Source organism: Macaca fascicularis, chromosome 2 (assembly GCF_037993035.2).
Source record: "Macaca fascicularis isolate 582-1 chromosome 2, T2T-MFA8v1.1".
In the NCBI taxonomy this organism is placed as follows: domain Eukaryota; kingdom Metazoa; phylum Chordata; class Mammalia; order Primates; family Cercopithecidae; genus Macaca; species Macaca fascicularis.
The window spans coordinates 16,238,949-16,377,812 of NC_088376.1; the positions used below are offsets into that span (position 1 = coordinate 16,238,949).

The following is a 138,864-nucleotide window of genomic DNA, read 5'->3' on the forward strand; positions in this document are numbered from 1 at the left end:
AGTGAGACTCTGTCTAAAAAAAAAAAAAAAAAAAAAAAAAAAAAGAAAAAGAAAATAAAAAGAGAGAGAGAGAGAGACGATTAGATATACAAATTTGGATTTAGCCAGAGTTATCCTGGGTAGGGAAGAGTCAGACAGACACACCCATAGGCACGCCCACATTCATATATAGCCCCGTGTCCAAAAAAGTGATGGCAAAACAGACACTGTGATGCTGTAGTGACCAAGGGATGAAAATTTCCCTAATCTCTTGATGTTTCTGCAAGTTGCATTTTTAAATTCCTGAAACATCTTTTTTTTATGTCTGATAATAAGTAGATGTTGTGACAGGTTTGAGTGGGGGCACATCTCACACATGAGCATGAAAACTCAATCATCACACTTATCAACCACAAAAGGATCTCCTCAAACATCTTTTTAGCAATGAATAAAGTTATGCTAGCTGCTATAACAAGTAACCCCTATGTCTCAGTGGCATAATACAATAATTTTTATACCTATCAATCACAGACCAATGTGATTGGGGGGGTACTTTCTCCACATTGTCTTGTAGAATCCTGGCTGAAAAGGGGCCCATCATCTTCAATGTATGGCTTCCAGAACATACTGGAAATTGATATCCAACCAGCACACACAGAAGAAATAACGAAGAATCAGACAGAACAGAACACCTGAAAGTGGCATTTTTGTCTCCCTATGTCATTGGCTACAACTCAATCATGTGGTGCCACCTAACTGCTGGGGAGGTTGGGAAATGTAATTTAACTGTGTATCTACAAAAAAAAAAAAAAAAAAAAAAATAATTTAGTGAACATATGGCATTGTTTCTGCCACAAACAGATATTTCTCCTTTAATATGTTGATTTCCTGCTCTTTATGGACCTTTACAGCAATTCTATGAGGCAGGCTGCACAGATGTTATTCCCACTTACCAATGAGAAAAATGAACTTCAAAGAGAAGTTAGCTGACTTGGCTAAACAACATGGATATTAAATGGTTAAGCAGGAGCTAGAACAAATCTTCCCACAGTACCATGCCTGCTGTCACCCATCCCTACCAAAGGTAACATCACTTGCTTCAGTAACTTGAATCAATCATAGCTTCAGTAAATTAGATTATCCATACAGATTCTTCATAAAGCGTATTTCCTCAAAAACATTCACCATCAACTTAGTTTATATGTAGTCATAAAAAGTTATAAAGACCACATGATTAAATTTTAATAGAGATACATTATGGAGAATAACATAAAATTGAATGCACATAATTAAATCAGGACAAATTTCAGCCTTTTCTTCAAAAATTGCCTCCCTTTTCTCTCTTCTGTAACTCCTATCAGATGCATGTTCAAGTCCTATTCTATCTTCCACTTACCTTTTAAATCCTCAAATATTTTCTTTGCTAATACTTTAATGTCCTCAGATCTCATTTCCAGTTTGCCAATTCCATCTGTAGCTCTGTCAAATCTAGTCTTTAATCTTTCCATCTGCCTATTTTTAAAATTCAAATGATTATATTCATTCCTAAATGTTTGAATAGGTTCTTTTTCAAATCTGCCTGGCTGGGATTCTTTTTTCCTCTCAAATAATTTATGTTTTAATCCTTCTTTTATGCCTTTATTTTAAAAAATATCTTTCAAAGCATCTGGCCAGGTTCATGCTTGTAGTCCCAGGACTTTGGGAGGCCAAGACGGGAGGATTGCTTGAGGCCAGGAGTTTGAGACCAGCCTGGGCAACATAGCAAGACCCTATCTTTACTTTAAAAAAAAAAAAAAGCTGGGTGTGGTACCATGCTCCTGGAGTCTTAGCTACTTGGGAGGCTGAGGCAGGAAGATTGCTTGGGCCCAGGAGTTGGAGGCTGCAGTGAGCTATGATCACACTACTGCAGTCCAGCCTGGGTGACATAGTAAGACCCCACCTCCATAAAGGATTTCAGATGATTTTTAAAAAGCATCTATGGTATTACTCAAATTATCTGAAATCCTAAGGTTCTTTGTTTTTAAAAATCTGTTGGTTTTCACTCATAATGAATTATTTTTCAATTATTTATCTTTTCAAGACAGTGTCTCACTCTGTCTCCCAGGCTGGAGTGCAGTGGCATGATCTCTGCTCACTGCATCCTCAACCTTCCTGGGCTCAGGTGATCCTCCCACCTCAGCCCCCTGAGTAGCTGAGACCACAGGCGTGTGCCCCCACAGCACTCCAGCCTGGGTGACACAGCAAGACTCTGTGGCAAACAAAACAAAACATTTTTCTCCCCATGGGGCCCAGCCTCCTTGTTTGTGTCTATACCTGGCTTTCCTTAGCTCATTTTTCCCCTGACAACATAGCCTTTGGTGGGCTCTGGTGTAGCATAAGCTTCACAACCCAATCCTTTCGACTCTGCCAATCGGTCCCCTATTTGTTTTAGGATTCTAGGAATTTCTCTTATATTTTTATGAGATCAGCACTGGATTTTCCCAGATTTTAAAGGTATATATGGAGTGGGGAGAAGGGGATTTCAAATTCACCAGAAGGTCTCCATCCTAAACTGCAATTATATAAAAATATCAGTAAACAATAAAAACAGATGCATTTAAGGCCTGGGATTAGAGATGAAGCCCTTCTGTTGAAAACTGTTTTTGATATTGGTAATGAAACACAGTTCAGGAAAAAAAGAAAGAGCTGACAAATAAAATGATTACCTAAATTGATAAAAAGAAAAACAGGATCCACAGCACAAGTTTAGGGGGTTAAATGTTTATTAAATCAAGCTTTTAAATTATATATCCACCTACAGTCTGTAAACAAATATAGTACACATGTATGTAAAAGGCTAGCAGATAAGAACCAGTGGAAAAGCTAAAGTTCCCTTTGCACACCGGCACCTCATCGCAACACCCCTCTTGGTGTGGATGCCATGGGGCCATGTTATAGTCAAAAGTTAAATGAAAAACCACAAGTTTAGTTTGACTCCATCTCCTAGGGTGGATTTCATTCGGATAGTTGTTCCACATTATAGGAGGGTGGATCCTAGCAAGGCAACAGTGTAGTTTTTACATTCACAGATTGGCTGAAGTTGTACAAATTGAGCTTCTAGTCTAGGTGTCTCCCTCCCTGTTACCACACTTTGTAAGAAATGTGAATTAAAATGAACAATGGACCACAGGTGGTTATAAAAATAGATAACTCGCAGAGTCATAAATATCTACAGTTAGTAGAGCAGAAACTTATAAAATTTACCTTTTTCCATAATGTGCAGAATATCCTAAGTATGTTCAAGAGACACAGTCAGCAGACTTCAGAGTGGTAATTACAAGGGCATTTGTAAAGAAATAACACTCGAGTACAAACCCAGAGTAAGAAGCTGAATGCAGGCGAAAATACGCAAAACACGCAAAGTCCCAACTCCTCACATCTCATTATGCTACTTACTAGACACCACAATTAGCCTACAGCCCTTTATGGATCTTTAAAAGTAACTTTTTGTTACCCATGTACATACTTTAACAGAGATTTTTCATGAGACAAGCAAAGTGGGTTAACGGTGGCGCCAAAACTGCTGAAAGCTGGAGTGTTTTGTGTGCTTTCGTATACGTCTGTGTATGGGGCTTTAAAACGCTCCAAAAATGTTTTGGATAGAGTCTTTAAAATTCCCATGAAAATCTATTTTATAGTCATTTCAAGGTATAGAAAAAAAGAAATCCTAAACTGGGGTTGAGGGACAGCCCCAAATCTCACAAAGCAACTGAAATTCCAGGAATATATAAATTACATTCATATGTTCCTTTAACACGTATCAAGTGCTATGTAAGGTAACTGCAATGCTATTCTGAAGCCAATCTCATTCAAAACAGTACAGTAAATCCCATCCTAATTCTACAGTTAAAGCACTTATTCCAGGTAATGTGCGTTGCAGCAAAGCTGACGTCTTGTACAACAGTGTCACCTTAAAGCTTCATCAAAGATTCACAGCAGGCCTAAACTGGAGAAGTTCAGAACCAACAATACCACAGGTAGTTATTCATCCTAATTTCTCACAGGGAGTGAAGGGTCTACTTGAGTTATCCTAAGATCACCTAAGCCTAAGAACAGTGTTCCCTGAAAACTCTGGCAAGTTTCCTCACCAAAATCTCTCTTCAGTGTAATGTGTTTGGGACTTGCTAGGCTAGAAAAATGGGTTCCACTGATGCATAAACATACATTCTATACCTTCAAGACGCGTACACATGTAGTGTTTCGCAAACTCACTCGACCTTTCCAGGGAACACCTGGAATAATCACTGGATCTTGGGACACTCATTTCCTAGGGAACACGATTAGAGGAATGCCACGTTAAAGCAGGTTTTCTAAAGTAGTGGTTCCAAAACTGTAGTGAGCATCAGAAGCACAGATGCCACACCCCTTCGGAGGTCCAGAGTGGGACCTGGGAACCTGCATTTCTGAGACCATCCCCTCCCCCCAAGTGAAGCTGATGCTGCTGCACTGAGGACCGCCCTTGGAGTGGCACCGTTGAGAGGATGGCCTGCACAGATCTCAGCGGCAGGAAGCCCTCCTACGGCCTCAGGAAAGGCTGCACTTGGCATTTGCCACAACCAATTAGTCGGCGGTCAAATCAGCCCAGTGACTTCTCAGAGGGTCATGCACCTTGGCGTTGCACTTGACTCCTGGCTCTGTCCCTGCTCACTAGGTGACCAGGAGGAGTGACTGCATCTAACAAGAGGAGGAACAGTAGCCCCCCACACCCCCCAGTGGATCTGTGATGCTTAAGAAAAATGTTTGCAAAAAATGCACTAACTAGCCAAAAGCATCATACAGGTGTCTGTTAATCAGAAGGATGTGCCAGCCACAGCAGGAAAATCCCAGGTGAGTTTTCTGTCTTCTGTTACTGCTGAGCCTTGATGAAGGCACATTCTGACAACTAATGAAGAGAAAAGAGGCTAAAAATGCAGACAACTGCAGTGAGGGGAAAATATGAGTGGATTATCTAATTAAAAATACCTGATTGTTCAAAAAACAAAGGTCAGCCCACAATCAAAATAGTTAATTATGCTGGCTTTAAGATAGTGTTTAAAAGTTAAATATGTTGATCTTTGAACACACTCACTCCTCCACTCTACCATGTTAATGCTGGTTAAAATTTAACATTAGAAGAATGAGAAAAAAAAAATCCTCCAATACGTATGAATTACACCTAAAAAATTTAGTTGAGATCGTGCCAATCTTATAAGCTACCATTGTGTGGAAATTTCATAAGCAACTTTGAAAAAAGACATTTAATTTTGGCTCATAGAAACATCCACAGAATGAGGAATAAACCACCATTCACACGTCTGCATGTGTGTTTAGTTACTACCCAGTACATCTTTGCCAATGAACTGCCTCTCACAATTCAAAAACGATCCTGTAAAAATCCATACATATCCATGATGAGATTACAGTCAAACAAACATCATGTTGCCAAGTCCTGGTTTCCACGTGAACCCAAAAGATTGATCAGAAAGGCAGAACTTCCCCCCACACGCTGCATGGTTCACTTTATGTATGCTCTGGATGGCTCTGAAGACAACACAACATCTCTTGAACCGGTCTGCTTTCGTAGCAGATCTGATACACAGCAGTAAACAATGGAAACCTAGTTGGGAAGAAATGTGAAAAGACAAGGTTAGGCCACTAGATTTACCTCAGAGAATAAGTTAGGTTTTCTGTCCTAACAGATTGCAGGTCAGTATGTGACTATGGAAAACACGGTAAGCACTTTCTACATTCCTTTATCATTTGTTCTGCAGACAGCCTCTGGAATGTGGCTGTCGGATCCTGGTGCGACCTAGACCATCCTCTGCCTAATTAAGCTTGGAGCACACTTTCCACAAACAAGTCACACGGTGATCCTACCAGGGCAAACTGTTGTCATTTACATGAAGAGTTGTGGCTCTGACTCTTGGTCAAATCTTGGATGAGTCTGTATTCTGTCATTATTTTAAAAGCTGTACAAATAAATTTTTAAATTGCTCTCCCTTCTCCAAAAAGAATCATCCCAAGATAACGATGAGGCAATCTACACATCACCACAAATAATGTAGGCTGGAACGTTCCCGCGAGAATCTGAGTGAGGACCTACGAGGAGCAAAGCACTCATCTTATGTCAGAAGCTTGATTTAGCTTACCTCTTCTTCCAAGATGTGAATACAGATATAAGTGAAAAGTCATTAAAGAAATAATTTCATCAGGCTTTGTTTCTTTTTTTTCTTTTTTTTTTTTTTTGTGTGTGACAAAGTCTCACTCTGTCACCCAGGCTGGAGTATAGTGGCGTGATCTTGTCTCACTGCAACCTCCACCTCCTGGGTTCAAGCGATTCTCCTGCCTCAGCCTCCTAAGAGTAGTTGGGATTACAGGTGTGTGTCACCATGCCTGGCTAATTTTTGTATTTTTTTAGTAGAGACGGGGTTTTACCATGTTTTTCAGGCTGGTCTCGAACTCCTGACCTCATGATCTACCCGCCTCGGCCTCCCAAAGTGCTGGGATTACAGGAGTGAGCCACCGCACCGGCCCAGGCTTTTAAATACACACACACATAGCTCAAAGTGAGCTTGGCAAAATCAATGGAGTCTTGAAAGGCAATCCTGAAAATTAGCTGGACAGAATCTTATAATGATAATTTAAGAACAAATAGTACTAATGATCACATGTCTTTATGAGAGTCTATCGTTGTAGGGCTGTTTTTTCATTGTAGTTTTTTTAACATATGGAACGTTTGTTATTTTTTTGGAGTCAGGTAGACCTAATCAAATCTGACTCTACAGCCTACTAACTCTCGGCAAGTTTCATAATCCTTCTAACCCTGTTTGCCCATCTGTAAAATGGGACTGGATACACAGCCTTGCTGCAAGTATTAAATCACTTATGTGTGAAGTGTACAGTACACAACTGGCAAATAGTGGGTGTGCAGTAACGACAGCTTATAATAGCAGCCACAAGATGGACAGTGTGTCCTGGACTGAGAAAGCTCCATGAGGACGGGGACCAAGTCTGTTTTTTTCACTACTGTATTCTCAGTGCCTGGCACCGTGCACGGCAAGGGGCAGGTGCTCAGTGAGAATTCGTCGAATAAATTCCTGTGGATGGGATTTAAAGCCTAGAAACTTCAGCCCCTTTCTTTGTCCTTCCATGCTATGTTTCCCTGTTCCTGAAACAAGAACAATGCATATGTCCCCAAAGCAGTGTGGTAGCAGACGACTGACCATCAAAGCCATTTCCAACCTGCTTTTCCCTTTCCCAAGGTTGGAAGAGACTACTCACCTTCCTAGCCTTTCACCTAGAATTAGCCAAGCGACACAGTCCTAGGCAGCAAGACATAATGTATCTGCTGAAGGTTTCTGGGGGAAGATTACTCTCCGCGAGAGGCACTAGAGGAAAAATCTATTACCCTAGACTACTCTTGTTCCCTTCCTGAGTGTAAAAGTGAATGTGATGTCTGGAGCTGCTGCAGCCATCTTGAGGTTCAAGGGAAAGCCAACGGGATCACTGAGATTCTAATCCAGAGCTAGAGCCACTGGGCCAACACTTTAGCAATGTTCATCTCCATATTCCCTGTTGTAACCGTGTGTTGCTCTTGCAGCTGGAAGCACTTCTAACTTTTAAAACTAGCATTTCCAAAGTGCATTCTGTGGATGGGATGTTAATGAGATATGAAGTGTGTGGAAGGGAAATTTCTACAGACAAGTAACTTGTTTAATCCTTAAAATCACCCCATGAGGTAGAAAATATTGTCCCCATTCTGTATATGCGTAAATTGAACCACAGTTTTGGACTCTGAAGCCAATGTGCAACCATTAGGCTACACTACCCATCTAGATATTATTTTCTATTATATAAAATGCTAAAAGGCCAATTAGATCAGTTTGGAAGACTCTCTAAATAAAGTTAGAGGTGAAAGGAAGAAAAAGACAACATTTCATTAAAAAAAATTGACAAACCAGAGGCCCGGGCGCGGTGGTTCATGCCTGTAATCCCAGCACTTTGGGAGGCCGAGGCAGGTGGATCACGAGGTCAAGAGATTGAGACCATCCTGGCTAACATGGTGAAACCCCGTCTCTAATAAAAATACAAAAAACTATCCAGGCGTGGTGGTGGGCACCTGTAGTCCCAGCTACTCAGGAGGCTGAGACAGGAGAATGGCATGAACCCAGGAGGCAGAGGTTGCAGTGAGCCAAGATCACACCACTGCACTCCAGCCTGGGCGACAGAGCAAGAATTTGTTTCAAAAAAAAAAAAAAAAATTGCCAAACCAGTCAGCTATCCCACTAATCAATACGGAGGGCTTAAGATGTTTCAGACTTCAGACTAAGTACAGGGATGTGCAGTATTATAAATAAAGCCAGGCCAGGTGTGGCAGCTCATGCCTGTAATCCCAGCACTCTGGGAGGCCAAGGTGGGCAGATCGCTTGAGGCCAGGAGACCAGCCTGGGCAACATGGTAAAAAAAACAGTCTCTACTAAAAATACAAAAATTAGCTGGGTGTGGGGGCACACACCTGTAATCCCAGCTACTGGGGAGGCTGAGGCAAGAGAATCACTTAAACACGGGAGGCGGAGATTGCAGTGCTGAGATTGCACCATTGCACTCCAGCCTGGGTGACAGAGTGAGACCCAGGAGCTTACCACATGCACCTCAGAGAACACGTTGTGTATGGGCTGAATTATGCCCTCCTCCCAATTCATGTGCTTCGGTCCTAACCCCTAGTACCTCAACATGTGACAGGGCCTGAGAAGGAGTCTGAGAAGGAGGCAAAGAAAAGTTCTATTCAAGCAAAGAAGGTACCACAGGGAGTAAGAGGATATACTGCAGGAAGTTACGTTGGTGCTAGATGGAGGGGGGCCACCTCTGCCTAAGGACCATGTGCTTCACTCCATAAGAGCAGGAGGCCTCTGAATGTGAATGCTCAAGCTAGCAGGGATCATGGCGATCATCTGATCTTCCATCTTAATTTTGTGGATAAGAACACTGAGGCACAGGACAGCTAAATACGTGACTTGCCCAAGGCCACATGGCTAATAAGCCACAGGGCAGCCTTGAATGTTACCCTCCTGCTATTTTTTCTATAGCAATGGAGAAGAGAAGGGAGGGGAGAAGGAAACAGAGGAAGACCGGAGAAGTGGTGGTCAGAATGAAAAAGAAAAAAGGAATCAAAGTAAGAGGTGGTGCAAAGGGAGAACAATAGGCCTCTGCCTTCAGGAGGCAGGTGGTACAAAGAACGGGGAGGAGTCCCAGGGGATTCTACACTCCAGCCCAGGAGAAGGGTGCTGCCACCTTCAATCCAGCAGCGATGTCATTAAGCACAGGTGCAGCCTGTTCAATTTCTAATCAGAAGAAATAAAATGGGACATGACCAAGGAGAGCTGCCTGCTCAGAGCAGAGATTTACCTGCTTGATTACACCTGCTTTGGAAACAGGCAGCTCCTGGCCCCAGAATCGCTGTTCTAGTCCATGTCCCCCTGGAGCTAACAGACTAGTGCCCAGCCAACCTGTCCATCCAGAGAATCCTCTCAAGGCAGCCCTTGCTAGCACACAGATGCCACTTGAAAATTCTGATTGGGAGAGTCTCACCAAACAGACAGGTTTTTTTTTTTTTTTTTTTTTTTGAGACTTAAAAAAATTTCTTGATAAATGCTCAGTGGTCATTCAAGTAGTCCAACCACACACAAACATATCACTGTCTGCTGCTAAGTAGGTAAGGAAAATCATGCGCGTCAGAGGCATTTGCCTTTTAGCCACAATTTAAAGGTAGCTCTCCTCCTTTGGCAGCCTGTTTGTGAACTTCCATCTCTGCGTGGCTGGTTTTAAAAGCCATTTCAGAAAAATAAAGTGCAAATTAAAGGGGAAAGACAAACGCTCCATCCACCCTCATTTTTAACTTTCAGTATGGAACTCCATGGCTGATTAATTTGCTGTGGGTAAAAGAAGGAAGGGTGCTGGGTGCAGGGGGAGGTGAAGATGCATGACTGGGACCAGCAGACACCTGAACTGATGGAACTAGGATGAAGAGCTGCAACCAGAGATGACAGCAACGCCATCCACGACCCTCCTCCCAGCTTGGAGAGAAGCTCATGCTCTGAATTAGCCACAATCAGCATGTCCATCCAGCTGCCCAGCTCCTTCCAGTCCTAAGCAACCAGACTTCCCTCCCCCAGAGGGTGTTTCGGGAGAGTTAAGGATACATACAATATGCTACATAAGCATTTATGTAGTGGTATAGTTGGCATCATGATTATGGTCCCCCACAATCATGCTCAGTAAATCGGCAAGAGAAAGTGCTGTGGAGCAGGTAGTGCTGGGGAGTGGCCTCGGAGAGGCTGAGAAGCTTTTGTGGTGCTACAGGGCTCACTCTCTCAATCAGGTGGCAAATAAACTGACTCCAGCCCACCTTTAACACACAACTGGCCTGGAAGGGCAATGGAGGATGGATGCACCCACCCATCTATCCATCCATTCACCCATCTCACCCATCCACTCACCCATCTACCCATGCACCCATCCATCATCCATCCCTCCATCCATCCATCTCATCCCATCCCACCTACCCATCATCCATCCATTCACCCATCCCACCCATCCACTCACCCATCTACCCACGCACCCATCCATCATCCATCCCTCCATCCATCCATCTCATCCCATCCCACCCACCCATCATCCATCCATTCACCCATCCCCCCCATCCACTCACCCATCTACCCCATGCACCCATCCATCATCCATCCCTCCATCCATCCATCTCATCCAATACCATCCCACCCATCATCCATCCATTCACCCATCCACTCACCCATCTACCCCATGCACCCATCCATCATCCATCCCTCCATCCATCCATCTCATCCCATCCCACCCACCATCCATCCAGTCACCCATCTACCCATGCACCCATCCGCTATCCATCCCTCCATCCATCCATCTCATCCCATCCCACCCACCCATCATCTATCCATTCACCCATCCCACCCATCCACTCACCCATCCACCCATGCACCCATCCATCATCCATCCCTCCATCCATCCATCTATCTCATCCAATACCATCCCACCCATCACCCATCCATTCACCTATCCCACCCATCCACTCACCCATCTACCTATGTACCCATCCATCATCCATCCCTCCATCCATCCATCTCATCCCATCCCACCCACCCATCATCCATCCATTCACCCATCCCACCCATCCACTCACCCATCTACCCATGCACCCATCCATCATCCATCCCTCCATCCATCCATCTCATCCCATCCCATCCCACCCATCTATTCATCCATTCACCCATCCATCATCCATCCATCCATCCATCCATCCATCCATCCATCCATCTCATCCCATTCCCTCCCACCCGCCCACCCACCCATCATCCATCCCTTCATCCCATCCCATTCCATCCCATCCCATCCCATCCTATGCCCCATCTACCCACCCGATAAAGAGACTAGAAGGCTGTGCACCAAACCTTAACAGAGCTCCCTTTTGATGGTATAATGTTGGGCTAACCTGTCCTTCCTTCTTTTCTGACTTGACATTTTAATAACCTGACCATACTTTTTTATAAAACAAAAAAGTAATCATTTTTACAAATTTTAAAACTTATAATATGTAGCTTTTACCAAACACCCTGCAAGACAAACTAGAATCTTAAACTTCATATTTTATAACGTGACTTATAGAATTGAGCTCCTTTCATTGATGTTGAGCCTGGTTTCATGTAAACACATGTTTTGGGGGTAGGTAGATGCTTCTCATCACTGATGTTTACGTCACAGAAAGGACTGAACTAATCCAGATAAGTTCTAAGGGCACTTGTCAAATAGTCTAGCTCATCTCCGTGGGGCTGGAAGTCCTGAGAAAAGGAACGATGGACATTTATCTGGTCTCATGGGCGACTGAGAGACTTACTTGTCCACTAGTCCCTTCTGTTTGAGGATGCGGTACACTTCAGCGGAAGTCTGAGGTCCTTGGAGCTTTTGCCCATTCAGCATCTCCTTCTCCAACTCTTCAATGGTCTTAAAAATAAAGGATTAAAAAAAAAAAAAAACTATGGTAAAGACTGAAGAATCATTTATTTGTTTAATTTTTAAGTTTTGTTTTGTTTTGTTTTGTAGAGATGGGGTCTTGCTATATTGTGCAGGCTGGCCTCAAACTTGTGGCCTAAAGCAATCCTCCCACCTTGGCCTCCCAGGGTGGTGGGATTATAGGCATGAGCCACCATGCCTGGCCTAGCATCATTTATTTCAAGAGCAGAGTGGAGAGAAGAGTTTCAATTCCCTGCTGGAGGCCAAGGAAGGATAAAGACACAAAGATAAAGAACAGAAGAGTCAAGTGACAAAGCAGCCAGGCAAAGAGAACAATCCCAGCAAACAGATGCTGGCATGAAATCTCCACTGGGCTGCAGCTCACCCCAAGCCAGGAGTCTCAAGTGAGGAAGGAGGGGGTGCGGGAGGCAGGTGAGGGGCTACCTTCCCAGTTCTGGCGAAGGCCTCGGCCACCCTGCGGTTCCGCCCTCCGTAGCAGGTGGTGATCAGGTCGGCCACCCCGCAGCTCTCTAGGAAGGTGGCTGTGGACACCTGGCCCTTGCAGAAGATCCTGGCAAAAGCAATCATTTCCATGAGTCCCAGGCGGATGACGGCAGCTTTGGTGTTGTCTCCACAGCGGAGGCCATCACAGAACCCAGCTCCCACAGCTACAATGTTCTGCAAAGGAGATGACAAAGCCCAGATGCCGTTACAGCACCCACTGTGGGTATGGATGCCAGAGGTGGTGGGGGATGCTGAGGCAGGGACAGACCAGATGGGATTGGCTCTCAGGGACACTGGCTCCATCCTCCTCAAAATGCTCAATGCCAGGTTCTGCTCTTGTACACCTGGGTGAAAGAGATGACGAAAGGAGACACAAGGCTTCCCTGTTCCCCTTCTAGGACAAAGAGCCCATATTTGGGGTCAGCAGGGGTCAGCAGTTGAAGAGCATTGGCCAGAAAATCAGAACGGCTGATAGTAGTCTTTGGTTAAATAATATTTGGATAAACTACTTTACTTTTTGTTTTGTTTTTAATGGAGTGCTTTATGCAACCACAACATTCATACAGAAAAGTACACAAATGCTAAGTGCACAGATTGAAGGATTTCCACAAACTGAACACGCCCCCATAGCCAGCACACTGATAACGGAAGCAAGCACAGCCGCCTCCACCAGCAAGGGTAACCATCCTCCTAACTTCTCCCAGCACAGCTGCGTTTTACCTGCCTTTCAACGTTCTGTGAACGCAGCCATACAATATGTAATCTTTTATGTGTAGCTTCTTTGTCTTAATTCAACATCGTGTTTGTGAGATTCATCCACATTTTTACGTAGAGCACATTTCTTTTAATTGCTGCATAGTACTCCATTTTGTGAATATGCTGCAATTTATTTAATTGTCTTCTGTCACCTGGCGCTGGGGTAGTTTCCAGTTTGGGGCCATGACAAATAGTGCTGCCATAAACACCCCGGCACATGCCCTCCAGTGACTACGTGCAGGCAATCCTGTTGGGTATGACCTAGGAGTTGAAACACTGGGTCATGAGGCCTGTATGTGTGCAGCTCAAATTCCAGCCTTTTGTTTCATTTAATAATCCCCAAATGAGTCTTTATGGATCACTCACTCTTTGCATGGCCTCTGCTAGACACGAGGCAAATGAGACACAGAGCCTGCCTTCTCAGAAGCTGATAATCTGGTACGGGGACTGGCAATCTAGGCCAACCGCCTGTTTTGTAAATAATGTTTTATGGGAACCCAGCCCTACCCATTCATTTACACATCATCTATGGTCCCAGATTTGAGCAGTTGCCACAGAGACCGTATGGCCCACAAAGCCTCTAACATCTGGCCCTGATGCAAAATGTTTCCCAACCCTGATCTTACAGGAAAAATAAAACGTGTACAGAAAGGCTCAGCAGAAAGTGATATTCCATAAAAGGTACTGAGAATCAAATTCCGTTTCGACAGGTATGCACTGAGCATGTACTGTGCGGGGAGCACCTCACTCAGCCCTGGAGGCACAGTGATTGCGGGGGCTTGGCGGGTGCCGGGGGAATGCAGGGGCTGAAGATGCCCCCAGGGGAGAGCTGCAAAGATCAGAGTTAGACTCAGAGCTTGTCCTCAAGGAGCTGACAATCTGACTGAGAAAAGAGACACAACAAAGCACATCAAAAGGCAGAGGGGAGAGAGTGTGCTGACAAGCGGTAGGAGCCACAAGTTTCCGTTCAAAGCAGGGAGGCCAAATGGAGGCGGTGACATCTGAGCTGGGCTTCAAATAAGAAGGAAAAGTCAGATCAGCACCTATGACAAGCAACACCTGCACAGCTGCACAGGTGGCAACTCAGTGGGAACTTCAGTTGAGCCCCTGGGTTCCTGGCCCCTTCCACTTTTCCAGCTTCTTCACCAAGAACACTCAGCACCAAAAAAAAAAAAAAAAAAAAAAAAATCCAACTATCTAACCACACTAGCAATTCCAGTAATACCTGGTGACTATACAGAGAGTCCTGGGAGATTTTAAAACATGAAGCTCGTTTGGGAAATGAGTTAAAATAAGTGTATTTTTAATAAAACCAAGTTTTATAGTGAAAGAATAACTTTTCTTAACACATCGGGCCTATAAAATGTGAGGGATGAGGTGAAAAAACAGAATGAGCTGGGGAATAAAAACATCTGCTCTAGTACACAGGCAGTTTTTGATAAAACACATCAAACATAGCAATGATGTGGCCGGGTCACCATGACAAACAGACTTGGTCATTTAGATACAGCTATTGCTCGCCAGGAGACCGAGGCACAAAGCTACTTCACATGACAAAAACATCCAATTGGGCCTCCTGAAGTTTCCGTCTACTCCCCACAGGCCCACAGAACAGACACCTCTCTTGCCCTCTCCCACGGGGTGACGTGGAATAAAGAGGGCAAGAGAATAAAGGACGGGGATAGGAAGGCCCCCCAGCGTCTTCTCTTCCTTAGCAATCATGTGAGAGCTTACTGGGGCTGCCGCTTATGCCTCTCACTGCAGTCAACACAGAAAGAAAAAAGTAGAAAAATTCTCGAAAAATGATGCAGGCAGAGCTGATGAGGAATTGGTCCTAGGAACTGACAGCCTGACCAAGTGCATATGGCTTCGCAAGGTACCAACGTGCCTGAACCTGCAAAAGCTTCTCAGCCTCTTCCTACCACACAGGCTATGCGAACTGTAGGTTTCATCGGTTCTCAGACAGCAATCATCTCAAACTTGCACGTGCAGGGACGATGGACGGGGGCAGTTCCCGGCTTACACACGCTCAGCAGCAGGCAGCATGAGGGAAGAGGCAAGGCAGAGGCTGTGTGAAAGGAGCCTGGAGAGACGCTGGGGGTCGGGTGGGATCCGGTTCTGCAGCTCCGCTTCTAGAAGGGGTGGGCTGCCGAGTCAGGATGGGACACCCAGACCTTTTAGCATGAGTAGTATGCAGAGGCTAAAGAGCAGGAACCATAAGAACACCTGGGGCTGGGCCCACCTAGGTCTGGACGCCCTTCCCAGCATAGCAGCCAGCTAAGGAGGCTACAAGGAGACAGAAGCGGTACACGGCACTGACATCCAGAGAGCCTCTACACGGTCACAGTGTGACCTAGGGCCAACCACTCCGCTTCTCAGGCCATCTTCACCGCAGATGTGACAATTCAGGGCTTGGACAAGATTTTTCAAGGCCCTTCTGGTACTGCCATTCTTTCAGGGAAGTTGGTGCAACTGTAGCCTGCACTGGGGCTGCAACCAGTACTGGGGCAACAGGTTGACACCTGGGGACGTGCAGGTGGGCTGACTGCCAAAGCCCAGAGGCCAGCCCTTGGGTGAGCTGGCCAAGTGGTTTTATTGAAGTTGCCATGCAATGTGGCGAGGCTTAGGCTGTTGGCCAACTCGTCAGATTCCTGAAATTGCTCTCTGATGCCCCCCGAACTGTGTCCCTGTGTCCCCGTCCATCACAACATGAACCATTCTGAAACTGTTATATGAAAAACCAACCCCAGGAAATGTCTGTGGGCTGAATGGGAGAGAACATGGACTTCTGTTCAACAAGTCAACAGAGGAGGGGAGGCACTGATTTATTATGTGCCTTCAGTGAGCCCAGGCTAGTTACACACTGCCTCATCATCATTCCCACAACTCTGAAGCATGCACCTACCCTCCTACTACTTCCCAACTGGTACACTGAGGCTCAGAGAGGTTTAGTGGCTTGCTAAGAACACCTCACTGGTAAGAGATGGAGTCTGGATGTGCTCCTGGTGCCTGGCTCTGCAGCCCGCTCTGTCCCCTGTGCCTTGCTGCTCCAGTGTGGGAAATCCGCCCTTCCTCCACCCTTGGTCAAAAGACCTGCCTGACCCTTTGCAATTTGGTGTCAAAGGAGAGTGCCTCCTGGCCTACACCAAGGCTTGGGAGGTAAAAAGGGTAGCTTAGGTTGGGCGTAATCCCAGCACTTTGGGAGGCTGGGGCAGGTGGATTGCTTGAGCTCAGGAGTTTGAGACCAGCCTGGGCAACATAGTGAAACCCTGTTTCTACCAAAAATACAAAAAGTTAGCCAGGTGTGGTGGCATGCACCTTTTGTCCCAGCTACCTGGGAGGCTGAGGTGGAAGGATCACTTGAGCCAGGGAGGCGGAGGTTGCAGTAAGCTGAGATCATGCCGCTGCACTCCAGCCTGGGTGACAGAGTGAGCCTGTCTCAAAAAAAAAAAGCTTAGGAGAAGAAAAGGTAATAAAAAACAGCAACAGCTAATCTTATTGAACTGTTCTAAGAGCTTCATATATTATGACCTCATTTAAACCTCACAACATTGTGACAGGGCAGGTCCTATTATCATGGTAACATGATAGGACACTGAGGCACACAGAGGAAGGAGCTTGCCGAGGAGATCACGCCACACTGTGCTGCTCTAGGACCAGGGAGTGAAAGGCACAGAGAGGCCACCGCACAGTCCAGATGAGAACTTTCTGACAGGAAGAGCTGACCCCACCCAACAGGAAAGATTTAGCAGGAGCTCTCTGCAACCGGAACCATCCAAGCAGGACTGTACGGACAGGCCCGGAGCTCCAAAGCAGTGCTTCCGTGTTGCTGTACTCAGAAAAGCCAGATGAGGGTGCCTGGGCGCTCCCTCACAGCTCCTCTGCAGCCCCTTCACTGCAGGGCATGGGAGTCTAGACCACCCCAAAGCTTCTACTAGAAGCTTTCACTAGGCATCTAACCTCCCCACCAGGGGAGATCAGGAGACCTAGTGCAGGGTAAATAAACGCCTCTCTTCTAAGAGGACCCTGGGCTGCAACCCAGTTTAGTCGCCTTATGACAGATCTTGAAATCCTCGTTCTCTCCCTCCACCACTTACCCCTGTCAAAAGAAAAATAAACATACTGAGCCAGTCAGAGCGTGTTGGAATAGCATCCGAGCAGATGTCCTCCGAGATCACTCAGATGTGAACGTTATCATTATCCACTGTGCATCTAAATCTGCTTTAAACTTTTTTTGGAGCTAAAAATACCATATTTTTCAGAAGACAGACGTGTGTAGCCCTTCCCCATCTCCTGGGTGATGGCAATACTCAGAGGCAGTCATCAACTCCCGAGTGCACTCCTTCCATTCTGAATAGGGGTGGGTCGGATGGGGCTCAATCCTCTCCCACTTCCGCCTTCCCATAAAAAGAATATACAACAGGAGAACCAGCCCATGCTACCTGCAGGTTACACAAACATTCTCACCACCCAGCAAGAACTGCCTCCCTGAAACCCAAGTCAGTACTCACTGTTTTCTCTCAGTCCAACAATCCACCTGACTCCTGAGGCTAGCTGCTAAGAGGAGACTGTCTGCAGGGTTTGGGATTACTAAAGGCAAGGTGCCACATGTTGCTTGCTGCTGGCCCCTGTCTAAGGCAGCCTGGCTGAGATGTCAAGGAAGGCTGAGGCAGGTCCACACCTGGCCCACCAAGCTGGTCATACCAATATGAAGCTGCCTTAGCTGGAGCAGCATTGTCCAACAGAAGTTTCTGCAATGATAGAAAATGTTTTATATTTGCTCTATTGAATACGGTAGCCATTAGCCACACGTGGCCACTGAGTCTTTAAAATGTAGCTACTGTGATGCCGAAATGGAATTTTTAGTTTTTAAGAATTTTAATTAACTTGAATGTAAATGTAAATAGTACATATGCTTAGTGGCTAGCATGTCGGACTATGCAGGCCTTGCTCTCACTCACATAAAGGTGCTCTTGGGTGAGCAGTGGCCCTGACTACAGATGAGACCCAAAGCTGGGCATCCTGGCATGGTTCATCACAGCCAAAGCCCTGGAGCAAACCTACATGCCCAGCAATGAGAACTGCAGAACAGCGCCATAAAAGAACACCACCAGCCGGTGCCATGGGCTGCTGCTTTATCCCCAATCTATTCTTTCCTTCCACAATAATAGTCTCTTATTTCAATGCAAGTGTATGGCTATCCAGAAAAAAGATCCCCAAAATGATTTTCCAGCCTCCCTTGTAGCTAGTTATGGTCACACTTAGTGTACCCACTGAGATGAAGCCAAGTGACAAGGTTGATTTTCCAGAACCTTCCTTGAAAGATAGCTGCCACGTGCCCTTTGCCCTTTCTTTTTTTTTTCTTTCTTCTTTTTTTAACCTTGCTGCCTGGAAGGCAGATGTGACGTTGATGCTCTGGTCACCTTCACAGACCAGAAAGACAAGGGCCACACCCTATGCTACCCTATGCCATTCAGTGTTTGTCCTCTCCAAAACCCATGTTGAAATTTGGTGGCCACTGTGGCAGTGTTGGGAGGTGGGGTCTAACAGGAAGTGTTTTGGTCATGCGTGTTCTGCCTTCATGAATGGACTGAGGCTTTTCCTTAGAAAAAAGACTCTGGGAGTGGCTCTCTGTTTGCCTCTTCCACTCCTCTGCTGCGTGAGGGTCAGCGCTCCTGCCCTCCAGAAGCATTCAAGGTGCCACGTGGAACAGACCGTGCCCTCATGAGACACCAGAACTGCTGGTGCCCAATACTGGATTTCCCAGCCTCCAGAACTGTTATGAGCCAACACGTTTCTGTTCATTATAAATCACCCAGTCTCAGGTGTTCTGTTATAGCAGCACAAAATGGGCTAAGGCACCCAAGTGAGCTGGAAGAAGTCTGGGTCCCTGCGAATTCTGTAGAATAGAATTGTCATATATACTCTGGATTGTACATGAGAAAGAAAGAAGCTTCTACCTTGTTCAGCGAGTACAGTTTGAGCATTCTAATCTGAAAACCCAAAATCCAAAATGCTCCAAAATCTGAAACTTCTGGAGCACCAACATGATGCCCAAAGGAAACAGTCATTGGAGCATTTTGGATTTCCAAATAGGGATGATGAACTGGTAAGTATAATGCAAATATTCCAAAATCGAAAAAATCCAAAATCCGAAACACCTCTGGTCACAAGTATTTTGGATAAGAGATGCTCAACCTGTATTATTTTTGGTCTCTGCTAATGAAACTTAATCCTGATAAAGAATCTATTAAAAATGATAGCCTTTTGGCCAGAATCACCATCTTCCAGTAATTTACCAAAATGAGGAATACAAAAGGGAAAGAGGAGAAGTACCTGATATATGCTCTCTAGGCCTTTTAGAAAACATGAAGTTGCTCTTTTGGCCACATATATGTGAATCTATCAGAAAGGTGATATTGGCAGGGCGTGGTGGCTCAGGTCTATAATCCTAGCACTTTGGGAGGCTAAGGCTGATGGATCGCTTGAGTCCAGGAGTTTGAAATCAGACTGGGCAACATGGTGAAACTCCGTCTCCACAAAAAATACAAAAATTAGCCGGGTATGGTGGTGAGCACCTACAGTCCCAGCTACTCAGGAGGCTGAGGCAGGAGGATCACTTGAGCCGAGGAGGCAGAGGTTGCAGTGAGCTGAGATTGCACCACTGCACTCCAGCCTGGGCAACAGATTGAGACCCTGTCTCAAAAAAAAAAAAAATAAATAAATACATAAGCTAAAAAAACTCGTTTTAAAAAGATGATATCGTAGACATCAAGGGTATGGGCACTGTTCAAAAAGGAATGTCCCACAAGTATTACCATGGCGAAACTGGAAGAGTCTACAATGTTCCCCGGCATGCTGCTGGCACTGTTGTAAACAAGTTAAGGGCAAGATTCTCGCCAAGAGAATTAAAGAGTGTATGGAGCATATTATGCTAAGAGCTGAGATAGTTTCCTGAAACACATGAAAGAAAATGATCAGAAAAAGAAGGAAGCCAAAGAGAAAGGTACCTGGATTAGACTGAAGTACCAGCCTGCTCCACCCAGGGAAGCACACTTTGTTGGAACCAATGGGAAGGAGCCTGAGCTGCTGGGACTGATTCCCTATGAATTCATGCATAATAGGTGTGAAAAATAGGCTGGGTGTGGTGGCTCACGCGTGCAACCCCAGCACTTTGGGAAGCTCAGGCGGGTGAAGCTGAGATCTGGCCACTGTACTCCAGCCTGGGTGACAGAGCGAGACTCCGTCTCAAAACAAAAACAAAAACAAAAACAAAAAACAAATAAACCTCCAATCAAAGAAGCCAGACACAAAAGAGGGCATACTGTACAGTTCCACTTATAAAAATCCTAGAAAATGCAAACGATGGCATATAAAAGCAGATTAGTTGGCGGCCCAACTGGAGGCTGGTGTGATGAGGAACCTCAAAGGGACACGTGGAGTTGTTTGGGGATAATGGAAACGTTGTGTACTTTGGTAGTGGTTTTCACGAGTGCATGCACACAACTCTCAAAACCCATGGTATTATAAACTTTAAATAGATGCAGCTTGATTCCATGAATTACACTTTTTTTGTTTTGGAGACAGAGTCTCACTGTCGCCCAGGCTGGGGTGCAGTGGTGCGGTCTTGGCTCACTGCAGCCTCTGCCTCCCAGATTCAAGCGATTCTCATGCCTCAGCCTCCTGAGTAGCTGGGATTACAGGCACGCACCACCACGCCCAGCTAATTTTTGTAATTTTTAGTAGAGATGGGGTTTCCCTCTATCGGCCAGGCTGGTCTAAGACTCCCATACTCAAGTGATCCATCTGCCTCGGCCTCCCAAAGTGCTGGGATTACAGGTATGAGCCACCATGCCTGGCCTAATTACATGAATTATACTTAAAGTTGATTTTTAAAAAGAATATATCCTTACTAAGAGATGAATGCAGCTAAGAGTTCGTGAAGGACATTCGGAAGGTAGTAAGAGGCACTGGTACAAAATGATTATGCATAATTCCTTTGAATTTTCTATTTTATCCTTGTAGAGAGCTGTTTTCATATTTTTCCTAGTAAGTCAAATGCTCCACATTTTTGAGTACAAAAAGATAATGTATATTTTGTAAATTGGCTAGTATGGAGAATATTAATAAAGACTGTATGTAAAAAAAGTGAAACACATCAATGGCTAGACGTAGTGGGTCACGCCTGTAATCCCAGCACTTTGGGAGGCCGAGGTGGGAAGACTGCTTGAGTCCACGAGTTCAAGACCAGTCTGAACAACACGGCGACACTCCATCTCTACAAAAAATAAACAAAATTAGTCGGGCATGGTGGCATGTGCCTATAGTCCCAGCTGCTCAGGAGGCAGAGGTGGGAGGATAGCTTGCGCTTGGGAGGTTGTGGTTGCAATGAGCCATGATTGTGCCACTGCACTCAGTCTGGGCAACAGAGCGAGACTCTGTCTTAAAAACAAACAAACAAAACACACACACACAATCAAACTACCTGAACAGTAAGATCTAGTTTTTGTTTTAAAAAGGAGCCATACACACATGTACACACTAAAAACATTGGAAGGGTATATACAACAAACATTAACTGAGGTTATTTCAGGATGTAGGATTGTCAGTGATTTGATTTTTACTTCGTTCTTTACACCTTTCTGTTGTGTGAAAACAAGGAATATGACGATGTTATAGTCGGGGGGAACATCCCATCACTGTTGTTTATGTAATGAAAGCAACATATGGCCATGTGTCCTTGCTCTGGCAGGCTCTGATGAGAGAGGGCTTCGTTTTATTCATGCTGCCTGGTTACTAACCAGAAAGGTCAAGTTGTACGTAGTAACCAAAGAAACCAGGCTAAGACTCTTAAAACCCGTGTTCATGCTCTGACTGTGCTGGTGTTTGCTACCCTAAAGTCATTCACTCTTTGGATCTCGATTTCCTTATCTGTACAAGACAATGATTGGATTTAATAATTGCTACAAGTGCTTGTTTCTCAGTTTTCAAAAATCTCAGCTCTGACGCAAACCCATAGGAATGATGGTAACCGATCTCGTTTTAAAAGATTAGGTGCGAAGTTGCAGGGAGGTTGGTTAAGGGCCTTCAACCCCCACCTCCCTGCATCCCCCATGAATCACTTTCCATCAAGGTAGCAGGCACATCCACTGACAGTCTTCCTGCCAGCAAAAATGAAAGCCATTCTGAGTTCAGACACAAGACCAGCATGGGTTCCCGTTAGCAGCAGCTTTTCCAAAGCCCTCACCTCAAGCTAGACTCTTTGTTCTGGGCAGGATTTCACAGCTTCTCCATGACCACTAAAAACATCCAGTCACTTAAAAACAACTTTGGAGCAGCTCAGGCCAGCACTGAGCAATTAGGCATTCATGATGCCCCCTGCTGTTGAGTGGTAATTAGTTTAATGAAGGACTATTAAAAACACATAAAAATCTCAACCAACAAAAATAAACAAAGCAGCCAAAGTCAGTGTCTCACATGTGTAACTGGGCCTGCATGTAATGTAATGCTAATGCAAAGAATGCCCCACACAGGCGTTCAGAAATATGCATGTGTGCTCCCTAGGAGCCCAAGCATTTAATTGGCTTCAATTTTTAAAAATGCTCATTGTATATCATGACCACACATATACACACAATGTTAATTCTAGAGAGTGATTTTAACTTCTGACTCAAAAAAAACGTATTCAATTTATGAGAAAGCATAGACAGGCATTCTTTCCACCTTTGCAACTTCCATCCAACACACACAGATGACTGGTGGATTGCCTAACCTCCTCCCTAGGTGCTCAAATTTCTGAAGGGTGGCTTTTTGCTGCAAAAGAGATGACTCAGAAGCGGCTCAAAAGGGGCATTCACATTGAGAACTTTTTATTTCCCCGTTCCCCCCACTCTTTTTTGTAGATGGTAGTGAAATGAAGGCAACTTGGATTGTGAGGGGGAAGGAGCAGGTAGCTGCTGCCGCACGGCTTCCTGCTGGCTGTTCCCCAAGTCCCGGCAGAGTGAGGGACAGTGCCTAAGGCTTTAAAAGCCAGCAGTCAACAAGTCAGGAACCCAGGTGTGGAGACCTCCCTTTTCCTCAAAAGAGGGGAAAAAAAGATAACATAAACTATATACTTACTATTTTTGTACTTTTCTGTATGAAGTACCTCTTAACATTTACATCAAAACAAACAAAAATACACCTCCAATCAAAGAAGTCAGACACAAAAGAGTGCATACTGTACAGCTCTCCACTTACAAAAATCCAGCAAGCCCCTGGCCAATGGAGGGCGCTTCTTTAATCACATCTTCTCCCTCTAGAGGGCAAAGACAAAACTATTCTTAGAAAAACCTCTACCAGCAGCAGATTATTTTTCCCCTTAACAAGAACAACCAGCCAAACTAGTAGAGTAGCATAATTCAGAGGGAACAAGATCCTTTTCCTGCTCAGGATGAAGTGTGGGAGAAAAATGTGAATGAATAGAATCGTTTGCTCCTGGGTGAAACCCTACCATCAAGGAACTCCCATACTTTCCAAATATCAATGCTGCCAACTTCCCAAAGACCAAAACATCACAGTCCCCCCATATTTACAAGTTAAAGCAAGCCACGAGTAAGAGAGGAACTGAACCACCCAGGAAAGGCTGCAGCAAAACAGGAAGTTATAAACAAGGCTCTCGATTCACTATTCTTCGCTGATGTGGGTGCACAGAACACAGAGCCCGTTCTTGAGGGTTAGACTCAATGATGCTAACATTTGCCTTGCTTGATGAACTCCTCCCCTGAGGCTGACTTTACCTTAAGCGCACCACAGAGTTCAACAGTGTCTGCATCATCAACCACGGTAATTCGAAAATTTGGAGTCTGTAGAAGTTCTTTGAAGAGAAGGCCGTTCTCCATTACTTTGCTGCCTGCCAAAAGGTTAGACAAAAAGGATATTAATAGTAGTCTCTAATCTTAATTTTCACACCTAATACCCTTTAAAATAACTTTCTACTTACTATAAAAGTAACATATGTTCATGATAGGATATTTAGAAAATACATAGGAGCAGATATAAAGTAAAAATATCCCGTTTCCAATAGAGGTGATCATTTACAATTTGACATACATTTTTAACTGACTGAATGTGAATCTAAAGCTTTTCTTGGCCAGACATGATGGCTCACACCTGTAATTCCAGCACTTTGGGAAGCTGAGGCAGGTGAATCACTTGAGGTCAGAAGTTTGAGACCAGCCTGGCTAACATGACGAAACCTTGTCTCTACTAAAAATACAAAAATTAGCTGGGCATGGTGGCGCATGCCTATAATCCCAGCTACTTGGGAGGCTGAGGCAGGAGAATCTCTTGGACCTGGAGGTGGAGGTTGCAGTGAACCAAGATCGCGCCACTGCATTCCAGCCTGGTTGACACAGTGAGACACTGTCTAAAAAAAAAAAAATTTTTCTCAAAATTGGGAACATAACATATACGTGATTTTATCATCTGCTTCCTCTGAATTTGAGAAGATGGAAATGCTGTCAGAGTACTTGTTTTTGCCACCACTATATTCCCCTCCTTTGGGACAGTGCCTGGGATGTGATGACGTTCACTAGTTTTCACATATTTATTATAGTTATATATATTTTTTTGTTTTGGAAACCTTTGATTAAAATATAAAAACAAACAAAAATAAAGTCTTACACACAAAGCCTGATGTGAAATCTGCTGTGGTTGGTGGGGTTCAGGGTGAGGTTAACCAAATGCACCCTACCCAGCTCTAAAGAGACTGAAAATCAGGATCATAAGGTTTACCAGCCAAGTCCTGGCTCCCAAATCAATGTCACCACACAGAGATGGCAGAAGGCACACTGAATACTACAGCACCTGGGCTCTGTCTGCCTCGAGGTGGGAGACCAGCTGTTCCCAAGCCTGTCTGCACAGAACAGTCATCTGGGGATCTTCACAAATACCGAAGCCCATGCCTCATCTCAGACCAGTTAAATTACAATCTCTGGAGTGGAGCGGGCATCAATCATTTTTGAAACTCCCCAGGTGATTCCAATGGGCAGACAAGTATGAAAACCTCTGATATAACCTCCTTCAGCTTCTGCTTCATCGGTAACAATACTACGGTACAGCTAAATGAGAATCACATGTGAAAACAGTCTTTCAGTGGTAAGAAGCACTCAGAGATCCCAAGTAATAATCACGGAGTTAGCTGACATTTGTATGCTTATTTTTTTATTTACTTATTTTTTTTGAGACGGAGTCTCCCTCTGTCACCCAGGCTGAAGTGCAGTGGCGCGATCTGGGCTCACCGCAACCTCCGCCTCCTGGGTTCAAGCGATTCTCCTGCCTCAGCCTCCTGAGTAGCTGCGATTACAGGCACCCACCACCACGCCCGGCTAATTTTTGTATTTTTAGTAGAGACGGGGTTTCACCATGTTGGCCAGGCTAGTCTTGAACTTCTGACCTCGTGATCCACCTGTCTCAGCCTCCCAAGGTGCTAGGATTACAGGCGTGAGCCGCCGCGCCTGGCCATGCATGCTTATTATTATGATTTTCTCCATGTACAGATAGGGAAACAGAGGCCCAGAGAGGTTTGCCAACTTGCCTGTGGTCAAACAGCTGGTAGAAGGAGAGCCCAAATTCTAACCCATATACTGCTCTGGCTGCCAGGGCCCATGCTCTGCGCCTCTATCCTATGCCACCTCTTGGGGATGGGAAGAGAGAGGTTAAAACAAGTAAAAATCAAACAAACATACATCAGAATTAGAGCTATACATTTCCAAAGCACAAAAAAGCATGATTGTCAGCCAGCGCGGTGGCTCACACCTGTAATCCCAGCACTTTGGGAGGCTGAGGTGGGCAGATCACAAGGTCAAGAGATTGAAGCCATCCTGGCTAACACAGTGAAACCCTGTCTCTACTAAAAATACAAAAAATTAGCTGGGCATGGTGGCGGGCACCTGTCATCCAAGCTACTTAGGAGGCTGAGGCAGGAGCATCGCTTGAACCCAGGAGGTGGAGGTTGCAGTGAGCTGAGATCGCGCCACTGCACTCCTGGGTGACAGAGCAAGACTCCGTCTCAAAAAAAAAAAAAAAAAAAAAAGCCAAAAAACCAGCAAGATTGTCAACAACAAAAATTACACCAAGAAGTGACACAATGTCAAAATAATCCAGGCCATCTGAGGGTTGAGAGAGGGTGGGGAGTGGATGAAAAGAGACTGGCTCAGTTAATCATTTCTAAAGATGGGTGATGGGCACGTGAGGTTCATGATACTGCTCTACTTTTGTTTTCTGAAAAGTTTCATAATAAAACACAATATCTACACCCAATACTCAGAAACACAGGCTACTCGGTAGCATTACTGTTCTTTCATTTAGCTGAGTTCCCCTTTTCCAAATGTTAGAACTATGTCAGTTTGTGCAAACTGTTCTCTTCCTTTTTAAACAGTCCACCAGGCTGTCTAGGTGACTCTGCAACACTCTTGCATCATCTGGGTTGGGTAAACCAGCCCCTGGCCCCTACATCATATTACAGCCTCACCATGTCCCTCCTCCCACTGCTCAGTGCCTCTAACATGAAGGATGCTCCTGAACATTGCAGACTGGCCCCTCCCTCAAGTCACTTTAATCCAGCAGTCTGCAGCTGGATGCTTGGGATGCTGGTGAACAAACAGGAATGGGCAGGGGAACGCACACTCTTGGCTTACCATAGATACAATGTAGGGTCTATGGGTTCCTCTGTGGCTGCAAATAACACACAGTGTCCATCCAAAAGGTGGGCTTGATTTACAGCAATCTCATATTTTCTCAAAGGTACCTTTTAAAATTTATTACCTTAAATCATGGATAAGAGGTACTAACTTTATTTATTTATGAGACAGAGTCTTGTTGTGTTGCCCAGGTTGCAGTGCGGTGGCACTATCTCGGCTTACTGCAACCTCCACCTCCCAGGCTCAAGCGATTCTCCCACCTCAGCCTCCTGAGTAGCTGGAACTACAGGCATGTGCCACCATGCTCGGCTAATTTTTGTATTTTCAGTAGAGATGGGGTTCGCCATGTTGGCCAGGCTGGTCTCGAACTCCTGACCTCAAGCAATCCACCTGCCTTGGTCTTCCCAAGTGCTGAGATTACAGGCACGAGCCACCACGCCTAGCCCACTAATTTTATTATTAATATAATACCAGTCATAAACCAGCGTGTTGGCTCACGCATGTAATCCCAGCACTTTGAGAGGCTGAGGCAGGTGGATTGCTTGAGGTCAGGATTTCAAGACCAGCCTGCTCAGCATGGCAAAATCCCATCTCTACAAAAAATCTCTACAAAATCCCATCTCTACAAAAATCCCATCTCTACACTGCACTCCAGCCTGGGCAACAGCGTGAGACTCTATCTCAAAAACAACAACAACAACAACAAACCCCAGTCATAAACAGTGACGTGGCAAGCAGGGACTCAGGGCACCTGTACGGAACAGATAATGCTGGACACCCATGTGGGAAGGCTGCCCAAAACTCGATGTAAACCAAAGACAGGAAAATCCCCTTTCTCTGTCACACCAAGTTTTAGAGGCAATTAACCTATTTAATAAAACTCCTTCAAAACCCTTATTTTAGTTCGTGATTCCATATGTGTTTGTGTGCTTAGAAGATCCATAAGGAGCTTATGTATTCTAGACATTTGGCACCATGCCTGATATATAAGAGGGTTTGAAAAATATTTGTGGAATGACTGGATAAAAAGTCTCCGAGTCTGTGGTATACCCCAAGAACGAAGGGAGACCTCACCACAAGAGGGCACTGTAGTTCACCATGACAGGATTTTGAAGACTTGAAGCTGCCCTATCTTTTCCCTCCACAGAAGACTCAAGGGGGCCACGATTCCTGAACCTACCATAATTTAAAATAGTCCCTATGCATCAACAAAGGATGCCTGGATAACCACACCGCAATGATCAAATACAGAAAATGTAATGTTTACATAATATTATTATCTAACATACAATCCACATTCAAATCTCACCAATCACCTCTGCATTGTCTTCCATAGCAACCCTCCCTGCCCAATCCAGGATCCCACACTGCACTTAGTGCTCATGTCTCCTTTTTTATTTTTAGAGAAAAGGTCTTGCTCTGTCACCCAGGTTGAAGCGCCGTGGTGCGATCACTGCTCACTGCAGCCTCCACCTCCCACGCTGAAGCAATCCTCTCACCTCAGCCTCTCGAGTAGCTGGGACTACAGGCATGCACCACCACCCCCAGCTAATTTTTGTATTTTTAGTAAAGATGAGGTTTCATTTGTCATGTTGGCTAGGCTGGTCTCAAACTCCTGACTTCAGGTGATCTGCCCGCCTCAGCCTCCCAAAGTGCTGGGATTACAGGTGTGTGTCACCATACCTGGCTAATTTTTATATTTTTTGTGGAGATGGGATCTCATTATGTTGCCCAGGTTGGTTTCAAACTCCAGGGCTCAAGTGATCATCCCACCTTGGCCTCCCAAAGTGCTAAGATAATAGGTGTGAGTCACCACGCCTGGCTTGGTAATATATCTTTAGTCCTCTTTAATCTGGGACACTCCTTTAGCCTTTCATTGTCTTTCATGACACTGACTTTTTTGAAGAGTCAAAGATGTCATAGGCCTGTTGTTTTGTAACATATTCCTTACTTTGGGCTTGTCTGATATTCTGATATTCTCATGATTAAATCCAGGTTACAGGCCGGGCACAGTGGCTTGCACCTGTAATCCTGGTACTTCAGCAGGCTGAGGCAGGAGGATCCCATGAGGCCAGGAATTCAAAATTAATTAATTCAGGTTATATAAAACACTTTTTAAAACACCACTTTCATATTCTATCTCACTTTCAATGTTTTACTTAAAATTTTTTTTTTTTTTTTAAAGAGATAGGGTCTTGCTGTCACCCAGGCTGGAGTGCAGTGGCGTGATCATAGCCATTGCAGTGACTACAGCCTTCCTCAAACTCCTAGCCTCAAGGTGATCCTCTCACGGCAGTCTCCTGAGTAGCTGGGACTATAGGTGTGTACTACCACACCAGGCTAATTAAAAAAAATTTTTTTTCCTTTTTTGGAAACTCCCAGCTACATTTCCCAGGCTGATTTCAAACTCTTGGCCTCACAAGATCCTCAGCTTTAGCCTTGCGAGTAGCTGGTATAACAGGCATGACCTACTCCACCCAGAAATGCTTTACTTAATTTAATTCAGGTCATCAGTGCCTACCACAGTCCACCCCGCAGACAAGGCATAGAAGCACCAGGTAAAGAAATGCCAGAGGGAAAGAAACGTAACTTGTGTGCTTTTATCTGTCTTTTCAAACTAAAGAAGCCTAATGCATCCAACTAGAAACTTTCCTACAACAAACAGGGCTAGAGTTACAGCCAGGATTGGATCAGGGACTGAGACTGGAGATTAAGATTTAGTCTTCCAGAATGAACTGGGAAAGGATTACTGGCAGATACAATTGAGTCGGAACGAACTAGTTAATAATCTTTTTGGGAAAATATAAGTAATTACATAACAATTTCATAGGCTACATTAAAACTGCAGATGAATAAAAGAATTAACTGTAAAAGAATAAGACCTATTCATTTATGTATGTACTAGGATACATATATAAACAAATTTTTTGCAGAAGAATATTTAGAAACTGCTAATAGTAAAAGCCATTAAAAAAGAATGAAATCAGCTGGATGCGGTGGCTCACACCTGTAATCCCAGCACTTTGGGAGGCCAATATGGTGAAACCCCGTCTTTACTAAAAATACAAAAATTAGCTTGGCGTGGTGGCACATGCCTGTAATTCCAGCTACTCGGGAGGCTGAGGCAGGAGAATCGCTTGAACCAGGGAGTTGGAGGTTGCAGTGAGTCAAGATCATAACACTGCACTCAAGCCTAGCGACAGGGTGAGACCCCATCTCAAAAAAAAAAAAAAAAAAAAATGAAATTATGTCCTTTGCAGCATGGATGCAGCTGGAAGCCATTATCCTAAGCGAGTTAACACAGGAACAGAAAACCAAATACTACATGTTCTCACTTATAAGTGAGAGCTAAACGCTGGGTACTCATGAACATAACGATGGCAATAACAGGTACTGGGGACTACTAGAGAGGAGAGAAAGGAGGGAAGGATTGAAAAACTACCTCTTGGGTACTATGCTCACTACCTGGGTGACAGGATTAGTCATCACCTAGACTTCAGCATCACGCAATACACCCATGTAACAAGCCTGCACGTGTATCCCCGGAATCTAAAATAAAAGTTGAAATTATAAAAAACAAAAAAGAAACTGCTAACAGTGATTCCCTCTGGGAAGAGGGAAATGGATGGGAAATTACAATCTTAGTTCTACGTTTCCACCTTCTCATGGTGCTTGAAATTTTTTTTAAACCTGTGTATCACTTTTGTAAATGACAACCTGGGCAGGTCGTATCACAGGCTATTCTTTTCTTCTTTATATTATTTGTGATACTTCTCCTCTCCAAAAAATACTGTTTTTCAAAAAACAGTTTTGTGTCCAAATATATGGAATTGTTGATGGAATGCTATGCAGTTATGAGGATGTACAGTATGTTAACAGACTGAAAGGTTTTTGTTACATATTCAGTGAATAAAGCAATTATTAAACAGTATATGATTTACTACAAACATAATAGTTTGTACAAATAGAGAAAAAGGATATATAACAAAACTATCAAAATTTTAAAATAGCTTTCTTTTGATTATCTCTATCTTTTTTTTTTTTTGAGATGGAGTCTTGCTCTGTCGCCCAGGCTGGAGTGCACTGGCCGGATCTCAGCTCACTGCAAGCTCCGCCTCCCGGGTTCACGCCATTCTCCTGCTTCAGCCTCCCGAGTAGCTGGGACTACAGGCGCCCGCCACCACGCCCAGCTAGTTTTTTGTATTTTTTTAGTAGAGACGGGGTTTCACCATGTTAGCCAGGATGGTCTCGATCTCTTGACCTCGTGATCCGCCTGTCTCGGCCTCCCAAAGTGCTGGGATTACAGGCTTGAGCCACCGCGCCCAGCCGATTATCTCTATCTTCCATAATAATCATGTAAAATACCTCCATAATTAAAAATAAAAATTAAGGTAGCAAATTCCAAAAAACCCTAAAAAGTCCTATGTATAGGCAGGTATAAGAATCTGGAGCTACATTTTCCTGCGCATTCATCTCACGCAAGCGAGCCTGACATCTCTCAGAGCTTCCTTTTACAAAGCTGCCAAGGAGAAATGATTCATATTGCTTGCAGGTTTGACAAGGGGGAAAGTAAGTTCTGCAGTGGTAGATAAACTTTTGCAAAGCATCTGAAAATACAATAATATTACTCTTCCAACAAAGCATCCTTTAATATGGTACATGGACACTTGAGAATGAATTGTCAAAGCCCCTTTTAAAAGAAATGAAAATTTTCATAACGTCAGTGTGAGAACAGTGTATCTACTCTATTATATGTAAGAGTAGAAAAGGCTTATTACTATTTCAGGAAACAGAAGACTCAAATTTGTTCCTGGCTTCTACAGTAGTGTGGAATCTTGGGGCAGGTAATTTATTCTCTGAGTCTTATTATTCACCTGAAAATGGGGGTCATTCAACCAATGTTTAGATCTCATTGGAATCAATGAGGATCCAGATACTAGCATCTGTAAGAAAAGAAAATTTGCGTTTCCAAGGCCAGGGGAGCCCTACCATGGATGTAGCCACCTGTTTCTTGGTACAAGCAACCTTGCACCTTTGTGTTTAACCTCAATAATTCACTATTGGATCACAGCAAGTCAGAATGGTCTTTTTGGCCGTATTCATTTATATTCATTCTGGAGGTTGTTGAAACACTTCAGTCCCACAAAATAGCCTCCTCACGTAAACCCCCGCCCCACTGAATGCCCACTTAGGAATGTTAAGAGGGACAGCGAAGAGTCTACTACAGAAAATATCAGAAATGGAATATGTACAAGTTGAAACATCAAATGTCCAGACTCCCGGGGCCCCTCCCAGGCAGTGCTTACCAATGGTGGTCTCACAGAACTTCTCTGCAGCCACCTCATTGGCAATGTTGGCTCCCATCAGCACACTGATGTCAATGCCCATCTTCTCGCGGATGATGTCAGAAATGAGTTTCAGCCCCTCGGGGCCCTCGTCTATGCCCTACAAGGATGCCAAGAAGTTAGGAGAAAACAAACCACCAAATCAAAGAGGCATGGGATAGCAGATGTCCCATGGCTACACAACTTGAAAAATGTCTCCTACTTACAAGAGTAAGCATCTATACTGCCTATGCACAGCTTAAAGAAGAACCAAATGAAGAAAATCAACATGTACTCATCACTCGTGTTAAGAAATAGAATGTGACTGTCACCACTGAAGTCCCCTGTGTGTCTCCTCTCAAGTTCATCCTCCTTCTACCCCTGCTCCCCAGTGTGAACCACCGTCCTGAATGCTGTATGCATCGCTCCCTTGCTTTCCTTGATTATTTTACCACATCGGATAGTCCCTAAACAATGTTATATGTCATTATCCCTGGTGTTTCAAGTCTATAAAGAGAATGGTGCCATTCACCTGTGCTGTCTTGAATTACAATATCGTTTTAGAGATTCACTCATGTGGTTGCATGAAACTTCTGGTTCGTTTCTGTTCACTTACTGCATAGTATTCCGAAATGAATAGTTCACATTTCATTTGTCTATTCTCTTGCTGATGACATTTGGGTTGCTCTGGTTTGCCTTCATGAACATTCATCTGTAAATGCTCTGGCACAGCCTCTCTCGGGAGTTCTTTTTTTTTTTTTTTTTTTTGAGACGGAGTCTCGGAGTCTCGCTCTGCCGCCCATGTTGGAGTGCAGTGGTGCGATCTTGGCTCACTGCAAGCTCTGCCTCCTGGGTTCACGCCATTCTCCTGCCTCAGCCTCCTGAGTAGCAGGGACTACAGGTGCCTGCCACCATACCTGGCTAATTTTTTGTATTTTAGTAGAGATGGGGTTTCACTGTGTTAGCCAGGATGGTCTCGATCTCCTGACCTCGTGATCCGCTCTTGGGAGTTCTCAATCTTTCCAACAACATGGGCCTTACCCCTGGTAGTCTGGTGAAGTTTATGGACTCATTCTCAGAATTTCACAGGCATAAAACCAAACACCTAAAATAACCCAGGAATCCAATTATGTTGAAATTTGTTTAAAAAACAAATTTACGATAAAGTAATATATGCACTGTTTTATTAATGCAATTAGAAAAAGATGTCACGGCAGGTCTAATAATTACCACAATTTCCAAGTAGTGACGAGTATAAACGATACCTTGAGATATCAGAAAAAGGTGTAAAGTGAAATGAAAGCCCTGTGACTCCTATTGACAAGGTCTCAGATCCTGCTAATACTACTGTTCCTGAAACGTTGGCTATGAGCTGCATTCACAAATGAAGAGAATGTTCATTTCACTTACAGGTTAAAATGAGTTAGAATGCAAGGATTTTTTTTTCCTCCACAATTAAGTGCATGAACTTCCCGCATTCACCCTGTGGACCTTCAGAGGTTGTTTGTGGAGTTCTGGTTAAAAACACACGCTTTAGGGTATATATCCAGGAATGGGCTCTAACGGTTATTAATCTCCCAGCTAATTCAAACTGCTGGTTGTTTCCAGATGGCAGGCTGAGCCCCCAGAGTGGACCGGCAGGGGCGGCACAGCTCCTCACATCACGGCCGCTGCTGGTCTGCTGCAACAGAAAGCAGCCCACTCTCAACCTGAGCTAAACTAGTCTTGTATGTTTTATGGCCTTTTGGGCATCTTTAAAAACACAAACGAAAAACTGCCACAACTTCCCCTTCAGCTCCACATCTCAAGCAGATGAGAGTGTGAGGAAATGAAATTTCCTGATGAGCAATGTCCAGCCCTGGGTGGCGTGCACTCGAGTTACCTTGATGAGGGTGATTCCCAGCGCTTTCTTGGGCACTCTCCCAGTGATCTCATCACAGATCCTGTGAATGAACTGGTGGGGGATGACAAACACCAGCAGGTCTGCGTCCTGCACAGCCTCACTGAGATTCGAGATGGCAACCTGCAACCAAAAGGCAGAGAAGACAGTTTCTCCTCCTATATCAAACTATGCCTGTCCACATGGTTTCCCTCACTGACCATTTATCAGATGCCTACTATGTGCAGAACACTGTACAGATAGACAAAGAAGGCAAATGTGTTTGGTTTGCCTTCCTTATTCCTTATGGGGGTCTGAAGCAGAGGGTTTGCCTCTGTCAGCAGCTGGGCAGGTGACTTATCCTCTCCACCCCTCAAATGCCTTATCTGCAAAAGGCACCACTAACAACACTATGTGGGTTGCTCTCTGTTGCTCTCCCACCTCACCAGACCTCCATCCATTTTCTGCTCTTCTCTGCCCCATTCTTTTCCCAGGAGGCTGCTTTCTCTCAACTGTTTCCCCAGGCTCCCTTGTTCTCTGGCTTCCAGTGGGCTTCAGCCAATGGGAGGCACTGTCAGGAGATCAAAGGCTGGGAGGAGAGACAGGTCTCCTCGGGCCACTTCTGCCCAGGCTCACAGTGCTTCTGGCTTGGCTTCATTCTACAGCTGCACCTGCTGCCAGGCAGCCCCTTTCTCAGGCCATGTCTCTAAGCCCTCTTCAGGCTGGTGACGTGTTCTTTCCCTGATCCTTTCAGGGGTGGTAATGGCTTCCTGCTGTTGCTAATCTCTGAGCACTTCACCAACCCCTGTTGATTCCCTCGACCCCATGGCCCCTCTGTAAATGATCCCACACTAAACTCTCCTTTGAGAGCACCGCTGTGAGGACTAACTGATACAGAAAAGTGCCTGAGACTTGATATACACTCAATACATGTCAGCTATTATGACGATTTCTTTCCTTAGGGGTGAAGATTAGTTTAACACGGCAGAAGTGAGGGCATGCAGTGCAGACTCCAGGGCACACGGTCTCTGGCAAAGGCTGCTTGCTGCGCTTAGTATCTGTTCTTCCTTATTCCTCAGCATTAGAACCCCTAGTTTCAAGCTGGGCTCCTGAATGCCGGCAAAGAAGGCTATGTTTCCCTGTGCTCCTTGCAGCTAGGTATACCACGTGACTGAGTTCTGATCAAGGGAGCATCAGTGGAAGTGCTGCCTGTGACTTCTAGAAAATGTTCTGGAAGGTCTTTCTCCTTCCTTTTGCCAGTGGGAATGTGAAGGCATGGCTGGAATTCAGACAGTCATCTTAGAGCAGAAGGAGGACAGCACATGCCGAGATGGCAGAACGGTGGAATCAAACGAGTCTCTGCCGCCATGATGCTGCACCAACCACAAACGTCTTTACATGAGAGAAAAATGCACAAGCATTTACCTTGCTTAGACCACTGTTATTTTAGGTTTTCTTTCATATGTATTTAAACCTAACTATAACTGACACAGTCCCCATTAAGCATTCCTGGTTCCCAAAATGAAAGGCCTTGGATGAAGATTCTTCTCTGAGGAAACCGTGTCTGTCACAGGAACATCATTCAGAATGGGCCAGCCTCTGAGGAAACCTAGTTTGGGGGTTGTGATGGAGACTGCCAACTCCCAGCCAAAATTCCTTCTCCCCTTTCTCTATAATCACAGACCTGTAAGCTGGTCGCTGGTCATCTAGCCAAGGACTGCGTTTCCCAGCAGTCCTTGCAGCTACACACGGCCATGGACCAAGTGCTCATTGTTGGATGTGAGAGGGAGAAGTGGGTTCCACTGACAGCCCAGAGCCCTCAAGACAGTGAGTTGCCTCCTCCACACTTTCTCTTCCCCCTTCCCATGAGCTGAAAACCTTGGTAACTTATCCTTGATCACAGTGACGGTTACAAGGCCTAGGAGATGGTACAGGAAAAAAAAAAAAAAAGGGACCAAGAATAATAGTGTAAAGCGAAGCACTAGAATATTTCCATGTGAGAGGAAGACAAGTCTCTTGTTCTTTGTCACATTATTATGTCTTTTGCAGTATCTTAGCCTATTACCTTGACTAATGCCTGTGCTAAGAGTTACTCCCTCACACAAAGGATTCCCCAAAGAAAATGTATCCTGAAGTTTCATTCCCTTATCCCTTCAGGAGGTGTGGAGGACTTCTATAATTTATTGCCTAGCCTCCATTTTCCTTCTTTCTAGCAGAAGTTTCCTTAAACTTCCTTTCCAAAGCTACCGCTTCCCATTTTAATCATGCCATTTGGGTGAAACTGGCCCCTACCCCATTCCAGGGGTGGTTCTTGTTCAAGCTAATGGGCACATTGAACAATCAGCGCTAACAAGAAACCAGCAGATGTCTTCTGGGAAACAGACGCTTGCTTGTTCTTCAGGAGTAGCCATGGGTCTTTCCTTGAACAGGGTGGGATGCTGCTGTGAAGTCTAGAACTACCGCATCCATGTTTACAAATGTGAGGGGAGAACCTACGCCACGGGGCTCCCATGTGGATGAAGCCAACTTTGTGGATGGCAAAGCAGAGGAACAGAGGGAAAAACAGGACCCTGTTAATATCATGTAAGCTGCTGGTTCAGGCTACACCTGAAGTCAACGCTACCTGGATCTTTAGTTATAAGAGCCCAAACATTTAGCTTTAAGTTGATTTGAATGACAACCTAGAGTCACTCCCCATACAGCAGATCAAACCCAAAGCTCAGTACTTCTCCCTCGTTAGTGGCAGACCCAAAGGCACAAAAGGCCTATTTGCCTATTTTCCTCTTTGGAAAGGCTTCTCCAGATTGGTAATCTAGGCTGGGTAGTCCACAAGTGGGGAAGATTTATTACAAAAAAATCCACCTGCTACATTATTCCTCTTACACCTGGAGACTCCACCCCCTCCAACAAAGCATTTTTTGATTCTATTCCATTAATCTCCCAATGCAGGCCAGGTGCCATGCCCATGCCTGTAATAATTCCAGCACTTTGGGAGGCAGAGGTGGGTGGATCGCTTGAGGTCAAGAGTTTGAGACCAGCTTGGCCAACATGGCGAAACCCCATCTCTACTAAAAATATAAATTAGCCAGGTGTGGTGGTGTACACCTGTAATCCCAGCTACTTAGGAGGCTGAGGCATAAGAATCACTTGAACCTGGGATGGGGAGGTTGCAGCGAGCTGAGATTGTGCCACTGCACTCCAGCCTGGGCGACAGAGCAAGACTCTGTCTCAAAAAAACAAAACAAAACAAAAAACAACCCTCTTGATGCCAACCCATAATTGGCCTGTGTGTCCTTGATTGGCAAAGCTCATCGTTTTGCTCTCATGTGTTTGCCTGTGTCCCACCCATCCTCCCATGGCCTTCACAAGAACTCCGATCGCCCCTTCCCCTTCATACTGGCCTTGCTCAGATGGACATTTATGTACCCTACTCCCTGGTTCATATGAAGCCTGGCCACCTGACATTTAATTAAAACCTATTCCTCTGGACCTACTGTTTCTCCTCTTCCCCATCCACCTCTAACACATACACTCTCCTCCCTTTCCCACTTTGGGGCATTTTCAACATGGTGAAGTGGAAAAAACACCAGAACCAAAGAGAAAAAATGTAGGTTTGAAGGTCTGGGTTGCACATCTGCAACTGACCAGTTGTGTGACCTCCGGCAAGCGACTCAGCTTCATCGACCTCAGTCACCCCATATGTAAAATGAAGATAAAAATTACCTTTCCGACCTGGCTACCTCACAGAGCACTTTCCAATTAAGTAATATGAGTGACAGTGTTTTGAAACTACAAAGACCTTAACAAATGAAAGCATATTCATCAGAAAAATCTACCTGTGTCCTGCAAATCTTTAACTTTTAAGGAATCGGCCTATTCCCATGTCTCTTGCTAAATACATCCCCATCCAGGCTCAGTGGCTCATGCCATAATCCCAACACTTTTGGGAGGCTGAGGCGGGAGGACTGCTTGAGCCCAGGAGCTCGAGACCAGCCTAAGCAACACAGTGCGACCTCGTCTTTACAAAAACAAAACAAAACAAACAAACAAAAACCAGGTGTGGTGGCGAGTGCCTATGGTCCCAGCTACTTGGGAAGCTGAGGTGGGAGGATCACTTGAGCCCAGGAGGTCGAGGCTGCAAAAAGTTGTGATTGCACCACTGTACTCCAGCCTCAGGGACAGAGTGAGGTCCTGTCACAAATAAACAAACAAACAAACAAACAAACCATTCTCAAGGAAGCTGCCAGCTGGTCAGGATTTCTTCTGTCTCTTACATTTCCTTCTTAATAAATCAAAGAGGAACCTGCAGGTGGTAGGGAACGTGATGGTCTTTAGGACAATGTGGTTGGGGCTTATTCTTCTTGGTGGAATACTGGGGGTTTAACTCACAGAAGCAACGTGCACAACGCGAGCTGTATTTTCATGGTGTGCATCGTCCATTCACAGAACATTATTCCTCTTACGCAGTATCAGAACAAGTTCTCATCAGCTAATGAGATCATGTGAATCTCATCTTTCAGAATAAAACCTTTTGTTAAGCGCCTACCCGATTTTCTGCTCTGAAAATAATCAGGAGCTGCTTTGGAAATGGTGACTGATTTTGTGAGCCTCCTGCCAAAAATCTTTCTGAGAGTGTCCGTCATTCCAGGTCCTGAAACATGCCAGGAAGCACAACTCAGAACACCAGGTCTTGCCTTTCAACGGCAAGTAGGACAAACAACCCAGAACGAAGGCTTCAGGGCTGGATTGCTTAATGCCCAGACTTTCAGGAGCCCAGTGCTCTTGCTTCAAGTTCATAAAAGCCTAACAATAAATAAAAATCATTGGAAACAAAGCTGGCGAAGTCTGTGTGGATAAGCCTGAAGGTTCTTTTGTACCTCCTGGATCCACCATCACTGTCCATGGTGTGTGTTCAATGAGCTTTTACCTGTTAGCAACATCTTATCTGCGGTCATCAGAGTGGGCGAGAAAAAGACCTCACTTCTATCATCACAGACTGACCTCCTCACCCTCCAAAGATGCTATTTTATGGTCTTTAAAAGCAATTAGGATTAAAACGCTTTCTCCATTCATTCATGACTATAAATAGGCTCACTGGATCAAGTGTGAAGAAAAAACATCTAAGTAGGAAAATAAGAACTGCTCCTCTCTGCACCAGAAATAATCACTATCGATATTTTGGTACATTCCTTCCAAGGCCGTTTTGAGCCTATGGAAAGATCTAAAATTGTATTTACAGAATTAAAGTAATACTCATATCTTTTAAATATAGTATTATAAGAATATTCCTGTCATTCAAATGCAGACTCTTCCCCCTAAAATCCATGAATCTTACCACAAACCTTTTTGTACCAACATCATAGTAAAGACAGATAAAACAATGATAAGCCAAATAAAAGATACCAAGGCTGCACTCATTTTTATCTAATCTCTTAGGGCCACCACAGTTATTTCTACCTCAAGTCTGTATGAATCTACATGCTGAAACAATTCTGGTTCCTAATGAGAATGGTATGGTTTAACAATGGTCCAGCTGCCGTGATGCTCTGCGCAGAGCATCACGGCCAGCCTCTACTGCCAGTCAGCTAACCGGACGCCATGGCAACTCACCTACACTCTCTGGGGGATGTGTGTACTCAGATTCAAGACAACACCAGGAGCAAAAAACACAGCAACTGTCGTACCTGGGACATGGTAGAGGCTCAAAAATACTGTAATTCCCTTCTGTTCTCCTCATCTCACTTGCAGCCAAGATCTTAGGTGAAATTCACATACTTGGCTCTACATGCAGAAATACGACCCTCAGACAGAGGACCTTATCTGATGATTCTTATGTAAACATGCCGCTGTTGGTAAGGCTACTTCTGTAAAAACAGCTATCCACCGCCTGGATTCCCCAGTACAACACCAATAATATCAATTTATTATGTACTCCTGTGGTTCCCAAAGCATGGCTCCTGAACCAACAGCATCCCCATTACCTGGGAACTTGTGAGAAATGCACATTCAGGGACCCCACCTGAAACCTACTGAATCAGAAACTATAGGAGTGGGCCCACGTATCCCTGGGAAGCTCTCTCAGCGATCTGATGAACACTAAAATTTGATGATCACCATGGAAAACTACTCCTCTAATGAAATCAAAGAGTTAAACCCAGGGAGGAAAAGAGTTAACACTGAGGCTTCCCACTGAACTGATATTTTAATTTTCAGAAGACTTTCAGCAAAAATTAATAGGTATTACCCCAACCCTAGTTCCCAAATGTAAATGATTAATTTTTTTTAAGTCTTGCCCTAACCTTATTTTCCATGTGATACCACCTAAAGCACTGAAACAAAACTCTTCATCCTAGTTTGTTCTTCCTCACCACTTCCACTATCATTGGCATTTATTCAGACCACCAATAATGCCAGGCACTATTTCAGGTGCTGAGAAGACATTAGTGAATACAGACCTATGCAAGAAACTATACTCAAAGAGGTCACAGCAAAGTAAAAAGGTAAACATTGGACTTCATAATTAAAAACTTTTGTGCTTTAAAGGATACCATCAAGCAAGTAAAAAGAAAACCCACAGAACAGGAGAAAATACTTGTGAAGAAAGGGGACCTGTATCTAGAATATATAAAGAATTTGAATAACTCAATAATAAAAAGACAATCCATTTTTAAAATGGACAAAGGATTTGAATACACTTTTCTCCAAAGATATACAAGTAACAATAAGCACAAGATGTTCAACATGGTTAGCCATCAGGCAAATGAAATTCAAAACTGTGAATGAGACACCCGCTAGGATTAAAAAGTCAGATAACAGCAAGTGCTGGTGAGAATGTGAAGAAATTGGAACATTCATACACTGTTGATAGGAATGTAAAATGGTACAGCCACTTTGTAAAACAGTCTGGCAGTTCCTCAAAAAGTTAACTCTACTCCTAGGTATACACACAAAAGAACTGAAAACATATGTTCATACAAAACATTGTATATAAAGGTTCACATTGTACATAAAGTTATTATTCACAACACCCAAAGAGAGGAAACAGCTCAAATGACCATCAACTGATGAACGGGTAAACAAAATGTGGGACATCCATACAACAGGATCGTATTCAGCCATAAAAAGGAACGAAGCACTGATACACGCTACAACATGGATGGAGCTTGACAACATGCGAAGTGAAAGAAGCCAGTCACAGAAGACCGCATATTGTAAGATGCAATTTATATGAAACATTGAGAATAGGTAAATCTATACAGATAGAAAGTAGATTAGTGGTCGCCTAGGGCTGTGGGACAATTGGGGACAACAGGGGGTAACTAGGAAAGGGTACAAGATTTCTTTTCAAGATGATGAACATGTGTTAAAATTGGCTGTAGTGATGGCTGCATGGCTATGTAAATATACGAAAAAAGTCACTGAATTTTATGGTCTGTGGATTATATCTAAGTGAAGCAGTTTTTTAAAAAGCAGGCAGAAGATGAGCGGCAATGGCAACTATATTTCATGGGGGTGCTGGAATCTAAATCCTGGTGTCACTGGCTGAAGCTGGAACAGGGGTGCAAAAGAGTCCTCTACCTTGATGAGCTCCAAACACAGGCTCTGGAAACAGAGCTAGAAAACAGGATCAACCATTCTGCAATTACAGAAAATAATGAGCATTCTTTTCTTTTTTTTTTTTTTTTAGACGGAGCATTCCTTTTTTTTTTTTTAAAGATGTAGTCTTGCTCTGTTGCCTACGCTGAAGTGCAGCGGCGCAACCTTGGCTCACTGCAACCTCCACCCCCTGGGTTCAGGCAATTCTCGTGCTTCAGTCTCCTGAGTATAGCTGGGATTATAGGTGTGCACCACTACACCCGGTTAATTTTTGTATTTTTAGTAGAAATGAGGTTTTGCCATGTTGGCCAGGTTGGTCTTGAACTCCTGACCTCAAGTGATCCGCCCCCCTCGGCCTCCCAAAGTGCTGGGATTACAGGAGTGAGTCACTGCACTTGGTCCCAAAGTGCTGGGATTACAGGTGTGAGCCACTGCACCCGGCCTTCAGAAAATAATGAACATTATTTTCATTCAGATCTAAAGGGAAATCGTAAACCCAGAAGGGCTCAGTTTTTAGTGAGCAGGCAATGGCATGGTGAAGTCACTGTAACAGAAGGCTCCCATGTGGGAGGGGCCACATGATGAGTGTGGACCTGGGGAAGGGTCAGGTGGGCAGCAGTTTGGGGGTCTCACGCAGAAAAGTCTCAGTCTGAAGTCAGCACATCAAATGACAGCATAAACAGTGAGCTTGTGTTGACGGAAACGCAACAAACCTCTCCTGTTTGAACTGGAAAGAAAAACAATGATTAAAAACCGGTCTTTTAGGTGGCTACCTGAGGCTGGAGGGTGAGGGACTGGGGACATGTTGGTCAAAACTTTCACTTAAACAGGAAGAATAGGTTCGAGAGATCTATTAGACATCAGCAGCGTTCTGGGAGTGAATTCTCCTGCCTCTGTCCATACCCAGTGACCAGGGGTGGGTGGTGGAGTCAGTCATATGGGGGGCAGGCTCTCTCAACTCCTCTGTGTCAGTTCCTTCCCCCACACTCTCCCTGTTCACAGCAGAGGCTCTAGCTTCACAGAACCACTCAGCAGATTCACTTCCCCCAACACTCCTTGAATATCCACTGGAGGAAAAGCACTGCGCTAGGGACTGTGGGTGAATGAAGAACCAGAAAGCAAGGTCACACACTGAGGGCATGCGGAGGTAGACAGACAGGTGCACAAGGGACTGGCACCAGGCAGCGTGGAAGGAATATAACAATGAAACATGTAGTTTACCGAAGGGAGGGGACAACCAATTCTGATAAAAATGAGAAAAGTGAAGCTCAAAAGAATGATCTGACCCAAGAATGGATTAGAGATGACCCCAGAGGCCTTCCATTGGAGTGGAAACAGCCGCCTCTTTCATTCTCTCCAGCAGATACTTGGACAACTTAACTTCTAAGCTCACAACCCTAAAGGTTCTTCCTCCCCCACCAACTGCACCAGGAATCACTGTAGGGAAATGCTGGCCCACCTGAGTCCAGAGCAGAAAGTCATCACTGTCTGGAAGGCAATAGATTCAGCATGCTTAGGGATGAGTCCACCAGGAATCAGTCTGAACCGTAGCCCTTAGCTGTGTGACCCTGGACAAGTTCATTAGCCTCTCTGAGTCCTGGTTTCCTCCACTACATAATCAAAATCATCATCCTAATAGGAAAACCAGTAGTATCAACCTAAGAGCGTTATTGAGAGGATTAAATTAGACTATATGTATTGCTTAGCACGGTACTTGACACTAACAAATACTGTAACTAAAACTTCCCCACATTTACTGATTTAGAGATTGGTCTCCCCTGCTCAGTTCCTTGAGGAAAGCAACACTGTCTTATTCCTCCTTCTGTCCCCAGCACCCAACATTGCGCTTTGCATGCACAGTGCATGCTTATAAGGTTTGGTGAGTGAATATATGCAGTAAAGGGTATTTCATTAACACAGGAGATGAGCTTCCTGGGTTAACCATAGGAATCAGACAGCCACAACTGTCTGGTTTTCAAAGAGATCATGATAGAAAAGCACAAAGGGGTGAATCTGACAACAGAAGAAGTTCATCAATTCCATTCAGACAAGCAGCAGGGTACACCCTTTTCACTCCCCAAGCTCATTTCTTTCTTCCTCCGCAAGTCAATAGAAGGAGGTCAGGCAATAACCTGTATTTTTCTCTCCCAGACTTAATAAGCTTGAATTTAAACTGTCAATCTTACATTTTCCCATTTTCTTCTATCTCCTTCCGTAATTTAGGCCTTAACCCTGACTTTAATTACAGACCAATGCATTAGCTGTCCTAGCAAGCTGATCTCATGCACTTAGGGTATACCAGGAGCTACTTGGGGAGCATGAACAGCCTAAGGCAAGTTCGCTAGTTCCAGACGTGGCTAGCACTTTGAATGCCAAGGAGGAAGCCTGTTATGGGCTGTACTCAGAATGTGACTGTATCTGGAAACAGTGTCTTTAAAGAGGTAATTAACTTAAGTCATTGGGGTGGGTCTTTATCCAATATGACTGCTATCTTTATAAGAGGAGATTATGACAGAGACAGGATCAGGGGGACGACCATGTGAAAATACAGAAGATGCTATCTACAAGCCAAGGAGAGAGACCTCAAGAGATCAACCCTATCAACACCCTGATCTCACACTCAAAACCTCCGGAATTACAAAAGATACATTTCTGTTGTTTAAGGTACCAGTCTGGCACTTTGTTAAGGCATCCTTGGCACACTAATAGGAAACCCATTTTCAGAGTCAGAAAAACCAAAATCAACCAACCAATTGGTGGAAAGGAACTGGGGAAAAGAAAAGCAGCTTTCCCAGTTCCAAGTCCCAATGCTGCTCCACCAAGCATAACTTGCGGAATGAACCAATGTACGTTTCACCCCAAAGTCTTACCACATTTTCTGGCAGCTTGTGTCCAGGAAGATATTTTACATTTTCATGGTCATTATTTATGATGTCTGTCAGTTTTCTGCCATTAACTGTTTCTTCAAAGACCCACATCTTCACTGTGGAGGCAAACTTCTGAAGTTTCTTGACATTATTACCAATTATTTTTGCAACAGCTGAACCCCTACAAAAGAAACCGTGGAAAAGAACAAAAATAAACTCACTTGGGCAGGAGAGAAAAAGCATTTGATTAAAATTCAGAAGACTTGTGTTTTGATTCTGATCCAAACACCAAGCTTACTCGAGATGTGATGTGTATCAGCCCCAAGCCATTTGAAACTGAGTTGTTTTCACATGGAATACCACCGCCTGTGACCGGGAAAGCACCAGAATTTGGTTTAAGGTCAAAATGCAACACCCCTTGAAACTAGTAAGAATCAACCTATCTTGGAAGACAACATCACAGGCAGAAGAGAAATCCACCCCAGAGCATGAAAATGACCCTGGAAGGTCTTCAAAGGATATTGAGATGTACCTATGGTAAAATAAACTGTGTCTTGATGAACTGCAGCAGGTGCCAGGCAGAAGCACAGAGGAAAGACAAGAACCCGAGTGGACTCCCGAAGAGGAGCAAAGGGAGAGCACAGGGCCCAGTCGCTGAGTACTTTGCACTCCCTCCTCTCCGCAACCAAGCCGGCCTCCGGCCCCTAAGCTCCCTTTTCTCTGCATCTCTATTTAGCAAACATGTTCTAGTGATGGCTCAGTCTCCCATAGGCTTTCCTACAGGGGACAAGAATGACCCTGATTTGTTAACATCAGTCCTCCCGACAGCAGTGTGTGTCTGCACGTGGCTGCTGCAGCAGAGGAGGTGGGACCAGGCACCTGTGTCCATCCCACAGAAGCCGCTGCTGGGGCCACAGTGGGCACTCAATCCTAGCTGAGCCTGTCAGCTCTCCCCTCTGGACTTTCCACTGAGAAACGGTTTGTTTCTTAGCTGACTTTCCTGGTGTGAGGAGTAAATGAGAGAATGCAGTAAAGAGCATCTTGCAAATTCATGTGTTAGGGCAGTTGCTACTTTTTCTCACAATTATTCTCAAGACAATTTGATGAGATGGAGTAGGGGATGACAACAAAAGGTGGGGGCAGCCAAGAGGCTGCAGAACATGTTGGAGACATTTATTTTCATCCCCTGAAGAATCTGTTTTTCTAACCCAACTATAATTCATCCCAGCATATAAACCTATATGCTTTAACAACCACAAAACTTCAAATAATTCTAACAGATTATAATTATTGTCCCTTTCCTGACATAGAATGGATAAACTAAACAAGCGGTTCTCCACTTTGGCTGCACAGAGTTACCTGGGAGATTTAAAAATCCTGAGTCCCAGACCATACCCCAGGCCAATGGAACTGGCACTTCTGCGGTGGGATCAGGCATCTGTACTTTTTAAAGCTCCCTGATGACTTGATGTGCAGCCAAGGCTGAGAGCCACTGCTCTGCACAATGATCAGAATTCTGATGCCCTCCTCCCTCACAAAAGAATAGCTGTAGATATCAAGGCTATGCAGCTGTACCTGTGAAATTCTTATTCTATGCCAGCAGAACAGGTTATTAGATAAATACCCATTAATCCAATTCTCCTACTGACACTTTGTAGAAAGCAGGCCAGGAACCTCCACCATCACTACCACCTTCATTCTAATCTTGGAAACAGCTGCTCACGTACTCACAGGGAGATAAAGGCTGTGGTTCACAGTGTTCCCTGACATCAAGTAACTTTCACAAGGTCAGAGAGAACAAGCGTGGTTCTGGGGGACTGAGCGTCAACCGATGGGGGGCTATGAGACACCAGGAATCTAAGTCTAGTAAACCAAGTGGAAAAGTAAATCAGAACCAGGAATCCCTCCCTGTGATCTCACTGGAATACATTTGCTTTCCCCTTTACAGCTGCCTCTTGGGGAAGCCAAACATTTGCAACCAGAGGCAAACCTGTAGTATTTACTGCAATGAGTTGGATTGATTGATTGATTGAGACAGGATCTCACTCTGTCACCCAGGCTGGAGTAGAGTGGCGTGATCACAACTCACTGCAGCCTTGACCTCCTGGGCTCAGGTGATCCTTCCACCTCAGCCTCCTGAGTAGCTGGGACTACAGGCACGTGCCACCACCCCTGGGTAGAGTTAGGAAAATTTAAACAAACATTGGTACTGTTAAGAACTAGGCCCTTCAGACCATGTCTGTATGTCCTTTGGGATTCAATGGGGGCTTAAAGTGACAGGGTAAAAATTAATAAGGGGGAATTCCAGTTATTTTACTCTTGGGGGGCCATCAAGACCTCATTCTACCTCATTCCTGGTTTCATCAATAATTTCATTCATTCACTCATTTATCTCAGTCATCAAATATTTACTGAGCACCTACTGTGTGTAATACATTGGGCCGGATGGTGGTAATACAGCAGGGGAAAGGCAACGTGTTCTTTGCTCTCAAAAGCTCACCACCAGCTCAGAGAGATGAATAGCTAAAAGGCATTCATGATGCTGTGTGTGATAAGAGGTGGAGGAAAGTGGAAGCAGATGTGGTTAGAAGGGTAAACTGCAGTGGACTTCAATACAAAGGACCCAACTGCAATACATGTTGATCCATGACAAGTCTCCCAGGCTCAACCTTCTATTGAGAGAAACATAATGGACAGCCCGACCCAGGGTGCAGGGAGAAGATACAAGGATGGTGCTCAGGAAGACCAAACCCCTGCTGAGAAGCAAAAAAAGGTTTCGCAAATCAGGGCTGGGAAAAGCAGACACAGCAGTGCTTTCCACCCAATACTCAGCTAACTGCAGACACATGAGTGAGCCCGACCAGCTGATCCCTAACTCAAACGCAATCTTAAATGCTTGTTATTTTAAGCAGCTGAGTTAGGGGAGAGTGGGCTGTGTTGCAGCAAAAGCTGATAGATGTACAAAGACAGAATCTTTGACACAACTAGAGGCCTCTCCAAGTAATTTTTGGCCAAGCTGTTGGATTTGCCACCCAGGGATTGGCAATGTAGTGGGAGGGATTGGGGGTTGGGGTAGTGTTGTGTTGAAGGAAGGACTGTGGAATTAAATTCACGGATGGGGAGGAACAAAACGATCCTAGTACCTTAAGGCCTAGTTTTGTTCTCTATATATAATTTATACAATAATTTTTTTGGCAAGGGTGGCGGGGAGGCAGGGCATGGAGGAGGAGGGCCAGGACTTAAAACACTATATTTCATTTTGTTTTAACCCCCTTTGATATACTCTCTCTGTTTGTTCGTTTGAGACAGTGTCTTGCTCTGTCCCCCAGGCTGGAGTGCAGTGGTGCAATCACGGCTCACTGCAGCCTTGACCTCCCAGGCTCAAGGGAATCGTCGCTCCCTGGCCTCCTGAGTAACGGACTACATGTGTGCCGCCACGCCCAGCTAATTTTTAAAAAAAATTGTGTAGAGACGGGATCTATGTTACCCAGGCTAGTCTTCAACTCCTGAGCTCAAACAATCCTCCCACCTCAGCCTCCCAAAGTGCTAGAATTACAGGCATGAGCCACTGCGCCCAGCCCAATCTCCATGTTGAACTCAGTATTTTCTCTGTTGTCCACTTTTATCTGTGTGGTTTATAAAAAAATCAAAAAGTATAACCCACACCCAAAACTCCTTTGTGCCTCTGGAATGGTACTAGAGGCATTTGTCCCAAGTGTTACCTCTTCTGACCAATATGAAAGAGCAGCTTCATTTTTCTTGTGGATCAAATAGAGCAAGAAAAATGTTTTGGAGGAGCCGGAGGGTTTTGAAGGGACCAGAGTCTACTTATAAGTGACACACCCTGTTTTAAAGAAATGGGCCGGGTGCGGTGGCTGACGCCTGTAATCCCAGCACTTTGGGAGGCCGAGGCGGGTGGATCACAAGGTCAGAAGATTGAGACCATCCTGGCCAACATGGTGAAACCCCATCTCTACTAAAAAATACAAAAACATTAGCTAGGTGTGGTGGCGGGCGCCTGCAGTCCCAGCTACTCAAGAGGCTGAGGCAGGAGAATCGCTTGAACCCGGGAGGCGGAGGTTGCAGTGAGCTGAGATCACACCACTGCACTCTAGCCTAGGCTACAAAGGAAGACTCCGTCTCAAAAAACAAAAAAGAAAAAAAAAAAAAAGAGAGAAAGAAATGTGACTGACCAGCAGAAGGCCAGTCCAAAAATGTGCATAGATATTTTAGAGCTGAGCTTAAAATAAAAGCTGACTATAGCCCACAAAGGTGGTTTGCATGTGAACAGGTCATAGTTGGGGTCCTGTGGCCACACTGCTGGCACTCTCCATGTCTCAGCTGGTTTCGGTAACACTACACAAGCATAGTGAGGCACAGGTCTTATCTATCTATCTATCTATCTATCTATCTATCTATCTATCTATCTATCTTTCAACTCCTGCATATCTATCTCTCTGTCTACCTGCCTGCCTATTTTTCAACTCCTGCATATCTATCTGTCTGTCTTTCAACTCCTGCATTTTGAGAATCAAGGGCACAGGTCTTCACAAGGCTGGGTCAAGAGCATGAGCAGCCACCTCCACATCAGGCTCAGCTCATCCGTCTACAAAATGATAGGTGGGGCAGGTAATCTTTAAGGTTCTTTCCAGGTCTATGATCTAATCCAGTGCTTCCCAAAGTGAGAAATGGGGACTAGGGATACACACAAAACCAAATGACACTGAATCACTCGTGCCCTTCTCAGCTCTCATGGTCCTAAGCGAGTGCAGAATGTCTCGCTGCAGTGCCATTAAGTGGTTCCCATCTCTCCAGCGTGTGCTAATTTCCCTTCTTCACAAAGTCTGAAGAGGCCTCAGACTCTGAGCCTTGGCAGGTAGTAATATCTGGCAAGAATTTTGTAACACTGTCTTGTTTTCATTCTACTGGCTTTTGTTGTTGTTACCTTCTACTTGTGATATTTACTATAGTGGTATGAAGTTGTCTTTTAAAGTAAACATTTAGGCTGGATACAGTGGCTTCCACCTGGAATCTCAGTGCACTGGGAGGCTGAGGAGGGAGCATTTCTTGAGCCCAGGATCTTGAGACCAGCTTGGGCAACATAGTGCGATCCTGTCTCTACAAAAAATAAAAAACTAGCTGGGCATGGTGGCTGTACCTGTAGTCCTAGCTACTCAGGAGGCTGAAGCAAGAGGATCAGTTGAGCCCAGGAGGTCAAGGCTGCAGTTAGCCATGATCATGCCACCACACTCCAGCCTGGATAATGGCACACACTGTCTCCAAAAAATAAATAAATAAAAATAAACTTTCAAAGAAAGAATAGCAATCAAATACTACTACAGCTATGAAGCAGACAGAGCCAAAGCCATAGGGGTACTGCCTGCATGATGCGTTTAATCCTACCCAAACTCTTCGTCTTGCAGATTAAGATGCAGGAGACTGAGTCATGTTCACCTTGCATCCTACAATCCGGTATGGCCTCCAGGTGGGTCTTACCTGGGGAGGAGGCTGGGGAGCCTTCCAGGCAGAAGGAAGGCCCCTGGAGCAAAGTCAATAATTAGCTAAGACAGAACTTGGAGGACTCAGGTTTGCTGATGGCCAGTCCTGGGTCTTTACATAGATGTATAAAATTCTGTTACCCATGAAATCATGCATTGTCTTAAGTCTTAGGCCTTAAAATATACACTAATTCACAAATCCTGTAACGCTATGCAAATGAAATTTAAAAGGAACTTGAGTAGATGGGTACTTCATATAAGATTTCATTTCATCTTTATTACAGCCCACAAGAGAGGTGCCACATTATCCCCATTTTACAGACGATGAAATTTAGGCCCAAAGAGCATAAATCAATTACCTAAGTCATGCTGTCCATCTACAGTCAGCAATTCAAACCCAGATCTGAGTGTCTCCAAAGCCTGCACTTGTTGCTAATTTATATTTGCCCTATTGTAGGGTAGAATCTTTTATTGAAAATATTTATTGAGCACCCACTAATTTCAGACACCATGCTGGGTGCAGGGGATGCAAGGGAATAAAAGCAGACAAGTCCCCATCCTTATGGAGCTTGGAGACTGGTAAACAGAGATTGATGTTGTTTCAACAAGCACACAAAAAAATGTAACTGTACTGCCGGGCACAGTGGCTCAAGCCTGCAATCCCAGCACTTTGGGACGCCGAGGCGGGCGGATCACGAGGTCAGGAGTTCAAGACCAGCCTGACCAACATGGTGAAACACCGTCTCTACTAAAAATACAAAACTTAGCCGGACGTGGTGGCGGGCTCCTGTAATCCCAGCTACTCAGGAGGCTGAGGCAGGAGAATCACGTGAACCCGGGAGGCGGTGGTTGCAGTGAGCCGAGATTGCGCCACTGCACTCCAACCTGGGCAACAGAGCAAAACTCCATCTCAAAGAAAAAAAAGTTTTTTTATATATATACATATATATATATCTATCTATCTCTGTACCACAGCGACCTATGTGGTCAAACAGGCAACACAGTGACACCTGGCGATGACGTCAGGGAAAGCTGGGAGAAAGTGTAGCCAGGGCGGAGCTCCGAGGCTTAGTGGGCCTTACCTGGGGAGGAGACTGGGTACCTTCCGGGCAGCAGGAAGGCCCCTGGGGCAAAGCTCAGTCATAGCCCGTGGCATGGCCAACAATAGGCACAGATTTTATCTAGAACTAACATGTCCAGGGAGGAGGGAAAAGAAGGAAGAGGACAGAGGTTAAGGGAAGGAGAGAAGAGGAGATAGTGCAAGAGAAATGGAGAGGATCAGGGAGACTAAGGGAGGAGAGAAAGAGGAGTGAGGAAAGGTGGATAAAATGGCGTGGCAGGGGCAAGAGGCAAGGAAGGGACAGGGTGGGCAAAAACAGCACTAATTTGGTGCCTACCAGGTGTCAGGCACTGTTTCAAATACCTTACCCACATTATCCCTTTTAACCCTTCTGCTCTACGGCCCTGAGTCCCAGCTGGATGGACACCCACCTGCAGGAGGTCCTAACCCCCAGCTTGGCAATGCCCTCCCCCCTCCGCCCCCAGCTAACCCTTTGCCATTCACTCTGTCCACAGCCTTCTCACCCCTTTCTCTCTAAAAAGGTGTACTATTTAATTAGGCTGGGGATGTACTACTTCAGCCAAGGAATGGACGCCTGTTTTTAAATAAAAATAAAAATTTCAGGACCCTCTGAATTTATTATGCCAAGGGGGAAGTTAGGCCTTGGAGACTGGGTTATGTATAACTTGTATGCTTGCTATTCTGCTTCACTCTATGCCCCACTATTCTTGACTTCCTCATTGTAAATGACTAGGAGAGACCAGATCTTCCCACTTCTAATTGCTGATCTTTGTTGTACATTAACTGCCGCCTTCATTGTCCTGTACCTAACTCACACCAGAAAGCATCAGTCCAAGACCCAATAATGGTTAATCTGCAGTGTGGAATGTTAAATATACCTCCCCCACCACTCAAAAAGACCACCTTGACTAATCAGATCATTGTAACTATGCATTAAGCCTTACACAGAAACATGCTGAAATCCTAATTTCTTGGAATCTGTTCTTTCTGGGCAGGCTCACATGGTTTGTTTGTTTGTTTGTTTGTTTGTTTTTTCCACACAGAGTCTCACTCTGTCACCAGGCTGGAGTGCAGTGGTGCAATCTTGACTCACTGCAACCTCCGCCTCCTGGGTTCAAGCGATTCTCCTGCCTCAGGCTCCCCAGCAGCTGGGACTACAGGCACACGCCACCACGCCCAACTAATTTTTCTATTTTTAGTAGAGACAGTTTCACCATGTTGGCTGGCTCGGTCTCGATCTCTTGACCTCGTGATCCGCCTGCCTCAGCCTCCCAAAGTACTGGGATTACAGGTGTGAGCAACTGTGCCCGGCCGGCAGGCTCACTTTTAACTTTTGCACTTAATTAAACTCTCTTTAAACTAGATTCTGACCTTTTTGATTATTTTAGGTTGACACTATCAAGTTGGGCCTAAACCTGACGAATTTGAGGCCAGAAAGGACCCTACAGTCCATCCTTCTTTTTACTATGGAGGAAGTGGAGGTCCAGGAAGAATTTGCCATCAGCTAGATTCTCCACATTCCATGTCCCCATCTCTTCCAGAGCTGACCCGGGCTCATTCCATGGGCAAGAGGGTGGTCCTTTGTGGTTTAAATAACATGTACTTTTTCACTCATAAAAGCAATACATGAAAAAATAATTATGAATAATCTCATCACCCAGGGAGAACCATTATTAACATTTTGTGTAATTCTTTGCAGTCAAAGGGCTTTTAAAGAACAACCAAATGCCAGAGTATTCAATGCAAATGTTAAAAATGAAGTATTTTAAAAATAGATTCAACTTGGTGAATGTTTATTTGATCTCTACATAAGGAAGCTTTCTAAGCTTGAAATCAAAGAAAGAAACCACAGAGGAAAAAAGATCAATGTGAACAACTTCACTTAAAAGAGTAAGGAGACTGAAAAGGCTTTCTATCAAAATTCAAACTGCAGAGGAAAACGCTTATGATAGAATGTTACATTTAACAAAAAGGATGCAAAATTGTACATACCATATGATTGCAAGTGTGCAATTAATAAATAATACCACCTCAGATCCACTTAGATAGCTACTAGCAAAAACACAGAAAATAATAAGTGTTGATAAGGATGCAGAGAAATCAGGACCCTTGTATACTGTTGGTAGAATTGTAAAATACCGCAGCCACTGTGGAAAACCAAATGGCAGTTCCTCGAAGAATTAAAAATAGAACTAACATATGATCAAGCAATTCTGTTTCTGGGTATATACCCCCAAAGAATTGAAAGCAGGGTCTCAAAGAGATATTTGTACACCCATGTTCATAGCAACACTATGCACAATTGCCAAAAGGTAGAAGCAACCTAAGTGTCCATCAACTGATGTATGGATAAGCAAAGTGTGGTCTATACATACACCCGTGTTCATAGCAACACTATGCACAATTGCCAAAAGGTGGGAGCAACCCAAGTGTCCATCAGCTGATAAATGGATAAGCAAAATGTGGTCTATACATGCAATGGGATATTATCCAGTCTTAAAAAGGAAGTTCTGACACATGTTACAACATGGATGAACCTTGAAGACATTATGCTAATTGAAATAAGCCAGACACAGAAGGATAAATAATGTATAATTCTACTTATATGAGGTACTTAGAGTAGTCAAATTCATAGAGACAGAAAGTAGAAGTGTGGTTTCCAGGGACTGGGGAAAGAGTGGATTGAGGAACTGTTGCTTAATGAATATAGAGTTTCAGATTTGCAAGATGAAAAGAATTCTGGACATCTAATTCTTTTCAATATTTTCATTGTTTTCAACACAAACAATGTGAATATTCTTAACTCTACTAAACTGTATGCTTAAAAGTGGTTAAGATGGTAACTTTTATGTTATGTGTATTTTGTCACAATTAAAAAAACACACACATTTAAAAAGGATTGCAAGAAAACACAAGCACTAGCATAAGATCCAGCCTATGGTCAGATCCTATTAAAAGTGTAGTCCATGGACCAGCAGTGAAAATATCCCTGAGAGCGTGTTAGAAATGCTGACCCTCAGGCCCCACCCCAGACCTGCTGAGTCAGAACCTGCTCTGTAACACAATCCCCAAGAGATTCACATGCACACTGAAGTGTTGATATAGTAGATGCACAACAAACATTTGTTGCATGAATACATCCTTTCTTGTTGGTAAGGTGACAAGCAAATGTTATCGTGTTCTTCATACTTGCCTATCTTTTCCAAATTTTCCCAGTATTAGTTTATTTTTTTATTCTGATTTTAAATCATTCCCATTTAGATATTTTAACAGACCCCAAATCCAAAGCAGACAAGTTTCAGCAAGTCCCAAGGCCTGTTAGCCAACCAGAAAACAGAAACTATGGAGGTAACTGAAATCCACAGAGGCTCCCTAAGACTCATTTTAGTCGATACTTATTTCCATATTTTTTCAGAGCAGCCAAGTAGGAGCAGTTTGGGATGGACCACGCACCTATCAGCCTGTTCAAAACTGGCTATCCATGACCTGGTCAGCCATGCTATCAACCCCACACACCATGGGAACAATGTTCATCTGAGTGAATGGAGGAATGGTCAGCGATTAATTCAGATCAGAATCAAAGACACAGGTAGCAGGAGAATCTACCTGCCCACTCAGGAGAAGAACACACAGGATCCTGCAGAATGTCTAAGTCACAGTCTCAAATTGCCTTTAAGGACCACCAGTCTTAAGCAAGGATGGCAGAGAACCAAACTGTCCATGGCACTTCAAACAAGCATATTCTATATCCTAGCACAAATTTTTTAGATATATACATTCTGCAGGCCCATCTATTGATAATGGAAAGAACCATGTAGTGCAAATTCTAACAGCCACCTGGCACCTGGTCTCTGTTGACATAATAACTGAAAGACTATACACCCCTGCCCTCATTCCTGGATAATGAGAATCACTGAAAACCATTTGCAAACATCCACCAGAGTCTCAATGATGCAAAATCTCAGCTTTCAAACCTGAGCTCTACACCAGACATGCTAGGTAATCCAGAACAAACAAACCTCTTTTCTGCTCATGTTTCTAGGTCCTCTACAGCTGGAATGTCACTCTCCACCTTCCTCATACTTGCTTATTATGAAGTGAAAAACGAAATAAGAAATCATGACTAAATTATTTCTCATGTATTGCTAATAGTTCTGGCTTCTACCAACATATATGCAGATGGTTCAGTATGAGGCTATTCACTGCAGAACTCTTAGAATATCCATCAAGAGCAAACTGATTAAACAAAAGTGTATCTATGCCCAGGAATATTACACAAGTATAAAAAAGAATGAAATGTTCTTTATGTATAGATATGGAAAAGGCTTCAAGACACAGTTACATGAAAAAGCAAGGAGAAAATAAGTATGTAGAGCTCCACTGCATATGTAGCTACACATAGTATTTACATTTTAATTAGTTAACATTTAAATTTAGTCCCAATAGCCACATTTCAAGTGGGCAGGAAGGCAGAGAACTTCAACCACTCTACTGCACAGTATCTGTGTAACTTAGAACACATTACATAACTTTGTAAGTTCAGACTTATTATAAAATAAGGATGATGACAAGACAGTACCTCATACTGTGAGGATTAACTGAGATAACACATAAAGTGCTTAAGGGGTTACCCGGGATAGTCCTTACTACTGAATCTAACGTTTGTGCAGCTGTGGGCCAAAGCTGAGCACGAGCTGACTGTGTCAGGCAAGGCCTCACAGATGGGTTCTACTTGGGTAGAAGTAACTATTCCAAGTAGTAGTAAATGTAAATATGAATAGTAGTAAAATTGGTAGTAGTAAACCAGTCCAAGCTAGATGCTGTCAGTCCCCACCCCAATCCCTACCCCAGCTTGCTACTGTAGGTCACAGCACCCTTTTCTGGCAAAGATACTCTCTTCCCCAGAATCCTTCTCAACACAAAACTCTGCAGTCACCATCAATCAGCTATAGTCAGCGCTTGAGATGAAACCTATCTGCCATCATTGCTGGTCCTGGTTGTGAGGCTCAGAATCACGTTACTCAAACTCACAAGAGTTCATTTTAAGCAGGTTACTGTAAGATTTATTGTTTAAAACAAGATCCTTTTGAGAATGCTCTGAAATTAGACTGGGACAAGTATAAACCATTGTCCAAGACAAATGTTAATGCATGGTCACTTAATGATATGTGATAATGCAAATTTATCCATAATCATTTCTAACACTTACCTAACATGTTACAGTTGTCAAAGTGTTTACACACGCAGAATTTCAACAGACAACCCACACAGTGGAGAACCATGGAGTACAGTCTACAAAAGGCACTTCCTGTCACTGGGCGGATCCACTCAAGAAACCCAACTTATAAAAGTTCAACCTGGCCGGGCGCGGTGGCTCACGCCTGTAATCCCAGCACTTTCGGAGTCCGAGGCAGGCGCATCACGAGGTCAGGAGATTGAGACCACTCTGGCTAACACGGTGAAACCCCGTCTCTGCTGAATATACAAAAAAATTAGGCGGGTATAGTGGCACATGTCTGTAGTCCCAGCTACTCGGGAGGCTGAGGCAGGAGAATTGCTTGAACCCGGAAGGTGGCGGTTGCAGTGAGCCAAGATCACGCCACTGCACTCCAGCCTGGGTGACACAGTGAGACTCCGTCTCAAAAAAAAAAAAAAAAAAAAAGTTCAATCGACAAAAAAGGGGTTTAGATGCTTGAAGACATTTCCATCGAGCTGAGGTAGCTACATGAATTACTAATTTCATCTTGGGGATATTTCTGTCCAGATAGCCAGTGTTAGGGCTATTAGGTTAGAGTTTTCTTCCTCCTCCAGGACTGGAAAAACACAAATCCTTTGGTTTTTTTTTTTTTTGCCTATAACACATGCAAACCACTTCCTTTCTTCAGCACTGGAAAAACCAGGTAGAGAAAATCCAAATGATAAGGCTATAGTTTTCTTAGAACATACATGTGCATCTGCAGAACCACTCTGGCTGTAATGATAAGGAGAGGTGAAGCCAGCTGGACTTCCTGGGTTGAGTGGGTACTTGGAGAACTTTTCTGCCTAGCTAAAGGATTGTAAATGCACCAATCAGCACTCTGTAAAAAACGCACCAATCAGCACTCTGTGTCTAGCTAAAGGATTGTAAATGCACCAATCAGCACTCTGTATCTAGCCAAAGGATTGTAAACACAGCAATCAACACCCTATAAAATGAACCAGTCAGCAATCTGTAAAATGGACCAATCAGTGCTCTGTAAAATGGACCAACCAGCAGGATGTGGGTGGGGCCAAATAAGGCAATAAAAGCTGGCCACCCCAGCCAACAGCGGCAACACACTCGGGTCCCCTTCCACGCTGTGGAAGCTTTGTTCTTTTGCTCTTCAAAATAAATCTTGCTGCTGCTCACTCTTTGGGTCTGCACTATCTTTATGAGCTGTAACACTCACTGCAGACGTCTGTGGCCTCACTCCTTAAGTCAGCGAGACCACGAACCCACCAGGAGGAACAAACAACTCCAGATGCGCCACCTTTAAGAGCTGTAGCACTCACTGCAAAGGTCTGCGGCTTCACTCCTGAAGTCAGTGATACCACGAACCCACCGGAAGGAATAAACTCCGGACACATCTGAACCTCTGAAGGAACAAACTCCGGACACACCATCTTTAAGAACTGTAACACTCACTGCGAGGGTCCGTGGCTTCATTCTTGAAGTCAGCGAGACCAAAAACCCACCAGAAGGAACCAATTCCAGACACAGTAAGAATGAGAAACTGTTTTACTACCTAGGACAGTGTTTCTCAAACTGAAGGTTATACAGGTACAAAATAAATACAAGGAGAAAAGATCACAGTTAATCACCCACAGTAACATTTGCTACTGTGAAACATTTGTTTCTGGTTGGATGGGAAGTGTGCTCTATCATAACGTAAAATTGTATGTCAGTTAGTTGCAAGTCAAAAAATTTAAAGCCACAGATTTAGGAAACTATGAATCTCCTGAACACATGGACTAGAAAAGCGTCTGGCCTCATTCACGCTACAGCTTGAAAAGTGCCTATTAAGCTCATGAAGGTTTGCCTTCTCTTACTCTTGTTAGAACCCAAACACCACATGGAGAAGCCTGAGCTAGCCTGCTGAAGGATGAGAGACATGTGGGCTGGTCACTCCTGTCATGCTGGCTGAAGCCTGCCCACTGCTAGACGTGAAGGAGGTCATCTAGGACCAAGAGTCCCAGCCATGCTGGGTGTGGTGGCCCAAGCCTGTAATTCCAGTGCTTTGGGAGGCCAAGGCGGGAGGATTACTTGAGAGCCCAGGTGTTTGAAATCAGCCTGGGCAACATAGTGAGACCCCACCTCTATGATGAAATCTGAAAATTAGCCAGGCATGGTGGTGTGTGCCTTTAGTCCCAGCTACTCGGGAGGTTAAGGTGGGAGGATCGCTTGGGCCTGGGAGGTTGAGGCTGCAATGCATTGTGATCCTGCCACTGTACTTCAGCCTGGGTGACAGAGTGGGACTCTCAAAAAACAACAACAACAAAAAGGTGGGTGAAAGTGTCCAACCAACTCACCAGCCAACCACAGCCATATGAGTGAGCCTGGGGTAAATCAGCAGAAAATCTGCCCAGGTTAGCCCAAATTGTTAAACCCCAGAATCATGAGCTAATAAATGATTGCTGTCTGAAGCCACTAAGTTTGGGGGTAGACTGTTAGGCAGTGAGAGATGACTGATTCAGCTCTCCTCTTCCAATTGTGGAAGAGACTGAGCCTCAAAGCAGAATAACTACAAAGTGTCACCAGTATAAATTCATGGGAGCCCAGGACGCTTCTGGCACAATGAGCTTAGTTCCTGATATCACCAAGGTGGGGAGGAGGAAAAGGAAAGGAGAATGGTGACACAGATGGTGAGGACCCCAGAAACCACCATCCACCTGCAACTACTGAGACTTGGGGATGCTACTTGGCCTGCCAGAGGCAAGATTTAGGGGATATGTGACTTTTCTGTCCAAAGGGACATGACTTAGAGAAGAGGAGGCTCACCCAGGTGTTGCTCTGGGATTAACAGGTAAAAGTTAGAGGTGATAGATTTTTAGTTTAGATTTTTCTAAGATTTTTCTTCACATACAAAGAAGAAAAAAAAAATGAGTTTTCTAACAATTAATCTTCTAATTAATTTTAAGATTAATTGCCTTGAAAATAGTAAACTCTAATCATCTGTCATAGCTACAGGAGAAGGGATGACTACGTTGGTGGGAAACTGAATGAGATGATTTTTAAGGCCTTGCTTCCATTTTATTTCTCAGAAGGGGAATATAAAATTGGATTTTTGTTGGGAGGATACTCAACATTTTTATGAAAATGATATTTGTCCTCATGTAAAAGTATGCTTCACACTGAAAATGGTAAGAATTTACAGAAACATGGTCTTTGGGGTTAAAAGGATCTGGGTTTCAAGTTCACATTATTAACTGTTGACCTAAGCAAGTTTTCTCTAAATCTTAGTTATGTCATCTAACATAGGGATAATAATAGTACCCCACAGGCCTGTTATAATGTTTAAATGGAATAACACCGTGTACATGACACACAGAAAATGATCAATTATTATATTTATGCCTCTTAAGGAACAGAAGGAGATGGAATGGAAGAATGAAAGCAAGAGGTGAAGGTTAAGAAATGAAAGGTTAAGGTAAGAAACTGAGAGCTCTCGACTCATTCCTAGAATAGTAGTCATTATTATATTATATATATATTTTTTGATAGGGTTTCCCTCCTGTCACCCAGGCTGGAGTGCAATGGCGCCACCTTGACTCACTGCACTCTTCACCTCCTGGGCTCAAGTGATTCTCCTGCCTTAGCCTCCCAAGTGGGTGGGACTACAGGCACATGCCATCATGCCCAGCTGATTTTTATATTTTTTTGTAGAGACAGGGTCTCACTAAGTTGTCTAGGCTGGTCTTGAACTCCTAGGCTCAACCAATCCACCTGCCTCAGCCTCCCGAAGTGTTGGGATTACAGGTATGAGCCACTGCGCCATGATTTTTATTTACATTTTATTTATTTATTTTTTTAAATTTAGAGACAGGGTCTTGCTATGTTTCTCAGGCTGGACTCAAATTGTGGGACTCAAATGATTCTTCCACCTCAGCCTCCCAAAGTGTTGAGGTTATAGACATGAGCCACTGCACCCAGCCACACTCATGATTTGTACACTGAACAGGTGTGGGAGATGAAGGAAACAGGTGATTAAATATTACTTTTTAAAAAGCTGTACAAACTTTCTCACCTTAGCCCACAAGGGAACTCTAAATCTCTTCCAAGTTCATCTCCAGTCCATCCTATCAACTCTCACTCCAATTTCCATGGTAGAAGTGTGTCCGTGCGCCTGTCCTCAGGGAAGGATTATTTCTGCCCATAAAGGAACTTATAGTCACTCAAATTGTTTCTGAGCTCTCTGTGTGGCGAGAATCACAACAGAAACTGAGTAGCGCAGACAAAAGGGTGTCCAGGGAGGTTGAACAGCCAGGATGCTGCTCCCAGCCCATCCCAGCAGACCAAAAAAAAAAAAAAAAAGAGTCACAGGTCCAGTTTCAGTCATCAGCGCAAAGTGGGCCAAAGCGCTCCTTGACCTTCAGTATCAGAGAAAATGCCAGGCTGTGGGGTGATGTGAAAACAAGGACAAGAGATACGCAACTCCCAAGGACACTCCTCCAGCTGTCTATCAGTCACTCTCCTCGTCTCCTGTCTTCTCTCCCATCCTCTGCCTCTCTACCCCTTGGCCAAACCCCAAACCAGTCCATTTTGTGACTTAATGACAACTCTGATCAAGGATGATGAAACTAATAATACTAATAGAAACTGTCATTTACTGAGTGCTAGTCACCATGCACTCTCCCCAGATCATTTCATTTAATCCTAACCATAATCCCAGACAGCAGGTATCAACATATGATTCTTAGAGAGAAGCACTTTTCCCAAGGCCTCAGACCTGCCAAGTGGCAGACCCAGGCAGTCAGATTCCCAAGCTCGCTCTTATACCACTGCACTACCCTGCCTCCAAAGGAGATTTAGGATGTGTTTCTGGACATATGCTTCCTATCACAAGGATTTGGCTGTAAATACAGCCCTGAGGTTTTAACTCTAGAACTTTATTTTGCACTGTATCTGGGTGATCTTTCCAAGGTGCTGGTTTAAAAAAAGAAATTTTGGGCCAAGCACTGTGGCTCATGCCTGTAATCCCAGCACTTTGCGAGGCCAAGGCGGGCAGATTACTTGAGGCCAGGAGTTCAAGACCAGCCTGGCCAACACGGCAAAACCCTGTCTCTACTAAAAACACAAAACTTAGCTGGGCGTGGTGGTGCTTGCCTGTAATCCCAGTTACTCAGGAGGCTGAGGCATGAGAATCACTTGAACCCAGCAGATGGAGGTTGCAGTGAGCCAAGATTGTGCCATTGCACTTTAGCCTGGGTAACACAGCTGACTCTGTCTCAACAACAAAACAAACAAACAAAAAAGAAACTGTTTCATCTTTGAAAGAACCTGAGAAGCTTTTGTTGCTTTTCCAAATCAAAGTCACAGAGCCAGGAAAAGTCACGCAGGTTAGGAAGTCCCTCCCTGCACCTGCGGCAGCGGGCAGCACAGCAGGGCTCCGCTGGATGGGTGAGGGCCCCTCCTCTGGCCTCCTCTCTCTAATCTGTGTAGAGAAAATGAGCTTCACCAAAGAACAGGACAAGGGCATGTTATACAACAGGTTTACTTTCCTGCCCAGGACCTTCCTGGCTGAAGCTCCCTGGCAAGCCAGCTAAATTCAATATTCTGGTAACTGTATTGCAACTGATGACAATTGACTTGGGAGAGGCACTCCATGTGAGAGTTCTCATATGTGACAAACACTTTTATTTACACAAGGAGGCTAAGCTGCCTTAAAGTTCCAAGTATAAATATTGCTCAAGCAACTTGACATTCCTGAGGTAAGAACCAGATCTGGAAGGGTAGGTCTATCTCTTCTTGATCTGTATTAAATTTGGCAAAAGGCTAAAGTTCCTTAAGCAAAAAAAAAAAAATCTCATTCTCAGGGGATATGATTAAGCAAGTCTAGTTTCAGTGGTAATTCTGACACAAGTGGTCTTGGGACCACACTTTAAGAAACACGATTTATGTAATCCCAGCACTTTGGGAGGCCGAGGCGGGCGGATCACAAGGTCAGGAGATCGAGACCACAGTGAAACCCCGTCTCTACTAAAAATACAAAAAATTAGCCGGGCGCGGTGGCGGGCGCCTGTAGTCCCAGCTACTCAGGAGGCTGAGGCAGGAGAATGGCGGGAACCCGGGAGGCGGAGCTTGCAGTGAGCCGAGATCGCGCCACTGCACTCCAGCCTGGGCAACAGCGTGAGACTCCGTCTCAAAAAAAAAAAAAAAAAAAAAGAAACACGATTTAAAATGTAAGCAGTTATTCCATTCCACTTGGCATTTCCTTCGGTCTTATCTTCCATGCCCTCACTGATCTCAGACCTGAAGGTAAGTTGTTTAAGGACAGGGACTGTGTCCAGCTGTGTCTGCATCCCTGGTCAGACCACAGTATCTACACTGGGCAACACTCAAACGTCTGCTGACCAGAACTGAACACCCCTCTGGAGCTTCTCCATGTTGCTTTCAGTTCCTGAGTTCCTGAATCCTTCTGGGGAGGTCGTGATCCTCTCTCTAGGACTTGAGTATCTCTGTACCCAAGGCAGTGGCACAGAAGCCAAGAATTGTTCCTGTCTAATCCCATAATTAATGAAGCCAGGCAGCCAGCCCAAACTATCAGCACATTTCTCAATTGCTCTGCTTCAGTATCCCTGGCCAAGTTCTACTCCATTTCCCTGGGCTGGAGTGGGCCAAGGAAACAGTCAAGTACACCAGAATGAAGAAGCCATGGGCAGGCAGCCAAATCCCAGCAGAGGGGGCAGGAGGCTCATTTCACTACTCTTGCTCCAGGCCCAGTTCCAGCATGGCAGAGCTGTGTTACTTGTCCTGCACCTTGCAAATTAGGAAAAGGGGCTGTCATCTGTGGAATTTTACAGAATAGAAAACTAATGTTAAAAAAACATGTGCTAAATGGGTGCCTTTCAAATGGCATGGGCCAACAGGGGAGCTGACACTGCACTCAAGTGACCTTGAGATTAAAACTGGCAAAGCCAAGCTGAAAGTCCAAATTAAGCTCTGCAGCAGCAAGGTACCAACTCTATTAAATGCTGTGTAGAACATTCTGTTGTTGGTTGAAAAATGCAGCTCACAGAAAAGTATACAATACCCTAGTATTTGTAGGGTGGAGGGGGAAAGGAATATATGTAAGCATTCACTTGCATGGAATTCCTCCAGAAAGGACAGAAGTAATTCATAAGACTGGTTTTCCTTCAGGAGGTATTCAGGGGGGATAAATGTGGATGGGTGATGTTTCACTGTTTTTGGTACGCTTTGGTTTTTGTTTTTTATTTTTTGTTTTGTTCTGTTCTTTTGAGACAGGGTTTCACTCCCTTTTTTGAGACTAGAGTACGATGGTGCGATCTAATTTCAGCTCACTGCAACCTCTGCCTCCCAGGCTCAGGCGATTCTCCTGCCTTAGCATCCCAAGTGCCTGGGACCACAGACATGTGCCACCATGCCCAACTAATATTTTATTTTTTGTAGAGGCGGGGTTTCACCATGTTGCCCAGGCTAGTCTCAAACTCCTGGGCCCACCTCAGCCTCCCAAAGTGCTGGGATTACAGGCATAAGCCACGGCACCCGGCCCTGGTTGTTAAACAATGTGAATGTATTATTCAATCAAATATCATTATGGTTTTAAAAATTAGTTTTGTGGCAGGGAGCGGACGCTCACACCTGTAATCCCAGCTACTCAAGTGGATGAGGCACAAGAATCGCTTGAATCCGGGAGGTGGAGGTTGCAGTGAGCCAAGATCGTACCACTGCAGTCCAGCCTGGGCAACAGTGTCTTAGTATTGACTTAGCATATGCCAGGCACTAGGGTAGATGCCATTCTCAAAAGTTGGAGACAGATAATCAAATAACTCCTTATAAAACAATGATACAGGCCAGTAATAGGGACACAGAGAGAGGCCACTGGCCTTGCTGGGATGGAAAAGTGAAGAACCAGGTAAGGTTTCCTTCAATAAGTACTTTCTGGGCCAAGTCTTGAAAGAGTAAAACTAAGACCAACTACCTAGGACCAACTGCTGCAGCACTTCTGATGCCTGTCACGCCACAGAAAAACCGGTAAACAGGAGCACTGAAAGGACATCATCACTCTTAACTATATTGTACACCAGTCCCTCCAGTGTGGCGAAGAGTGTACAGCAATGAAAAAAGGCTTAGAAACACCAGATGCTACACTTTGCTTCCTTCCCCCTTCACACCCCCACCTCTACATTCACCCAGACACAGCAGAGAATCCCACAGTGTACGTTTGATTAAGGGTACTAGAAGAACTGACATTTCTAAAGTACTCCATAAAATGTTAAAGTCAAATAAGGCCCCAAAGAGACTCAAAGCTTCGCAAACATCTCGGCAAGGGAGAATTCTCAACGCCTCAGGGGCAGCGGCCTGTTGAAACTTGGATTTTCTTCCTGATACGACGCGCCTAAGATAGTGGACCTATCAGAAGCGGGGGCGAGACGGGCACCTTGAAGGGTAGAGCCTGCCCCGCCCGTGACCTGGGCAGCAAGAGCCCTTTAGCCCTCTCCGCCTTGGTTACCTCAACACCGAAACTGCAGTAAGAATGCTCGAGCCTCCTCCAAGTCCTTGACCCAGGAGATCCGCCGTGGAGAACGGAGCAAGCCCTTAGGATGTTGTGCAAAACACCCAGGCGTGGCAAGCAGGTGGCTTCTGTGCGCTCAGTAACGAGGGCGCAGACAGGTGCCCGCGTGCGCGAGGTGCCCTCTCTCTGCGCTGTCCCCCCGCACGCACGCGGGCCCAGCGCCTCCCGAGCCAGTGCCCCGGTGCGGCCTCCTCGGGCGCACCGTGCCCAGCCCAGCAACGAGGTCGCCCACCCCGCCTCCCTGCGCGCAGTGCCCGGTGCCCACGCCGCAGCATGGGGCGCGCAGCCCTCACCGCCCGGGAGAGGCGCTTCCTGGAAACGGAGCCCCGGCCTCCAACCCGCCGCCGCTCACCAGTTCCCCGAGCCCACGATGCACACTTTCAGGGGCGCCGCTGCCATGGCCAGGCCGAACGTAGCCGCCCGGACCGTGCTTTCCTGGCCAGCTGCCCACCTCCGCCTGTTCAGCCTTGCCCGCAGCGGCTGGCGGCGGCCCCGCCCCGTTCGCCTCTCCGCCAATGGTCGCGGCCACCCCCGCCCGGCTCCGGGGGCCACAGCTGACAGCCGGGCAGGACTCGCTTCGCCACTCCCAAGAACCACTGCGCACGCCTGGCCCTGGCCGGCCTCCCAGCCCGGCTCCGGCACCGCCCCACCCTGCCCGAGGCACGTCGGGACATGTAGTCCTCATCCGCTGTCGCCTCGCGGCCCTAGACAGCAGCTCCCGCCGCGCCACGTGCAGGCCCTGGCCACTGAGCAGCGACTCCCACCCCTGGTTCCCGGTGGAGGCTGCACTCCATCCTCATGGGTGGAGCAGACCCGACCATCTCGCCGTGGTGCCCCCTCACGCTCCTTTTTCCCTACGCGGGAAGGGCTACCACATTCCCATTTGGAGCCGAGAGAGGCTCCTAGGTTGACTCTCAAGCCGACCAGACTTAGGGCAGAGCTCGAAGTGCCCACCCTGCCTTGTCATCCTCTGCCTCATTTGCACACACAAGACACAGCCTGGCACCTCTGAGCTTCTTAGTGAACTTGGATCTTCAGAGGGCTTTGGAATTTGGCTGGACAGTACCTGCATTTCAAGGATGACACCTTTTCTAGTTAGAGTCAAGATAGAAACTTGACCTGGTGCGGTGGCTCAGGCCTGTAATCCCAGCACTTTTGGAGGCCGAGTCAGGAGGATCACTTGAGCCCAGGAGTTCGAGACCAGCCTGGGCAACATCATTAGGAGCCCCACCTGTCTGTACAAAAAATGTAAAAAATTAGCCAAGCATGGTGGCACGCACCTGTAGTCCTAGCTACTAAGGAGGCTGAGGTGGGAGAATTAAATGTGCCCAGGAGGTCGAGGCTTCAGTGAGCCAGGATAGGGCCACTGCACTCCAGACTGAAGGACAGTGAGACCCTGTCTCAACAAAAAATAAATACATAAAAATAAAGGAAAAAAGGTAACAACAGCTTGCATTCAGTGGGTATTACCCTCACACACTTGGCAGGAATTGCCTTACCATTGTCTTTGCCCAGGGCCTGACTTATCCCTTGCTTGTCGTTTGTTTGCATTTGTGATTAACACAATGCTCTCCTCCTTCTTGACAAATAGAACCTTAGTTTGTTCATTCTGAGCATCAGTCTCTGCCAGGCACTGTGCTAGACATTGTCAGAGTAAGACAAAGTCCTTTAAACCAGTGGTTCTCAAAGTCTGCTGCATATTAGAGTCACTGGAGCTTTTAAAAATCCCCATGCCCAGGCACCATTGCAGGCCAGTTACATCAGAATGTCCCAGGGTGGGATCCAGGCATCAGCCTATTTATTTATTTATTGACTTATATATTTTTCGAGACAGTCTCCCTCTGTTGCCCGGGCTGGAGTAAAATTTTTTAAAGTTCAAGAGGTAATTGCAAAAGGAAGCCAAGATTGAGAACCAGAAGACTAAAATATCAGTGGATTTTGGCTAAAGAAACAAATACTCTAGTACCTACAAAAAAACTAAGCCTAGGCTGGGTGCCATGGCTCACGCCTATAACCCCAGCACTTTAGGAGGCTGAGGTAGGCAGATCACCTGAGGTCAGGAGTTTGAGACCAGTCTGCCCAACTTGGTGAAACCCTGTCTCTACTGAAAATACAAAAAATTAGCCAGGCATGGTGGCGGATGCCTGTAATCCTAGCTACTCAGGAAGCTGAGACAGGAGAATCGCTTGAACCTGTGAGGTGGAGGTTGCAGTGAGCTGAGATCTTGCCACTGCACTCCAGCCTGGGTGACAAGAGTGAAACTCCATTTCAAAAAAAATAATAATAATAATACTAAGCCTATTCGTTTGATGCTCAGAGAATTGTTATTTTTGCTTTGTTCTCTACACTGAATGAAATAGTTATTTGTGTTACTTATGATATTTACTTAAGGAAATACTTAAAAGGAACTGGTGAGCCAGAGCAGTCTTTCCATCCCCTCACTAATGGTTTGTTCTCAATTATTTGCAATAATGCAAAGATACATGCAGGGATAATGGGAAAGATGGGCTAGTCAAGCTTTATTAATCCTTTCTGTATTTGTGTAACAGAATGCATTTGTCAAATTGAATAATGAAGTCATGTACTTGGGTAGTATACATACACTGCAAATATTTATATTGTCTAACTGAACTAGGATCCCTTCGTCTGGCACAGTAAGGCCAAATAACCACACCAAGGTTTGCAGAGGGAGAAAGAAGGGTGTTTATCCGTAGGGCACCAAGCAAGGAGAATCAGGTAGCTCCTCCTTGATGGCTGGCGAGTAAGGGTTTTTAAAGGCAGTTGGGGGCCAGGCGCGGTGGCTCACACCTGTAATCTCAACACTTTGGGAGGCGGGGGCAGGAAGATTGCTTGAGCTCAGGAGTTCAAGACCAGTCTGGATAGCACATACCCTGTCTCTATAGAAAGTTAAAATTAGCTGCGTGTCCCAGCTAGTCAGGATAGGCTGAGATGAGGGGATTACTTGAGCCTAGGAGGTCGAGGTTGCAGTGAACTGTAATTGTGCCACTGCACTCCAGCCTGAACAAAAGAGCGAGACCCTGTCTCAAAAATAAAAAGTAAAATAAAGGTGCATGGGGCAGAGGTTACAAGTAAAGTCATAAATCAATACATGGAGCTACACATTGGTTTGACCTAAAAAGGCAGGACATCTCAAAGGTGGCAGGGGGGACCCACAGGTCATAGGTAAATCAGAGATTTTTTTGTTTGCAATTGGTTAAGGAACTTTAAATAAAACTTTGTCTAAAAATTTGGGATCAGCAGAAAAGAACGTTAGTTCTCAGCCCAGGCAATATAGGGAGACCCCATCTCTACAAAAATAATTTAAAAATTAGCTGACTATGGTGGCACAGACCTGTGGTTCCAGCTACTTGGGAGACTGAGGTGGGAGGATTGCTTGGGCCTGGAAGGTAGAGGTTGCAGTGAGCCATGATTGTGCGACTGCACTCCAGCCTGGGCAACAGAGTGAGTCATCTCCAAAAAGAAAAAATAAAAGAAAGAAAAAAAAGAATTTTAGTTCTGATTTGCAGGCATGACTTTTAGGCCCCTCTGGAAGACATTTAGAACAACAAAGAACAGTGGTCAGAGTTCAATCCTCAGTTCCTCCTTATCTGAGGTCTACATGCCAGTGGATACATTTGGTGAGGGTCTGGGTTTCTAAAAAAACAACTCAGGGACATATGTTAAGATGCATCATTAGTTTCTCTAGGGACCATCTTCGGACTCTAACTTCCTTGGCCTTTTTTTTGTTTGTTTTGTTTTTTTTAGGTAGAGTCTTGCTCTGTCATCCAGGCTGGAGTGCAGTGGCACAGTCTCAGCTCACTGCAACCTCTGTCTCCCAACTCAAGTGATCCTCTCTCTCAGCCTCTTAAGTAGTTGGGACTACAGGTACATGTCACAATGCTAATTTTTGTATCTTTTGTAGAGATGGGGTTTTTCCATGTTGCCCAGGCTGGTCTCAGACCCCTGAGCTCAAGTGATCTGCTCACCTTAGCCTTCCAAAAGTGCTGGGATTACAGGCATGAGCCACTGTGCCCAGCCTTGGCTATTGTTTTAAGTTACTGTTACCTTCTTGCTTATTAATTTGCTCATTTACTTCTCAAGGCTGGGTAGGTGCCTGGAATTTCCCTTGAACGAACTCAAGATTTTCTGTTATTTCCATGGTTGGGAGATCCACAGGCCTTTAAGAGGGGTCCCTGCTCTGTCTCCTTTACACCAAATTATTCATTTTTAGCAGTTGCCTAAAAATTTTTAGTTTGTTTTTAAAAAGGGGGTTTTTTTGGTAGAAAGAAGGTCTTGCTACGTTGCTCAGGTTGATCTTGAACTCCTGGCCTCAGACAATCTTCCTGCCTTGGCCTCTCAAAGTGCTGGGATTATAGGCAAGAGCCACCACTCCTAGACACCTAAAAGTTTTTTTTGTTGTTTTTTTTGTTTTGTTTTGTTTTTAATTTTTTGGGGGCCACTTAAAAGTTTTGTACCTTCTCTGGAAACTCTTTTTCCTGAATATTACAACTACATTTGCATAAACGTGAGCTACCCAGCTATTCTGTGTGTTGGGGTGATCAGACCCAACACCAGGCCATGGGGGCTACAAAGTCCAACAGAGTCAAAGGAATGAGAAAAGACAAGTTAAGAGAGAAAGTGGGACCAGGGGGCCAGTGCTAGTATATAGGCTGCAAAGGCCCTGAGCTCTGGGAGCCCACGCTATTTATTGCTGATAAAACAAAGAAACAGGTGGTGAGGATGTGGGGGTTGAAAGGAAGCGGTGTATCAAGCGAATGAGCTACAGCTGTGATGGTTTAGCATTTTCTTTGAAACATATGGCTACTTGAGATAATGGGAGAAAGGAGCCAGCAAGTCTAGACCCATTCTAAAGGCCACGAGGGGTTTTAGACCCTGGACCCTGGACATATTCCAAGCCCTGCCTCAGTTTTTCTCCCAACACTCAGCTTTTCTCCCAACACTGTGGACATATCCTGTCCAGCACCATCCTACAGTGTTTATTGGTGACCTGATATGCACAACACATTGTACGAGAACAGACAGAGAGGATAGTCATTTGGTTTTACAGACTGGTTACAAAGATTAAGACAAAAAACAGATAGGTGAAATTTATGAACCTAATGTTGAGAAAGATCCCATTTCTGTTAGTTCAGAAACAAGCAAAAATAAATCTATCACTAGGGATTCACATGTAGTGAAACTGTAGAGGAAAACAAGGAAAGGAAACACACAAAATGGAGGATCATGGATATGGTGAAGGGCAGGGTTAGTTATTTACACATTTTCCACATATTAAATCATTTTTGTGTAGATGTTTAATGAAAATCATGGGCAAAAGGAGAACCCGCAGTACAGAGGAGTGAAGAAAGCCAAACTAACCACAGTGGATAGGAACTAGTGACCTGCTTTCCAATTTTGAGATAGCTGATCTTCTACCAGTCCCACTCTTTTGTCTAAGATGACAGTGCCAACAATGTTGGTCTTCTGTGTGCCTCCTTCTCCAAAAGGGCTGAATAGCCTGGAAGACAAAAGGTTAGCCATTATCATTGTGACAGTGCCAACTCTTTGGGGACCTGGAGAAGGCTTAGGGCAGGGGTGTCCAACCTTTTGGCTTCCCTGGGCCACATTGGAAGAAGAACTGTCTTGGGCCACACATAAAACACCCTAACACTAATGATAGCTAATGAGCTAAAAAACAAACAAACAAAAAATCTAAACAAAACAAAACAACTTGCAAAAAAAGTCTCATAATGCTTTAAGAAAGTTTACAAATTTGTGTTGGGCTGCATGTGGTCCACAGGCTGTGGGTTGGACAAGCTTGGCATAGGATGTACATAATTTCATGCATGGAGACAATGTCTTTAACAACATGACTGGTTCATGCATTGTGGTAGAAAGAGGTGCCTTTAATCGTTGAACAAACGAACCCTTGATAGCTGCTGCACCATTAGGATGTCCTGATCCAACATCGAGGTAGTAAACCCTATTGTCGATATGGACTCTGGAATAGGATTGCGCTGTTATCCCTAGGGTAACTTGTTCCATTGGTCAAGTTATTGGATCAATTGCAGGTGCTAGTCCGCTTTGGCTTGTGTAGTCTTAGCATAGGTTGTTCAGAGGTTTAGTTATGCTCCGAGGTCACCCCAACCAAAATTTTTAATGCAGGTGTAGTTGGTATAAGGGTCCGTAGATTTATATAGTTTTGGTTGCATTAATAAATTAAAGCTCCATAGGGTCTTCTCGTCTTATTGTTTCATGCCCGCCTCTTCACGGGCAGGTCAATTTCACTGGTTGGAAGTAAGAGACAGTTGAACCCTCGTGGTGCCATTCATGCGAGTCCCCATTTAAGGAACAAGTGATTATGCTACCTTCTCCCATTAATAGGTATCCTCCTGGCAGCAACAGGAAAATCAGCTCATTTTGGCCTTCACCCTTGACTACCTTCCTCCATGGAAGGCCCAACTCCAGTCTCAGCTTTACTCCACTCTAGCACAATAGTTGTTGCCGGAGTATTCTTACTCATCCGCTTCCACCCTCTAATAGAAAATAACACATTAATCCAAAGCCTTACGCTATGCCTACATATCAGGTAGCACTTTGGAAACTCAGCCCAGAAATCTCCTTAGCAAGGTCACTGAGTTCATGAAGTACACTTTCTATTTTCCACATTACAGAAGGCAATGGCAACAGTGTTGTCAAACTTTTCTGTGTAACTGTAGTCCCCTTTCCTCTCTCTGGATAACATTTTCCTCACTTTAAGTCCTCACCCCCAGTCTCCTACACCATTACTAACATGCTCCCAGAGGCGTTTCTGGCTTATATCTGCTGCCCAGTCCCAAAGCCAGTGCTGTGTGTTATGGTGTCATCAGTACTCCACTTCCGGGTACAAAAATCTGTCCTGATTATTGCTTGTTGCATCACAAACCATCCCAAAACGTGGATCTTAAAACAACATTTCTTTATCTCTGGAATATTACATAGGGATGGATGTTTAAATGCGGCTGGAAGATCCACTTCCAAGACGTCTTGCTTGGATAGAGCAAGATGGAGGCCAAAATGGCTGCCAAGTTGTGCCTGTTGCTGGCTGGTAGCTTGGCGGAAGCTGAGGGCTGGAGGCTGGAATCCTCTGCGTGGGCCTCTCTGGAGCTGCATCTCCATGGCATAGTGCCTGCATTCCGCAAGGAAGCATCACAAGAAAAACAAAATGGAAATTGCTAATTTCTTAAGACCTGAGTCCAGAAATGGCCATGACATCACTTTTGTTTTGATCAAAAAATTACAGAGCCCAAATTCTAAAGGAAGGGACATAGGCTCTACCTCTCATTAAAAGAAGTGCCAAATAATTTGGGGATTATGTTTTAAAATTGCCATTGCCATGCTCTATATTATATATTCATATTACAAGTGAGGACACTAAGGTACAGCAACACTAAAAAACACTTTCCAAGGGTCCAGTGGTGAGTCAGGACCAGAATTTTTGGATTCATATCTGCACTTATCAACTGTTCATTTATTCTACATGTACTTACTGAGCACCTACTATGTGCTGGTCACTGTGCTAGGTCCCAAGAATTAAATATTAAACAAGAGCTGGGTAAGGTGGCTCACACCTGTAATCCCAGTACTTTGGGAGGCTGAGGTGGGCGGATCACTCAAACTCAGGAGTTCGAGACCAGCCTGGGCAAGACCCCATCTCTAAAAAATTAGCCAGGTGTGGTGGTGCATGCCTGTAGTCCCAGCTATTCAGGAGGCTGAGGCAGGAGAATCACTTGACCCCAGGAGGTGGAGGTTGCAGTCAGCTGAGATTGTGCCATTGCACTCCAGCCTGGATGACAGAGTGAGAGTCTGTCTCAAAAACAAACACACGAGAGAGGCAAGGTTCCTGCCCTCTTAGATGCTTATATTTAAAGGCAGATGTAGACCAATGAACAGGGAAGCACCCTAGTGTGATAAATGGTACCAGCTTACTATGGCAGCTCAGAAAAAGACCCTTGTCCCAGATGTGGGAGTTTAGGGAAGGCTTCCTAGATAAAGTAAGATCTCTGCTGAAGCCTGAAGAAAACGTGGCATCGGCAGAGGAAAGGGGTGGGAGAGCAGCCAATGAGCTGTTCCATGCAGAGGGAACAGCACAGGCAAAATTCAGAGTCTAGAAAAAGATTGGGATGTTCAGGAGCTAAGAGGAGTTTAATATGGATGGAGGGAAGAATGAATGAGTGACAGAATATGAGGGGAAAGGGGAATTGGAAATAAATAAAAGCGGAGAGGTAGAGGAGGTACCTGATTATGGTTGGCCTTATAAAGCATATTGAAAAATTAGAACTGAAATTCTGAAGGCCAAAAAAAACATTATAGGGTTTCAGCAGGAGCTTAACATCATCAGTCTTGTGTCACAGGAAGCATGCTCTGGATGAATTCACAGGGAGAAGGCCCAAAGGCTGAGACCAGGAAGGAGCCTGCTGCTGTATTCTATAAGAGCCATAATAATGGCTTAGACCGAGATGGAGGCCAGTGTGGTGGTAACAGTGATGGAGACAAGTGATTGAAACTCAGACATATCTAGGAAGCAGAAAAAAAAGACTTACTACTTTCTCAGGTGTGAGAGAGGAAAGGGTCTAGAATGACTCCAGCTATCAGTCTTGGGCAACTGAATGAATATCCTTTGCTAAAATGGGGAACCCAGGAGGAGAAACCAATCTAGAGAGAAGGATGATGAACTCAGTTCTAGACAAGTTTAAGTTTGGGGAAGATCATTTGATATCCAAGTTCACATTTCAGGGAAGCAGTTGGATATGTGAGCCTGAGATAGACACATTTGTCATTTACCAGCATGTACTTAGAAGTTGCAAGTGGTCAGTGCCTAGAACAATGCCTAGCACAGCATGGGCACTCAATAAATGTTGAATGAAAGTGATTGGGATCACTCAGAGAGATGGGAAGACAAACCAGGACAGACTCTGGAATGGACTTAATATTAAAGAAGAGGCGCATGAGAGAACGAGAAAGAAACAATGAGAACTTTGGGTGGTATCACAGTTGCCAAAGGAAGGCAACATTTCAAGAAGGAAGGATGGTCACAGGAGAGTTGAGAGTGGTCAAATTAAAACCAGGGTTGGGTGCAGTGGCTTATGCTTATAATCCCAGCACTTTGGGAGGCTGAGATGGGCAGATTGCTTGATCCCAGGAGTTTGAGACCAGCCTGGGCAATACAGCAAGACCTTGTCTTTAAAAAAAAAAAAAAAAAAAAGGATAGGACTAAAGTGTAATGTATCTTTGGGCTAGGAGGATGTTGGTAGGGCCCTCATATGGTTGTGCAGGTAGCGCACTGCACAACACCAGCAGTCACCGTGCACACTGCAGACTTTGCAGATTGGTATACCTAAGATGACTATTTTCTGATAGATGGAAGCAAGTGTCTTGAAAAAGGGAAATGTTTTTCCAGTCTGCTTGAAAGCAATATATGGGCTTACCACAGGCCTGTTTTTTGCTGTCTCTGGTCAGAGTAAGTCACTTTCAGTTTTGGAGCTGAGCATAAACTCATTGTGTGGTGGGGGGAGGTATAAATAAATGAAGGTAGGGAAGTGGGACTTGAACAAGTGCAGATATCTTAGTCTGTTTGTGCTGCTATAACAAAATCCCTGAGACTAGACAATTGATAAAGAACAGAATTTTGTTTGTTTGTTTGTTTGTTTGTTTGCTTTGTTTTGAGACAGAGTCTCCTCTGCCGCCCAGGCTGGAGTGCAATGGCAGGATCTTGGCTCACTGCAACCTCCACCTCCCAGGTTCAAGTGGTTCTCATGCTTCAGCCTCCTGAGTAGCTAGGATTGCAGGCTTGTACCATTATGCCTGGCTATTTTTGTATTTTTAGTAGAGACAGGGTTTCACCATGTTGGCCAGGCTGGTCTCAAACTCTTGGCTTTAAGTGATCTGCCTGCCTTGGCCTCCCAAAGTGCTGGGATTACAGGCATGAGCCACTGAGCCCAGCCCAGAAATTTATGTCTGGAAAGTCACAGGTCAAGGTGCTGGCATTCAGTGTCTGGTAAAGGTCTTCTTGCTTGTCCTCACGTGATGGAAGAGCGGGGGGCGGGGCGGGGGGAGGGGGGAAGGGCCTAATTCCCTGTAGTCCTTGTAGCCCTTTTATGAAGTTATAATCTGGCCAGGTGCTGTGATTCATGCCTATAATCCCAGCACTTTGGGAGTAAATCATGGGAGGATTGCTTGAGCCCAGGAGTTCGAAACCAGCCTGGACCACTTGGCAAGACCTTGTCTCTACAAAACAATGTAAAAAATAGCTGAGCATGGCGGTGCACACCTATATCCCCAGCTACTTGGGAGGCTGAGGTGGGAGGCTCCCTTGAGGCCAGGAGGTTAAGGCTTCAGTGATTGTGCCACTGCACTCCAGCCTGGGCAATAGAGCAAGACTCTGTCTCAAATAAACAAATAAAGTCATAACTCCCAATTAGAGCCCTCACGACTTAATCACCTCCTAAAGGCCCCACCCCTTAATACTATCAAATTGGGGATTAAATTTCAACATGAATTTTGGAAAAGACACAAACATTCAAACTGCAGCAGTAGACAGTGTTTTCTAGAAGTTTTGACTGTGAGAAGATGAGAGATAGGGACATGAGGAAGAGGAGAGGCAAAACTAAAGAGTAGCGAAATAATTTTAGGTTTTTTGTGCTTGTTTGTTTTACATCATGTGGAGGAGGCTAGAATACGTTGAACTAGTCCTGGGGAGGAGCCAGTAGAGAGGGAGATATCTAAAATACAGGAGAGGCCAGGTGCGATGGTTCATACCTGTAATCCCAGCAGGAGGATCTCTTGAGTAGCTGTGATTCCAGCTACTCGGGAGGCTGAGGCAGGGGGATCCCTTGAACCCAACAGTTTGAGGTTGCAGTGAGCTATGATTGTGCCACTGCACTCCAGACAGAGCAAGACCCTGTCTCAAAAGATAAATAAAATAAAATACAAAAGAGAATGAGAAGGACAGTGAGAGTAAGAGTGAGAGAGAAATTAGTCTTTTCTTTTCTTCCGAGATGGAGTTTCGCTCTTGTTGTCCAGGCTGGAGTGCAGTGGCGTGATCTAGGCTCACTGCAACCTCTGCCTTCCGGTTTCAAGCGATTCTCCTGCTTCAGCCTCCCAAGTTGCTGGGATTATAGGCACCCGCCACCATGCCCGGCTAATTTTTGTGTTTTTAGTAGAGATGGGGTTTCACCATGTTGGCCAGGCTGGTCTCAAACTCCTGACCTCGTGATCCACCTGCCTCAGCCTCCCAAAGTGTTGGGATTACAGGTGTAAGCCACGCGTCCAGCCAAGGGATTAGTCTTATATTAGACTACATGGTCCCAGAAAAATTCTCTGAGAAGGAGACATCTGAATGCATGGAAGGAGCCTGCCCTGGGAAGGTGGGCAGAAGAGAACTCCAGGGAGGGGCACCGCCGGTGTGAAGGCCCCGAGGCAGTGCAGAGCCTGCATATTTGAGGAACAGAAAACTACAATTAATGAGTAAGTATGAGAGAGAGGAGCATTTCAGTCAGAGACACAGTCAGCCCAGATTAAATAGCAGGGGCTTGTGGTCCATGGTATTAAAAAAAAAAAAAAGGATTTCCCACTAGGCAAATCTGAGTCAATGCATGCATTAAAATTAATAATAATTGTTATGAATGTAAACTCTTTGAATAAAAGTTCATGAGCCTATGCCAATTCAAAGAAACAAGTAAACAAACAAGGCAGAAGGGAAACAAGTGAACAAGGCAAACAAGTCGAATGTCAACCCATAAATATGGAAAGAATGAAGGCTCTAGACAATCATCAATGGATGCTAACAATAGTGACGAAAGTCTGATGTGGGACAGGATATTTACTTAGCATCAAAGTGTCCATACAAATTGTTTACAAAGGATAAAACAGTAACTTTACTGTAGAGGAAACTGACTGACACCACCTTAGCCACATGGTCAAAGTCATCGCCAGTGATGAGACAAACTGACACATGCACCTTCTTGAACTAAAATGAGAAGATATTTGCTGAATATCAGTGTGTTAGAGATCTATTTTTAAATATAGGACTTCAGGATTTTACAGATTAAAATAGTTTTAATTTTTTTGATGTCTGACAGAGAATTGTCCATTTCTTCCAAATAAGGACACAAGCTATTGCCATATCCTATTACCATTTTATTTCATCTTATTTTATTTTAATTCATCTTATTAATCTTACTTTATTTAACATATCTTTTGAATAATTAGTGCATCCATATGGTTCAAAACCCAAACATCTTAAAGAGGTATCCAGTGAAATTCCTTTCTTTTCCAGCAGATGCCCAATTCCCTCCTTTGAATAAACCTTTTTCTCAATCCCAGTTTCTTTGTGTATCCTTCCAAGAATATCCCACGCATATACAAATACAGGTTTTTTTCCCTCTCTCTCTTTTTTTTTGTTTTTGAGATAGAGTTTCTCTCTGTTGCCCTGGCTGGAGTGCCCAGGCACAAACATGGCTCACAGCAGCCTTGACCTCCTAGGCTCAAGCAATTGATCCTGTCTCCTCATCCTTCCAAATAGCTGCGACTTACAGGTGCAAGCCACCACACCTGGCCAATTTTTTAAAGTTTTTTATAGAGATGAAGTTTCACCGTGCTGCCCAGGCTGGTCTTGATCTCCTGGGCTGAAGAGATCCTCCCGCCTCAGCCTTTCAAAGTGCTGGGATTACAGGCGTGAACCACTGTGCCTGGCTCCTGTTGTTTTTAATTCGTATGTTATGCACATTGTTCAGTTACTTGCTTTTTCACTAGATGTCATTTGGCATTAAAAATGTCAGTCAACATAAAAGGATGCACATAATGAAAACTTAAAAGAAAAATACTTAGCTTTTTGGAAAATACTCCCCCAAAGTCTTTATTTTTCTTATTTCTCTGTGACACTGAAAACTTATTCACAGGCTGATATTGGTTAGATTTTTTCCTCTAATTCCAAGTAAAACATACACTTGGACCACTGTAGAGAAATATTTTATCTATTCTGCCTTACTCCACATATGTCACAGCTTTACTTCCTCATTACACACCATACAATCTCTGGTGGTGACATTTGTTCTTGGTATAGCTGATTTCAAATGCAATTATCCATCTTCAATATTGTTATTGACAGTTCAGTGATAAATTACAGATTTTTGGCAGAAGAAAACAATGCCTCCTTCTGGAAACTTATATTGGCTTTTATCTCACTTCCTTGGGGAATAGAGACATAATGGATAAAAGGCAGATTTGGCTGCTTGAAAGACCCGAATAGAGCCCCAGGCACTTAGCAGTAGCAGGTGTCAATTGTAATCTGTTCACGTCAAAGTTTATTACATTATCCAGGAGGTCTGTGTACCAGGTTTTATCCAGCAACTGCATGTTTTCACCAGTTCCTTAAATTGGGACAGTGTGAAAATTTGTTGCTTCTTTTACAAACCACACTACCATAATCTACTTTTGGTTTAGAAGCCAGCTCTTAGCCCAGCACTGTGTATTATTATAGATTATGTCTGGGGTGTCAGCCAACTTGAATCGCTTGGAGAACTTGGGAGTTTTAAAGATGAATTTACCAGACTTAGGACTGTAACTGACCAGAGAAAGGCATATCTATCCAGTTTTTGCTTGATTAAAAGTCAAATATCCACCTGAACTTGGTTTTCTGTGTGTTTTTTTGTTTGTTTGTTTGTTTTGTTTTGTTTTTGAGATGGAGTCTCCCTCTGTCACCCAGGCTGGAGTGCGGTGGCACAATCTCGGCTCACTGCAACCTCTGACTCCTAGGTTCAAGCGATTCTCCTGCCTCAGCCTCGCTGGTAGCTGGGATTACAGACGCCTGCCACCATGCCCGGCTAATTGTTGTATTTTTAGTAGAGATGGGGTTTCACCGTGTTGGCCAGGCTGGTCTCAAACTCCTGACCTCAAGTGATCTGCCCGCCTTGGCCTTCCAAAGTGCTGGTATTACAGGCGTGAGCCACTGTGTCCAGCCTGAACTTGGTTTTTAGTTTGTCTTTTTCATTTGTTTATTCAACATGTAGTTACTGAACTCCTACTATGTGCCAGGAGCTAAGGACACAATGTTGAACAAAACAAAGTCCCTGCCCTCATGGAACTTACAGTCTAGAGGGGAAACTAGATCAAGAACAAAGCAGGTTTCTTCAAAAGTATCCACCTTTATGTTCCTCTGATGAGAGATGAGGGAGGCCGGAACCGATGGGAGGGGCAGCAACCTGGACCCAAGGTATCAGGTAAGACTTTCTGGATGTCTGAATTGAAGGATGAGTAGGAATTAACTGGGGGAAGAGTGTTTGAAGCAGAGAGAACGGCATGGGTGAAGGTTAGGAGGCAAAATGAAAATAGTCATTGGTTCTTTTGAGAAACTGAAAATTGAATAAGTTGGAGGATAATTCAAGACATAAAGACAAATGAGAGACTGTGTGCAGTAGTGCACACCTGTAATCCCAGCACTTAGGGGCTGAGGTGGGAGGATCCCTTGAGCTCAGGAGTTTGAGACCAGCCTGAGAAACACGGTGAAACTCTGTCTCTACAAAAAATACAAAAATTAGCCAGGCGTGGTGGCATGCACCTGTAGTCCCAGCTACTCAGCGGGCTGAGGTGGCAGGATTGCTTGAGTCCCGGGGGTTGAGGCTGCAGTGAGCAGAGATCATACTACGGTACTCCAGCCTGGGTGACAGACCTTGCCTCAAAATAGATTAAATAAGTAAATAAATAAAGTGTTTTTAAAAATCAGAAACAAAGTCACTAAAAAAAGAAAAAAGGAGGCCGGGCACAGTGGGTCATGCCTGTAATCCCAGCATTTTGGGAGGCCGAGGTGGGCGGATCAACTGAGGTTGGGAGTTCAAGACCAGCCTGATCTCCAAGGAAAGCCCTGTCTCTAATAAAAATACAAAATTAGCCGGGTGTGGTGGCACATGTGTGTAATCCCAGGTACTCGGAAGGCTGAGGCAGGAGAATCACTTGAACCCAGGAGGCAGAGCTTGCGGTGAGCTGAGATGGCGCCATTGCATTCCATCCTGGACAACAAGAGTGAAACTCCATCTTAAAAAAGAAAGAAAGAAAGAAAGAGAGAAAGAGAAAGAAAGAGAGAAAGAAAGAAAGAGAAAAAGAAAGAAAGAAAGAAAAAGAAAGAAAGAAAGAAAAAGAAGGAAAGAAAAAGAAAGAAAGAAAGCAAGCAAGCAAGCAGGCAGGCTTAAAAAAAAGGGAATAAAGACAGATAAGGCAGACAGTTTGGTGGGGGCAAAATAATGCAGGCTTCTGTCATAGAGCTTTTGATTTTATTTTGGAGACAATGAGGGAATACTGAAGTGTTTAGGTTGGTGAGTGAGGTAGCCATTTTTGTTTTTAAAAGATTACTCTTGGCCGGGTGCAGTGGCTCACACCTGTAATCCCAGCACTTTCGGAGGCCAAGGCGGGCAGATCACGAGGTCAGGAGATTGAGACTATCCTGGCTGACACAGTGAAACCCCATCTCTACTAAAAATACGAAAAATGAGCCAGGCGTGGTGGCAGACACCTGTAGTCCCAGCTACTCGGGAGGCTGAGGCAGGAGAATGGCATGAACTCAGAAGGTGGAGCTTGCAGTGAGCCAAGATCGTGCCACTGCACTCCAGCCTGGGCAACAGAGCAAGACTCTGTCTCAAAACAGCAACAAAAATGATTACTCTTGTTGCAGCAAAGAAGATGTCCTAGAAGGGGCAAAGTTGGAAGTAACAAGAACAGTTAAGTAAGAGGCTGTTGCATACAATAGGGATGGAAAAAAGTGGACCAGTTAAAGGAAGAATCTATAGGATCTGGCATTTGAGCCTAAGTGATCCAGGACTGTAGGTAGAACCCACAGGATCTGGCAATGTTGGAAAGAGTTAATGATGACTTTCAGATTTTTCACTTGGACAGTTAGGTAGGTGGTGGTGGGAGGGGGATAGCACAGGGGATGTTTTGAGGCAGAAGTTGCCTTCTTGGCAAAAGCAAAAGTATCTGTGGCTTTTCTGGTTTTCCTCTTTTCTAAACTATGAAATCAGATACCAATCCTTGCCTTATATTTTATGCCAAATAGCATTCAAGACTGATTGCAGTTTTCCATGAATGACCTGCAAGTATAAGAGATGTGATTTAATTTGTAAAAGCTTGGCATTTTGGAGCAGTTCAAAAATTTATATGCTTATGTCACTTCTCAACGTACGAGACACGTGGATAAAATTTAGCGCTTGCAATATCGCTTCACATGACGTTTGGTTGGTCACTCTCTGGAGTTTTTTCTCTTAATTTTTAAAAATCAAAACTCTAACACATGCACGTGGTTTTTAAAATGATCTAGTACCAACTGCTAAATCTAATTGGAAATAGTAAATGCTAAATGGAAAGCAGCAACCCTCTCTCCAGATTCTACTCTTTAGAAACAACCACTTTCAATATTTCTTCTGGTATTTACTTCCATATTTCTACATAATGTCCTTATGCTTCTGTTTCTTTTTTTTAAATTAAAGTGTCTAAATAAGTAATGAAATCACATTGTTCTAAAATAGAACATATAAAAAGATGTACAGTAAAGAGCAGTTCTCTTCCTCTTGTCCTCTATCCAATTCCTACCCAACTTCATTTTCTCGGGTAACCACTACTATTTGTTTTTTGTGTATGCCTATATATGAGAAAATACCATTATACATTTAGTCCTTTTCCCATTTGCCCCAAGAATACTTGCTGGTGATGCTTGCCACTGCAGCATTTGCCCTAAGATAACTATGCCACAAAATATCTTGCTCGTATTATTATTTTTGCATTGCTCTAGTATATCGACTTTGGAAACAAAAGACATAATTCTAATATTTATAGCATTCTGTTTTTAGTGGTGGTATTTCCATTTACAAAATATAGTATTTCTCGATCGCTGAAGGTGGCAAATCCTAAAAACTGTAGCATTCCTACATGTGATGTTAACATTGTTCTCAAACAGTTGTTGGCTGAAGATTCATTTGATGAATTCAGTTTTTCTGAAATAGATGATTCTGGTTATTCAGACAATTATAATGTTAGCTCTGTTTAGAAATTACTCCCAGAACAGTTTTCATATTTTATATTTGCATTGAAAATCAGTCAGATTTGCTTCAGCCTCTAAGAGCATGTTTATGTAAAATGAAATGAGCGCTGGCAGCGAGCTGCACTTTTTTTTGAGAGGGAGTCTTGCTTTAACACCTAGGCTGGAGTACAGTGGCACAATCTCGGCTCACTGCAACCTCCGCCTCCCAGGTTCAAGCAATTCCCCTGCCTCAGCCTCACTGGTAGCTGGGATTACAGGTGGGCATCACCACGCCTGACTAAGTTTTGTATTTTTAGTAGGGGTGGGGTTTTGACTTGTTGGCCCAGGCTGGTCTCCAACTCCTGACCTCAGGTAATCTGTCCTCCTTGGCCTCCCAAAATGCTGGGATTGGAGGCATAAGCCACCATGCCTGGCCCACTTTGTTTCTCTAAACAAGAAAAGGGTTAATTTTTCTGCCTTTTGCTTTTTTTACACAAAAGGTGCTATACTATCCTGTACCAGTCACAATAAAGGTGAATATGTTGCAGTAACAAACAATTCATGCATCTTTGTGGCTTCTTTCACCCACATGGTGTGTGTCCATCCTGGGCTGGCTGGGGATTCACATTTTCCTCACCCAGGATTGCAAACCAACTGAGTGTCTACCATCTGGAGGGTCATATTTGTGATGGAAGTGGGCAGGGAACATGACTAATCACTCACTGGCCCTGAAAGCCTTTCTCCCAGAGTTGACCCATATCTCCTCTGCTCCTGTCCATTGACCAAAGCATGTTACATGGACCTGACAGATTAAAGGTGTTGGAGACCAAAAGAATGAGGGTCATGATAAACTCCGTATACCACTAGAGGCTACACGAATAAACAGCAAACTGTTCTCATGAAAGCAGGATTTTGGCAAACTGACAAACTGCATCTGCCACCCAGAAGGAATGCTGAGGGTGGTCTCGCCCCAGAAGCAGTGTTTCTTGTGATTAGGCACATGTGAACCTGTGATCAATCAAGCAGCTGGTCAATTGTTACCTCCTCCTCCCTGCTCTTTCTACCCAATAAATACGAAGGGCTGTGGAAGCTCAAGGCCCTTGCTCACTAGAAGCAAGGAGCCCCCGATGCCTTCTTTTTTTTTTTTTTTTTTTGAGACGGAGTCTCATGCTGTTGCCCAGGCTGGAGTGCAGTGGCGCGATCTCGGCTCACTGCAAGCTCCGCCTCCCGGGTTCCCGCCATTCTCCTGCCTCAGCCTCCTGAGTAGCTGGGACTACAGGCGCCCGCCACCACGCCCGGCTAATTTTTTGTATTTTTAGTAGAGACGGGGTTTCACTGTGGTCTCGATCTGCTGACCTTGTGATCCACCCGCCTCGGCCTCCCAAAGTGCTGGGATTACAGGCTTGAGCCACCGCGCCCGGCCTCCCCGATCCCTTCTTTAAAACAGAGTATTTTGTTTTTGTTTTTCATTTCTGCATTCATCCTCCTTTGTTCAGTCCTGTAGTAACCATAACAAGTGGTGCCTAAACAGGGACCTGCAGGGACAAATAGAGATAAATACAGACAAATAGAGACAACAGGGAGAAATAGGGATTAGAAGAGACTTTCAAGGACTAACAGGAACTGACAGGGACATAGAGGGACATGAATGAAGAAGGTCTGCTGGAGCAGAGAAAGTAAAACTGACCAGATGAATGAGAAAACCCAGGACGAGTCTGCCGGCAGCTGATATAAGGTCAGTGCCCTAAAGAGGTACTGGGAGTGGGAAGTTTCTGAATCAGGGTAACATGGGGCAGAATTTATCTATTCTTTCTGTTTTTACTTGGAGTTTGGCCCATGCTGTTCTTTGCCATTGTTTCCTTCTTATTTAGCGGGACGGCAGGAGTTATGTTCTGAAAATTTGAGAGTCTTTTGCCCCACCCACAGCACCTATTAAAAATGGTGAACAAGGAGAGGGAGGATGAAAACTGGCCTGTATTGTCTTCTTCTGTGGCTGCAGAAATGCTAGCTTTGGCTTTGGCTTCTGGGAATGCAAACGTGGATTGTAAATGTGCACCGGCATCTGTGAGATGTACAAAAAGCTTAAGAACACCTGGAAGTGCAGGATTAGATCTCCCAGTCAGAGAATGGGTTGCATTAGTTGGAGGAGACAAACCCACCAAGATTTCCACTGGTATTTGGGGACCCTTGCCAACGGGATGTATGGGATTAATTTTAGGCAAAAGTCATCTTAACCTACAGGGCATTACTTTAGTCCCAGGAGTTGAATTATGAAGGAGTAATTCAGGTGATGGTGATGTCACAAGATCTTTGGGTTTTTGAACTGGGAGAATGTATTGCTCAACTGTTGCTTATTCCCTGTAAATTACACTCTTCTCCACTTAAGGAGAAATGGGGAAATCAAGGATTTGGGAGTACAACTAGGAGGAAATTTATCTATCACAACCCATAACATCTAACAGACCCACCTGTACAGTGCAAATTAAAGGAAAGAAATTTTATGGGCTTATGGATATGGGAGCTGATGTGTCAATAATATCTAAAAACAATTGGCCCTCATCCTGGCCTCTGCAATTAACTTCTACATCTCTAGTGGGAGTAGGAACAGCTCAAAGTATTCAACAGAGCGCTGAGATTTTACCCTGTCTTGGACCAGATGGACAGTCATGTACTTTTCAACCTTATGTTGCAAATATAGGTGTTAATCTATGGGGTCAAGATTTACTTACAGCATGGGATATGAGACTTACAAATGAAACTATTGATAATCTAGGACTTAAAATGTTAAAGAAAATGGGATCTCAGAGCAGAAAAGTCTTAGGAAAGCCCCTCCAAGGAAACCCTGAATCAATATCAATAACTGAACAGACAGAAAAGGGCTAGGTGGTCAGGATTTCTGATGAGGGTCATTGATATTTCTTCTCCACCCACTGCTTTGCCATTAGAGTGGCTGACTAACAAACCTGTATGGGTGGAGCAATGGCCTCTATCACAGGAGAAACTGATACCAGTATTTGCAGTTCCAAAAAAGTCAGGAAGGTGGCAATTGCTACATGATTTGAGAGCTATTAGTGCACAGATTAAACCAGTGGGTGCATTGCAGCAGGGTCTGCCATCCCCCACGGCCATTCCGAGGGATAGGCTTCTTGTAGTGATAGATTTTAAGGATTTGTTGTTGTTGTTGTTATACCATTGTACGAGAAGGAAAGGCCTCAATTTGCTTTCTCTGTGCCTCCTGTTAATCAGAAAGAGCCTGTCTCTCATTATCAGTGGAAAGTTTTTGGTGGATTTACTAACGTGGGGACGAGTGTATGCTTGAGTTTTTACAGGAGATGGACAAACGTTGTGGGTACTCTCAAGGTGTGTGTGACCATAGAATGGTAGACTGGAGGGACCTATGGATCCCAACCATGGGCCTGGTTTTCCCCAGTATGAGCCATGAGCCAGTTAAATCTGAATGCGAAGACAGAGCAAGGACTGACTGGAGTCACGCTGACATCAACCCCCATAACATAGGGACAGATCTTATTCAATTAATGTAAAAACAAAAAGGGGGAGATGTTGAAGGCCAAAAGAATGAGGGTTGTGATAAACTCAGTTTACCACTGGAGGCTATATGAGTAAACAGCAAACTGTTCTCATGAAAGCAGGATGTTGGCAAACTGACAAACTGCATCTGCTGCCCAGAAGGAATGCTGAGGGCAGTCACGCCCCAGGCATGGTGTTACTTGTGATTAGGCACATCTGAAACCTGTTAGCAATAATGTGAACCTGTGATCAATCAAGCAACTGACTAATTGTTACCTCCTTCTCCCCGCTCTTTCTACCCGATAAATTTAGAGTAATAGTATTATTACCTATACTGTGAAAGGGCTGTGGAAGCTTAAGGCCCTTGCTCACTAGAAACAAGAAGCCCCCTGACCCCTTCTTTAAAACAGTTTATTTTGTCTTACGTTTTCATTTCTGCATTCATCCCCCTTTGTTCAGTCCCGTAGTAACCATCACATAAAAGGGCAGGGAAGTGGGAATTTATCTTGTGCCCAGGAGTCCAGGGAAGCTGGTGAAGCGCAGATAATGATGTCATATACACACTGTTCTGCAGCTTGCTTTTTTCAGCTATGAAGATAATTATGCCATTTCAATAAATACAGAGAGCATCTACTGTGGATTGAATGTTTGTGTCTTCCCAAATTACATGTTGAAACTCCAGTCCCCAGTGTGATGGTATTTAGAGATGAGGCTTTTCGGAGGTAAGTAGATCATGAGGATGGAGCACTCATGATGGGATTAATGCCCTTGTATGAAGAGACATGAGAGAGCTTGCTTCCTGTTGTTTCACGCATCTGTGTGAAGAGACCACCAAATAGGTTTTGTGTGAGCAACATGGCTGTTTATTTCACCTGGGTACAGGCAGGCTGAGTTAAAAAAGAGAGTCAGCAAAGGGTGGTGGATTATCATTAGTTCTTATAGGTTTTGGGATAGGCGGTGGAGGTAGGAGCAACGTTTTGCAGGCAGGGGGTGGATCTCACAAAGTACATTCTCAAGGGTGGAGAGAATTACAAAGAATCTTCTTAAGGGTGGGGGAGATTACAAAGTACATTGATCAGTTAGGGTGGGGCAGAAACAAATTACCATGGTGGAATGTCATCAGTTAAGGCTATTTGCACTTCTTTTGTGGATCTTCAGTTGCTTCAGGCCATCTGGTCACAAGGGATATGATGGCTTAGCTTGGGCTCAGAGGCCTGACACCTGTCTGTGTGCACCACCAGAGAAAGGCCACCTGAGGACATGACCAAGAAGAGGGCTTTCACCAAGAACCTGCTCATACTAGCACCCTGATCTCAGACATCCAGCCACTGAACCATGAGAAATGAATGTTTGTTGTTTAAGCCATCCAGTCTAAGGTTGTTTGTTATAGCAAACATATACAACAACATCCTTATTCTTTTTTAAAAGCTGATGGACATTTGCATTATTTCCAATATTTTCTTTACAAAAAATGCTGCAGTGAATAAACACATACACATATTATTTTGCCCATGTGTGACTCTGATACAAAAGCGGGGCAGGGAAGTGCTGGGTAGAGGAGGGCATGGCCTCCGGCTAGGGCTCCACCCCCAGGCCTGTGCCCAAGGATCTAGGTGAGGACAGGCACTCCTGCCTTCACACCCAAATGTTGCATTTCCCAAGACCACTCTGGCCTGCCATGCTCCCATCCTGTGCCTATAAAAACCCTGAGACCCTAGCAGGCACACACACAAGCCACTGGATGTTGTGAGAAACACATTGGTGGAAGAAGACACAAGTGGCTGGATGTCAAGAGGACATTGAGAGGAGCATGCCAGCGGAAGAGCACATGACTGATGCCAGCACACTTGCATGCCATCGACTGGTGGAATGAGGCAGAGTTTGTCCAGGGCAGTTGGAGGAGAGCCCAAGATGCCAAGCAGCCTGATTCCAGGGGAAAACCATCTCCCATTTGGCTCCCCCACCTGCTGAGAGCTACTTCCATTCAATAAAACCTTGCACTCATTCTCCAAGCCCATGTGTGATCTGATTCTTCTGGTAAACCAAGGCAAGAGGCCCGGGATACTGAAAGCCTCTAGCCTTGCCATAAGGCAGGGGTCTAATTGAGCTGACTAACACTAGCTGCCTATGGATGGCTGAACTAAAAAACCACTCTGTTAACACACACCCACTGGGGCTTCAGCTGTAAACATTTACCCCTAGACACTGCCATGGGGTTGGAGCCCCACAGCCTGACTGACTGTATGCTCCCCTAGAGGTTTGAGCAGTGGGATACTGAAGAAGTGAGCCACACCCCCATCACATGCCCTGTGAGGGGGACAAGGGAACTTTTCCCATTTCAAGTGTGTTGCTAAGTGATATGGTTGGGCTGTGTTCCCACCCAAATCTCATCTTGAATTGTAGCTCCCACATGTCATGGGAGGGACCTGGTGGGAATCATGGGGGCAGAGCTTTCCTGTGCTGTTCTCATGATAGGGAACGAGACTCATGAGATCTGATGGTTTTACAAAGGGGAGTTTCCCTGCACAAGTTTTCTCTCTTGTCTGCCGCCATGTAAGACATACCATCTGCCTTCCACCTTAATCGTGAGACCTCCCCAGTCACGTGAAACTGTGAGTCCATTAAACCTCTTTTTCTTTATAAATTATGCAGTCTCAGGTATATCTTTATCAGCAGCATGAGAACATACTAATACACTAAGATAAATGTCCAGAATGGAATTGTTGGGTCACAGGTTATACACGTTTGTCATTTTCAGAGGTACGGCCACATCGCCCTCCCCAGGGGCTCAGCCAGTGTGCATTCTTACCAGCAACGTGTGGGTGTGACTGCTTTCCCATGGCCTTGCCAAGGGAGTGTACTTTGAACTTTTGGGTTTTCAACAGAATAGGCAAAAATATTCTCTATTTAGTGTAAATTGCATTTTGCTTATTATGAATAAATTGGAGTGTTCTGCTACCTCTTGATTTTTAGGCTTCCTAGAATAGTAATGACGATTTACTTCTCCAACACTCACCCTCCCCATGCACACATTCCCTCTCCCTCTCTTCTCCATTTCCAGTTATGCCACAGCTCTGGGTTAATTCAGCAATCAGTCAACATCATTGTATCATGAAAATATATTTAGTGGCCAGGTGCAGTGGCTCACGCCTGTAATCCCAGCACTTTGGGAGGCCAAGGTGGGCAGATCACGAAGTTAAGAGATTGAGACCATCCTGGCCAACATGGTGAAACCCTGTCTCTGCTAAAAATACAAAAATTAGCCAGGCATGGTGGCACGTGCCTGTAGTCCCAGCTACTCAGGAGACTGAGGAAGGAGAATCATTTGAACCTGGGAGGCGGAAGTTGCAGTGAGCCAAGATCGCACCATTACACTCCAGCCTGGGTGACAGAGCAAGATTCCATCTCAAAGAAAGAAAGAAAGAAAATATATTTAGCTAAAGTGCCAGATCATGTTCTATAATTAAATTTTCTCTAGTGTGCTCTCCCCACACCCCCGCCGACTTGATGATTGCCTTTGCGTTTTGTACCCGTATACTATTCGTCTTTTTATCCTTACAGGTAATTTTTCCCTACCTGTTTCACTGAATCTAGTATATGTCCACTAGTAGTTGTTCACAAATGATCAAATACAAATTTATTAGGTAATTTATTGGTTTCATTTTTTCCTGGAGACCGCCTTCCCAGAGCCATCCATCTGTCAGCCTGCACTATTTACTCTCCAGGCCTGCTTCCTAGACCCCATGTACTCCTCTTTCTTGGATTCCTCTGTGTTTAATTAGAGCACACCATTCAATAACTTTCAGAAAACTCTGTGTTTATGTCTTCATTGTCTTACTGAAACTCACTTTTGATAATGGACTAAAATGGCATAAGTGTCATTTACCCACCAAACGATGAAGACATTATTTCATTGACTACTAGTATTACGGTGATGCTGTGAAGAAATATGATTCTGTTTTGATTCCTATTTGTGGCAGAGGCTTCTATTTGTCTTTCAGTATCCATTTTTTTCCTTAGTAAAGTAATGCCTAACTTTTACCCTGGCTGGAGATGACATTTCCCAGCCTTCCTTGCAGCACTTTATGGACATGTGACTAAGTTCAGCCAGTGGGGTGTGAGTTGAAATGATGTTTTCCACTTTCAGATTATGCCTGGAAGGAATCAGCAGCCAATGGCCTTTCTCATTCCCTTCTTCCCCATGAACAGGTGCAGACATGATCGGGGGACCTGGCTGCCACCTTGAATTCTGGATTGGAAGCTGTGTGATGAGGTTCCCAGAGCTGCTCTTCTTGCTCTGGACTTTACCTCTGAACTGTGATATGAGTTCGGAATAAATTTCTGTCTTGATTATGCCACTCCACCTTTATACATATTTCTATATTAACACTGCTTAGATTCTTCATTATTACAGTTTCTTTGTATATGACCTGTTAAATCAAGTTTAACCTAAAGTTTCCTCCTTACATATTTTAAGTTTGAGAAAAAGGTTTCTGTGTACATAGTGAACTATAACCTAAATGGAGAGATAGACATTGTCACCTACTCTTGTGAGAAATCACCGAGTGTTGGCTAATCAAGCTGTTCAGTGTTCAAATAAGGCAAATGCTGGGCTGTAATCAATCCAGTTTTTTGTGTATCTCATTTCGGTTTTCTGTCCGTCACTTTCCTTTTTCTGTCCATAAATCTTTTTCCACCACGTGACTGTACTGGAGCCTCCGAGTCTACTCTGGCTTAGGAGGCTGCCCGATTCACAAATAATTCTTTTGCCCAATTAAACGCTGCAAAATTTCTTCGTCTAAGGTTTTTTTTTGAACTGATATGTTGGATTTTTTTTTTTTTTTTCATTTCCTCTGTCTCTGAAAGTTTTAGGATCCTCTTTTTATCTCCAGCTTTCATGCTTATAGCCCTGTCACTAGCCTTTTAAAATTCAGGGTGCTGGGTACGCTGTGCCCTTTAAATCTGAATGATTGTGTTTTTCAATTTCATAGAATTTTTTGTGTTATTTATTCAAGAAGTAACTCCTTTTCATTTTCTCCTTAGTTTCTGTTTGAAATTTTATCATTTGTTATTGTCACCTTTCCTGAAGTCTAGTCTTTTCTTATTTCCAATTGTTTGCTTGTACTCATCTCCATTTTCTGCATTTCACCTTTTAACCCTTTTGGTGCATTTCTCTAAAAAATTAAAGCCATATTATTTTCCATTTCCAAGAGCTCTTTCTCATTATTCTTTTTATTTCTGTGAAGATGTTTATTATAGGTTTTGGTTTTCTTTCACGTTTATGTGATCCTGTTCATGTCGTCTTTTTTATGTTGGAGACTGTCAAATGTTTGGTGATGTGTGGCCGTTGGTCTAAGAGTGAAATGGCTCTAAGTGGACTGGCATGACTTGTCAACAGAGGGTGACTGGGTTGCAAGCAAGCCTTAATTTTTTTTAACTGATGCATAACAAATGTACATAGTTTCAGGCCATGTGTGATAATTTAATACATTCATATAATTTGCAAAGATTAAATCAGTGTAATTGGGATATCCATCACCATAAATATATATCTTTTCTTTATGCTAAAACCATTCCTATTCTTCTCTCCTAGCTATCCTGACATGCGCAATAGATTACTGTAACCCATAGATACCTTACTGATCTACAACACGTCTTTTTCAGTGGGGGCACACCCATATGTCAGCATCCTGAAAACTTTTCTCCAGAGCAGAGTAATTCCTCAAGAGGAGAGTTCTATAGTTTCCCAGGAGAAGGAGATATCACATGTATACTCCAAACCAGTTTTCACATATAAAGATATTGATTCATTTTAGCAAGCCAATGGTTTTGAATATTTTCCCCTAGCAGTTATGGCATATGTATGTGTGTTTATATAACTGGTATGGTTTGTCTGTGTCCCCATTCAAATCTCATCTTGAATTGTAGCTCCCATAATTCCCATGGGTTGTGGGAGGGACCGGGTGGGAGATAATTTGAATCATGGAAGCGGTTCCCCCACACTGTTCTCGTGGTAGTGAATAAGTCTCATGAGATCTAATGCTTTGATACTGGGTTTCTCCTTTTGCTTGGCTCTCATTCTCTCTTGCCTGCTACCATATAAGATGTGCCTTTCACCTTCTACCATGATTGTGAGGCTTCCCCAGTCATGTGGAATTGCGAGTCTATTAAACCTCTTTTTCTTTATAAATTACCTGGTCTCAGGTATGTCTTTATTACCAAAATGAGAATGGACTAATACATTCACTTAACAAATATTTATGCTGAGTCCCTCTGTGTGTGTGTATGTTTGTGTGTGAGATACTAGGAGGACAAAATTGAGAAAATCCACGTTTGGGCTCTGTCTTGTAGCCGACACGATCACAATGTATTTCCGGGTAATGACTGCTGTGATGGGGATGGGGGTGGTGTAGAGGGAAACAAAAACAAAGGGTTCCCGTATCAGAAGTGTGGAGTGGGCCAGGTAATGTTACAGCAGCTTGGAGGTCTTCCGGATGGTGCATTCTTAAGTTAGGTTGAGTATAAAGGGAAGGAGTCAGCCAGGTGCAGTGGCTCACGTCTGTAATCCCAGAACTTCTAGAGGCTAAGACAGGAGGATTGTTTGAGCTCAAGAGTTTGGGCCACATGGTGAAACCCTGTATCTACAAAAAATACAAAAATTAGCTGACTGTGGTGGCTCATGTCTGTAGTCCCAGCTACTCTGGAGGCTGAGGTAGGAGGATTGCTTCAGCCCAGGAGGTTGAGGCTGCAGTGAGCCATGGTTGTACCACTGCACTCCAGCCTGGGTAACAGAGTGAGACACTCTGTCTTTAAAAAAAAAAAAAAAAAAGGAAGAAAGCCTCTGACAGTGTGAGAAGCTGTGCAGACAAAGTGTGAAAATAAATACAGTTTTAAAGCTGTTGGGACCCGCTTCACAGCCCCCTGGACAAAAAAAAAAAAAAAAAAAAAAATAAGCCTAGATAGAGATGACTGTGATCTGAGCCACATATGATTACAATTTATGGTTCTCAGACTATGGATTAACTTGCTTTCTTATTTTTCTTGTTCTGTACAATGACTAGAGAGAATTAAACAAAATCAGAGACAAAAACTTCCCGCCTTTTTAATGAATAGCCCTTGCTAAAGATTAACTTCCCTTTTGTTGTCCTGCTTTGCTGAAACCAGATGACAGAAAATCTGTGACTATTACACCCTCTGTAAAAAGATGTTAAAATGTACCCTTCTCAAAAGAAACACTGCCTAAAACCAATCAAATTGGTGTAACTATGTGCCAACCTTGTATGAATAATGTAATCCCACCAAAAACTCCTCTGTCACCACCCATATACCTGAAATCTTAACTGCCCTACATTGCAACACCAACTCCATCCCTTAGGAGTTATCTTTGGAATATCTTAGCAGAAAAAAGCACAGGGCATGAAAAGACAATTTGCATGAGCAGAAATGACCAACGAACACATGAAAATTTTCCGGATCAGAGGTAGTTCAAACACTGCAGCAGGAAGAAACACTGAGGTTTGATTTCTTTCTAGTACCTGGTATAAAAGTTAGAGGGGCGTGCTAACATCCAACATTCATGAAGACAGGGTGAAAGGGGCTCTGTTGTACTCTGTGGATAGAAATATACAGTGCCATGATTTTCAAAGACAATAAAATGGCTTTATTCCACTTCTATTGAAATATCTAGGCTGGGTGCGGTGGCTCACACCTGTAATCCCAGCACTTTGGGAGGCCGAGACGGGTGGATTAGAATGTCAGGAGATCAAGACCATCCTGGCTAACAGTGAAACCCCGTCTGTACTAAAAATACAAAAAAATTAGCTGGGCGTTGTGGCAGGTGCCTGTAGTCCCAGCTACTCGGGAGGCTGAGGCAGGAGAATGGTGTGAACCCGGGAGGCAGAGCTTGCAGTGAGCCGAGATTGTGCCACTGCACTTCAGCCTGGGCGACAGAGAGAGACTCCGTCTCAAAAAAAAAAAAGAAAAAAAGAGAAATATCTTAAGTGTATACCAAGAGGAATAATACTCTATTATACATATATTTAATTTATATAATGTATGGTAGATATATAAATATATAATATTTAAAAATTCAGAACCTAAATGTCCAACAATAGGTAAATTATATAGTTTTATATTACATAGTTATTAAATGTTGTTACAGAGAATAGTGATATTAAAATAATAAAGATATATTAAATTTTAAAAGTTCACCAAATGATATGTATATGTATACACACATAAAATAATGTATAAACACACACACATACTTGCATGTTAATGAAAAAACAACTGAAATATCAAACATCAAAATATTTTAAATGTGGAGGTACAGAAAACTTCTTAAAAACTTATGTATGTTAAATAAAAATTTTAGGAGGCCATTGTTTTAGACTGAGTTTCTGCACTAGGCCCCAACACACTGGACTAAAAATCAAAATGGAGTCACCCATGCTGAAGTTCCACATCACCAAACACAAACTAAGTTGCTATCTGACCTTCTGAGAAGCCAGGAGAAAGAGACAGCCAATTTCCCAAATGGACCAGATTAAATCTTCAATGGGCGTAATAATGCAGTTCCCTCTTCTTTAATCCTTACACCAGAGAAGTAGCCTGAAGTAACCTGATGTTAATTAATCAGTTCTTTTTCTCTTGTTCTGTCTAAAAGTAACTGATAAACTCTTTGTTCATTGCTTCTGCTTTCTTCAGCTCTCCTCTGTCTATAAAGCCAAACTCTCTTGCTCAGCGCATTGGAACACTTATTCTGTTTTATGGAAAAAGGTGTTGCCTAATTCTAGAATTGCAAATAAAGCCAACTGAGAAGCTTAAACTTGTTGTAATTCCGTCTTTTGATACCTATCCCTTCTAAATTTTCTGTAATAAATATGCATTGTTTCTATAACAAAAGAACAACAGTGAAATATTTTCAAACCAACTGGGATTCACATCCTGCTGGGTTCACCTTGAGTGGAGAGTTGAGGCACACTTTGAAGGTGAACCAAGCAGGACTTGAATTATTTGTGAAAAGTGGCACAGAAATTATACATTCACCATTCAAAACTTATTTATATTTGAAGCGAGGTCCCCAGACCTTAACATAAAGGAACAAAAATATTATGTTTTTTCTTGTTTCATAAGATACAGTAGCACTCTTCTCAAAGGACAGAAAATACAGATCACCTTAACAAAAGAGTAAACAAATTTATAATCTTTTTTTATTTCATAAGATACAAAATGTCTATTTCCAAAGAGCAGAAGATGTAGACTCACTATTTCTAAAGGTGGTGGTAATGGTGGGAATTTCTGACCCTATTTGAAGAAGGAGGGGAGATACAGAGATCTCTGAGCAGGTGTCTCTGACATTTTAGATCATGCTTTGGGGCAGATGCCTGCAGAGAGAGCTAAGGACATAGCTGATTTCTGCAAGAGAGGCCAGTCTTTCTGTGGATTTCCAGAGGCAGGACCATGACTGGCGAGAAACCGTAAGGCTAACTGAGCACAGAACAGATTCTGCAGGAAAATGCGGGGGTCTTAGTGTTACTGATGGAAAGTATCCTAGTTACCAGCGGCAAGTCCACACAGGTCTGCAGCAACTTCAATTCTTACCTCCTCATGAAAGAATTCAACTGAGGGGCATAAAGCAGAAAAAATGACTAAGGCAGGAAGGGTGACTCCTCTCTGAGAAGGAGTGGAAGTTTATTTAAAAGGCTTCAGCACAGGAAAGAAAGGAAAAGAAAGTATGCTTGGAAGAGACCCAAACAGGCACCAAGGTCAAGTGTGACGTTTAACTGCATCCTAGGACTTTATAGGCTCACCTCTTTCCCATGAGTCTTCCGTTAGGGTGGGCTGCCCGCATATGCAGCGCCCTCCTTACCCTTGGGAGGTGAGCATGTGCAGTGTGTTTAGGAAGTTGTACACATGCCCACCTGAGGCTTTCTTCCTTTTTCCAGTGGCGTGCCCCGGAACGTCATACGCCACCATTTTGTCTCTTTTAACGTGCATGCCCAGGAAGCTGCTTCTCCCTGAAGTCGGCATTCAATTTACACTTTATTGCAACAGGTGTGGACCATCAGGCAATGGCCTCTCCCCTGGCACCCGCCTCCCAATTCATCACTTTTAGAGAGGTAATATGACAATTACCGAACATTCCTAGTCGGTGGGGTAGAGCGCTCTCCTGCCCTGCTGATGCCTGCTTAACTACCTGTAACGTTAGCACAGGCAGTCTCAGAGCAGAGTTTAGATGACAGTGAAACTACCATTGCAAAATTATAACTGAGACGGTGAAAGAGCTCTGACCTAACCAATTCCATCTTGCTTCTAACCTCTAAGCTGTCCTCGTTCATTCCTGGGCATAGGCTGAACTATCTTTGGGAAGAACTTAGCTTAGAGTTTAAAACAAAGACTATAACGGCCCTTTCCCACAACAAACCCCCTTCTTGCCTGGGGACTAGACCGACTTTGTAGGGCTAAAAAATTGGCCAAAATATTAGATATTATGGTTTAGGAGTCATGCAGCTGGGGGCTACAAGATTCTGACCCTCTCCGAATTGTTCTTGGGGATGATATCAGTGCTTGAGATATTCTGCAGACCCTGCACTTGATGGATCAGCTTGCACCACCCAGATCAATAAACTGGCTCATCTGATCTTGTGGCCCCAACCCAGGAATTGACTCAGCCACAAGAGGACAGCATGGCTTCCTGTGATTTTGTTTCTGACCTTACCAATCAGCACTCCCCACTCACTGGTCCCCCACCTACCAAATTATCCTTAAAAACTCTGCTCCCTGAATGCTCAGGGTGACTGATTTGAGTTATAAAACTGTAGTCTCCCGCACAGCCGGCTCAGTGTGAATTACTCTTTCTTTATTGCAATTCGCCTGCCTTGATAAATCGGCTGTCTAGGCGGTGGCCAAGATGAACCCATTGGACAGTTAAAACAGTTTGTCAGGCGACCAGAGAAAGGATACCTACCTTTGATAGACCAGATGCCTTAAGGTTCACACGCGCGTCCGTTTGAAGAGACCACCAAACGGGCTTTGTGTGAGCAGCAAGTCTGTTTACTTCACCTGGGTGCAGGCGGGCTGAGTCCGAAAAGAGAGTCAGCAAAGGGTGGTGGGATTATCATAGGTTTTGGGATAGGCGGTGGAGTTAGGAGCAATGTTTTGCAGGCAGTGGGTGGATCTCACAAAGTACATTCTCAAGGGTGGGGAGAATTACAAAGAACCTTCTTAAGGGTGGGGGAGATTACAAAGTACATTGATCAGCTAGGGTGGGGCAAAACAAATCAGTTAAGGCTATTTTCACTTTTTTTTGTGGCTCTTCAGTTGCTTCAGGCCATCTGGATGTGTATGTGCACGTCACAGGGGATATGATGGCTTAGCTTGGGCTCAGAGGCCTGACAGGATGTTTTTGTAATACTTAGATTCTATTTGTCGATGCAGATCCCTGAATATCACCAACTCAACCAACTGAAAAGACAAAGCTGAATTTATTGTTCCTCAAGATGAGAGAACACGACCTCCACAGAGCTTTGGCAGTGGCTCTGGGTTCCACGGAAGGGGTCCCTTCCCAAGGGTTCCACTTAGGAAGACAAGATATAAATTGACTCAGAATTGAGACTATCAAAAGACACAATTACAAAAAAAAAAAAAATTTAATTAAAGATCTAATTGGGTTTTAGATCTTTTAGATGTTGAATTGCCAATTCAACATTTCATCTGAAGATGTTTTTTTAAAGGTGCTCCATTGGTTATAGAAGAACAGTCCGTTTTTATAAGGTTGCTTAAGCAGGAAAAAGGAAACAGCATAATACAAAAAACAGTTTGGTTAACATTAGGTGACTTCAAGTTACTTTCTTTATAAGAGTTAAAGCAGAGGGAGCCTCGTTATCATGCTGTCTAATACTGGCCCGTTTGGGAATTTGGCTATCATCTCTTCTGATCTTTTAGAAGATCAGATAAACAACTTAGTTTCAGAACTTTAGCATGAGTGACTCCATTTTGGTGTGATTTGTTGGGGCCAATCACAGGAGCTCAGTCCAAATCAAAGAGCTCCCATAAATTTCATTTTTCAGGAGTTTTGTTCAAGATGGGCCTTTCATTGTGGGCGACGTGATTAGGATTGGATAAAGATAACAATACAATTGTTCATAATTGGTGAGGAATTTGAAGCAAGGGATTTAAAGAATCTTAGGATGCAAACTGTTGATAATTTTCACTGAGGAGGTGATGGATCTTGGTTGGCTTGGGTGCGCTTGGCATGGCAGACTTCCGGCATGGCCAAACTGCTCATATCACTGAGTCTGCAGGAGGAGGGCAAGTTTCTGATGGAGGTGGTACAGGTTTGCTGTGCTAAAGAAACAATTATTCATGACACTTGTTAAAGATAGTAGGCTGACTTTATTCAACGGGACCATGGTGATCAGTATAGGGACTATTACAATGTGAGATTGGCTCAATTCAGACTCCAACAAGGACAAGTGGAGATTGATAACCAAGGAGCAGGGTAGGGGCAGTGGATGGAAAATTACTAAGGGGAAAAGCAAGGATAAGAGGTTTCTGGCTAAACTGACTTGATGGGATTATTGCTGAAGGTAGGATAGGGTGATAATATAGTTAGGGTGGTCAGATGGCAAGGGTGGGGCATGTCCGTCCTTCCTTCCTTCCTTCCTTCCTTCCTTCCTTCCTTCCTTCCTTCCTTCCTTCCTTCCTTCCTTCCTTCCTTCCTTCCTTCTTCCTTTCTTCCCTTTCTCTCTCTTTCTTCAGGGTCTTGCTTTGTCACCCAGATTGGACTCTAGTGGCACAGTCTCTGCTCACTGCAACCTTGCAACTTTCCCTTCCCTTCTCTCTTTCTTTCTCTCTTTCTTTCTCTCTTTCTTTCTCTTTCTTTCTTTCTTTCTTTCTTTCTTTCTTTCTTTCTTTCTTTCTTTCTTTCTTTCTTTTCTTTCCTTCCTTCCTTCCTTTCTTCCTCCCTCCCTCCCTCCCTTCTTTCTTTCTCTTTCTTTCTTTCTTTCTTTCTCTTTCTTTTTCTTTCTTTCTTTCTTTCTTTCTTTCTTTCTTTCTTTCTTTCTTTTTCTTTCTTTCTTTCTCTTTCTTTCTTCCTTCCTTCCTTCCTTCCTTCCTTCCTTCCTCTTTCTTTCTTTCTCTCTCTTTTTCTCTCTTTCTCTCTCTTTTTCTCTCTTTCTCTCTTTCTTTCTCTCTCTCTTTCTTTCTTTCTTTCTTTCTTTCTCTTCCTTCCTTCCTTCCTTCCTTCCTTCCTTCCTTCCTTCCTTCCTTCCTTCCTTCCTTTCTCTTTCTTTCTTTCTTTCTCTCTCTTTTTCTCTCTTTCTCTCTTTCTTTCTCTCTTTCTTTCTCTCTTCCCTTGCTCTGTTGCCCAGGCTGGACTCTAGTGGTACAATCTCTGCTCACTGCAACCTTGCAACTTTCCCTTCCCTTCCCTTCTCTCTCTCTCTCTCTCTCTTTCTTTCTTTCTTTCTTTCTTTTCTTTCTCTTTCTTTCTTCTTTCTCTTTTCTTTCTCTCTCTTTTTCTCTCTTTCTCTCTTTCTTTCTCTCTTCTCTTGCTCTGTTGCCCAGGCTGGAGTCTAGTGGTGCAATCTCTGCTCACTGCAACCTTGCAACCTAGGCCTCCTGGGCTCAAGCGATCCTCTGGCTTCAGCCTCCCAAGCAGCTGGGACCACAGACACGCACCACCATGTCTGGCTGATTTTTGTATTTTTTGTGGAGATGGGGTTTTGCCATGTTGGCCAGGCTGGTCTTGAACTCCAGGCCTCAAGTGATCCACCTGCCTCAGCCTCTCAAAGTGGTGGGATTATAGGAGTGAGCCACTGTGCCTGGCCTGGGGATTTTTATTAAACTGACTACACAGGATTCTTGCTCAAACTGGATTCTACAAGGCAGAGAGGGAAGCCCAAGGGCAGCCTAGTCAAGCAGAGGCCTCAGAGGAGCCTGGCTAAAGTTCTGCTCAAAGGAGAGAGTCTTTGTCAGCCCAATGACAGGAGCAAGAAAAACTATCTTCTGGAGTCATCTATGTAGGTCACATACCTCCAGTGCTTTACGAAACCCAGATCTGAGCATATTTCTCCAAGTATGACATGATTACAAGATTCAAGCTCTCCAGAAGTGAAAAGCCTGAAAATGCCAAAACTATGCTTTTGTGGAGTTTGAGTCTAATGATACTGCTAAGATAGTTGCCGAAACAATGAACCACCTTTTTGGTAAAAGACTCTTCAAGTGTCATTTTATACCACTTGAAAAAGTACATGAAGAAGTTTTCAGTTCTTCTTTCAGAGAGTGGAATGTTCCATTTAAAAAGCCATCATATCCAGTGAAATGAAACAGTCAGAATCAAACGCTTTTAGAAAAGCTGCAGGTAAGGAGCTATTTAAAAAGAAAGAAAAATTACTCAGGAAGAGATTAGCCAAGAAAGAAATTGATTACAATTTTCTTTCACTGATTTAACAGAAAAAGGGGAAAAAAATGTTGCAAACACTGATTTTCAGAAATCTGCATATAGTCATGCTTTACCTAAGAAGAAAAAAGAGATGTTAGGCATTCCTAAGAGAAAGGGGGGAAAAACAAACTAACAAAAAATATACATGTTTTATCTAGGGAACGTGAGCCCTTTAAATTATGAGGCCCAGAAAGGCATTTAAAATGTAACAGCAGTTATGTATCACTTCCCTTTGAGCTAAATCATTACTTCTTGAAGCCACTTGCTATTTGGGCTCTAGACTAACTGACATCAAGTAGCCGTAAAATGCCATGCAACCTGTAATTCAACACAAGCCAATCACAAGTCAATGTTATTTCTGTAAACCAATGAGAATGCCTGATGAACAACTTTTATAATCGCCTCCTCTCCTGATTCATCTTTTTTCTTTTCTTTAAAAACTTGAGATTCTCTTTTGTTTTTCCAAGTATTCACCAAGGCAATTTGGAAGCATGTCCCTAGCTGCAGTCCTCAACATTTGTGCTTGAATAAATTCTTTTTAAGCTACATTCTGACCATTTGATTATTTCAGGTTGACACGTAACACTCCTGACAAGATGGTGAAATGCCAGGGTCTCCTATTTGTATACCAGCATGTTTGCAGAGACAGAAATCTGATGTGACATAGATGAATGATGATGATAAAGATAATGAAATAGTTTTCAAATAGCACATATCTGATATAAAAAAAGAAATACTGGCCAGGTGTGATGGCTCATGCCTGTAATCCCAGCACTTTGGGAAGCCAAGGTGGATGGATGGCTTAAGCCCAGGAGTTCGAGACCGGTGTGGGCAACATTGGCGAAACCCTGTCTCTGAAAAAAATACAAAAATTAGCTGTGTGTAGTGGCTCATGCCTGTGGTCCAGCTACTAGGAGGCTGAGGTGGGAGGATTGCTTGAGCCTAGGAGGTCGAGACTGCAGTAAGCTGTGAGCATGTCACTGGGCGACAGAGTGAGACCCCTGTCTCAGAAAACAGAACAAAACAAAACAAAAACATGAGACTGTATTAGTCTATTTTCATACCACTATGAAGAACTACCTGAGACTGGGTAATTTACAAAGAAAAGAGGTTTAATTGACTCACAGTTCCACATGGCTAGGGAGGCCTTAGGAAACTTACAGTCATGGCCGAGGGTGAAGGGGAAGCAAGGTACGTCTTACATGGCAGCAGGGGAGAGACAGCAAGAAAGTGGGGAACTGCCAAACACTTTTAAACCATCAGATCTTGTGAAAACTTACTTACTATCATGAAAACAGCATGGAGGAAACTGCCCCCATGATCCAATCACCTCCCACCAAGTCCCTCCCTTCACATATGGGGATTACAATTCAAGACGAGATTTGGGTGGGGACACAGAGCCAAACCATATCAGACTCAAACACCTACATGTCACTTGCCCACATCTCCCTGATAGCACAGGGCCAAACTTGCACTGAATCTTCCTTAAAAATTTGACTAGGAAGGTTCTGCCCTCCACCCCTAGTGTTGGTCTGTTCACCCTGGGTATCGTCACTCTTTGATATGTGAAAGCTCAAAGTTCCTGAGCTGTGGAACCAGGAAGCTGCACTCTGAACTTCTACCTAGAGGCCTTCCTAGTCTTCAACATGTGGCTCTAAACCCCTTGCTTCCCCATCTCCCACCTGTCCCACCACAGGATTAAATGGGAAGTGGTTCATTCTTCCTGAGGCTGAAAATAGTCAGCAACCACCTCTCCCCTGAGAGCTGGATAAGTATTAGTTCTCCTCCAGGGGGAATGCAACATGCTGTTATTCTACTCTTGAAACATGTCCAAGTCGATTCAGCTACCAAGAGACAAAGTGGAACTCAGAAATGATTCAGGACTGCAATTCAAGTTTTATTACATCCCACTGCAAGGTCTTGGAAAGATTGCTCTTATGCTCATCAAGACCAGGAATACATAAATATGTTCAGTACCTAAACTGCTGTGAATTGACGTTATCCAAGATACATGACTAATATCAGGATTTGTACTCTAGCAGTACATTCAAAGTAAGAAATATTGGGAAAAGGAAGGCTTTCTATTTTAAAGGATTGATTATCTTGCATGCCTCTCAAACAGCTTTAAAAATAGAAGGAATGGCTTTTATTTTTAAATTGCAAAGATTTGCAAAACATGTTGGGGGATAAAAATAGGAGATTAAGGATTTGAACATTGACAAGTGCTACTGTCCTGTTTGTCTGGAAATCCATAATACATCCACAAGTCTGTGATCTCAGCACTTGGGGAAACTGAGGCAGGAGGATCCCTTGAGTTCAAGAGTTTGAGGCCAGCCTGCTCAACACAGTTAAGACTCTGGCTCTACAAAAAATAAAAAAATAAGTCAGGCATGGTGGGACATGACTGTAGTCCCAGCTACTCAGGAGGCTGAGGTGGGAGGATGGCTTGAGCCTGAGAGTTCAAGGCTGCAGTGAGCTGTGATCATTGTGCCACTGTACTCCAGCCTGGGCCACAGACTGAGCCCCTGTCTAAAAAAAAAAAAAGAAGGAAAAGGATTGATCCTCTTTGTTTCTCTTCCTCTATGTTCTCTTCTTTTTTCTCCAAAAAAAAAAAAAAAGAAGAAGTTCCTAGATCCAGCAACCCGTGCAAGACTTGCACCCTCCTTTAGTCCTTTGGTATGAAGAGTAAATTCAATAAAAGAGTTTTAGGATGTAGAGGACCTTAAGGTTTTCCTCAAAGGCTTCACCTTAAATAGTGCCCATGAAGTATTTTATCATAATAGATAAATAACTTTAATTAAAGAAGCATTCATTCATCTCATCTCTCACTTATATAATAAATATGTATTGAGCTCCTACCAGGTGGCCTGGGCTGGGTACTGGACATATAGCAGTGCAAGGGAAGGTGCCATCCTTGCACCCACAGTGTTTATAGTCTATTGAAAGACAGATATTAAACAAAGAGTTACAATAAGGTGAGAGGGGAGCTGCAGGGTGCTCAGGGGACAGAGCAGAAGGGCCTAACTCAGTTTAGTTTCAATAGAGGCCTTCTTGAAGAAGTGCCTGAGGAAGCACACGAGATGGTGAGATGAGAGGACAGTGATATGTGAAGTCTGGGAGGGGACAGAGTGGGGCTTGTTTGAGGGACTGAAGAGGGGTCATTGTGTCGAGGGACAGAGCAGGAGCAGGGGGTCCTCTGAGGTTTTTTGTTTGTTTGTTTGTTTGTTTTGCAGAGTTTTGCTCTTGTTGCTCAGGCTGGAGTGCAATGGTGTGATCTTGGCTCACTGCAACCTCCGCTTCCCAGGTTCAAGCGATTCTCCTGCCTCAGCCTCCCTAGTAGCTGGGATTACAGGCGTACTCCACCATGCCAGGCTAATTTTGTATTTTTAGTAGAGATGGGGTTTCTCCATGTTGGTCAGGGTGGGCGCAAACTCCCGATCTCAGGTGATCCACCCTCCTCGGCCTCCCAAAGTGCTGGGATTACAGGCATGAGCCACCATGCCCAGCCACTGAAGCGGGTTTTTTTTAAAAGTCGGGGAGCGACACAATCAAATTTGCCTTTTTGAACTTAATTCTGGCTGCAGTGGAAGAGAATGTTTGGAGACAATTGGAGATAAACAGTGGGGATATTATTGCTCTGGGAGAATAAAGGTGCCTGTGGCTAGGATAGAAGTGGAAAGCAGTGGCTGAAGTTTGGATAAACAGTAAAGTCAATCATTTTTGGTATATGAGCATTTGAGCAGGGTTAAGAAAGGACAGAAAGTTGAGAATGATGGTGTTCGGCCTGGGCATTTGATGGACAGTGAGACAGAAAGATGGATGAGCTCATTGGAGGCACACTGAATTAACCTACTTGTGTAGTAGGTGGGGGCAACAAGATGCAAACTAGTGCCAAGGAGGCCAGATCTTACTGCAGAGGAATTTGGCCAGCATTCATTCATCATTCAGTTTGTTTTAAAATTATTTGAAGACATACATACTTCAGTATCATTCTCTATCCATACACATACAGATCTTGCATTCTATTTTTGTGGTTTTTTGGCAGAGAATGTGCATACAGAAATGTATATATACTTTAAGTGTATATATACATATAGCTCATTGACTTTTCACAAAGGTAATTTTATACCTGTGCAACCACCACTCAATTCACAGAACATTACCAGTGCTTCCAAGAGTCCCCTCATGTACTTTTTAGTCACTACCTCCACTATCCTGGCTTCTAGACAGCCTGCTTTTTTTTTTTTTTTTTCTTTTGAGACAGGGTCTGGCTCTGTCTCCCAGGCTGGAGTGCAGTGGTGCAATCTCGTCTCACTTTAACCTCCACCTCCCAGGCTCAAGCAATTCTCCTATCTCAGCCTCCCAAGTAGCTGGGACTACAGGCATGTGCCACTACGCCTGGCTAATTTTTTTTTTTTTATAGAGATGGGATCTCACTATGTTGCCCAGGGTGGTCTCGAACTCCTGGGCTCAAGAAATCCTCCCACCTTGGCCTCCCAGAGTGCTAGGATTATAGGTCTGACCCACTATGCCTGGCCTAGCCTGTTGTTGTTGTTGTTGTTGTTTTGAGACAGAGTCTCGCTCTGTTGACAGGCTGGAATGCAGTGGCATGATCTTGGCTCACTGCAACCTCCACCTCCCAGGTTCAAGCAATTCTTCTGCCTCAGCCTCCCGAGTAGCTGGGATTACAGGTGCATGCCACCATGCCCAGCTAACTTTTGTATTTTTGTAGAGACAGAGTTTCATCATGTTGGCCAGGCTCGTCTTAAACTCCTGACCTCTTTATCCACCCACCTCAGCCTCCCAAAGTGCTGGGATTACAGGCATGAGCCACCGCACCCAGGCAGCCTAGCCTGTTTTTAAAATCAATATAAACCAGGCGTGGTGGCACACACTTGCAGTCCCAGCTACTCTGGAGGCTGAGGCAGGAGGATCCCTTGAGCCCAGGATTTCAAGACCAGCATGGGCAACACAGCAAGACCCTACCGCTACCAAAAAAATAAATAGTCTGTCATTGTGGTGCATATCTGTAGTCCCAGCTACTCAGGAGGCTGAGGCGGGAGCATGGCTTGAGCCCAGTCGAGGCTGCAGTGAACTATGATGGCACTACTATATTCCAGCCTAGGTGACAGAGCATGATTCTGCCTTTAAAAAACAACAACAACAACAACAATTTATGAGCATGCATCATTTAAAACATACAGAATAGTTCAGGCTGGGTATGGTGGCTCATGCCTGTAATCCCAGCACTTTGGGAGGCCGAGGTGGGCAGATCACTTGAGGTCAGGAGTTCGAGACAAGCCTGGACAACATGGTGAAACCTCATCTCTACTGAAAATACAAAATTAGCCAGGTGTGGTGGTGGGCACCTGTAATCCCAATTACTCAGGAAACTGCGGCAGGAGAATTGCTTGAAACCAGGAGGCAGAGGTTGTAGTGAGCTGAGGTCGTGCCTTACTCCAGCCTGGATGACAGAACGAAACTCTGTCTCAAAAACAAAAACAGAATAGTTCAAGGAATAGTGCAGAGAAACCCATATACCTATCAACTAGATTCTATAATTGACAACATTTTGCTAAAGTTGATTTATCACACATCTATCCATCTATGTTTTAAATGCATTTTAAAGTCGCAGACATTAGGGCATCTCATCCCTAAACATGTCTGCATTCATATCATTAACTAAAGTTCAAGTTTTGTTTATAATTCTTTTTTTGAGGTAAAATTAAATGCAGTGATATGCACAGATCTTATGAAAACTATTAGATAAGTTTTCAAAGTCAATGGTCTTCATTTCCTGATAGCACCATGAATTATTAATTTTTTGAATTATTCTTACCATCATACCCATACAAGTCCATGCAGTTAAATATCAATGTCATTCTTGCCACAGGCCAATTCCTTTGCGTAGGTTGCTCTTCCTCAGGTGCCAGAGCTAAAAGTCTATGTATCTCAGCTGTGTACTCCCATCTCCTGGGTTGGTCCCCCCACCTGCGGGCCGCTATGTTACTCTTCACTCCCATTGTACGTCTAGATGATCTGAGGCAGCAAACAACCCAGAGTAGTGATATGGTTAGGCTTGTGTCCTCACCCAAATCTCATTTGAATTATAATCCCCATTACCCCCATGAATCAAAGGAGAGACCAGGTGGAGGTAATTGGATCACGGGGGCAGTTTCCCCCGTGCTATTCTCGTGATAGTGACTGAGTTCTCCTGAGATCTGATGGTTTTATAAAGGGCTCTTCCTGCTTTGCTTGACTCCTGCTGCCCTGTTAAAAAGGTGCCTTGCTTTCCCTTTGCCTTCTGCCATGATTAGAAGTTTCCTGACTCCTCTCCAACCACGCTGAACTGTGAGTCAATTAAACCTCTTTCCTTTATAAATTATCCAGTCTTGGGCAATTCTCTATAGCAGTATGAAAATGGACTACTACAAGTAGATTTCACTGATCCCAGGGGCAATGGCATGGCTGTATGGAAAGGGGTCCTGATCTAGATCCCAGGAGAGGGTTCTTAAACCTCACGCAAAAAAAATTTGGAGGCAAGTCTATAAAGTGAAATCAAGTTTATTAGGAAAGTAAATGAATAAAAGAATGGCTACTCTATAGACAGAGCAACTGCATGGGCTGCTCTACTGAATATACTTACAGTTATTTCTTGATTATATGCTAAACAAGAGGTGGATTATTCATGAATTTTGCAGGAAACAAGCAAAGATTTCCTGGAACTGAGGGTTCCTCTCCACTTTAGACCATATAGAGTAACTTCCTAATGTTGCCATGGCACTGGTGGGAGTGTCTTTTAGCATGCTAATGCATTATAATCAGCATATAATGAGCACTGAGGATGACCAGAGGTCACTTTCATTACCATCTTGGTTTGGATGGGTTTGGCCATCTTTACTGCATCCTGTTTTATCAGCAGGTCTTTATGACCTGTATCTTGTGTATTTTTATGACCTCTTATCTCATTTCCGTGACTAAGAATGCCTAACCTCCTGGGAATGCAGCCCAGTACGTCTCAGACTTATTTTGCCCAGCCCCTTTTCGAGATGGTGTTGCTCTGTTTCAAACGGCTCCGACATATGTCCCTCCTCCCTTTTACAAGGGTTGCAGAGGGACAAAGGTCCATTTTCTGTAACTTCTTCGGGCTGATTAGGGGCAATGATATTTCTACCTAAGTATTAAGGTCTCTTGTATTCAGGGCAGACAGGAGCTCAGTCGGAAAGTGTAGGTATGGCGAGGGCCATTCATATCTCTTGAGTTCTGACAAAAGGTGACATCTGGAAGATTAAAGTGTTCAGTTTAAGAAAACATGAAGTAAGCTTATCCTGCATTCCTACACAAAGAGTACAACAACAATATACTCCACAAGAATAAAGCAAAATAAGCAAAACTATCCCGAATAAACTAAATAAGAAGGCTTTCCATGAACGGGGCAATTGTTAGAACCCAACTGAAACGAAGTCTCTGGCTGATTCCAACATGTACCCAGAATTATAACATTGATCCAGATTTTTACATTACCTTCCCTCTTGTTTCTTCTGAGCTGCAGTCAGAAATCACTGGTTGGTTCACAGAAATAAGCAGGGTGAGTCTAAATTGCAGGAAAAAACTCAAAAATAACTGATAATACTAGACTCTAATAATAAACAGGTGTACCATGGTTCTTGAGACATCATTTTTCTCTCTCCAGGTCTCATTTTTATTAAAAGCAAATCATGATAGGACTGATTTGCTTACAAAATAAGCTTTGATCTTATTATGTCTGGCTTGATTATTTGTAAAAAGTGCAGCAAGAATAATTATTCGTCACATAGGCTCTTTTTAATTGGTTTTGATGGAACTTTGTTCCATAAGGAATCTCACATAAGACCTTTTTTAAAGCCAAGGGCAGCCATGGGTTTACACATACAGCCATCAAATACCTGTATGAGTTGGTCAAATTCCTTTCCTGTTGAGGTTGCAAGATAACTTGGGGCTCCTGGGCCTGTCAGAAGTGGCATTCTTTACTTACCACAGATCAGGAACCCTATACAGGAACTGTGTAGACAAGATACGTGGCCAGTTTTCCAAAAGGGCTTTTATTGGTTCTATAAGTCAGGTTTGATTCCTTAAAGGAAAGCAGGCCATTCCAGTCAAAGGCTAAGTAAAATAATCAATGTCTCCAATTGTGTCCTGTTACAAAAGAAAACAGATTCTTATTGCACTTATGCAAATAACTATATTGGTAAGAACACTCACAAGTAGTTTCTAAATTTTAGAGAAATCAAGTAGAGAAAATATACTCTAAATTTTGTTTATAGGAGTATAGTTTACTAAAATGTTAAAAGCTATAAATATGACTCATGCCTGTAATCCCAGCACTTTGGGGGGCCAATGTGGGTAGATCATGAGATTAGGAGACCAGCCTGGTCAACATGGTGAAACCTCATCTCTACTAAAAATACAGAAATTAACCCAGTGTGGTGGCATGCACCTGTAATCCCAGATACTCAGGAGGCTGAGGCAGGCGAATCACTTGAACCCAGGAGCCAGAGGATGCAGTGAGCTGAGATCATGCCATTGTACTCCAGCCTGAGCGGCAAAGCGAGCCTCTGTCTAAAATAAATAAATAAATAAAGCTATAAATAGCCCAAAAGTTTTCTTGGCTCTGAAAAACAAAACAAAGGATCAGCAATGTTTTCAGCAAAAAGTCATAAAAGGATTATTTCAGTCTTCTATTAGTTCAGTCCATGCAGTTAACTCCTGTTCTTCTTGATATTCATGAACATTTCAGCTCTCCATGAGAGTCCTGAAAGTTTTTTCCTATATTCTAATGTCACAGTCTCCAAAGTTATCAGAAACCTGCATTCAAGAGCACCTGTCAACGTCCTATGCCTGTCAAAGTCCTATAAACCACCTTATGTAGAGGATCAAAACAAGAGAACAGTTGTCTGTGAATGGCCAAAAGTCTTAGTTAGGACAGCCACTATTAAAGCCACAATTGCCGGGCACAGTGGCTCATGTCTGTAATCCCAGCACTTTGGGAGGCTAAGGCAGGCACATCATGAGGTTAGGAGTTCGAGACTAGCCTGACTAATGTGATGAAACCCCATCTCTACTAAAAATACAAAACTTAGCCAGGCATAATGGCCTGCCCCTGTAATCCCAGCTACTCGGGAGGCTGAGGCAGGAGAATTGCTTGAACCTGGGAGGCAGAGGTTACAGTGAGCCGAGATTATGCCACTGCACTCCAGCCTGGGTGACAGAGTGAAACTCCATCTCAAAAAAAAAAAAAAAAAAAAAAGCCACAATTGACTGGGAAATTTTGGTTACTTCTGTGGCATACAACAATTTTATGTAATAATATAACTATTAATAACAGACACTAAGTCATATAAGAATTATAGGAGTTTCAAATAATTTTGGAACACATACCAGTAACATATACAAATACAACCCAAAGAAAGTCAAATACCATTTCATATTTGACAATGCTCCCTGTGTGATTTTTATACCAAATAAGCCAAATATGTCTCTTTTGGACTTTAAGGGACCTAATATCCAAAAGAGTAATTAGGTCAGAAAAAGACATAATTTAGAAAATGATTTTGGAAAGTTTATTAAATATCAAAGATTTAAACACTTGATATTGTAAAATAGAATCCTAGGTTACCGTAAGTCATTCACTTAGTCAAAATGATAACTCAAAAAATTTTTTAAAGGCAGAAAACTTTGCTCATTGATAAAGGGAAGACTTAGCTTTCCAAACAATCTGTCTCTTGTCTTTCCCTTCTTTTTTCCTGTAGCTTATTCAAAAGCCAAACAAAACTCAAACATTTCTTTCTTTCTTTTTTTTTTTTGAGATGGAGTCTCGCCCTGTTGCCCAGGCTGGAGTGCAGTGGTGCAATCTTGGCTCACTGCAACCTCTGTCTGCCTCCCAGGCTCAAGTGATTCTCTTACCTCAGCCTTGAGATTACAGGCACATGCCACTACAACCAGCTAATTTTTGTATTTTTAGTAGAGATAGGGTTTCACCATGTTGGCCAGGCTGGTCTCAAACTCCTGACCTCCCATGATACACCTGCCTCGGCCTCACAAAGTGCTGCGATTACAGGCGTGAGCCACAGCACCAGCCTCATTAAATTTTTTTTTTAATATTACATGAAAATCTTATTCAAGAAAGAAAACCAAATTTCACCCTTGCATTAGTATACTACTGATATCAAACCCAGCTCTTAATGAAAATTTATGGACAAATCTATCCAATTTTAATGTCTGACCATAAGGTAAGAGTCTCATAAACCTTTCATAACCCTCTACAATTTTTGTAAAAGAGCTGATTAGTGCTGTAAGAAAACCATATTGTGCTTTTATTCCAGTGTTCAATTTACAGAAAAACTGAGTAATACCCCTTTAACTTTAGCCAACATGTTCACACACAGAATTTCTTTTATAAGATTAATTTTTCACAAACCTTCCACAAGTTGCTCAAACCTTCAGCTTTATCCTAATATAACGTAAAACAATCCTTTAACCCTTTAGGTGAAAAATCCACATTCCCATGCCTTCTTACAACCTTTTACCAAAAGGACATTTCACTTTCCTCACATGCCTTGCATGTAAAACTGTTTCTTGAGTAGTCTCGTTTACACTTTACACTGTTAATTCTTAGCAACTTTTACTTTTGGTGAAAAACCTGGTAAGTAAGCAATTAGAATTATGTACTAGGTATGGAGCCTAAGACACCAGACAGAAGTGCAGATAAGGTCTGACTCTTTCCAGCATAGCCAGGGGGCATAGCTAACTTCACATGTCCCCAGGCCTTACCTAGAATCTAACGGCTCCAAAGCAGGCAAGTCAATCAATTTTCTTTTTTTAAATTGTACTGTAAGTTCTGGGATACATGTGCAGAATGTGCAGGTTTGTTACATAGGTATACATGTGCCATGGTGGTTTGCTGCACCTATCAACCCGTCATCTAGGTTTTAAGCCCCACATGCATTAGGTGTTTGTCCTAATGCTCTCCCTCCCCTTACCCCCTACTCCTGACAGGCCCTGGTGTGTGATGTTCCCCTCCCTGTGTCCATGTGTTCTCATTGTTCAACTCCCACTTATGAGGGAGAACATGTGGTGTTTGGTTTTCTATTCCTGTGTTAGTTTGCTGAGAATGATGGCTTCCAGCTTTATCCATGTTCCTGCAAAAGACATGAACTCATCCTTTTTTATGGTCGCATAGTATTCCATGGTATATATGTGTCACATTTTCTTTATCTAGTCTATCATTGATGGGCATTTGCGTTGGCTCCAAGTCTTTGCTATAGTAAATAGTGCTGCAATAAGCATATGTGTACCTATGTCTTTATAGTAGAATGATTTATAATCTTTTGGGTATATACCCAGTAATGGAATTGCTGGGTCAACTGGTATTTCTGGTTCTAGATCTTTGATGAATCACCACACTATCTTCCACAATAAAGTCAACCAATTTTCAAAAGTCAAAGAAGCAGTTTATGACATTAAAGCATTTAGCAAATCTAATCTCTGACCTAATTTAAACCAAATATCTAAAATTTATTAATCTTTATTTTGCTTTTTTTGTGTGTGTGACAGGATCTTTTTTTTTTTTTTTTTTTGAGGCGGAGTTTCACTCTTGTTGTCCAGGCTGGAGTGCAATGGCACGATCTCGGCTCACCGCAACCTCCGCCTCCCAGGTTCAAGCAATTCTCCTGCCTCAGCCTCCCTAGTAGCTGGGATTATAGGCATGTGCCACCAGGCCCAGCTAATTTTGTATTTTTAGTAGAGACGGGGTTTCTCCATGTTGGTCAGGCTGGTCTCGAACTCCCAACCTCAGGTGATCCACCCGCCTTGGCCTCCCAAAGTGCTGGGATTACAGGCGTGAGCCACTGCACCCAGCTGTGATAGGATCTTATTCTGTCACTCAGGTTGTAGTGGAGTGGTGTGATCTCTGCTCATTCCAACCTCTACCTCCCAGGCTCAAGTGATCCTCTCACCTCAGCCTCCCAAGTAGCTGGGACCACAGGTGCATGCCACCACACCCAGCTAATTTTTTGTATTTTTGGTAAAGGTGGGGTTTTGCCATGTTGCCTAGGCTGGTCTTGAACTCCTGAGCTCAGGTGATCACCTACCTCAGCCTTCCTAAGTGCTGGGATTACAAGCATGAGCCCCTGCACTTGGCCTACCAATAATCTTTAAAACTGTCTTTATTTCCCAAAGCTTACTAAAGTCATATGAACTAAAAAGCATTACAGTTTTTATTTTTCTGACAAAACATTTGAATTAAGTGCTTATTATTTTTAAGCCAGTTAATTAGATCTCTTTCATACATAGACATCACACACACACCACATAGAAATACACAGACAGACAGAAGAAGATCTAGTAGTTGTAGGATTTTTCATTTGCCAGTTTCTTAGTTTCTTAATTCGATTACTGGCTTCAGGGTAGAACCCTTCGAGAAACAGGTCTAAGAAAACATGCGGTTTCCAGGACCTAGTAAGCAGGCACGGCTGGAAGGGAAAATAGATCCACAAATATTGAGGGTCTCATTTTTATACCAGATCCCGGATCCCCAGAGACAGGGAACTAGCCCATTTCCCATAGGAGTCTTATCTCTCAGTAGCTGGGAGGAGCGGGGGGAGGACATTTGGCATAACTTCCAGGTGGCCAAGAGCATGCTTCTGTAATCCAAACATCAAAGAGCTCAGTATACTCTGATAACTGCCATTAGCTATCCCCAAAAGTATATTTCCTACCTAGTTATTCCACACCAAACTTTCTCATAATGAGAATTTCTGATCACGCTCCAAAAGTAAAAAAAAAAAGTCAGATAACACAATGCAAAACAGAATGGATCCTTAGATTTTCATGAGGAAAACAGATTTTTTCCCAAAATGGAGTCTGTGGTGCCTCCTCTGTTTTTCCCCAGCAGTCCCAGGCTGTTAGAAATTATCTTAGGCCCTCTCATGTGTGCATCAGGAGTAGCAAGAAGGCAAAATGGAGACAAACCATCCAGTCAACTGAGAAGAAAACAAAGCCTTTTTTCCAGAAAAACAAGAGTCAAGAAGAGAAAAAACATAAAGGCCTTCTAAATATAGGTATAGCTTGGATATCCACTTTTAATTAAGCTGACTTTTAGCCATCGAGCTCTTTAAAAAAAATCCTTTTGTGGCTGGGTATGGTGGCTCACACCTGTAATCCCAGCACTTTGGGAGGCTGAGGCGGGTGGACCACCTGAGGTTGGGAGTTCGAGACCAGCCTGACCAAAATGGAGAAACCCCGTCTCTACTAAAATACAAAATTAGCCAGGCATGGTGGCACATGCCTGCAATCCCAGCTACTCCGGAGTCTGAGGCAGGAGAATCATTTGAATCAGGGAGGCAGAGGTTGCGGTGAGCTGAAATCATACCATTGTACTCCAGCCTGGGCAACAAGAGTGAAAATTCATCTCAAAAAAAAAAAAAAAAAAAAATTCTTCTGTATCTCTTATTACCTGACTTTAGCCAGGCCAAACAGTCAATATTTCTGGCCTTTGAACTTTACCAAAAGTAATCTCCCAGGTGAAACCAATAAGCCTTAACTAAGGTTATGACTTAACCATGACTGTATGAGGTATTTTCAAAGATGTGGTTAGAAGTTTTTCAAGATTTAGAGTCATCAAAGGTAGCTCAGAGAAAGGACGATTCAAGAAGGGAAGTCAGAAGTTGTTCATGGAGAAAAAGTGAATCAACAAATGGCAAAGATCACACAGATATCAAACCAGAAAGGACTCATTCCCTAAGCCTGGAATTGAACCCTGAATTCACGCCACCGTTGTGAAAAGAAAGCCTTAGCTGCTAAGCTACAGCACTGGACAGTCTCCATTGCTCTTCTCAGAAGGAGCCTAGAGCAGTCAATTTTGAGCTTGCAATGGCCTTTAACTGCTCAAGATACGTTTTAGAACTATGACGTAAACTCCAAAATTCCTGTCCTCCAGATGGTGAAGATCAAGAGAAAGTACTGCCCATGGTTATAAGGTCAAGCTCCCAAGGACCTTGGGACAAGAGGGAAACTTCATCCAGTTTTCGTTGTTATTGTTACACCAGATTCACTGCAGCTTAAGACTAGCCTCACAAATCCTTTTTCCCATTAATCAAAACTTTGCAGAGGAGACAGCGAATTTTTTTACCATTTCTATAACCAGTTTTCACAGAGAGAGAGGGAAAGGCAAGGGAGAAAAGTGTTGACTGCAGCGAGGTGGGGAAGGCAAGGAGCTCGGGGAGGCCAGAGAAAGACCCGCTCATTGCACCAACACTGAATCAAAACTTCAGGCAGCTGTTTGCTGGTCACCAAGGGATCTTTTCCAGTAGTCCCATCAGCTCTCAAGTTTCCACCTTTGGGGAAAAGAAAAGTTCTCCATGTCCCATAATCTTGTACATGCCTAATCCTGTCTCTCACGGCCATCAGTAAAGACTACAAGGCAGATTAATCTAAAAAGAATAGTGGTTAAGATCTCATAGTACCAAATCTACTTTTAAGCAAGGGGGGCTTTACTGAGAGGGGCCTCTGACCCCCTAAATCTTAGGAAGGGTTCTAACCTTCCGAATTTGGGCCTTGCCTCGAACCCAAGTTTAATCAAGCATCCTTGCCTTTTATTAAGAGGAGCCTTTAACCCACTCTGTCTTTGGAGAGACTCTCCTAAGTTGGGCCTCTAACCCAATTGCATCCTTTACCTGGGTAAAATGTACCCCGCCGCTTACCCAAAGTTGGCCAATTGGTGCTGCAATCTAAGTCCTTTGGGTCAGGATTCTCCTCAGTATAGTCTCTTCCTGGTCGCCAGGAAGATGTTACTGGAAAGGGCTCCTGATCCAGACCCCAAGACGGGCTTCTTGGACCTTGCACAAGAAAGAATTCAGGGTGAGTCTATACAGTAAAAGCAAGTTTATTAGGAAAGTAAAGGAATAGAGTAATGGCTGCTCCATAGGCAGAGCAGTGGCATGGGCTGCTCAACTGAGTATACTTATAGTTATTTCTTGATTATATGTCAAGCAATGGGTGGATAATTCATAAGTTTTCTGGGAAATGGGCTGGGATTTCCTGTAACTGAGGGGTCCTTCCCTCTTTAGACCATATAGGGTAACTTCTGGATGTTGCAATGGCATTTGTAAACTGTCATAGCACTGGTGGGAGTGTCTTTTAGCAAGCTAATGTTTTCTAATTAGTGTATAATGAGCAGTGAGGATGACCTGAGGTCACTTTCATTGCTATCTCGTTTTTGGTGGGTTTTGGGATGCCAGCTTCTTTACTGCATCCTGTTTTATCAGCAAAGTCTTTATGACCTATATCTTGTGCTGCCCTCCTGTCTCATCCTGTGACTAAGATGTCTAAGCTCCTGGAATTATAGGTCCCAGCCTTATTTTACCCAGCCCCCATTCAAAATGGAGTTGCTCTGGTTCAAACACCTCTGCTGTGACCAGCTGGTAGTTGGATGGGGGTGTTAAAGGGGTATAGAGAATAAAAACAGCTACTCTATAGTAATAGTGTCTAGGAGAGGCTGGGCACGGTGGTTAACGCCTGTAATCCCAACACTCTGGGAGGCCCAGGCGGATGGATCACCTGAGATCAGGAGTTCGAGACCAGCCTGATCAACATGGTGAAACCCTGCCTCTACTAAAAATACAAAATCAGGCATGGTGGCGTATGCCTGTAATCATATCTACTTGGGAGGCTGAGGCAGGCGAATCACTTGAACCAGGGAGGCAGATGTTGTAGTGAGCTGATATCATGCCATTGCACTCCAGTCTGGGCAATAAATGAAACTCTGTCTCAAAAAAAAAAAAAAAAAAGTAGTAGTGTCCAGGAGAGATGACAGTATATAATGAGAATGGATTTTAGGAGCAGGGGTTTTGAATATTTTGAGCAGGGGGACGGAAGGGAGAGATATCAGTGTTGAGAAGGGAAAGGAAAGAAAGCAAAATTGACAGGAACTGCCCAGTGCAGTGGTTAGAGGAAGAGACGTGGGGTTGTCAGAGGCATTTGAACCATCGCAACTCCATTTTGAATAGGGGCTGGATAAAATAAGCCTCAGATTCGCTGGGCTGCATTCTTAGTCACAGGACGAGATTGGAGGTCGGCAGGACTGGTGTCACAAGATACAGGTCACAAGACTTTGTTGATAAAACAGGTTGTAGTAAAGATGCAGGCCAAAACCCACTAAAACCAAGATGGTGACAAAAGTGACCACTGGCTGTCCTCACTTCTCATTATACGCTAATTATAACGTATTAGCATGTTAAAAGACACCCCTACCAGCACCATGACAGTTTATAAATGCCATGGCAAAGTCAGGAAGCTCCACTATATGGTCTAAAGAGGGGAGAACCCCTGTGTTCCAGGAAATCCCTGCCCCGTTCCAGGAAAACTCATGAATAATCCACCGCTTGTTTAGCATATAATCAAGAAATAACCATAAAAGTAGCCAACCAGCATTCGGTGCTACTCTATGGAGTGGCCATTATTTTGTTTCTTTACTTCTCTAATAAACTTGTTTTCAAGGCCAGGTATGGTGGCTCAGCCTGTAATCCTGGCACTTTGGGAGGCTGAGGAGGGTGGATAGCTTGAGCTCAGGGGTTCAAGACCAGCCTGGGCAACATGGCAAAACCCTGTCTCTACAAAGAATACAAAAATTAGCTGGGCTGGGGGCACACACCTGGAGTCTCAGCTATCTGGGAGGCAGAGGTTAGCAGAGGTTGCAGTGAGCTGAGATCGTGCCACTGCATTCCAGCCTGGGTGACAGAGTAAGACCCTGTCTCAAAGAAAAACAAAACAAACTTGCTTTCACTAGACTCTATGGACTCACCCAGAATTCTTTCTTGAGTGAGATCCAAGAACCCTCTCTTGGAGTCTAGATCAGGACCCCTTTTCTGGTAACAGGGTCTGACTTCTTGCACGTCCCTGTTCTGCCACTTAGTAGTTGCCTATTTGTTTTAATTTAACTCTCTGTGCCTTAATTTCCTCTTCTGTAAAATGGGGATAATAATAGTAGCTATTCCATTAGATTCCTGTGGGAAGCACATGAAATCACGTAAATGATAGTGAATGCCCTACCTCTTGGTTAACGTACGGCAAATGTTCGCTGAATGAATGAATTGGTGGTTGGTTGGCTTAGCTTTGGGGCCAGTCTTTAACATTTACAATTTATAGTAAGAAAGGTCTCTCGCTATCTTTCCACAGCTATCCCCCATCCTCGTCACTTTCCTACCTGGCTGCTGCAGCAGAAACATTTATTTAATAGGAAACAGAACTACTCATTCTGCAAGAAGAGTCTTTAAATTGCAGATGCCTGGGTGAGTTATTATATTTATATAAGTGGATTTTGTTTAAAGTGCAGACAGTGATCTCTGATCACTTTTTGATTTGTCAGACAAAGGTAGAGCGAACTTGGAGTCTATAGGTGGAAGAGCTAAAGCCACTGGGGTTGAGGAAAAAGCTAAAGGAATAGATGGGAGACAACCAAGACACATTGTGACACATTTTGATGAGGGTGCCAATTTTAGAAGGAAGCAGTATTTTTATATAAGAAGGACCCCATTTTTCTTTTAGAGATAGGATCTCACTGTGTCACACAGGCTAGAGTCCAGTGGTGTCACCATAGCTCAGTGCAACCTTGAAATCCTGATCCTCCCACCTTGGCCTCCCAAAGTGCCAGGATTACAGGTGCGAGCAACAGCGTGGGCTGAGGGCCCCATTTTTGCAATGCCAAAATATTCTTTATAATAAGTAAGAAATAAGAACTCACAGGAAAGTAGATTCAGGACAAACAACAGAACCGAGATTCTGGTGTTTGTTTGTTTCTTTGTTGATTGGTCAAGTGCAGTAGTGAGAAGTGGGGAAAGAGTAGAACAAGGAGTTCAACCTGTAACTGAGCGATCATTTGAGATAACTCACTATCTTCATACAGGCAGAGATACTACTTTTTGTTAAACACGTTGAGTAATAATCATACACACGTTGATTCTTAGGTTTCATCTGCTCACACCTGATAAACACCCATACAAATCCCTTCCTAGCTTTTTGTTTAATGCTGCTGAGTCAGCCCCACTGGATGAGAGAGAAGGGAGGAAGCTTAGTTTCACTTTGTGAGCCATCGCCTCCCCCACGGCTTACTTCTAGGCAGATGTGGGAAGCCTTGAGAGGCTGGCATGGTTTCCAAGTTGGATGCCTCCTTTAAAAATGTCTGTTAATTCTGACTACAGGCTAGAGCTGTCAGTTTGGAACCCCTTTAGGTGGAAAGCTAAGCTTACAGTCATTCTATTATTGACCCTGTCTCATTTCCTGGTGACTTTTCACTGCGTACACAAAGCCTTCACCTTTTATGCCCTCTCCCAGGCTCTTGCCCAACGGTCTTGACTGTCTTTTTGTAAATTGATCGGTTAGCATATACTCTATTATTAGTTTAGTCTTATCATAATCACCGTAACAGCTGCTGTTAAAATTTACGTTCACAACAGACATTAATGTAATCTGGCTCCTAAGTGGCTCAAAAGTGTTTTCTTGCATTTGTGAGAAACCCAGTAGAAGTTACAAGCAGAGGGACTTGGAATGCTTCCTGGTAGGATGCCTGCAGCAGATGGGAACCATACCCTGAACCGCCTTTGGAAAAGCAATCTATGCTCCATCCAGACTGTTTCTCATTCACACTAGCTCGTGGCCCCACCCACTGTGCCATCTTAAAAGGCAAGGCCTCTTCTATTTTGAAAACTTTCAACAACAAAAAATGTGGGTTAAGCAAAATTAAATACTGTAAGTTATCTCGCACTGCAAATTAACTTTAATAGGAAGACACAATAGAGTTTTTCTGGAATCTTTCAAAGTAGAGCATTCATTTTGAGTTAGGCCTAGTTTGCCCTCTAAAATCAGGTTCCGTTCTCTGCAAATTTTAAGTAGAGGCTGCATTGAATTACTATTTCAAATAAGGTTGAGAAATAAGATTCTTTCAGCAAATACTTTTTTTGAGCGTTATACAAGTTTATTCCTATTTATACTTAGGTATATGGCATCTGCCATTTAGGATTCAGAATCTTTTTTTTTTTGAGACAGTTTCGCTCTTGTTGCCCAGGCTGGAGTGCAATGGCACAATCTCGGCTCACCGCAACCTCTGCCTCCCGGGTTCAAGCCATTCTCCTGCCTCAGCCTCCCGAGTAGCTGGGATTACAGGCATGCGCTACCACACCTGTCTAATTTTGTATTTTTAGTACAGCCTGGGTTTCTATGTTGTTCAGGCTTGGTTGCGAACTCCCAAGCTCAGGTGATCTGCTCACCTCGGCCTCCCATAGTGCTGTAGTGCCGGGATTACAGGTGTGAGCCACAGCGCCCGACCAGGAGTCAGAATCATTATTAGATACATCTGTTTGCCATTAAAAATTTTAAAAAATATGTTATATATTATTTCCCAACTAATATTCTTTGTATATAAGACTATTAATAGGGGAACTCTTTTTAAGGTGTTGCCAGAAGTGATCAGAATAATATAAATCTTACATTACAAAAGATAGATTTGGAACACAAAATTTAACCTGAATAGCCTAGAAATGTTAAAATTAATACAATATATTTTGTATATTGACTTTACAGGGTGATTATAACATTGCAGAAGACCACAGCTTGTCTTGGTTTCGATCTAAATACATAGAATTTTCTTTTGTTAAAAAATAATTTCAACTTTTATTTTAAATTTAAGGGGTACATGTTCAGGTTTGTTATATTGGTATATTGTGTGATGCTGTCACCATAGTACCCAATAGGTAGTGAGCGCAGTACCCAATAGCAGTTTTTCAGCCCTTGCCCCCTCCCTCCCTTCCTGCTCTAGTAGTCCCCAGTGTCTACAATGACATCTTTATGTCCATGAGTACCCAATGTTTAGCTCTCACTTATAAGCGAGAACATGTGATATTTCGTTTTCTGTTCCTGCGTTAATTTGCTTAGGATAATGGCCTCCAGCTGCATCCATGCTGCTGCAAAGAACATGATTTCATTCTTTTTTATGGCTGTGTCTTTTAGCAAATTATTTTTGAGTTCCTGCTAGTGTAGGGCTCCCTGCTATGCATGGTGCTGGCCTTAGGAGAAAGGAGTGATACAGCAGCGTACAACTAAACACAAGTCACACTAAGGGATCCATTCTGACCATGGAACTGAAGGTGGGTTTCAGAGAGGGGACGATGATTTTGCTGGGCCTTTAAGGATGAATAGACTGTACTAGCAAAATAGAGAAGGGCATTGTTTCACTACCACTGCTGCATAATAAACAGCCCCAAAATTTAGTGGCAAAAAGCAAACCATTTTATTATGCACGCAGATTCTATGGGTCAGGAATTCAGAAAGGGTGCAACAGGGTAAGCTTGTCTTTGGTCCGCCATGTCTGGGCCCTTAACTAGAAAGACTTAAACGTGGGGGTGACCGCACAGATGGAAGGTGAAATTGTCTGAGAGCGTCTACATTCACATGTCTGGTGGTTAATCCTGGCTATTATTGTATGAGGCCTTAGTGGAGCTGTGGGTAGAAAAGCCTACCTATGGCCTCTCCACGGGCCTTCCTCACAGCAGGTAACCTTTGGGTCGCCAGATTTCTCATTTGGTAGCTCAGGGATCCCAGAGTCAGTGTCCCAAGAGAACCAGGTGGAAGCTGCCTGGCATCTTCTACACTAGTTTCAGAAACTCAGCCGGCCGCGGTGGCGCACACCCGTCATCTCAGCACTTTGGGAGGTCGAGGCAGGCAGATCCCCTGAGATCAGGAGTTCGAGACCAGCCTGGCCAACATGGTGAAACTCCCGTCTCTGCTAAAAATACAAAAAAATTAACTGGGTGGGGTGGCACATGCCTGAAATCCCAGCTACTTGGGAGACTGAGGCAGGAGAATTGCTGGAACCTGGGAGGTGGAGGCTGCAGTGAGCCGAGATTGTGCCACTGCACTCCAGCCTGAGTGAGAGCAACACTCCGTCTCGGGAAAAAAAAAAAAAAGAAAGAAAGAAACTCAGTGGTATCACTTCCACAAGAGAGGCACCAATGTTGGCTAGCTCAGATTCAACAGGAAGTGATACAGACTATGGACTTCAACCCCTTGATGGGGGGCATGTGACCGTTTTAAAGCCTGTCCTAAGTGTGCTGCTGCAGAAGCAAAACACAGAGCTCAGGGGCGTTTCCCGCCGGCCTGTAATCTGATGCTGCTGGCATTGCAGGTGCGAAGGAGAGCGGCAAAGGTGGGGTTGGAAATGTAGACTGGAACCACCGTGTGAAAAAAAGTCTTTACTGCTTTGCGACAAGTACCGTATCTGAAGCCACAAATCACAGAAGAAATAAAACTTCGTTTTTCTATGAGTCAATCTACTTTTCCTTTTGAGACATTCCGTCAGGGCGTGGGAACTTCATCTCACTCAGTTCTGGGTAATCTCTGCCATTCTGGGTTGCCTGAGTTCAGTCCTCCCTCATCTTTTCTCTTGACACTGTCTCTTGTGGCATGGGGGTGTATGTGACAGGGAGGAAGCTGGCTCTGGTCTAATTTCTGTCCAAGATGGCACCTGCCCAGGTGTACCTGAACCTGTTTGATTCTAGGCCGTTGTTTCAAGCAGGTTGCAGCTGTGTTATCCCTGACTGCAGAGCTTGTTGAGGTCTAGTTCTATTTTAGCTAAAACTGTCCCCTTCACAAGGACACAGAGATAATCTCCTGTATCTCTCTGGAGCTGCGAGGAACAATGTAAGGTCATCTCAGTTCTTCTCTGTTCCCTACTGCACTTAAAATTTTTTTTTAACTTTTATTAGAGGCAGAGTCTCACTCTGTCACCAGGGCTGGAGTGCAGTGGCACCATTATAGCTCACTGCAGCCTTGAACTCCTGGGCTCGAGCAATCTTCCCACCTCAGCCTCCTGATTAGCTAGGACTATAGGTGCATGCCATCACACCCAGCTAATGTTTAAATTTTTTGGTAGGGACAGGGTCTCTCTATGCTTCCCAGGATGGTCTCAAACTCCTGGCCTCAAGTGATCCTCCTACCTAGGCCTCCCAAAGTGCTTCAATTACAGGTGTGAGTCACTGTGTCCAGCCTATCTACTGGACTTTACACTTATGCCAAGCCAGCTGCAAAGAACCCACCTCCTGGGTTCAAGTCATTCTCCTGTCTCAGCCTCCCGAGTGACTGTGACTACAGGTGTGTGCCACCACATCTGGCTAATTTCTATATATATATATATTTTTTTTTTTTTTGAAATGGAGTCTTGCTCTGTTGCCCAGGCTGGAGTGCAGTGGTGCAATCTTAGCTTGCTGCAACCTCTGCCTCCCAGGTTCAAGCCATTCTCCTCTCTCAGCCTCCCAAGTAGTAGGGACTACAGGCACATGCCACCAGACCCAGCTATTTTTTGTATTTTTAGTATAGACAGGGGTTCACCATGTTGGCCAGGATGGTCCCAAACTCCTGACCTCAGGTGATCCACCCTCCTGGGCTTCCCAAAGTGCTGGGATTATAGGCATGAGCCACCATGTCTGGCCTCTGTTTTCAATTCTTTGAGTATACTGTCTTAAACCAGGAGTGGAGTTGTTGAGTCATATTATAGTTTTGTTTTACTTATTGAGGAACTGCCAAACTTTGTCTCAGGTCCTTAAAACACAAAGCTGACCCATATCCTTACTTGGTCAAGATTCATTGTTCTTTTACTGTGCTGTTGAATTTCATCTGTCAGGGTTTTATTTAGGATTTTCACACTCCTATCCATGAGTGAGACTGTCTTTGCCAGGCTTTGGTAAAAGAATTTTGATTAGTCAGCTTCGCAAGTTTCTGTCTTCTATATATATTGTATATTATAATATTATAGATTGTAGAAATGATCTATTTCTATAGTTATAGAATATATAACACAAATATGAGTATTTTGAATTATAAACCTTCAATATCACTTTTAAGGATTTTGTTTGCTTCTCCTTAAAATAGTCTAAGTAATTTATAATTTATAATTTATTTGTTTTTGAGACAGAGTCTCGCTCTGTCACCCAGGCTGGAGTGCAATGATGTAATCTCGGTTCACTGCAACCTCTGCCTCCCAGGTTCAAGCGATTCTCCTGCCTCAGCCTCCTGGGTAGCTGGGATTACAGGTGCCTGCCAACACACCTGGCTAATTTTTTGTATCTTTAGTAGAGACAGGGTTTCACCACGTTGGCCAGGCTGGTCTCGAACTCCTGACCTCGTGATCTGCCCGCCTCAGCCTCCCAAAGTGCTGGGATTACAGGTATGAGCCACCACGCCCAGCCCTCTTTATATACTTTTTAATAGCTCCTAAGTTTTCATTATTCCTTTTATTGTTGTCTAGTTTTTCAACTAATTTTTCTTATTTTGTCTCTGTACTTTACTTGGAGTAGTCTTTTAGTCCACCTTAACTTCTAGATAAGGTATTTTGTCCATTTATTTTATTTTTCTTGCCTAGGATTTGCTTTTCTGAACTGCTTTATTAGGTTATAATTTTCCTACTTAAAATTCATCCATGCTCCGTGTACAATTCGATGACTTTTAGTAAACATACTGAGTTGTGCAAACATCACCACAATCCAGTTTTAGCACATTTCTGCCACTCTGAAAGATCCCTTATGCTTGTTTACAGTTGATCTTCATTCCTATCTTCAGCCTTAGACAAGCACTGGTTTGATTTCTGTATCATAAATTTGCTTTTTCTGGCCAGGTGCGGTGACACACACCTGTAATCCCAGCACTTTGGGAGACTGAGGTGGGTGGATCACTTGAGGCCAGGAGTTTGAAACCAGCCTGACCAACATGGCGAAACCCCATCTCTACACAAAATACAAAAATTAGTTAGGTGTGGTGGCACGTGCCTGTAAATCCCAGTTACTCCAAGGCTGAAGGGACAAGAATCACTTGAACCCGGGAGGTGGAGCTTGTGCTGAGCCAATATTGCGCCATTGCAGCCTGGCTGACAGAGTGAGACACTGGCTCAAAAGAAAAGAAAAAAAAAAATACTAGCTTTTTCTGGATATTTCATTGTAAATGGAATCCTGTTGTATCATGTGGTCTTTTGCATCTGGCTTTTTCTACTGGCCATAATGTTTCTGGGGGCCACCCGTGTTGTAGCATGTATTGTGTGCAGCAGGTAATACATTCTGACTCTTTAGATTTGCTCATCCACATCTTTCTAGGGGCTCTTTCCTGGATTCACGTAGCTTCCTCCTAAGACTGTGGAAAGCAATACTTTGCAAAGGCTCGAGGGAACACTGCAGATCTCTGGAACTCTCTGTTGGTACAATTTCCTTATCTCTTGTATGTTGCTCCATACATTGTGGATATTTTCTAAAATTTTTCTCTGCTCTGATATCAAAACATTTCACAGCAGTGTTTTCTCTCTAAGATCTCAGGACAACGCTCCCTTTCCCTTAAGTTGCAGCGTCTTTCCTAGGATATATGAAGTCTGTTTTCACTCCTCTGTGAAGCAGTGAGCTCTTTCAAGGCCTGGGATTGTCACTGGGCAGATACGTGGACTGTTCTCTCCCACTGTAGAGGAGGTGTGAGATGTCCCCGCTCAGGCTGAGAGACAACTGGGTGGAGGCTGATCTGCACTCTCCCCAGAGCAATTTCTGGTGCCTAGTGAGTTCTCTTTTATCATTTTTTTTCTTTTTCTTTTTTCTTATATCTCCTCAAGAAAACATAGCACCATCGAATGCTATGGCATCCTATAGAGAACTTCCATCTTTGGTCACAGTGTTAAGAGCTCTTGGTTTCACAGCCTCACAAGCCCTCTTTGAAATTAACTATCTTTTATCATTTAAAAAATAAAAATAAAAAAATTTTTTTAGAGATGGGGGTCTTGCTATGTTGCCCAGGCTGGTCTTGTACTCCTGGCCTCAAACAGTCCTCCCACCCTGGCCTCTCAAAGTGCTGGGATTACAGGCATGAGCCACCACACCTGGCCCTTAGTGGGCTTTCTGAAAGAAGCAAAACTTTTTTCCTGTTTTCATTCTGGGATTTCCTGACTGCAAAACCAGTCCAAGAACCTGCCTAGACAAATGCAAGCTTCTGCAGAGGGCAGTGGAGTCACAGAAGGCTGACTTCCTCCTGCTTGTGTAACCAGCTCTCCCAGTGAGCCGGCAGTTCCCTTTCTGTCTGTCACACGGGGTGCGTAGGGAGGCTTTTCTTCCAGCATGTACTGTTCTGGGGGCACTGCCTGACAGGATGCTCACCTCCCAAGATGCCCCTGGGCTAGGCAGTGAATACATCAAGTCCTGGTGGTTGTCACTGAATGGTTACAGAAAGAGGCAGGTGGGCGTTGGGGGTAGTAAGGTAAAACGTTGGTTTAGATCAGTTTAGATCAAGCCAGCCTCTCTATACTAGTAGGACTTCTGCCTAGATGCTTGGTCAGAATGAGGGTAAGTAAGCTCCTTGTGGCTGTCCACGGTTCAAGGGCCGAGTGAGTATCATTAGGAATGTGGGTTTCCTTTTCCTTTCTTTTCCTTTCTCTTCCTTTCTCCCTTCCTTCCATCCTTCCTTCCTTCCTTCCTTCCTTCCTTCCTTCCTTCCTTCCTTCCATCCATCCATCCATCCTTCCTTCCTTCCTTCCATCCATCCATCCTTCCTTCCTTCCTTCCTTCCTTCCTTCCTTCCTTCCTTCCTTCCTTCCTTCCTTCCTTCCTTCCTTCCTTCCTTCCTTCCTTTCTTCTCTATCTTTCTCTCTCTCTTTCTCTCTTTCTTCTCTTTCTTCTCTTTCCTTTCTTTCCTTTCCTTCGTTCCTTCCTTTCCTCCCTCCCTCCCTCCCTCCCTCCCTCCCTCCCTTCCTTCCTTCCTTCCTTCCTTCCTTCCTTCCTTCCTTCCTTCCTTCCTTCCTTCTTTCGACAAGAGTTTCACTCTGTTGCCCAGGCTGGAGTGTAATGGTGTCATCATGGCTCACTGCAGCCTCAAACTCCTGGGTTCAAGCAATCCTCCTGCCTCAGCCTTCTCAAGTGCTCGGACTAGAGGAATGAGCTACCATCCCTGGCCTATGAATGTGTTTACTGTTAGTGTCGCAACACATTGCATTTACTGGAAACGTCTCTCAGATTTTGCCATGTGGTCTTCCTTATCTATCACTCCTTCCTTATCTATCACTCCTTCCAGGGAGCAGTTGGAAGAGCACTGGTGGCTTACCCCATGTTAACCTTGAGACAATCTAAGGATTTTTTATTTGGTTCTGGAGGAATTGGAAAACCTGTGAGCTTTCCAGGCAGAAGTGGTGAGTTAGGTGGGTTACAGGTCAGAATTGTTCCACCTGGGCAGTGGCAATTGGAATGCAGATGAATCAATAGTTCCTTGTTTTTTCTCTTAACATTTTTTTGGCTGGGCGCAATGGCTCATGCCTGTAATCGCAGCACTTTCGGAAACCAACGCAGGAAGGCCAGAAGTCTGAGAGGATGAGAAAAGTTCTGGAGATAGATGATAGCGATGGTTGCACCATGTGAATATGACTTAATGCCACCCAACTGTACACTTCAAAATGGTTACAATGATAAATTTTATATCATAATATTTTAACTTCTATTATCTGTCTCTATAAATTTGCATCTCATTTTTTGCTTTTTAAATCTGTGAAGATAGCATAGGTTCTTTTCCTACCAGAAAGTTGGAGAATAGAGGGAAGAGATATTCCTTTAAGATCTCTTCCAAACCTATTATTTTTCTCTATTTTTATTTAAAGAATTAGTATCTGATGCTATTTTATGAATTCAAATGTCTGATTCTTTTTTTTTTTTTTGAGACAGAGTTTCACTCTTGTTGACCAGGCTGGAGTGCAGTGGTGTGATCTCAGCTCACTACATCCTTTGCCTCCCATGTTCAAGCCATTCTCCTGCCTCAGCCTCCTGAGTAGCTGGTATTACAGGCATGTGCCACCATGCCCAGCTAATTTTTGTATTTTTAGTAGAGACAGGATTTTGTCATGTTGGCCAAGCTGGTCTTGAACTCTTGACCTCCAGTGATCCGCCTGCCTCTGCCTCCAAAACTGCTGGGATTACAGGCATGAGTCACTGTGCCTAGCCTGATTCTTTAGAGTTGTAAGTTTTGTTTTATTATATTTTTTCTATAAAGTACTTTTTCTTTCCTTTCTTTTTAAAATAATTTTCTTCGGGCAGCCTCCCAAGCCAGATTAAGCTCAGACTCTTCTATGAAGTACTTTTATGGTATATCCTACCGCCCCACTCTCGTATCTCTTCATTTTCTCTGGTGTGGCTAGCTGTATGTCTGACGAGAATGTCTGAGTGTAGACACTGCTACTTCCATGAAACAACTTCAGCTAACAGTTATGGGAAAGCCCCATGTTTGTGTATTAAAGTCCTGTTACTAGAATTATCACTCTGTGAATTTATATACATGATAACTTCTTTTTCCCAGCTCTGGAATAATAGCTGTATACCTGATATTTACTTTGATACATTTTATAGATTTATATAGCTGTAAATTGATTTACCATGTATTGATTAAGCCTGATTTTCATAGAAACTGTCTGATATAGTGTGAGTAAGTCTAAGTTCAGCAACACTGACTTGGCAAACTGACCCTGAAATTGTTACATATTGGCCAATACAATATCTTGACTGATATTGACTGAATGATTATAGTGCATTAGGTGATGAATTGGAGACAAATTAGTATCTCCCTTGCAGGTACAGGGCAGTAAAACTATTTATTTTCTTGGAAAGCACTGTAATGAGCATCACTTTCTTCACCTGGAAATCTTAGTGTTGATTCTTCTTCTGTTCTGCAGCCTGTGATTGATTGGACTCTATTGACAACTTTTCTAGGAAGTCTCAGAGCTTTTAGAGGGGAGAGTATTCACATTTGGTAGAAAATCTTTTTTTTTTTTTGAGACAGGGTCTCGCTCTGTCACTCAGGCTGGAGTGCAGTGGTGCCATCTCTGCTCACTGCAGCCTCGACCACCTGGACTCAAGTGATCCTCGCATCTCAGCCTCCCTCTCAGCTGGGACTACAGGCTGGGACCACCATACCTGGCTAATCTTTTTATTTTTTGTAGAGATGGAATCTTGCTGATATGGTTTGGCTCTGTGTCCCCACCCAAATCTCACCTCTAATTGTAATCCCCATAATCCCTATATGTCAAGGGCGGGATCATGTGGAGGTGATCGACTCATGGGGGCAGTTTCCCCTGTGCTGTTCTCCTGATAGTGAGTGAGGCTCATGAGATCTGATGGTTGTATAAGCATCTGGCATTTCCCCTGCTTGCACTCACTCCATCCGTCTGCCTTGTGAAGAAGTGCCTACTTCTCCTTTGCCGCCCGCCATGATTGTAAGTTTCCTGAGGTGTCCCTAGCAATGTAGAACTGTGAGTCAATTAAACCTCTTTCCTTTATAAATTACCCAGTCTTGGGTATTTCTTTGTAACAGTGTGAGAAGGGACTAATGTACTCGCTATGTTGCCCAGGCTGATCTCAAACTCCTGGGCTCAAGCAATCCTCCTACCTCAGCCTTCCAAAATGCTGGGATCACAGGCATGAGCCACTGCCTGATAGAAATTCTTAATTTCTCACCTTTCCTCTTTCTTTACACTAAAGAGTAAGAAAAGCCAATAACAATGGCTGCTATTGACTACTGTCTCAAAGGCAGCTAAATCTTCTCACTTTGGGGCTAAATGTCTCATAAAACCTATCAGAGAGTATATGAATACCTTTAATGAAACTCTGTCTCTTTTTTACACAATCTATGGAAGTTGATATCACTTGTGGCTGACAATAAAATTTGAATCTGGATATTCTTATAAATTTTCTAGTACAGCATTTATTGGCTGCAACACAAAGTTATATCGCGCTTTTACTAGAAAGGAGATACTCCTCTGCATTCCATGTACTCCTTCAACAAGTATTTTTTGAGTGCCTTCTAGGTGCCAGCTACTTTGTAATTAAATTCCTAACCTTACGACTGACGTCCATGGTTTGTCAGATTTTAAATTCCACAGGATCATGTAAGTTCAAGTTAATTAATTCTAGGTACTAAAAAATAAGACTTCCTGTTAAGACGAAAATTAATTTTACAAGATTAATATAGATATTTGAAAGCCTTCTTGGAATTGAAACAAATCATAAGGCCTTCAAATTTTGACAAGTTGAGCCAAAATGATTCAACAACAGCAAAAAACCACTGAACTTTAATATACATTTCAATATATTGGAAATAATAGAACTGTTCAGTAACACACAACTTGTAAAATCTAAGAACATTTTAAAGGAAATTCATCACATTATAATTTGACAAGCCCCTAAATATGACTACTGAAAACAGGCACTAATAATTGGAATGACTGTTTTATATTTTATTGCTAATAGTGAATGGGTCTTGAGTAAAGATGTGAATTTTCTTTCAGTGGTCTTCCAACAACAACAGATTTTATTTTATAAAATTCCATATTAATGGAGAGTTCATTTGAGAGTAAGCCAACTGTAATTTTTCCTAAAGTTTTCAGACAAGAATCCGAAACATACATCCATTGAATTGAAGTCTAACACAATTCTTCATCCTAGAAACATTAAAGAGATGGAGATTAATAGTGTTATCACCTTGACTTGAGTCAACTGTTCAATAGAATTAAAAATTGTAGTAATTCTTATATTCTTGTTTCTTTTCACATTCACAAAAAAAATCCAGTATCCTATTTAGGTGGCATTTCAACTTAAGCTGAAACTTAATTATTCTTCTTTTCCTGCTTTGCTTTCTTTTGGTGGAGGGGTCATGCAAGAAGAAACTTGGTCCTAAAAACAAAATATATAGATTTTGTATATATTTTACTTCATTTTACTGTTTTTTGTTATTTTTCTTTTTATTTATTTAATTTTTAATTAATTAATTTTTTTTAGACAGAGTCTCACTCTGTCGCCCAGGCTGGAGTGGCACGATCTCAGCTCACTGCAACCTCTGCCTCCCGGGTTCAAGAGATTCTCCCACCTCAGTCTCCTGAGTAGCTGGGATTACAGGTGCCCCCCATCATTCCTGACTAATTTTCATATTTTTAGTAGAGATGGGGTTTTGCCATGTTGGCCAGGCTGGTCTTGAACTCCTGACCTCAAGTGATCCACCTGCCTTGGTCTCCCAAAATATTGGGATTACAGGTGTGAACCTTCATGCCCGGCCTATTTATTTTTTAAAATAGAGACTAGGTCTTATTATATTGCCCAGTTTGGTCTCAAACTCACGGGCTTCAGCAATCCTTCTGTGTCGGCCTCCCAAAGTGCTGAAATTATAGGCATGAACTACCATGCCTGGTCAGCCTTGAGATTTCAAAGGAGCAATTCTTAAAATGACTCATCTTTCCTATATATCTGGGTTTAATTCTGAAATATTGTAAGATTTCAAACTCATTTTTCTATTGCATTTATATTTCCTATTTCTCATTTGCTTTTAAGAGGAAATGCATTTCCTATGTTAGCTTTATCCTCTTGAGACTATTTCTGAATATTTCTTTAAAAGTTACTAACATCAGAATTTTGTGGATTCTTTTAGTATATTAAAAGCCTTTCAGCTGGGCACTGTGGCTCACGCCTGTAATCCCAGCACTTTGGGAGGCCGAGGTGGGTGGATCACCTGAGGTCAGGAGTTCAAGACCAGCCTGGCCAACATAGTGAAACCCCATTTCTACTAAAAATACAAAAATTAGCTGGACATATGCCTGTAGTCCCAGCTACTCGGGAGGCTGAGGCAGGAGAATCACTTGAAACCGAGGGGCAGAAGTTGCAGTGAGCCAAGATTGCACCACTGCACTCCAGCCTAGGTGACAGAGTGAGACTCCGTCTCAAAAAAAATTAAAAATAATTTTTTAAAAAAGCCTTTCAGATTAAATAACTGAAGAGAATCTAAAAATATTGTTGCAAGAAGTAGGCTGCTGACTCAAATCACATCTTTAAAAAAATATCCAACATATGAAAAGAAAAAGTTTTAAATACCAATGACCTTGATTTCATCTATGGGCTTAAGATACATTTTAGATTCAAATATGATAAACCCAGTTACTCTCCCTGAAACTGTAAAATAGTGAAGTCTTTTTCATTCTTGTTTGTCACTTAAGTTCTCTTCAATTGTTTTCTTTTTTCTTTTTTCTTTTTTTTTTTTTTTTTTTTTTTTTGAGACGGAGTCTCTCTTGGTCGCCCAGGCTGGAGTGCAATGTCACAGGTCAGCTCACTCCAACCTCTGACTCCTGGGTTCAAACAATTCTCCTGCCTCAGCCTCCCAAGTAACTGGGATTACAGGCACCTGCCACAAGGCCAGGCTAATCTTTTTGTATTTTTAGTGGAGACGGGGTTTTACCACGTTAGGCAGGCTGGTCTCTAACTCCTGACCTCAGGTGATCCACCTGCCTCGGCCTCCCAAAGTGCTGGGATTACAGGTGTGAGCCACCATGCCTGGCCTCCTCAATTATTTTCAATTTTTCTATTTCCCTTGTCAAAATATTTCAAATAATCTTATCACTCCCTTGAGATAAGGAATTGCTGTTGGAGAAAATGTGATTCCAACCAGAGAATATTTTATGTAACTTAAGGGTATTGCTTAGTAAATTTTTTTTTTTTTTTGCAGTCCAGAGGTTTTTTTTTTTTTTTTTTCCCCCACCTATTATGCCATGAATTCGTAGGGAATAGATTCCGGCAGCTCAGGCTCCTTCCCATTGGTTCTCACAAGGTGTGCTTCTCTGGGTGCAGCAGGCTGGCGCTTCAGTTGAACCCAGGTACCTTTCTCTTTGGCTTCTTTCTTTTACTGATCATTTTCCTTCACCCATTTCAGGAAGCGATTTTGGCTCTTAGAGTGTTTAATATGCTCAATACACACATTAATTCTCTTGGCAAGAATCTTGCCCTTAACTTGTTTACAACAGTGCCAACAGTATGCTGGGTAACACCGTAGACTCTTTCAGTTTAGCCATGGTGACACTTGTGGGGCATTGCTTTTTGGTGCCTGTTCCCTTGATGTCTACAGTATCATCCTGTAGATTCGCATATACGTGGCCAAAAGAACAACTCCATGTTTTCTAAAAGGCCTGGAGAACATATATCAGGTGCCTCTCCTCTTTCCCTTGGTGTTTGTTATTTTGGCGAATTACTGGAAGGTGGCGGTCCTCGCCGAAAGGAAGCAGTAAAATTTTTATCACTTGCTTCCTTAAGAAAATTTAGATATTATAAATTTAGCCTCTAACCTTCTTTGACATATTCCCTATTCTCGTTTTATGACTCAGTCTCTTCTGTTTTATTTAATGGCTTAATAGAGTCATGTCTGAAACTGGGTAGAAAGCAATTTCAAGAAATGGTTTACAAGCTACTTTTAATGGGTACTGTTAGAGTATGTATTGCTTTCAGATATAACATTATTATTATTAAAACTTATTTGTTGGTTGCTGGTGGTTGTGCTTGGAGCTATGAGAGACATAAAGAAGCTGCAATCACTGTCCTGTGCCCCATTATGTGGCAAATAAAAACCATGTGGCTTTATATGGTTTCTCTGGTCTACCTGAGAGATTTCCCCCTCTAGGGAATGGACATTGGTTACAGTGAGATGATGCATTTTCATCTTATTTTTATTGGCTCTTTTCATGAGTGTTAGATTACTTGGTAGTCAAGCTGAACTCCCTAAGAGGAAACACTAGGTCAGTGAAGTAAGAACATGATGTCGATTCACGATTCCAAGACTTGCATTAGGGATTGCCTTGGCTCATATTGTTACTGGCAGAACATATCCGTATCTGTACAGGTCTGCAGCAACCTCAATTCTCGTCTCCTTAGAAGAAGGGATTTGACTGAGGAGGCTAATGCAGAAGGAGAGACTGGGGCAAGTTTTTGAGCAGGAGTGAAAGTTTATTAAAAAGCCTTAGAACAGGAATGAAAGGAAGGAAAGTACACTTGGAAGAGGGCCTGCAGGCGACCTGAAAAGGCAAGTGTGTGGTTTGACCTTTTGACCTGCGGTTTTATATGTTGGCATACTTCTGGGGTCTTAAATTACTTCTTTCTCCCCTCTCACCTAACTCCTGAGAGCTTATCGGGAAACTGCTGATCACCAGTTTCAGGTGTTATCTATTATGAGACTGCCTTTCACTGGTGCCGGCTGTGACCAATTATTACTGTAGAGGGGCAGTTAACAACTGCCTGACCGTTACCTGATGGCCACCCAACATTCCTGGGGGTTGTGTGTGTGTGTGTGTGTCCCCTGACTAGCTACCTACTCTAACAATATCTGTAAGTAGATGTTTGAAATAATCTTAGCGATTAGAGTCATGAGTTTTGGAGGGGACAAATATTCAGACCTTCCATGTTCTCTCTTTTCTTCTACCTTCCACCAAATATTTCTCACAAAAGGAGCAGATTTCTTAGCCATAGAAAAGGAAAGGTGACAAAAATGAAGAGGATACCAAACATGTAAAAATACAAAAAAGGAGAGCGAGAGAGTCTATGGATACCAGAAGTTTCCAAGCTCCTTACAGAGGATAAAATGTAAAGCCCATCTCTTTGTAATATTTCTTCCTATTTAGGAAAAGAGGACAAATCAGTTTCATATTGCAATTTGATGTGTATATTGTGTGTGTATATGTGTATGTATGTATCCAAAACACAGATTTTACAAATCAAGACTTGTGATGCACACTATTATCTATTCTGTGATTGATGGCTGGGATTTAAAGGTTGAAGTAAAGAGCCAAGATGACTTCTGGTCTTTGGTTTAAGCAATTGGGTTGGATGGTAGTACTGTTTACTGAGATAGAGAAAATGCAAGAGGAAATGTTTTGAAAGTTTAGAGAGAAGAAAGTGAATGAGATAATGATTTCTGATTTGGCCTTTTATGTTTGAGTTCCTTAGTATAGTGGTTCTCAGACATTTTGACTGATCCTCAGTACATTTGACATGAAGACCAAGTTGACAGGCACACATTATATATGTAACACACACATTGATATCTATGAGTATGCACGTGTGTGTATGTCCTCCTCCTTTAGCAGGAGCAGCAAGAGCTCTGGCCTGAGATGGGGATTGAAAGATGCCATCTTAAGAGAGGACTCAATGAAGTGTTAGGGCCATCACGAACAAGAAAGAAGTTCTCAATATTTTCCTCATTTGCAGGTGGCACTCACTTCCAGAACCCAATGGCTAATTATTTTCAAAACACCAAGGCAGCGAATGTATTGGAGACAGTTGTTCCAGTCTCTCCATTGCTCTATCAGGAAAGATCAAGAAGGAAGAAGCTCAAGGTCTTCTCTTGCTTTGAGAAAAGCTAAATTGTGGAGTCTGAAGGGGCATCTCCATTTCTTGCTTAAAATCTGAACACCCCTGCCCCCAACACATGCAAACCTGGGCACAGTGATGTGCACCTGTTGTCCCAGTTACTCTGGAGGCTTGGGCAAGAGAATCCCTTGAGCCCAGGAATTTGAATCTGTAGTGGCTATTCAAAGCCGTAAATAGCCTGGCAACATAGTGAGACCCTGTCTGTTAAAATAAAAAATAAAAAAAAAATCTGAACACATTCAAATTTATTGATTAATTAAAAATGATTTTGAGTTAAACTTATTGAAAAATATTTGGAAAAGTTTAGCAAACACTTATTTCCAACATCAAGAATTATTAATTGTTAACATTTGTCTTATTTTCTCCTAGTCTTTTCATTTATGAATATAAAACATTATGGATAAAGCTAATGTCCCCTTGAATCATCACCTCAATTCCATTCCTCTCCGCTTCTCTGTGCCATCACTTCATTTAGCATTTATGAATTTGATCTGCATCTTCTGATTCATATTTTATTGTTTTCAAACATAATTATTTATAGCCAAGATATAGTATCAATTTTTAAGATTAATAAACCAAACATCGCATGTTCTCACTCATCAGTGGGAGTTGAACGATGAGAACACATGGACACAGAGAGGGGAATATCACACACTGGGGCCTGTTGGGGATCGGGGGCTAGGGGAGGGATAGCATTAGGACAAATACCTAATGTAGATGATGGGTTGGTAGGTGCAGCAAACACCATCGTACATGTATACCTACATAACAAACTTGCACGTTCTGCACATGTGTCCCAGAACTTAAAGGATAATAATGAAAAAAAATTGATAAATGACTCCTCAGCTGGCCACGGCTGTTATCTAGCAAGCTAGGTCCTAGCACTCAAAGTTACGTCCTCTCTGAGTGAGAACAGACTTTCTGAGGGTGAGGGGATGGTGATTGTGCAAATCTGCATGGATGCCAGTGCAGGCATCTTTGGCCCAGGATAGAGGGCTGTTTCTGAGGAAGTGAAGTGGGTTCTATGGGGAACTGTAGTTCATGCCCATTTCCTCAGCTTAGAGCTGTCTCAACTAAAAGTAGTAAAAGCTGTTCACCACCTGCAAAATGCAGCTGTGTGGGCTATTTTGAAACAAAGGGAGCGTTAGTACGGCTGGTCATTTCCCCAGATCTCTCTTGGTTCACTAGGCAAAAGGTAATGCAGATATTAACTAGTAGGGTTTTCTGCGTCTTTCTGACATGGCCATTGCTGCCTGTGGTAGGAGGTATCCTGGTGTAATATACATTTAGGGTTCTTTTAGAACCATATAGCTCCTTTAAGGGTTCCTTTAATCATATCAATCTGGATTGGAAGTTGAAGCTAACAGGCCTCCAGCTATAGTAAGGAGAAAGATATTCCTCAAAGAATATTAGGCTTAGCTGGGTGTGGTGGCGTGCACCTAGAATTCCAGTGCTTTGGGACGCAGAAGGATTGCTTGACGCCAGGAGTTTGAAGCCAGCCTCGACAACACAGTGAGACCCTATCTCTACATAAAATTCAAAAAGTTAGCTGGGCATGGTGGCTCATGTCTGTAATCCTAGCTACTCGGGAGGTTGAGGCAGGAGGATCACTTGAGCCTAGCAGTTTGAGGTTACAGTGAACTATGATTGTGACATTGCACCCCAGCTTGGAGCATAGAGTGGGATCCTGTCTCAAAAAAAATTTTCTCTCTCTCTCTCTCTCTCTGTCTGTCTCTCTCTCTCTCTCTCTCTCTCTCTCTATATATATATGTATATATAAAGGCTCCATGTATCATGTTTAGCCAGAGACTTTGGCATGTATAGCAAAGACCACAGCAGGTCTGAGCCATCCACACATCCCTGGCTGATGGAGTCTGTGTGTGTGTGCAGAGGAGACTCAAGAAAGCCTGATGGCTCTGCTAGGCCAAGAAAAAAAGAGACACAAAATCAGGAATGAAAGAGAGGACATTACTACTGACCTTATGGAAGTAAAAGGGATAGTAAGGGAATGTTATGAATATAAATTAGACAACAGATGAATTAGACAAATTCCTAGGAAGATGTAAATTACTGGCTTGAGAAAAAAAAAAATAGAAAAGCTTAATAGACCTACAAGTAAAGAAATTGAATTGGTAATTAAAAATCGTCCCACAAAGAAGTGCTCATGCCCAAATAACTTCCCTAGTGAATGCTATCAAATATTTAAATAACAAATACTAGTAGCTTACAAGTTCTTTCAGTAAATAGAGGAGGAAGGAACACTTCCAAGCTCATTCAATGAGAGCAGCATTAACCTGATACAAAAGCCAAAGATGACATGAGAAGAGAAAACTACAGACCAGTGTTCCTTATGAACATAGGCCCCAAAATTCTTCATAAAATATTATCAAACCAAGGTCAGCAACATAAAAAAAGGATCATATACCATGACCAACAATATCCCAAGAAATATTCCTGTATATTCCTGTAATCAGAAATATTCCTGTATCTCAGAAATGCAAGATTGAATTAACATTCAAAAATCAGTTAATGTGATATACCATATTAATAAAAGTCAAGACTGATATGATCATCTTCACAGATGCAGAAAAAACATTGGAAAAAATTCAGCACCAATTCATGATAAAAACCCTCAACAAACAAGATAGAGGGGCCCTTCCTCATTCTAATAAAGGCATCTAGAAATAACCTAGGGCTAATGTCATATTTAATGGTATAGGACTGAATGCTTTCCTCCTAAGATCACGAACAAAGTGAGACTGTGTACTTCCACCACTTCTGTTCAGCTCTATACTGGACGTTCTAGCCGGTATAATGAGGCCAAAAATAAAAAAGGCATCCATGTGGCAAAAGAGAAGTAGGCCTTTTTAAATTCACAGATGATACAATCCTTTATGTAGAAAATTGGAAGAAATCCATACAAACACAAATCTAGAACTAATGAATTAGCAATGTTGCAAGAGACAAAAGCAATATACAAAGCTAATTGTATTTCCATGTTCTAGCAACAAACTATTCAAAGATGAAATTAAGAAAATAATTCCGGCCAGGCGCGGTGGCTCATGCCTGTAATCCCAGCACTCTGGGAGGCCGAGGCAGGTGGTCAGGAGTTCTAGACCAGCCTGGCCAACATGGTAAAACCCCTCTCTACTAAAAATACAAAAATTAGCTGGGCATGGTGGCAGGCGCGTGTAATCCCAGCTACTTGGGGGGCCGAGGCAGGACTTGAACCTGGGAGGCGGAGGTTGCAGTGAGCCGAGATCACGCCATCACACTCCAGCCTAAGGGACAAGAGCGAGACTTTGTCTTAAAAAAAAAAAAAAATTCCATTCACGATACATAAATAAAATCAAAAGGAACAAAATACTTAGGAAAAAATGATCAAAAGTAGTGCTAGATATATACACTGAAAACCATAAAATATTGCTGAGAGAAATTAAAGAAGATATAAATAAATATCATATGATGGGTTGGAAGACTCAACTTTGTTAAAGGGCGATTTTCCCTAAATTGATTTACATTCAACACAATTCTTCTCAAAATCCCAAGCAGGCTCTTTTTTTAATAGCAATTGATAAGCTGATCATAAAATTTATATGGAAATACCAAGGACCTTGCAGAGCCCAAACTGTTTTGAGAAGGAAGAATGACATTCGAGAACTTATACAACTCAATGTCAAAACTCACCATTAAAACGACAGTAATCAAGACAGGGTGATATTAGGGTATTGGGTAAGCGTAGGCATGTACAGTAGGCTCTCTTTTCTGTGGTTTCAATTTCTGCAGTTAGCCATGGTCTACTGTAGTCCAAAAATATTAAATGGAAAATTCCAGAAATAAACAATTTATAAGTTTAAAATTCTTATTATAGTATGCTCTTATAACTGGCCCACTTATTATTGTTGTTAGTCTCTTACTGTGTCTAATTTATAAATTAAACTTTACCATAAAGTTTACATATATAGGACATATCATTATAGAAAAAAATGTAGAATGTATAGGGTTCTGTACTATCTGCACTTTCAGGTATCCACTATGGGGGGATATATCCCTTGCCGATGAGAAGGAACTATTGTAAGGCAATGAAGCAGGACCGAGAATGCAGAAATAAACTATATTAAATTACTTTTCAACAGTGGTTCTAAGGCAATTTCGTAGGAAAAGTATAGTCTTTTCAACAAATTGAGATGGAGCAGGGGCTTCTTTTAGGGGCTTGTGGGCTGCCCAAGCATGGAAATAAAGAAAAGTCTTGCGTTCCTTCGAGGGACATTCCGGGCACCTATCTAGCTGTATTAGTCAGTCTTCACACGGCTAATAAAGGCATACTTGAGACAGGGTAATTTATAAAGGAAAGAGGTTTAATGGACTCACAGTTTCACATGGCTGGGGAGGCCTCACAATCATGGCGGAAGACGAAGGAAGAGCAAAGGGACATCTTACACGGCAGCAGGCAAGAGGGCGTGTGCAGGGAAACTCCCCTTTATAAGACCATCAGATCGTGTGAGACTTATTCACTATCAGAAATACAGCAAGGGAAAGACCCATCCCCATGATTCAATTACCTCCCATCGGGTCTCTCCCAGGACACGTGGGAA

At 43.5% G+C, this 138,864-nt stretch overlaps 1 protein-coding gene, 2 long non-coding RNA genes and 2 other non-coding genes across 9 annotated transcripts in view; all 5 read right to left on the minus strand.

Moving 5' to 3' along the window:
- Positions 1 to 301: 301 nt before the first annotated feature.
- LOC123572110 (small nucleolar RNA U13) lies at positions 302 to 401 on the minus strand. The gene has a single exon (XR_006696446.2). It is a non-coding gene; the product is annotated as a small nucleolar RNA U13 (small nucleolar RNA).
- Positions 402 to 2,723: 2,322 nt separating this feature from the next.
- Positions 2,724 to 65,695, minus strand: GPD1L (glycerol-3-phosphate dehydrogenase 1 like). Of its 5 annotated transcripts, none has more exons than XM_005545551.4 (8): positions 65,348 to 65,595; positions 44,648 to 44,825; positions 34,185 to 34,325; positions 32,285 to 32,423; positions 24,075 to 24,187; positions 12,481 to 12,714; positions 11,921 to 12,027; positions 2,724 to 5,614 (listed from the first exon to the last, which is right to left on the minus strand). In XM_005545551.4, exons 1-8 carry the CDS (start codon positions 65,392 to 65,394, stop codon positions 5,518 to 5,520), a joined length of 1,056 nt encoding a protein of 351 aa, XP_005545608.1. In that variant the 5' UTR covers positions 65,395 to 65,595; the 3' UTR covers positions 2,724 to 5,517. The 5 variants fall into 5 exon arrangements, with proteins under 5 accessions (XP_005545608.1, XP_065395876.1, XP_073886945.1 ...); XM_065539804.1 differs by lacking the exon at positions 65,348 to 65,595 and adding an exon at positions 45,177 to 45,438; XM_074030844.1 differs by lacking the exon at positions 44,648 to 44,825 and having other exon boundaries at positions 65,348 to 65,695.
- A 40,867-nt stretch (positions 65,696 to 106,562) lies between these two features.
- Positions 106,563 to 114,988, minus strand: LOC135969486 (uncharacterized). The gene is made up of 3 exons (XR_010584747.1): positions 114,752 to 114,988; positions 108,490 to 108,611; positions 106,563 to 108,188 (listed from the first exon to the last, which is right to left on the minus strand). It is a non-coding gene; the product is annotated as an uncharacterized lncRNA (long non-coding RNA).
- Positions 114,989 to 124,663: 9,675 nt separating this feature from the next.
- Positions 124,664 to 124,791, minus strand: LOC123572066 (small nucleolar RNA SNORA25). The gene has a single exon (XR_006696406.1). It is a non-coding gene; the product is annotated as a small nucleolar RNA SNORA25 (small nucleolar RNA).
- Positions 124,792 to 129,135: 4,344 nt separating this feature from the next.
- LOC135969487 (uncharacterized) overlaps positions 129,136 to 138,864 on the minus strand; it is a 13,811-nt gene continuing 4,082 nt past the window's right edge. Inside the window, exon 2 of the long non-coding RNA XR_010584748.1 lies at positions 129,136 to 129,534. This is a non-coding gene — a long non-coding RNA (uncharacterized lncRNA). The remainder of the gene's footprint in view (positions 129,535 to 138,864) is intronic.

Bases quoted from the DNA above. Each gene is read 5' to 3' on its own strand.
- GPD1L (XM_065539804.1), bottom strand. From the start codon at position 45,370: ATGCAGAGAAAAGGGAGCTTAGGGGCCGGAGGCCGGCTTGGTTGCGGA. The intron at 12,715-24,074 runs GTAAAGTCAGCC...TCTCCTTTGCAG, and splicing joins AACTCTGTGGTGCGCTTAAG to AACATTGTAGCTGTGGGAGC. The intron at 5,615-11,920 runs GTAAGTCTCTCA...CTTCCCAACTAG, and splicing joins CAGAAGGGACTAGTGGACAA to GTTTCCATTGTTTACTGCTG.